Source organism: Dendrobates tinctorius, unplaced genomic scaffold (assembly GCF_039654945.1).
Source record: "Dendrobates tinctorius isolate UK_male_01 unplaced genomic scaffold, ASM3965494v1 ptg000296l, whole genome shotgun sequence".
NCBI lineage: Eukaryota > Metazoa > Chordata > Amphibia > Anura > Dendrobatidae > Dendrobates > Dendrobates tinctorius.
Genome location: NW_027361963.1, coordinates 2,567,062 through 2,711,240, shown reverse-complemented (window position 1 = coordinate 2,711,240; position 144,179 = coordinate 2,567,062). Strand labels below are relative to the sequence as shown.

Genomic DNA, 144,179 nt, shown 5'->3' with positions numbered 1-144,179 from the left:
TATGTCTCAACTTTGTGACAATCTTTTTATCTCTGTAACACTGCCCATCTTTTGGGAATAAATTATAACTTTATTAGTCTGTCTTCATGCTCTAGAAACAAATTTACATGCCTTTAAGATAATTACACTACTGATTTGAGTTGGCTCCGAACCCCTCTATCAAGTTTAAATATTAACAAGAGAAAATCTGGAGCTGGTGGCGGCGAAGTGTGGTCTGGGTCCCACTTACTGCTGACTGTGGCGGAAGGGGATTTTATAAGCTAATTGGGTGGCTGCGGCCAGAGCATTTTATAATTTCCTCACTGCAGCATGCCAGGTGGCCAGTCCTCATTGAAGCAGCCGGCCGGCGACCAATTATCCCAGGTGTAGTTCCCTGACTGACCTGCGGGTAAATGGGGGCGCTGGACAGCTGCGAGTTCCAAAGTTGAACTGAAAGGTGGGATATACTTAAATCCCTGCAGTTCGTGAAGGATTGTTAGCAGTGGTGGGACACCCAAAATAACCCCCTGCGATAAATTGTTAGGGCAAGACTAGCTTGCCGTGTTTTTTATCACATTGCGGCAGCGGTGGGATAGCTAAGATAAGCCCCCCTGTTCATGTGATAGCTGTGTGTCGGCAGTGCCAGGGCTGTGGAGTCAGAGCTCATTTTGGTGGAGTCGGAGTCGTTATAAAATGGACCGACTCCGACTCCTAAAATATATAGTAAATTGGGTACAGTAGTTAAATGCAGAATGTGCTGAATATTTTTTTTATAGGAATTTGGAAAAGTTATGAAAAGTCCTATAAATGGCTGTTCTATTCCTGATCTAAGGCTACATTCACACACAGCGTTTTTGCTGCTTTATTGAGGATACATTTTTCAGCTGCAAAAGCAGATCAGCTTTTCAAAAAGCGCATCACCTGAAAGGTTTTTGAGCTCTTAGATAATGTTTTCAATAGCAAAAGCAGATTAGAAATCTGCTCTATATATCTCTCTATCCATCCATTTATCCATATCTGTCTATCCATATCTTATCTGTAGCAAAAAGAATGAAAGCCGGGTAGCACACAGACTAACACTCCTTTTTTTTTTAGCACCAGTCAGGTACACCTCATAGCTGCCCAAAAGGACGCCCAGGACAGGCATTGCTCGTCTTCAGTAACATCAACATCAATTGATAGTTGGAATAAATAGACTGCATTCACCACATCTTCTTAAGGTGCAGGCTTTATTTTCAAGTGTAGGGGTGTGCAGTATGAGGTTCTGCAGCAGCTGAGGTGTGCAGTATGAGGTTCTGCAGAACAGTATGAGGTTCTGCCCCCCCTAGTTTTGATTCTGGCTACGCCCATGGTGTGAATGTAGCCTGAGGATCTAGCTTTGTTTTAGCTGAGATAAGTCAGTGCTGCACTCCAGCACCAGTGAAGCTCCTCTACAGACATGGGTACAAAGTAAACACTCAGAAAGAAGGAAGGCCTGCACTCATCTCAGAAGAATTGCTAGAGTGAACAGGATAACAAGGTTAAGGTAATTACATCTTAGAGCATATTTAAACTTTCAATAAACTGTGCATAAATCAATAGTCCAGTATACTGTATGTTCTCTCTGTATGCTTTATGCTTGTTTGTTTTTTCTTTGAGCTCATATACTTTTGGGAAGCTAGCTTTTATACAATATACTTACAATATACAGGGAAAATAGAGCAACAGGATTGATGAGGACTTATATGAGGACTTGTATAGGTAATCAGTTTCTTTGTTCCTGGAGTATGATACACAACAAACTTGCTCCCTCCCTCCTCCCCTCTTCATAGTCTTCATAGACTGTGAAGCATTTAGTGAGCTGTACCCTAAGAAAAGCCTTGGAAATTCAAAGTAAAGCTATCTAATAACATATTTTACAAACTTTATATTTGTCATCTGTACTATTGATTTATGCAAAGCTTGTTTTATTTCTATCTAAAATTATACAGTGGGGAAAGTATGTATTTGATACAGTGTCGATTCTCACCTACAAAGAATGGAGAGGTCTGAAATTTTTAATCATAGGTACACTTCAACTGAGAGAAACAGATTCTACAGGAAATGTCTGACCTCTGTAATTGCAAACAAAGGTTTCTGTACCAAATATTAGGTTCTGTTCTTCTATTGTATCAAATACATATTTCATGCAATAAAATGCATATTATTTAAATCATACAATGTGAATTTCTGTTGTTTTTTTTAGTCTGTCTCACAGGCGAAGTGTACAATTGCAGTCCTCTCCACTCTTTGTAGGAGGGAAAACTTGCAAAATTGTCAGTGTAGCCAATTCTTATTTTCCCCACTGTACATGGTTCCCTGTTCTTGCTGGAATTATAATATACATTATTTTATTTTATAGGACAAAATTATTTTGAGTGAATTTATATGATTACAAAATGTCTAAGAAGCTCCCCATGAAGTCAGCTGTATTTGAGCATTTCACAGTGACTCAAGATGAAAAATATTTTGTGTGTCAATATATGACAAGTGACCCAGAGGAAAACAAATGCTGTGATACCAAAATCAGTGCATACTCAGGCTGTGATAAAAATGCTCATATAAGAGCTTCCAATCTAAAAAGACATTTACAATGCTTCCACCCAGAAGTTTTGAAAGCTGTGACTGAGAAAGATAAAAGCAGCACCAAGAAACCCACGCCCAGCACTTCCTGCCAGGCAAAGGAGGAGGAAAGAGCATCTCAAACATCATTAACAAGATATTTCATAAGTGACAAAGTTACTGTAACAATGACAGCAGATATGTTTAAAAGACAACTCATACAGCTGAGGAAGGGAAGCGGTGTTGCTTCCGAAACATACGTTGGGCTGTTTTCCTTGCGCCAGTGGTCCAGTGCCCCCTTAGGTATGAGTATTATGCCTGTACTTTGATTTCCCATACCCCCTTTTCTTTGGGTTGCCTGCCGGTCCTGGGACTTTACCCTTTACTTTACTATGACTAGTCGGCCTGTGTATACTAGGTATGGAGATATATTTTACCATATTGATATACCTTAGGGATGCTTTGTACCTCTGTGCGCTTTTCTTGTGTCACTCCTGTCATGCCAATTTTTATCTGTGTCTTTAATAAAGATTTATGTGATTTCTATTTATCTTGGATGTTTATGCACTGTTTTTTTCGGTTGTTTCTCTATATATTATAGTCAGTGTATCCCATTTTTGAATTGTGTTGGGCTTTTAAAAAACATGTTTAAAAAACATGATTATTTGGATTTTCATTAAATTGAATCTAAATTATATATACCTACTTTTTAGCCCTATGCACTGTCAATTTTGTTGCTTACAGCTTGTTGTGAAGAACGGTGTACCATTATCATTATTTGCATGACCAGCTTTTACAGCTCTTAATGGAAAAATGGCACGCAAACTTGGTGTTTCTCTGGAAAGAGAAAGTATTAGGAAATTAGTGATTGAAGAAGCCCTTAAACAAAAGGAAGATCTTACAAAGACTCTCAAAAGACGCTTCATGTTTCTTAAAATGGATGCCTGCACACGTCACAGAGTGAACTATTTTGCATCAATGTTCGATGTGCTTGTGGCAACAACAAAGAAATTGTTACCAAGACACTGGCAGTAAAAGATACTAAAGCTCATCACAGCAGCCAGTTTCTCCAGGCCTTAGTGGAAAAAGTTCTGCAAGATTACAAACTCAAAAAAGAACAGGTTCTTGCTATTATAATGGACAATGCTTCAAACATAAGTACAATTAAACTGATGAATGAGAATAATGAACAACAGTTAGCAGAAAATTTAGGATTCAGTATGTTTGAGATGGAAGGCCACAGTGCTGTTCATGTAACTGAGGAACAAACATATTACAACAGAAGAACAGCAAAATTATACTTTAGAAATAGATGATCTTGTTGAAGCTGCTTCAAAACACTTTCATATTCATCACATGCGCTGTGTTGTGCACACGCTGCAGCTGGCAATAAGAGACAGTCTGCAAGAGAGACATGCTGGAAATCTGATTGGAAAAGTGAGGAAATTGGCTATTGCCATCAGAACCCCAAAAATTGATTCCATCTTGAAGAGACGTGCAGGGAAAGAGGCAATTGTCGATCAAGCCACTCGGTGGGGCAGCACTTATTTAATTATAGAGCGATTGCTTGAACTAAAAACCATTTCTTATAGATATGGGGAACCTTCAGGTAACCCTAAATGAAGGTCAATGGACACAGGTGGCTGAATTGAAGGAATTGCTTAACCACCCATTTACCGTGACTAAAAAATTACAAGCTGATTTAACTCCTGGCATTTTCATAAGGGAGTGGAAGAACTTGCTATTTTGCCTGTCCCAAAGAGGAGGTTTAGCCACAGATGGCATTTATGCTTCAATGAAACGGAGAGAGACACAGCTATTGGAAAATAAACTTTTTCTGGCAGCTGTTTATGTGGACCCAAGTCATCATATACTGCTTGATGATCAACAGCTTACTAAAGGAAAAGAAGCTGTGACTGAGGTAGCAGTTAGGATGAGTGGCCTTGCCAGGCGCAAAAGGACTTGGGTCCTGACAGTGCTACTGCTGCCATATCTTCATCCTCATCAGATGAGGAGTTTGACTTTGACAAGTATTTGGATGACATGGAGCAGGCAAAGCGTTGCTGCAAGGAAAAACATTTCACTCCGTCTCCTATAGCAAGCAGATTAACCATATTTCAGAAAAATGTTTCACTTGCTCTCAAAGAAATAGAAAAATTCAACCGTTCATCAAAACTGACTGTGCATGAGGCAATTTCTTTATACCTGGAAATTGTTAGAGATATTGCCCATGTGGTTAAAGCTTTGTCTCCAACCCAAGTTAGCGTAGAGAGGTTGTTCTCTGGCCTTAAAATTATTAGGTCAGATTTGAGGTCATCTATGAAGGAGGATCTGATGGAGGCAATTCTATTTCTTAGAACAAATTCATAGAGTGCACAAATGTTATTTAGTATGTTTTTGATGAAAACTGTTTTTTGCCACTTACATAGTTTATTACATAGTGATATATATATATATATACTGTATATATATATATATATGTAATCGATATTACACAGTGCATTACATATTTACAATTTATTACAGTTTTTTGTGTTAAGTTGTATTCCAAAAAATATATATTATGTTCTATCTAAATATCTTGATTATTGTATCATAACAATGATTAAATGTCTGATGTTCACATTGTACTACAGTAAATTTTTCACTTAAATATAAGCAATATATGTGGGAGTCGGAGTTGTGGAGTCGGAGTCTGTGTAAGGGAAATTGAGGAGTCGGAGTCGCAGATTTAGCTTACCGACTCCACAGCCCAGGGTAGTGCGTCGCGTCCCTCCGTCCGTGACATACCTGTGTCAGTGGCGGGATCGTGACATATTGGCAGCACAGAGGGAGGATCCTAGAGCATTAGTGATCTGGTTCGAGCAATCATTCCTATCACTAAAAACCTGCACGGTTCCTGCTGGAATCCTGCGTCATAGGTTTTGGAGAACAGACCCAGTGTCCTGAGACATTTTTGTGTACTTGCGAGTATCCCCTTCCCCCTCTTCGTTTTTCTTTTCTATCTTTTATTTGGCAACCATGGTGGCAAAAGGAGAACGCTGGTACGCACAGCAGAAAAAGGAAATCCATGCTGGAGTATGCACGTACTAAGGCATTAACGCCACAAACAAAACCAGAGACCAACTGATCGGGGCTCTGGTGCAGCTGGACAGTGCCCAGAGCCCAGCAGGCGCAGAACCCGGCCCAAGCGACAATGATGCTGCAGCAGAGGCTCCACTCTTGAATGCTTGCCCCTCATGCAAATCAGACAGATTGGACCCCTACCTGCAAGCGGCTTTGGATGAACTCCCCGCCGATGACTGTGATTCACGGGTGAGGCTGACCCAGCAATACTGGCAGGAGGCCTGAGCTGAGCGCCAAGCAGAGGCTAAAAGAGCTGAGCGCCAAGCAGAGGCCCAGAAAACCCATGAACTGGAGCTGCTCCGACAAGGGGTGATTCCCTCCGCAGCCCAGAGCCGTGAGCCCAACAGCGCTCAGAGTGTAAAGCCCCGGCCAGAGCATTTTACCGTGATGGAGAAGGACGGGGACCTGGACATTTTTCTGCGGGCTTTTGAGAAACCCTGCAGACAGTACCAGCTGCCTAGAGGACAATGGGCAAGGCACTTGACCCCAGGGCTAAAAGGCAAAGCTCTGGAGGCGTTTGTTTCTCTCCTGCTAGAAGAAAATGACAACTAATACCGGCTGACACCTGAGGTATACCGAAAGAAGTTCTGGAACCTCCAATGTGGCCCACATGATAGTTATAGCGATGTGGTGCAAGGACTGAGGACCCACTTTGACCAGTGGATCCAGGGACTGTCAGTTGATACCTTAGACCTGTTGAAGGTCCTGATGATCAAAGACCAGTTCCTGCATCTTTGCCCAGCTGTGGTCCGACAGTTCATCCTGGACCGAGAACCAATGAATGCGGACAAAGCTCCGCAGATCGCCGACAACTATGAGGCCAACCGGAAGCCAGGGACACAGGCCAGTTACCGCCAGCTGGAGAGGGGGTAAGCCTGCAACCAACCCCAGTGCCCCTACCAGCCGTCCCTCTGGAGGCCCTGTCGCTGTTGCCAACACCAGGCCTACTACTGACAGTTGCAAGTGTTTCATCTGCAATCGGACTGGTCATATCAGTGCCACCTGTCCGGAAAAGCAGAAGAACCCCCCAGCCAAGGCCTCTGGGCCCAACACCTCAGTTCTTTTGGTGGGTGGTGTGGTTGAGAGGATTGATGACAATGTACAGCCCGTCTGGGTGGGGGCCTGCCTTGCTACAGGCCTAAAAGACATCGGGGCTGAACGAACCCTCATCTGACCTGAACTGGCGACCCATGAAGAGATGACTTTGGGGAAACCCTGTCACCGGGATTGGGAGCGTCCGCTGTCCCTTGCCAGTGGCTCGGGTTTTTCTTGATTGGGGTGCGGGGTGAGGGAAGTGGGGGTGTCCGAAAACCTGCCCACTGATGTTTTGTTGGGGACTGATTTGGGGAAGCTGGTTGCATACTACATCCCTGACACCCCTCCCCAATCTGATCATAAGGGTAATGCTGAAAATGATGATGATGATAGGAAACTGAATGTGTTACCTGTCAATGCCTTATCGAGTAATGATGCCTCTGATAACCATTCTTTTCCTAGGAACGATGCTGATGGTGATGCAAATGTACCAACAAAATCTGCTAACCATTCTTTTCCTAGGAATGATGATGAGGTATGTGTTAACTGAACCTGATAACCATTTCTCTGAAACGGTAGATGTGTCCACAGGTACCGAAGTGCTCAGCCACGTCGCTCTGCGGAGTGAGACGGCTGAGGAACCCCTAGCAGGAGAAAGTGTCGGTGCTCAAGGAGATGGGGAGGTGCATGGGAACCATGAGGAAGGTGATGCCATGCAACTGACCAGTGCCACCGAGGAAGGTAACTGACCCATAAGCAGCACTGCTCCTGAAGTGTTGGGGGTGGATGGGGAGGTAGAGCCCATAGCAGCGCCGGCTGATGGGTCTGTAGAAATCCCCGGGAAGACAGCATACACAGATGCTGTCACACGCAGTCAGAGTGCCCAGATCGCAGGTAGCGTCCTGCCTTCTGAACCCTCCTCCGCTACAGGAGAGTCTGAACCAGAGGTGAACCTAGAGCAGGTTTCAGAGGGTCCCAGTGAGGAAGGAACCCCAATGTCACTTCTGGCTGCCTCCAGCCAGGAGTTCCAGGCTGCTCTGCACTCAGATGCGAGCCTGGAGAAATTGAGACACCTCGCCGAGACGCCCACCTCCGGGACAGATAAGGAGAGGGTGTTCTGGGAACGAGGAAGGTTGTACCGGGAGACAGTACCCGGAGAATCCCAAAAAGAGTGGTTGAGAGTGGACGACCAGCTGTCTTTCCATCATTTCAGCACTGAGTTGTTGCAGATTGCTCATGAGATTCCACTCGCTGGACACTGGGGGTCAGCAAAACTAAGGCACGGCTGTCTCAACACTTCTATTGGCACAAGATGGGGACAGATGTAACAAACTACTGCCGCTCCTGTACCACCTGTCAAAGAGTGGGTAAGGTGGAGCCTGCTCTTATGGCTCCCCTTGTCCCTTTGCCAGTGATAGAGAAGCCTTTCCAGAGAATCACGGTGGACATTGTGGGCCCGCTGGCCATCCCCAGCAGCTCTGGAAAGCAATACATTCTCACCGTGGTGGACTACGCTACCCGGTACCCAGAGGCAGTAGCTCTGTCTTCAACCAGGGTAGATAAGGTGGCTAATGCACTGGTGACCATCTTTTCAAGGGTAGGAAGGGAGATGCTTACCGACCAAGGGACCCAATTCATGTCTCGCCTAATGGAGGCTCTCTGTAAGAAAATGCAGGTGAAGCAGCTGGTATCAAGTGTGTATCACCCACAGACCAATGGTTTGTGTGAACGCTTCAACGGTACCCTCAAACAGATGCTCCGCATGCTGGTTGAGACCCGAGGGCGCGACTGGGAGCGGTACCTCCCACACCTGCTATTCACTTACAGGGAAGTTCCGCAGGCCTTGTCGGGGTTCTCCGCCTTCAAACTCCTTTATGGCAGGCGAGTTCGGGGACCCCTTGGGTTGATAAGAGAATCCTGGGAAGATGAGCAAACCCCCTCTGAAGTGTCCATCGTGGATTATGTCATGCACTTCCGTGACAAGATGCAGACCTTGTCGCAGTTTGTACATGACAACATGGTGCAGGCTCAGGCTGATCAGAAGCACTCGTATGACCAGAATGCCCGGGAGCGAACCTACCAGGTGGGTCAAAAGGTGTGGGTGCTGGTCCCCGTACCAGAGGATAAGCTTCAGGCAGCCTGGGAAGGCCCATACATCATCCACCAACAGCTCAACCCGGTCACCTACGTGGTCATGCTTGACCACACACGGGGTAGGCGCAAGGCCTTCCACGTCAACGTGATGAAGGCTCACCATGAACGGGAAGGAGGCTGCATCCTACTGGTCTGCAACCTGCCCATGGATGGGGGGAAGATTCCCTCCTTTACAAGCTGGCATAAGCCAAGGCCAGTGGGTCCATCGAGGACATGGAGATAAGTGACTTGTTAACTGTACCACAGCAGTCACCCGTTCCAGGTACAGATCGACACCAGCGAGTTTGGCTTCGGTGCTTTGCTCAGCCAGGTCGACTCGGGGAACCAGGAGCACCCCGTGTTGTACCTGAGCTGGAAACGTTTGCCGAGGGAAGTGGCATACTCCACCATCGAGAAGGAGTGCCTGGCCAAGGTGTGGGCACTGCATCGTTTGCAGCGCTACCTGTACGGGTGCACCTTCATGGTAGTAACCGACCTCAACCCTCTGAGCCGGTTGCATACAGTGTCCGGAGTCTGAGAAAGTGGATGCAATTGTATCCTGGCCCACCCCCCAGGATCAAGAAACAGGTGACATTCTCCGGGGACGAATCCGCGGAGGTGCATCTGGTGGCATACCGACAGGTACTACCTCCCTAAATGCACTCTAAAAGGGGGAGGTGTAATGATGATGTCGTTATGATGTAATGTTCCCTGATTATTACACTACAGATGAGACCTTGCCTGCCAGCAGCTGCGGCCCCTCCTTCCCCCACAGCTCACACAGAAACCAGTCTAACCTGAATTCCCAGTGTGAGTTCCTTCCTGCCTCACAGCAGGGGTTCCCTTTGTTTCTGAAACATGTGTAGCTTCTCATTGACAGTAATAGGGATATAATAATTTGGCCATAAATCGCGGCGCGGTTATGGTAGAACCACGAAAATTACATTTCTGCAATATGTGTCGACCCAGCGTCCTAGCCCATGTTTTTCACGGTATCTCTGTAACACTGCCCGTCTTTTGGGAATAAATTATAACTTTATTAGTCTGTCTTCATGCTCTAGAAATGAATTTATGTGCCTTTAAGATAATTACACTACTGATTTGGGTTGGCTCCGAACCCCTCTATTAAGTTTAAATATTAATAAGAGAAGATCTGGAGCTGGTGGCGGCGTAGTGTGGTCTGGGTCCCAGGTACTGCTGACTGTGATGGAAGGTGATTTTATAAGCTAATTGGGTGGCTGCGGCCAGAGCATTTTAGAATTCCCTCACTGCAGCATGCCGGGTGGCTAGTCCTCATTGAAGCAGCCGGCTGGCGACCAATTATCCCATGTGTAGTTTCCTGACTGACCTGTGGGTAAAGGGGGGTGCTGGAGAGCTGTGAGTTCCAAAGTTGAACTGAAAGGTGGGATATACTTAAATCCCCGCAGTTCATGAAGGATTGTTGGCAGTGGTGGGACACCCAAAATAACCCACTGCGATAAATTGTTAGGGCAAGACTAGCTTGCCGTGTTTTTTATCATATTGCGGCAGTGGTAGGATAATTAAGATAAGCCCCCCTGTGCATGTGATAGCTGTGTCGGCAGTGCGTCGCGTCCCTCCATCCGTGAACTACTGGTGTCAGCGGTGGGATCGTGACACAGTTGACCACTGCCTACTGCTACAGATTCTTTCTTCCCTTGGCATAAAAGACCTCACCCTGTCCTGGATTTCCTCATACCTTTCTGACCGTACATTCAGCGTTTCCCACTCCCACACTATCTCCTCACCCCGCCCCCACTCTGTTGGAGTCCCCCAAGGCTCTGCCCTGGGGTCCCTACTTTTTTCCATCTATACTCTTGGCCTAGGACAACTCTTAAAGTCCCATGGCTTCCAGTACCACCTGTATGCAGACGACACTCAGATCTACCTCTCTGGCCCAGATGTCACCTCTCTGCTGACCAGAATCCCGGAGTTTCTATCAGCCACTCCTTTTTCACCTCTCGCTTCCTAAAACTCAACGTAGACAAAACTGAGCTCATTATCTTTCCTCCATCTCACGTATCTTCCCTACCCGATCTATCTATTTTGGTAAATGGCATCATGCTCTCTCCCGCACCTGAAATCCACTGTAACTCTCGACTCTGCCCTGTCCTTCAAACCGCACGTTCAATCTCTTGCCACCTCCTGTCGCCTCCAACTCAAAAATATTTCCAGAATCCGTCCCTTCCTCAGTCCTCAATCTACTAAAACTCTTGTACATGCCCTCATCATCTCCCTCCTTGACTACTGCAACACCCTCTGTGGCCTCCCTGCTAACTCTCTTGCACCACTCCAGTCTGTCCTAAATTCTGCCACCTGACTAATCCACCTCTCTCCTCGCTACTCCCCTGTCTCTCCCCTCTGCAAATCCCTCCATTGGCTCCCAATTCCCCAATGAATCCAGTTCAAACTACTAACACTGACCTACAAAGCCATCCACAACCTTTCCCCTCCCTATATATCTGAACTAATCTCCCAATATCTTCCCTCACGTACTCTTCGATCCTCCCAAGACCTCCTACTCTTCTCCACGCTTATTCGTTCCTCACACATCCGCCTCCAAGATTTCTCCCGAATATCCCCCATCCTCTGGAATGCCATGCCTCAACACTTCCGGTTATCCACCACCCTCGAATCCTTCAAACGGAACCTGAAAACCCATCTTTTCAGGAAAGCTTACAGACTGCAATAACCATCCTGCCGCCTCATCACCACCCGAGCTGCTGCACCCCTGACTTTCTGTCTTTTCCCCGCTATCCCGTAGAATGTAAGTCGGCAAGGACAGGGTCCTCTCCCCTCTGTACCAGTCTGTCATTGTAAATTTGTTGTGGAAATTTAACGATATCTATAACTTTGTATGTAACCCCCCTTCTCGTGTACAGCACCATGGAATTAATGGCGCTATATAAATAATAATAATAATAATAAATAATAAAAAAAATCAACATGTCAGCTTGGTTTTGCAAAGTTGAGTGATAATTGTTCACTAAAATTGAAAGATGCACCTTTTTTGTTCAAGAAATATCATTTTTGGGTTTCATTGTGTCAGCCTCCGGGTTTAAGATGGATCCTGGGAAAGTTCAGGCTATCAGTGATTGGGTTCAACCCAGCGACTTTTAGGTTCTGCAGCGCTTTTTAGGGTTCACAAATTATTACAGAAAATTTATTAAAGGATTTTCTCAGATCATGAAGCCTCTTATGGACCTCACTCGTAAAGGGGCCGAGCTAAAGGTTTGGTCACCGGAAGCGGTTGGGGCTTTTGAAAATTTTTAAGAAATGTTTTATGTCTGCTCCTGTTCATGTGCAACCTGACCTCCAGAGGCTGTTTATTGTAGAGGTAGATGCTTCTGAGGCCGGGGTGGGAGCTGTATTGTCTCAAGGTCTTGAGACTTTAACTAACCTGCGACCATGTGCCTTCTAAAAAATTTTCTCCTGCTGAAACTATGATGTGGGTTATCGGGAGTTGCTTGTGGTCAAGTTGGCCTTTGAAGAGTGGAGTCATTTTTTGGAGGCAGCTGTTCATCCAGTCACCGTGGTGACGGATCACAAAAATCTTGCTTATATTGAATCTGAAAAAAAAAAAAAACCACTAAGGTGGCAACAAATTAATGAGCTCACCATAAAGAAGCGAACCAAAAAATAGATTAAAAATATTTTTTATTTGCAAGATTATATACAGAAAAAGGGCCACATACTCATAATCACATCAGAAAATACCCCAAAAGGAGACTGCAGCAAAACAGATATTCAAAAATTTCTTAAACAGCATCATCTCTTTTATCCCTGCATTTGTGCTTCATTGAAAGAACATATGACATCAGGCAAAACTGACCATACCATAAACACCATATATCTTGTTTACTAAAACAGCAATGAAAACAGCAATGAAAACCTATTTATACCTTAATGCTTAATACTATAATACAAAATGCAACCAGTGTAGCTAATACGTAATTAACACCCACAGTGGGGATTTCAAAATAGACAAAAAGTATATCGTTGTTACCTAATGGAATGCTGGTAAATCCCTACCAATATCCCCTGCACTCCACTATACAAAGTGCAACCAATGCGGCCAGTACATAATTAACACCCACAAAGGGGAAAGTGCGACTAGTGCAGCCAATACATAATTAACACCTGCAATGGGGAATTCAAATGGATAAAAGATATATTGTTATTACCTAATGGTATGCTGATGAAGTCCTGCTGTTGTCCCCTGCGCCCCGACGCGCGTTTCACCCTACTGCTTCTTCTGGGGCGTGGCTAGATAGCGTCAGTGAGGGGTTTAAATATATACAAGGAACCAATTAAAAGAGCCCCATCCCGATCATGTGACCCGAGGAGGAGTGTCTTACGCTGAACTATAAGGAAGCCGTAGCCATGGTTACCCATGAGAGCTGATTATAACTGGGAATAACGTCTTCATTAAAAACAGGTCAACAGCGGTGCATGCGTCCATCATATGTCTCCTGAATTAAGGAGTACTTCCATCCCTGCGCCCAGTGAGCAGCATCATATACAATGCGCTGTCCACATCTATGGCACGGCAGGAAATACCAGGAGCACTGATGAATCACGCATGCGCACTGCCTGCTATAATGAAAATATATTCAAATAAAACATCCTAATCTTTCCACATACATCATGAGAGAATAGATATATAAACGTGACCTTACAAACTATTATATGTTAATCAAGCTATTCAAAATGGTGACTTTTTTTAAAATGCATATATTATGTAAAGTGACCAGTGCTGACAAAGTGCAAAGTGTTTCTCATAAACCGCGAAGTGCGGTGCAACATACCAACATGTACAATATACATAGATGTGGACAGTGCATTGTATATGACGCTGCTCACTGGGCGCAGGGAAGGAAGTACTCCTTAATTCAGGAGACTTATGATGGACGCATGCGCCGCTATTGACCTGCTTTTAATGAAGACGTTATTCGTAGTTATAATCAGCTCTCACGGGTAACCATGGCGACAGCTTCCTTATAGTTCGACGTAAGACACTCCTCCTCGGGTCACATGGTCAGGATGGGGCTTTTTTAATTGGTTCCTTGTATATATTTAAACCCCTCACTGACGCTGTCTAGCCACGCCCCAGAAGAAGCAGTAGGGCGAAACGCGCGTCGGGGCGCAGGGGACAACAGCAGGACTTCATCAGCATACCATTAGGTAATAACAATATATCTTTTAACCATTTGAATTCCCCATTGTGGGTGTTAATTATGTATTGGCTGCACTAGTCGCACTTTCCCCATTGTGGGTGTTAAATATGTACTGGCCGCATTAGTTGCACTTTGTATAGTGGAGTGCAGGGGATATTGGTAGGGATTTACCAGCATTCCATTAGGTAACAATGATATACTTTTTGTCTATTTTGAAATCCCCACTGTGGGTGTTAATTACGTATTAGCTACACTGGTTGCATTTTGTATAATAGTATTAAGCATTAAGGTATAAATAGGTTTTCATTGCTGTTTTAGTAAACAAGATATATGGTGTTTATGGTATGGTCAGTTTTACCTGATGCCATATGTTCTTTCAATGAAGCACAAATGCAGGGATAAAAGAGATGATGCTGTTAAACAGTCTATACAGATTGTTTGAAGGTTTTTTTGATAAATAAAAAAAAATCACTTTTTTGATAGATGCCTATAAAGGCACTAATTGAATCTGATATTTTTTACATAGATGTGTGATTCTATGGTATATTTGATAAGTATACGACTTCAAAAAATCTGCATTTAAGAAATTTTTGAATATCTGCTTTGCTGCAGTCTCCTTTTGGGGTATTTTCTGATGTGATTATGGGTATGTGGCCCTTTTTATGTATATAATCTTGCAAATAAAAAATATTTTTACTCTATTTTTTGGTTCGCTTCTTTATGGTGAGCTCATTAATTTGTTGCCACCTTAGTGTTTTTGTTTCATACTGAAGTGCCATTTGTGTATTTGGACATATTGTTGAAATATAATATTGAATCTGCCAAGCGGTTGACACCTAGACAGGCTCGATGGTCTTTATTTTTTTACGATTCAATTTTTCTATTATGTTCAGACCAGGGTCTATCTCGTTGTCTTGATTCTGCGTCTCCTCCAGAACCTCCTTCCTCTATTCTTCCTTAGGGTGTTGTTGCCATAGTTTCCTCTGGAGCTGAAATCCTTGGCTCCTTCCAATACTCCTGAATGCAAGCTGTTTGTCCCTGTGTCTCTCAGATTACGCCTCTTGCAGGAATTCCATGATTCTGTGTTGTGGTCATCTTTGGGTCACTGCCACCCAGAAAGCAGTTGCTAGACTCTTTTTGTTGTCTGCTGTGCATAAGGATGTTAGAGATTTTGTGTCTCGCCAAAGTACAGCATTACCGGCCGGCCAGGGAATTGGCTCCCCTGCCAATTCCGGAAAGACCATGATCTCATTTGTCCATGGGTTTTATTTCGGATTTACCACAGTCTGGGGGGATGACTGCTATTTGGGTGGTAGTCGATCGCTTCAGCAAACAAGCTCACTTCGTCCCATTATCTGGGTTACCCAATGCTGAATCTCTCTCCAAACTGTTTATTGTTCATGTGGTACGAGTGCATGGGATTCCTCTGAATATTGTATCTGATAGGGGTGTACAAGTCATCTCTAGATTTTGGAGGGCTTTCTGCAGAAAACTGGGGATTGATCTGTCCTTTTCCTCTGCTTATCACCCTGAGACTAAAGGGGGTTTTACACATAGCAATATCGCTAGCAATATCGCTATAACGTCACCGATTTTGTGACGTTATAGCGATATTGCTAGCGATAGCGCTATGTGTGATACTTACCTCCGACCGGCTCCCCCACTGTCCATCGCTGATCGTGCGAGATCGGCCGGCTCCATTTCTCGTCGGGTGCTTCCTGCTGGGCTTCCTGCTGGTGCTGACGAGCAACATGTGGAGGCGGGCAGGAGGATGTCAGAATCCCTGCGTCTGAAAGGTAAGTATCATCCGCTGTATCGCTGCTGCATCGCTGTGAGATCTGCCTGTTTGGCAGCTCACTAGCGATCATTTAGCAATGCACCAGCGATCCTGACCGGGTCGTATCGTGGTCAGGATCGCTGGTGCACCGCTAAATGTAAAAGGGCCTTAACAGTCAGAGAGTACAAATCAGTCTTTGGAGCAAATTTTAAGATGAGTTGTCACCTATCAGCAGGCGAATTGGTCATTTCTTCCGCTGGCTGAGTTTGCCTTTTAACAGTCAGGTTAATCAGTCCACGGGGATCTCGCCATTTTTCTGTAATTACGGGTTTCATCCTCATTTTACAGTAGTGAGTTTTCCAGGATAAGTTCTGGGTGTCCTGAGGTGGATATCACCATCCAAGAGCTGGGGGATGTTTGGAGGAAGGTTAAAAAGAACATTGGGGTGGCTCAACCTCGGCAGAAGTGGAATGCCGATAGGAGGGGCTCATCAGGGGTCGCCGTCAAAGTGGGAGATAAGATATGGCTTTCCTCTAAGAATATTAAGTTGAAGGTGCCCTTGCTAAAGTTGTGTCCCAGATTCATTGGTCCATATGAAATTCTGGAGGTGGTCAATTCAGTTGGCTTCCCGTTAAAGCTGTCTCGTTCTTTCTGTATTCCTATTGTGTTCCACAAGTCGTTTTTGAAGGAATTTATTCCCCCTGTTCTCACCGCCGCTGCCTCCTCCGGTGTCTTTTGAGGGAGGCTTAGAATATGAGGTACAAAGGGTCATTGATTCCTGAATAGTCCGGAATTCCCTTGGTACATTGGAAGGGGTGTGGACCTGAGGAACGATCCTGGGATCCAGCTCATTCTGTTAGGGTTTATCGGTTTGTCCTGGCCTTTCATCATCTGAGGTTTCCTGGGAAACCTGGGGGTCCGGTGGCCCCCATTAAAGAAGGGGTACTGTCATGATTTCCACTCTGTTTCTGCATATTTGTTACATTGTGTCTGTGCTGCAATCACCTGTGTTCATTTTCCTTAATCAGGCTTCTTCTTAAGCATGCTAGTTCCTCTCCCCAGTGTCAATCGTACACTTGCTGTTGCCTGTGTAACATTGATCCCTCTGTGCCTGACCCAGCTTGACTTGATTCTCTTCCCGGACTCACACCAGTTGCTTGTGACCTGTCTTTGCTTGTGCCTGCTCCCTGTTACCTGCTTTGTCTCTCTGGCTTTCCTGACCTCGGCTCGTGTATTGGACTTCATCTCTGACTTCCCTTTGTCATACTGCGCCATTTCCTGGACCTGACCTCGGATTGTTTGACCTCCCTTTACTTACAGTAAGTAGTTTATATCTTCACTATTGTGACTCGCGTCACAGTACTCATGATCATTCTGTGAGAAATGCCTTACAGATAAATCAACTCTTATCACACAGGAGAGAAGCCGTATTCATGTTAACAGTGTGGGAAATCTTTAGTAAATAAATCAAACCTTGTTAGACAAGACTTAAGGCATGCAGGAAATAAACTGTAATTATGTTCACTGTGTTTTATAAATTTTAATAAACATTGCTCAGAATAAATGAGTACACCCCTTTTGATAAGTAATATCTCACTGAACACAAGAACAAAATTTTGGCAACAAGGACTTTCATAGAACATTTTTTAACCCCTTACCGACAGTCCGTAATAATACGTTCATGCATGTGTGGCGCCCCTGAGGGTTCAGTCGCCACAGAGGTACTGCACCTCCTCCGGAGGTGTGGTGCCCCACCATCCAGGTAAGGTGGGACCTCCTAACCATGCTCCAACCCCTGCACCCCTCACCACAAAGTAGTGTAGCAAAGCCACATTGCGGCTCCCTGCTTGGAGTGTAGCAGAGCACCTTTGGTGGTTCCCTGCTTGGAACACGAAACGTGCTGGGAGGCGGGTGGAGTTTAGAATACATAAAAGAGCGGGAAGGTTTGGAATTTCAGGCAGTTGAGTTTAAGTCAGTCAGTGAGTGAGGAGGAGAAGGAGAAGATCCCGGGGAGAGGGATGGAGGAAGGAGTGCTGCAGCTGCCTCAGTGATCTGAGCCAGCTGGCATAGGAAAGGAAAGGAGAAAGACATTGAACAGAAACCTAATCTTCCATCAGAAGGGAAAGAATAGTATGGAACGTAGGAGTAAAAAGGAACAGAGGACGTGGGTTAGGAGAGAACTCTGCCAAGAAGTTCTAAGCGCAAGGCCAGGGCCCTATCTTGCCTGGAGGTTGACTGAGCCCCGGACCCGGAGGACACGGCACGGAGGCAGGCATCTGTGTGAACTGCAGACTGTGATTAAAGCTTTGGAACTACATGCCCTGGTGTCCTCCACTTATTCCCGCACCAATACACTCCACACCGCTACATCTGGGTACCAGCTTCTACCCTGCCTGCGTCTCCCCTCCATTAGTAGATCCACACTGCCCTGGGACTACAGCTCCACCTGTGGGGAGCTTCACCATCTCGGCTGCAACACACCACCAGTCCCAGAGGATCTGCATGCAGCGTCGGCCTAACATCTCACTTGCCGAACACCACAGGTGGCGTCACGAACTATTCATAAACTCTATTTCAATGTTCATTCATCCCCTTTTGCCATGGAGCCCCAGGGCCACGGGCCGGGTCAGAGCTTCCGTGACAACTCCCATTGAGATCAACGGGCCCGGTACAGAGTACCCCGCTAGCCCTGGCGGGTGCTCCACATGCTGGTACTTATTGTCCAGGCGCTCGTGCGCTGGCTGATTCTGACAGCTGGCACTAAGTGACAGGAGAGGTCCCGCACTGCTCCCAGCACGTTAACCCCCTAAATGCTGCGATCAAACTCGATCACTGCATTTCGGCAGCTAGCAGAGGGACGACGGCCCATCTGCCCTTGGGTCAGAGATCGTGCTGCGCGACGGGTCAACAGAGCAAGGAAAGTTGCTTGATCATGTGCAGTGCATGATCAGCAACTTTCTCTGTCCGTGCAGAGCTGACAGTTTACATAGCATGGGGATGCTGCTGCACAATGGGACAAAGTAAAAAAATATATTTATTTTTACAATTATTTAAAAAAATTTACAAAAAAAATCAAAAGATAATGTATCCATAAATATTTGTATGAAAAAATATATAAACAATAAAAATACACATATTTGGAATCTCTGCATCTGGTACGACCTGACCTATAAAACTGTCCCACTAGTTAACCCCTTTAACACCAAAAAAACAACAATGCTGTATCATCATACCGCCAAACAAAAAATGGAATAAAACGAGATGAAAAAGACATTTTTTTTACAATAAAAAGCATCTTTTAGTATGTGACAGCTGCCAATCATAAATACCTGATACAAATCTGGTATCACTGTAATCGCACCGACCCGTACAATAAAGTCGCCTAATCACTTATACCGCACAAAGAACGACGTAAAAAATCAAACCAATTCTTCACCTGCAATTCTGCACTCTGCGCTTTCACTGGGGTTTCCATGTAAATCTCTGAAATACATGATTCAGACAGAACCCCGGCAGAAGATTCCCTATAATGAGGCAGGTGGAGGCTCTGTGGACGCCCTCTGGCCTGTGATCTGGCGGTGTCCGTCTTTGTAGGATTGTATAAAAGTGCCGTCGGGCACAGTTTTGTGCACTTGTGAAAAGGACACCGGGGAACAGAGGACAGAGTCCAGAGTAACTCTGCTGCATCATTATAGTGAATGGATCCCTCGGGGGTTTCATCTAAATCTTGTCACTCACAGATTTAGGCTGGAGTCACACTAGCGATTTTACAATCGGTCCGACTTTGTTCCTGTAAAGTCGGACGAGTGTAATACAAGTGTCATGCGTTTTTTATGCAAGTACAATCTGATTTTTCACACCTAGCATCTGATTTACATCCGAATGCAGTGCGATTTCTATCCTACTGCAATGTGATTTTAACATGAGCTTTTAGAGAAATCCTCTGTCATTTACACATCATTTTCAAAGGAAATATTCTTCAAAACACACATATATACAGGGTGGGCCATGTATATGGATACACCTAAATAACATGGGAATGGTTGGTGATATCAACATCCTGTTTGTAGCACATTAGTATATGGGAGGGGGAAAACGTTTCAAGATGGGTGGTGACCATGGCGGCCATTTTGAAGTCGGCCATTTTGGATCCAACTTTATTTTTTCCAATGGGAAGAGGGTCATGTGACACATCAAACATTGAGAATTTCACAAGAAAAAGTGTGCTTGGTTTTAACGTAACTTTATTCTTTCATGAGTTATTTACAAGTTTCTCTTTGTTTACAGCCATTGACATGTCGCAGAGGTTAACACGTGAGGAGCAGACAGAAATTGTGCTGATGTCTGGTGACCGCAGTACCCGGCTCATTGCAGCAGATTTCAATGCAAGACACCCTGCACAAGAAAACTGTCACCATTCCCATTTTATTTTGGTGTATCCATATCAATGGCCCACCCAAAAAAGTTTTCCTCATCACTGAACATAATGTTCTGTGTAAACTGAGGGTCCTGTTCCAATTTCCGGTTCCCCCATTCTACAAATTCAGCGCGCCGATCTGGCATCAATCGAACATCCATTTGGTGTATATTAGCTACTCACAAATGGCACCTTTACAAAATCCAGCTGCTGCAGCATCTCAGCGAGGACGACCTAGATCGGAAAAAATAAAGTTGGATCCAAACTGGCTGACTTCAAAATGGCCGCCCTTCATGGAAGAATTAACAGCCGCGATTATTTAGGCATTTTGGGTGAGAAAGTGCATCCTATGGTTCAAGCACTGTTCCTGGAGGGGAACGCCATCTTTCAGGATGATAATGCACCAATTCATACAGCTAGAATCGTTAAAACATGGCACGAGGACCATTGCAATGAAGCTGAGCATCTCATCTGGCCCCCACAATCCCCAAACCTCAACATTATTGAGCATTTATGGTCGATTTTAGAGATTCAAGTTAGATGTCGATTTCCGCCGCCATCGTCGCTCAAAGAACTGGAGGGTGTTTTACCTGAAGAATGGGCTACAATTCCTTTGGAAACAATTCACACCTTGTATGAATCCATACCTCAGAGAATTGAGGCTATAATCGCCGCAAAAGGCGGACCTACACCATATTAAACTAACTTTTGTTAGTTTAACTTTTGTTTTTGCTCAAAACGCATTTGTTCAGAGCGGCCTATCACATTCAGTAATCAAAGTCATGTTATGTTTGTGTGTGTGTAGCCCATTCACTATCTCCATCTAACCCCCACCGACTGAAGATGGCTGGACCGTCATTGTAAATACATCATTGTAAATACAAACCTGTGCTTTGTATCTCCCCCACCTCATTGTAGATTGTAAGCTCCACGAGCAGGGTCGTCTTATTTCGCTTTAATTATTGTATTGTTAACGTTGTTACTTATGACTGTTGTGTTTGAAACTGTTCAACTGTAAAGCGCTGCGGAATATGTTGGCGCTATATAAATAAAGATTATTATTATTATTATTATGTTTCCAAGTGGTTCCATTATTTTGTCCAACCCCTGTATATAGATGAAAAGCCGGCAAATCATTTGCCACGTACAGTAAAATCACAGCATGACAGGTTTGAATAAAATAGATATATACACATAGAATAGATAGATGTCACTGATATATAAGCTGAAGAGCCCGGCGCTGCCCCGGCATAGTAACTAACTGTGGTAAATTATAATGATTATATATATCGTGTAGTGCAGAGGCAGCACCGTGCACAGTGAGGAGGCAGTGACCCACAAAGTTCAAACACAAAAGTCTCTTTAATGTGTTATCTTCACAGAAAGGTTCCAATCCACACAATTGCATATGACTTCAGTGCATATTATCAGTGTTCAATTCACACTCATTCATAGCACTACATAGTGCACGGCTTTGTATCACAGTCCTTAAACATGCCGAACTTCACCATGTCCAGTTTCCATGGGCAGTCAACTGTGCACCATGCCAATGTCTCTCCATCTGTTTGCAGCTGTTACGCCAGTCTCTTCGGGCACAGGACTGTCTCCCTCCGGTTCACCTCCCTGCTTAAGACATCCACATCCGATACCAGTCACCGTGGACGGCAGCATCACTGTACGCTGTGAGTTGCCAGGCCCAGATTGTTAACCTGCCCAGCCGTGCAGATGCCCAGTGGGCTGGTGGCTCTGTAATACAAAATGGGCCACCGGCCCTTTAAAACAGGGGTGGGGAACCTGCAGCCCGCAGGCCACATGCAGCCCGTGGACAGGTCCCTGGAGTCTGCAATGCTCCGGTGGTAGCCCTGCCAGCTGCCAGTTATTTAACCTTCAAGTGCACGCAGCGTTCATTACAGAACGCTGCCTGCACATGAATGATGATGTTGTCAGGGTGGGCGGGGTTAGCACCGAGGTGGGCTGGGTTAGCGCCCAATGCTCCCCCGTCCTACTGTCCTGGAAGAGGAGCTGCTGCAGTGCCAGAGAATCCAGAGCGAGCTCTGTGCCAGCAGCTCAGTGCCTGACTGCTGGTAATTTCTGTGACTTTCCGCTGGAGATCTATGCCCCTCAGCTACGTGCCCAAATATCTCTGTGCCCTCCAACTATGTGCCCCCCTGTGATCTGTGCCCCCCAGCTATATGCACCCCTTTGATCGGTGGCTCCCAGCTTTCTGCCCCTTTGATCCCTGTGCCCACCTGCTATGTACCCCTCTGTGATATTTGAGCTCCCCTGTGACCTCTGTGCCCCCCAGTTATGTGTCCCTCCATGATCTCTGTGCCCTCCAGCTATGTGCCCTCCTGTGATTTTCGTGCCACCCCCCTCCGGTGATCTCTTTGCCCCCCCATCTATGTGCCAACCTGTGATCTTTGTGCTCCCACTGTGATCTTCGTGTCACCACCAGTGATCTCTGTGCCCCCTGTGATCTTTGTGCCGAGAGAGTAAACAGACCGAGTCAAGCACGGAGAGCATAACAAACAGACGTAAACAGAGCACAAACACCAGGGGGTCAGGCACACAGACTAAACGAAAGTATAGCTGACAGGGAATCCTAGTCCAGAGTTTGTATAAATACCTCTCCCAGATCCAAAGGGATGCCACCACAATTAACCCTGAGAGGGCAGGATATGGACCCTTTCTGAAAACCTGACTGTACCCCCCTCTCAACGGGGGGACACTGGACCCCCAGACTTCTCAGGGTATCTGGCATGAAAAGCCCGCACCAGTCGATCAACGTGCACAGAACTGGCCGGAACCCATGACCGATCCTCAAGGGAATATCCCTTCCAATGTATTGTGTACTGAAGCCTCCGGCGCATCCCCCGTGAGACAATGATGCACCCTACCTCATACTCCAGCTGACCCTCTACCAACACTGGCAGAACTTCGGATGAGGAATCTTCCCTAACCGTCCCCACAGGCTGTGGAAGACATTAGATATTTTGAAGGCAGTGGGCAACTGTAATCTTGTCATGATCCAAGGTGGATCTGACAAGTAAATGGACAAAATGAACTTTTTTTCCTTTGGCTTGGTGCCAAAGTGGGTTGATTGCCCTGGTGGCCATTAGAATTATTACACGTGGTGTCGTTTGTTCTAAGTTGCCCCGGTGGTGGTGAGTGGTAGTGCACTTTAGTTTCTTTGGTTTAATGTGCACGTAATTATAAAACAGGTGTGATGCTCTATAAAAGAGTGTCAGGTGTGTTTGATAACTGTTGGTGATAGTAAGTCATTCACAAGGAAGCCTGGGTGAAAGATGTAGCTGAACAAGAGTCCTGGGCAGCCCAGCCAGAGGGGACGAGTGCCAACTATAGAGTCTGCAGGGAGTGCTGGCATGGATTGGTGGAGTCCAACGATGGGGTCTGCAGTAAGGGCTGGCATGGCGTGGTGGAGTCGCAGTTTATGGTGTCAGCAGGAAGTGCTTGCTTGGCTTGGTGGAGTGGCGACTATGATGAGAGTTGCACTCAGCATGCTGGACTTGGTTGCTGAAAACTGGACTCAAGCATGCTGGACTTATTGGCAGAAAAGTTGAACTCAAGCATGCTGGACTTTTTGGCAGAAGCTGGACTCATCTTTGGGACTCTGTTTACTGGGCAGCTGCAACTGGTGGTGGACTCTGCTCCAAGGCTGCATTATGTTGATGGATATGGTTATGGCGATGGATCCGGTTGGAGAAGATGCACGCAGGTGGTGGGCTCTTGGGCTCTGTTGCTGGGAGCGTAAGCAACAGAGCAAAGCTAAGTGGTGTCCCCTGTTTTGTCATTTTCCCTTATGTGTGTTTAGTGCAGTGGTGGGATTAGTTTCCGCACCGACCAATTCCCTAGTGAGGGTTTGGGTGCAGGGCGAGTCAGGGTTTTAAGGTACGCGTGCGTCGCCCGGTGCGGAACCGGCATAGGGAACGTTAGGAGTGCAGGGACACTGGCTCAGGGGTGTACAGGAGGTTTCCACGTCCCTATTCCCTATCGCAGGGCCCACCATTGTTATTGTTACCCAGGTTTCCCCTTTATTATTTAAATTCGCCTCACTGGAGGCGGGGTTTCCAGACTACTGTATATATAACGTGTATTACCTAAATTCGCCAGTTGGAGGCGGTGTATCCAGCTGCACGTTTTATTATTTAAATTCGCCCTACTGGAGGCAGTGTATCCAGGGTCACGCGTGTCATGGGTTCGCCTTGCGGTACTTGCTGCGTCCAGACACACGTGACCGTGACATTATCACCAACCCTACATTTTTTTTTCTGGTTTGCCTTGGCCATGTGGAGACCGCTGAGTAATTGCTGCCGGGCCTCACTGAGGTGAGTGAGGAGGGGCATGGTGTGTTAGAGCCACTGCAGCAGTAGTTATCAGGGTCTGGGGTCTTCCCTTTGGCTTCACCAGAAAATCAAATGGTGGCTGTGGTCTGGCAAAAAGCCCCTAGAGTCACTGCTGGGGAGCGGGATTGTTCATACAGGCGGACGCACCCAGACAGGTGGGTGGAGGTGGTGATCCCCATGGTGCTGTCTGGGGTTCCCCGAGGTGAAGGGGTATGTCCCTGTAGTGAGCAGACTGGTGTATAGTCCGCAGGGCTCATGCCAAATCTTCAATACCACCGAAGAAGCCGCCCCTCCTGGTCGTGTGGAGGCGACCAGCCAGTGTATTTCTCCTCCATATCCCTGCGGCGCTGGCAAAAAGCCCCCTAGAGTCGGTGCTGGGGAGCGGGACTTGTTCATACAGGCGGATGTACCCAGACAGGTGAGTGGAGTTGGCGATCCCCATGGTGCTGTCTGGGGTTCCCCGAGGTGAAGGGGTATGTCCCTGTAGTGAGCAGACTGGTGTTATAGTCCGCGGGGCTGACGCCAAATCTTCTATACCACCAAAGAGGCCGCCCCCTCATGGTCGTTTGGAGGAAGGTGACCAGCGAGTGTATATTTCCTCCATATTCCTGTCCCCTTCTCCAGGTGTGAGCGGCAGGTGTGCTGCGGGGGAGTAGGGACAAATCTCACCCCTCGCCATTAACCAACCCTGGGAGGCGCAGACCTCATGGTGAAAGGGTTGGAGGGTGGTGTCCCTTGGTGAATAGCGGGGGTGTGAGTGTGGTGACACAGGGGGACGCCTCTGTTGTCGATCCAAGAGTGAGTTCATCGAATAATGACAAACGAATGCATGGCAATAAACGTTCAGGTCCGGACCTGTGTGTGAACGAGCATGTATGTGTGGCCACTAAAAAACATCTTGTGGAAGTGTGTTGTGGAGTCTGATCAGCTCATAGCAAGCATACACATACATAAACTCCTTCCCCAGGTCGGCGATGTGGAGATGAGTGGTGCCTCCAGAACATGTATTGCCAATACCAGCGATGCGTTTGTCGTAAACCTGAAGTTTCAGGTGGTGGTGGGGTGAACCCAGGATCTGGGCGTCCCCGCTGTAGGTGTTTCCCTTATGAGGAGTGGTCTTGAGGGTCCAGAGGCCCCTCATTAAGGAGTGGGTACTGTCATGATCCAAGGTGGATTTGGCAAGTAAATGGACAAAGTGAACTTTTTTTCCTTTGGCTTGGTGCCAAAGTGGGCTGATTGTCCCCGCTGGCCATTAGAATTATTACACGTGGTGTTGTTTGTTCTAAGTTGCCCTGGTGGTGGTGAGTGGTAGTGCACTTTAATTTCTTTGGTTTAATGTGCACGTAATTATAAAACAGGTGTGATGCTCTATAAAAGAGTGTCAGGTGTGTTTGATCACTGTTGGTGATAGTAAGTCATTCACAAGGAAGCCTGGGTGAAAGATGGAGCTGAACAAGAGTCCTGGGCAGCCCAGCCAGAGGGGACGAGTGCCAGCTATGGAGTCTGCAGGGAGTGCTGGCATGGATTGGTGGAGTCCAACGATGGGGTCTGCAGTAAGGGCTGGCATGGCGTGATGGAGTCGCAGTTTATGGTGTCAGCAGGAAGTGCTTGCATGGCTTGTGGAGTGGCGACTATGGTGAGAGTTGCACTCAGCATGCTGGACTTGGTTGCTGAAAACTGGACTCAAGCATGCTGGACTTATTGGCAGAAGCTGGACTCATCTTTTGGACCCTGTTTACTGGGCAGCTGCAACTGGTGGTGGACTCTGCTCCAAGGCTGCACTATGGTGATGGATCCGTGTTGTGAGTTCATTCTCTGGCTCAACAGTTGTGAGTTCCCCTTCTGGACTCCTTCTGGTGGTGACCGGAGGTGGTGTGGCTGGTTTGATCGGTGGAGATCTGCCACCTGAGAATGAGGATGACGATTGGATCTCAGGATTCTCAGATTGGATTTAAGACAGCCGACGTCCTATTCAGTTGCTGGTGATTCCTTCTGGCTTGTCAGCTCTTGGTTTTCAGCTCTCTTCCAGTCATCTAAAGCTAAGTTTTTCTGCTAATGTTCACACTTGATTTTGTTGGTCTATTCAGATTTTTGTGTGGTCTGCCAGCCCCGGCTGGGGGCTGAGCTGAATTTCCACTCTTATTTATCAGTATTTTGCCAATTGGCTTTTTGTCCCTTACTAGTTCGGTCTCTTTTTGCTCTGTCTCAGAATATTTCAGAGTGCTGAGATATAGTGGGAGAAGTTTAGTGACTTCAGGGTTAATTTTGCTATCAGAAGTGTTGGACATTATTTTTGTAGGGTTTTTTGCAGGTTGCAGACAGTGTCTTCCCTTTCCTTTCCTGTCTAGTTAGTTTGAGCCCCATCATTTGCTCAGCCTATTTTCCTGCCTGTGTTTGTGCCTTCATCTTGTTTCACCGTCAGTACATGTGTGGGGGCTATTCCTTTGGGGTCTGCTCTGGACAGTTAGTTTTCCCTTTTCTTGCTTTAGGCTTATGTAGTCCTCCGGCCGTGACGAGGCGTCTAGGTTCATCGTAGGCACGCTCCACGGCTACTGCTAGTTGTGTGGTAATATCAGGGATCTGCAATCTGCATAGTTACCAACCACTCTGGTTTTCTGTGGCTTAGCTTGTTTTGCTTTTTTCTCCTTGGTGACCCATTCATAATATCTATGCAGGTGGACTGACTTAAGATAGATGAACAGCGTTGTGAGAAGTTTGCACAAGGACTCTGTTTCTACTGTGGGAGTGCTTTCCATCTCTTTTGTTCCTGTCCCGAGAGGGCAGGAAACTTCTCAGCTTAGAACTGTTAGGAGAGGCCTCCCTAGATGTTTGTGATTCCTCTCCTCCCCTGACCGTGTCTGTTTTGCTGAATCTTGGTTCCAAACATTATTCTGAGGAGGCTTATGTCGATTCAGGTGCAGCAGGGAACTTTATCAGGCTTGAGGCAGTTAAAAAATATCAGATTACTGTCAGGTCTCTAGAGACTCCTAGGCAGATAGCTTTGGTCGACAGTATTATTATTATTATTATTATTATTATTTATTTATATAGCACCATTGATTCCATGGTGCTGTACATAAGAAGGGGTTACATACAAATTACAGATATCACTTACGGTAAACAAACTTACAATGACAGACTGATACAGAGGGACGAGGACCCTGCCCTTTCGGGCTTACATGCTACAGGATGGTGGCGAAGGAGACAATAGGTTGATGGGTTGCAGCAGTTCCGGTGTTGGTTGAGGTGATATCTTCGGTAGTGGTGAGGAGGCAGCGGGGTCATTGCAGGCTGTAGGCTTTCTTGAAGAGGTGGGTTTTCAGGTTCCGTCTGAAGGATCCGAATGTGGTTGATAGTCGGACATGTTGGGGCAAAGAATTCCAGAGGATGGGGGCTATTCTGGAGAAGTCTTGGAGGCGGTTGGGTGAGGAACGAATAAGTGTGGAGAGAAGGAGGTCTTGGGATGACCGGAGATTACGTGAGGGAAGGTATAGGGAGATTAGTTCAGAGACATATGTAGGAGACAGGTTATAGATGGCCTTGTAGGTCAGTATTAGTAATTTGAACTGGATACGCTGAGGGAATAGAAGCCAGTGAAGAGATTTGCAGAGGGGAGAGAGATGAATTAGTCGGGCAGCAGAGTTAAGGATGGACTGTAGAGGTGCGAGGGTGTTAGCAGGGAGACCACAGAAAAGGATGTTGCAGTAGTCGAGGCGGGAGATGATGAGGGCGTGCACAATCATTTTAGTAGATTGAGGGTTGAGGAAAGTACGGATTCTGAAAATATTTTTGAGCTGGAGTTGACAGAAGGTAGAAAGAGCTTGGATGTGCGGTTTTAAGGACAGGGCAGAGTCAAGGGTTACTCCGAGGCAGCGGACTTCCGGTACTGGGGAAAGCGTGATGTCATTAATTGTGATAGGTCAGGTAAGGAAGATCTGTGAGATGGGGGAAATATGATCAGTTCAGATTTGAGTGTCGTCCGCATAAAGGTGGTACTGGAATCCATGGGACTTTGAGTTGTCCCAGGCCAAGGGCATAAATTAAGAGTAGGGGTCCTAGAACAGAGCATTGGGGGACTCCAACAGAGAGAGGGTGGGATGAGGAGGTAGTGTGGGAGTGGGAGACGCTGAATGTGCGGTTTGAAAGGTATGAGGAGATCCAGGATAGGGCGAGGTCTTTGATGCCAAAGGAGGAGAGGATCTATAGTAGGAGGCAGTGGTCAACTGTGTCAAATGCAAAGGACAGGTCTAGAAGCAGGAGTATAGAGTATTGTCCGTTTGCTTTGGCTGTAAGTAGGTCATTAGTCATTTTGGTTAGGGCTGTCTCAGTGGAGTGATGGGGGCAGAAACCAGATTGTAGATTGTCAAAGTTAGATGAGAGGTGGGAGGAAAGTTCACCGTGGATGTGCAGCTCCAGGAGTTTGGATGCGAATGGGAGCAGTGATATTGGGCGATAGCTGGACATAGCGGTTGGGTCAAGAGTTGGCATTTTAAGGATAGGCGTGATTGTGGCATGTTTAAAAGCAGAAGGGAAGGTACCGGATGTTAGCAATAGGTTGAATAGGTGGGTTAGGGATGGGATAAGTGTGGTGAGGTTGGGGAGGAGGTGGGATGGGATGTGGTCAAATGCACAGGTTGCGAGGTGTGATTTGGAGAAGAGGCGATTAAGCTCCCCTTCAGTGATGTTAGAGAGGGAGTTTATGGGGTTTGGGCATTGGTCTGGTATACAAAGGGGTTGTGGTAGTTGAACAATGAAGACTTGCCTTGTTTGGTCGATCTTATTTTTGAAGTGTGTGGCAAAGTCCTAAGCAGAGATGAGGAAGGTTGGAGGGGGCAGTGATGGGCGGAGGAGGGGGTTGAAAGTTATGAATAACTGTTTGGGATTGTGGAATAGGGAAGATACGAGGGTTGTGAAGTAGCCCTGTTTAGCAGAGGTGAGGGCAGATTTGAAAGTCAGTGTTGCCTGTTTGAATGCAGTGAAGTCATCTTGCGACTTTATTTTCTTCCAACGCCGCTCTGCAGCCCTGGACAATTGCCGGAGCTTTTTAGTGGTGTTATTGTGCCAAGGTTGTCTGTTGGTACGTCACATTCAGCCATGAACGAGAGGGGTGACCGTGTCAATAGCTGATCCGAGAGTGGCATTGTAGAAAGCAGTGGCACTGTCTGTGTCTTGGAGTGAGGATATGGATGCCAGTGGTAGAATAGAGTCAGAGAGCGCGTGGGTGTCTAGGTGTGCAAGGTTTCTGCGGGGGTGCGCTTGTTGCTGGACGTGGGTGCCAGTAGAGGAGAACAGGGATGAGAAAGTGAGTAAATGGTGGTCAGATAGAGGGAGAGGGGAGGTTGTGAAGTTATATAGGGAGCAGAGACGGGTGAAGACCAGGTCTAGTGTGTTCGTCTGTGTGGGTGGTTGAGGAGGACCACTGAGTAAGTCCAAAGGATGAAGTAAGGGACAGGAGTTTGGAGGCTGCTGACTGAAGGGTATCAGTGGGGATATTGAAGTCACCCATGATGATAGTGGGGATGTCAGTTGAAAGAAAGTGAAGAAGCCAGGTAGAGAATTGGTCAATGAAGGCAGTGGTTGGGCCTGGAGGTCGGTATATGACGGCCACTTGGAGGTTGGAGGGAGACTAGATGCGGACAGAGTGGACTTCAAAAGAAGGGAGGATTAGGGAGGGAAGAGGTGGGATTGGGTTAAAGGTGCAGTTGGAAGAAAGGAGAAGACCCACTCCTCCACCATGTCTGTTGCCAGGGCGAGGAGTGTGGGTGAAGTGGAGGCTGCCGTAACACAGCGCTGCAGGGGAGACGGTGTCAGAGGGTGTCAGTCAGGTTTCTGTGAGGCCGAGAAAGGCAAGATTACGAGAAAGAAAGAGGTCATGAATCACATAGAGCTTATTGCAGATGGAGCTGGCATTCCAAAGTGCTCCAGAGAGAGGGAGCAGGGGGTTGGGTGTCAATGGCACGGGTTTTAAGTAGGAAAGATTGCGGTAGTTTTTAATAGATAGGGAGCAGTAGGAAGGGGTAGTAATGGGGGTTATGTCATGCTCACCTCCTCCCCGGCGCCTGGCATGCTCACCTTCCCGGCTCTGGCCCGCTCTGCAGCGTCTACGGCCGCTGTCCCGACAGCCGCTGTCCCTGCTACCTCTGCCCGGGCTCCTGTCACTGCCGCGGCTCCACCGCTTGCGGCGCCTTCGGTCCCCGCTGCCTCTTGGGCCTCCACTTCGCCTGGGGCTCGCCAGCGCGTCCGGTCCTCTCGCTCCGCCCTCTCAGCTGGCACCTGTCAATCATCCTTCCGGCGGCCGGCCCCTGCTCCTTCACACAGGCGTACAGCTAGATACGCCCCCTAGACCTGGCGTCCTATCTCCTGGCCCCATGGTACAGCTGCACTCTGACCCGGAAGTTCACCAGCATTCCCTATATCAGGCAGCCTCACCCTATGCTTGCTGCCTATCATTTGTGGTATCGGGTCCACGTGCTCCTGTGTTCCTCTTTGTCTCTGTGTTGTGTCCCACTCCGTGGCCTCCGCTGACTTCCCTGTTTGTGACTTTCCTGTGTTCCCTCCTAGATCCAGTCCGTGCCTGCCTCTGTCTTCCTGCTCCTGTGTCTCGTCCTGTACCTGTTCCTGCTGCCCGCCATTGCCATTCACGTCTGCGATCCACCGCAGTTCCCGCTGTCTCTGCAGTCATCCCTGTGGCTGTCGCCACCTCCATCTGGTCGCCTGCACTTTCCTGCCTGCATACCTACCCGGCTCTTCCCAGGTATCTGCTTCTGAGGCGATAGTCTCCCGTGGGTCTGTCCCTAATGCTCCCTGTATAGGGGGTGGTCCACCTGGTCAGCTCGCCTGAGGGAAGTTTGTCGTCGCGGTCCTGAGGGTTCACTTCCGGAGATCCCCAGTCTCACAGGTTATAAGCTGTGGGGGTCCAGGATTGGGAGATATGTCACCAGCAGTGAGGAGAAGCAGAGAAAGGGAGAGCAGAAGGGAGAAGGAGAGTGGGCAGTAAGCCCTTGCAGGAAACCGTCACCCTGGTCACTGAAGAAGTGGGACTACAGATCGGAGCCTTGCATCAAGAGAAGATATCCCTCTATATCTTTTCTACTTTGTCTCATACACTTCTTCTTGGGCTTCCTTGGCTTAGGGCACATGAGCCAACTCTCGACTGGCAATCAGGTGTACGCCGTTGGGCCTCATCTTGTCAGAAGAGGTGCCTGCTTCCCGTCCATGGGTTCGGCTCGTCTGTCCTCGGCGCCTGCAGGTCTACCGTCAGCTTACTCGTCCTTTGCTGATGTCTTCGACAAGAAGGAGGCTGACACTCTGCCCCCACATCGACCATATGACTGTCCGATTGACCTCGTTCCCGACTCTATCCCACCTAGGGGTAGAATATATCCGCCATCCACTGCCGAGACCCAAGCCATGTCGCAGTATAATGTATTCAGAAGAATCTAGCCAATGGCTTCATTCAAAAGTCTTCCTCGCCTGCAGGAGCGGGTTTATTCTTTGTCAAAAAGGACAGCTCTCTCCATCCCTGCATTATCTATAGAAGGTTGAACGACATCACAATCAAAAACAAGTACCCGCTGCCACTGATCCCGGGGCTCTTTGACCAGCTAAGAGGAGCACGAATTTTCACCAAATTGGATCTTCGTGAGGCCTACAACTTGATCCGTATTTGTTCCGGAGACGTTTGGAAGACCACCTTTAACACCTGGGACGGTCACTATGAATACTTGGTCATGCCATTCGGACGCAGCAACGCTCCAGCGGTATTCCAGGATTTTGTGAAAGACATTTTCGGGGATATGCTGTACACCTGCATGGTGGTGTACCTGGATGATATCCTCGCATTTTCTCCAGATCTGTCTTCCCATAGGAGGAATGTGTGCCAAGTACTCCTACGTTTGAGGGAGAATTGCCTCTACGCCAAGTTCGAGAAATGTGTATTTGAACAAATATCCTTATTGCACTTGGGGTACATTATCTCCGACTCTGGTCTTCGCATGGATCTGGGGAAAGTCTCCGCCATCCTTAACTGGCCACAGCCCTATGGGGTGAAGGCAATCCAATGATTCCTTGGCTTTGCGAATTACTATAGGCAGTTTATCCCTCATTTCTCCTCATTGGCCCGGCCTATCTCTTCTCTTATCCGCAAAGGAGCCAACCCTAACATCTGGTCTCCTGAAGCTGAGAACGCCTTTTTGTCCTTAAAGCAAGCTTTTGCTACGGCTCCGTGCTCCATCGTTCCAAGGCAAACAAACCCTTCATCCTGGAGGTGGATGCTTCTTCCACAGGAGCCGGTGCAGTACTCTCCCAGAGGGCCTCCTCCGGATGTCTGGGCGGTTTCTTTTCCAAGACGTTCTCCACAGCAGAATGAAACTATTCCATTGGCGACAGGGAGCTGTTGGCCATCAAGTTGGCACTGGAGGAGTGGCGATACTTGCCAGAGGGTGCCATTCATCCTTTCAAAATCTATACTGACCATAAGAATCTGGCATTCATCTAGTCGGCACAAAGAGTTAATCACCGGCAGGCCAGGTGGTCTCTATTCTTTGCTCGGTTCGACTTTGAACTCCATTTCCGCCCAGGCAATAAGAACTTCAAGGCTGACGCCTTGTCCAGATCCTTTCTGTCGGTCGATGCAGAGGAGGAACCCTCACATATCATTGACCCTTTTAGGGTCATCACAGTAGCCCCTGTGACCCTGACCTCTTTATCACCAGGTAAAACGTTCCTTCAAGAGAACAATAGAAAGCGAGTCTTACTCTGGGGACAATCGTCCAAACTTCCAGACCACGTTGGAGTAAAAAAGACCCTCATTCTCATAGCTCACTACTACTGGTGGCCATCTCTTCTCCAAGATGTCCAAAGCTTTGTGTGATGTGAGACTTTGGTAGATCTCCTGGAGTGGACCTGCTGGACCGTGGCAACGAACCTCCCACGGGCGAGCTGGCCAGGGAGTGTTTGGGGCAGGCCCGCGGGTAACTATCACCACGGCTGCTGGTACCCAGAGAGAATACAGGAGAGCCGGCAAGAGACCGGAGATGCTGGAGGAGGATCTCCCCAGGAACAGGAACACGGATGACGGACAGGTCAGGAACACAGGCGAGACGGAGGGAAGCAGGCACGAACGGGAGAACTCAGTCAGGGGACCAGGACAGACAGGAGCACGACCTCAGACCTCCAGATCCTAGGAAAGAGCACAGTGGGGAAGATGGTAAGCTAAAGGCAGAGAGGAAACGGGGGTGCACACAGAGACAAGGGCCAGAATCACTTAGCAGGGCACAAGTGATAATCAGCCACCGCCAGCAGGAAGAGGCGGCCTGATATGGGGAGTCGAGGCAGGGACTTCCGGGTCATGACCCCTCCCAGGGCAAGGTGAGGAGAGCACGTGACCTCAGGAGGGGTCGAGAGCACACGTGCTCCCGACCACAGTGCGCGCGCGCGCCCGCTGAGAAGCAGGAAGCTGGGCTGGGGCATGCGCCGAACGGGACACAGGAGACCAGGCAGGAGCAGGCGCCGGGTAAGCGGGACGGGGAAAGAAGGACCGTGGGGAAGGCCGAGGCAGCCGGGACCGCGGCGTGGAGGCTGCCAGAGAGTGGGCAGGCGTGACACTTTGTAGCCTCCTGTCCATCTTGTGCCAAGAACAAGGTTCCTAGGAAGCTACCCTCTGGGCTCCTGCATCCCCTTTCAGCCCCTTCCATGGCTGCATACACTCCCTGAAAAAGTTATGTCGCTTATCCATGTTATGTAAATAAAAGCTTATAACCTGATGTTAAATTCATCCATTGGTTGTATAAATTATTCTTTTGAAAGCTGAAACCCTCCGAAATGTGGTTTCGGTTAAGAAAATAAATTGTCATCAATGCAGAAATATTGATCATTTAATGGACACAGAACGGTCAGATTTTGGCAAGACAAAAGTTTTCTCGGCCACAGAAAGTAATGTGATATTCAAACAAATAATTAACTTAAAATACAAATTTATGTTGCATAACATTGGTGAATGAAGTTGTGGTGCTATTAGAGTCATATATATAATATTTTGTGTGACTTCCATGAGCTTGAAGGACGGCATCCATGCAGTTCAACAATGATTCATACAATTTATTAATTAAGTCATCAGGAATAGCAAAGAATGCAGTCTTACATGCCTCCCAGAGTTCATATAGATTGTTTGATTGAATTTTTACAACAAATGGATGAATTTAACGTCAGGTTATAAGATTTTATTTACATAACATGGATAAGCGACATAAGTTTCTGTCAGGGAGTGTATAGCAATGGATTTTATCACCGATCTTCCTCAATCTTCTGTCTGCACTGTTATCCTGCACTGTTATCCTCGTGGTTGTGGACCAATTCTCCAAGATGGCACATTTCATACCACTGCCAGGCTTGCTCTCTGCACCCGAATTGGCTAAAGTTTTCATCAGTCATATTTTTTTGCATTCATGGCTTTCCACTACACATTGTGTCTGACAGAGGAGTTTAGTTCACCTCTCGATTCTGGAAGGCCCTATGTAAGCTTATGAATGTGACCCTGGACTTCTCCTCTGCCTACATCCTCAGACCAACGGTCAAGTGGAATGAACGAATCAGATCCTAGTGACTTACCTCCGTCACTTCTCTAACGCCCACCAGAATGATTGGTCCAGCTTGCTTCCTTGAGTGGAATTTGCGCACAACAACCACACCGGCGAATCTTCCTCCAAGTCTCCCTTTTATATTGTCTATGGACACCATCCTGGTGTGTCTCTGCCGGTACCTTCTGTCTTGGGTGTGCCGGCGGCTGACTTTCTTTCTGAGGAGTTCTCCAGAGTTATGAATGAGTCACCGTAGGAGACAAAAACAGAAATACTAGCTAAGTCCAGAAAACCAGAGAAGTTGGCAGCTATCGGATTGCAGACCCCTGAACCTATCAACAACAACTAGCAGTAGCCGTGGGGGGTTCCTACGGTGCCCTAGACCCCTCGATCACAGCCGGAGAACTACATAGCCTAAAGACAGAAAGGGAAATCTAAACTGCCCCAGAGCAGACCCCAAAGCAATAGGCAGCCCCCAACATATAATGACGGTGAAGCAAGGGGTCACCGAACCCTCATCCACGCCACCAGGGCGATCAGGGTGAGCCTGATGAAAGGCACGCACCAATCTTTTGGCATGAATATCAGAGGCAGAGACCCAGGAATTATCCTCCTGACCATAACCCTTCCACTTAACCAAATACTGGAGTCTCCGTCTAGCCAGACGGGAATCCACATATCTTCTCTACCTCATATTCCATGTTACCTTCAACCAATACAGGGTCCGGAGGTGCCACCCCAGGAACTACTGGTTCAACAAACCTCTTCAACAAGGACTTATGAAACACATTATGGATTTTAAATGTGACAGGAAGAGCCAAATGAAAAGAGACCGGATTAATAATCTCCAAAATCTTGTAAGGTCCAATAAATCTAGGCTTAAACTTAGGAGAAGCCACCTTCATAGCGATATTTTTTTATGATAACCAAACCATATCACCAACCTTAAACTGGGGACCAATGGTCCTATGTCGGTTGGAAAACCGCTGGGCCTTTTCCTGGGAGAGAGAGAACTTATCCATCACTTGGTCCCAGATCTGGTGCATTCTCTCCACCACAGTGTCAACACCTGGGCAGGCAGAAGGCTCCACCTGCCCTGAAGAAAATTGAGGATGAAACCCAAAGTTACAAAAAAAAGGTGACATCAAAGTGGCAGAACTAGCTCTATTATTTAAAGCAAATTCGGCCAAGGGCAAAAATGAAACCCAATCATCCTGATCAGCGGAAATGAAAAATCTCAAATACGACCCCAAGGTCTTGTTGGTTCTCTCCGTCTGCCCATTGGTCTGAGGGTGAAAAGCAGAGGAGAAGGACAACTGAATTCCCAGCTTGGAACAGAAAGTCCTCCAAAATCTAGACACAAACTGAACTCCTCTGTCAGATACAATGTTCTCAGGAATCCCGTGCAAGCGAACCACCTGTTGCAAAAACAGGGGCACCAACTCAGAGGAAGATAGCAACTTAAGGAGAGGCACAAGATGAACCATCTTAGAGAACCTATTACAAATCACCCAAATAACAGTCATTCTCCGAGAGACAGGCATATCAGAGATAAAATCCTTTGAAATATGGGTCCATGGCCTCCTGGGGACTGGCAAAGGCATCAACAACCCACTAGAGTGAGAACAAGGTTTAGACCGGGAGCAAGTCCCACAGGACTGCACAAAATTCCTGACATCACGAGACAAGGAGGGCCACCAAAAAGACCGACTCACCAAATCTCTAGTACCAAAAATACCTGGATGACCAGCTAATGCGGAGCAATGAACCTCAGACATTACTCTCTTCCTCCACTGGTCAGGAACATACAATTTTCCAATGGGACAACGCTCAGGTTTGTCCTCCTGAAACTCTTCCAGAGCACATCTCAAATCGGGCGAGATGGCAGAAAGAACCAACCCCTCACCTAAGATGGTAGCAGGCTTGGTCACAATAGGAGAATCAGCAAAGAAACTCCTAGAGATGGCGTCTGCCTTGACATTCTTAGTGCCCGGAAGAAAAGAGACCACAAAATCAAAATGTGTGAAAAACAAGGCCCACCTAGCCTGTCTAGGAGTCAAGCGTTTGGCCGACTCAAGGTAAATCAAATTCTTGTGGTCAGTAAGGACCACGACTTGATGTTTAGCTCCTTCCAACCAATGTCTCCACTCCTCAAATTCCCATTTCATGGCTAACAGTTCCCGATTCCCCACATCATAGTTTCGTTCAGATGGGGAGAACTTTTGGGAAAAGAAAGCACAGGGATTCATTTTAGATGTTACAGGATCTTTTTGGGACAAAACAGCTCCTGCACCAATTTCAGAAGCGTCCACCTCTACCTAAAACGGGAGTGAGACATCAGGTTTCCGCAAAACCGGAGCAGAAGTGAACCTCCGCTTCAGCTCCTGAAAGGAAGAAACAGCCTCCGGAGACCAATTCAGCACATCAGCACCCTTCTTAGTCAAATCAGTCAATGGTTTGGCAATACCAGAAAAATTAGCTATAAATTTACGATAAAAATTAGCAAAACCCAAAAACTTCTGGAGGGCCTTCAAAGAAGTGGGCTGAACCCAATCATAAATGGCCTGTACCTTGGCCGGGTCCATTTCAATAGTTGACGGAGACAAAATAAATCCCAAAAATGAAATCCTCTGTACACCAAAAAGGCATTTCGATCCCTTAACATACAGGGAATTCTCCCTCAAAATCCGGAACATAGTCCGGACATGTTCCACATGAGAGTCCCAATCCTTGGAAAAGATCAAAATATCATCCAGATAGATGATCAAAAATGTATCCACAAAGTCCCAGAAAATATCATTCATGAAGCACTGGAAGACAGAAGGGGCATTAGTGAGCCCAAAAGGCATCACCAGGTACTCAAAATGTCCCTCCGGAGTATTAAACGCCGTCTTCCATTCATCCCCATGCTTAATGCGAATAAGATTATACGCCCCCCTGAGGTCAAGCTTGGTAAACCAGCAAGCACCTTTAACTCTGGAGAATAGATCAGAAATCAGGGGTAACGGATACTGATATTTAACAGTAATTTTGTTGAGGGCACGATAGTCAATACAAGGCCTTAATGAACCATCCTTTTTAGCCACGAAAAAAAACCCAGCACCTAAGGGTGAAGAGGATGGTCTAATATGACCCTTCTCCAACGACTCCTTAATATAGGATCGCATAGCCTCGTACAGATAAATTGAAAAGACGACCCTTGGGAAATTTACACCCAGGGCTCAGCTCAATTGCACAGTCATAACTCCTATGAGGAGGCAAAGACGCAGACTCATTCTCACTAAATACATCATAAAAATCAGTCAAATAGTCAGGAACATCATGCGACTGGGGAGAGGTGGAGAAAACAGGAGCATCACTAAGGGCACACCGACAACCCCAACTCACCACAGACAGAGATTTCCAATCCAAAACTGGATTATGGATTTGCAACCAGGGAAACCCCAGAACAATGGTATCATGCAAATTATGCAACACCAAAAATCTGCAATTTTCTTGATGGTCTGGGGCGACCCGCATTACCACCTGGGTCCAAAACTGAGGTTTATTCTTCGCCAAAGGAGTAGCATCAATACCCCTCAAAGGGATAGGCGTCCGCAGAGGTGTCATAGGAAACCCACAACGTTTAGCAAAATCCAAGTCCATCAGGTTCAGAGCCGCTCCCGAATCCACAAAAGCGTTAGTGGAAAATGTGGACAGGGAGCAGATCAGAGTAATTGCCAGAAGAAACTTAGGTTGAACACCACCCACAGCAAATGTGTGTGCAAAACGTTTCTCTCGTTTAGGGCAGACAGAAATAATACGAGAGGCATCTTCACAGAAAAAACACAGCTTATTACGCCTTCTGAACTCCTGACGTTGCACCCTAGACAAAACCCTATCACACTGCATAGGTTCAGACATTTGTTCAACAGGTGGCAACACCTCTCGTGTAGTTTTGCGTTCACGTAAACGCCGATCAACCTGAATGGCTGACATAGAATCGTCAAGACCAGAGGGAACAGGAAATCCCACCATAGTATCTTTTACGATTTCTGACAAACCCTTCCGAAAGAGAGCTGCCAAGGCACCATCATTCCAGGTAGTAAGGACCGCCCACGTTTGGAATTTTTCACAGTACAACTCTGCAGAATCCTGACCCTGGCTCAATGCCAACAGGGCTTTCTCAGCCTGATCAATAGCATTAGGTTCAACATACAACAACCCCAAGGCTTGAAAAAATGCGTCCACATTAGTTAGAATAGGATCATCAGGTGTCAAAGAAAACGCCCAATCCTGGGGATCGCCGCACAGCAAAGAGATGACAATTTTAACCTGCTGCGCGGAGCTCCCCGATGAGTTAGGCTTCAAGGCAAGAAATAATTTACAATTATTCTTAAAATTCAAAAATTTAGACCGATCCCCAAAAAACACATCAGGAGTAGGGATCTTTAGCTCAGCAGCATGTGAATGAGCAAGATAAGCGGAAATTCCCCGCACTTCAGCAGTGAGCTGCTCCACACGATCAGACAATTGCTTAATCTCCATTAAGAAAAAATTCCCCCTACGGCCTCAGAGAAATAGAGGAAAAAATATACACAAAAAAAAAATTTCTGACACCGTTTTTTTTACAATTCTTTCCTGCTATTGAGTACCCTAGAATCTTCGGTATGGCTGGTGATTCTGTTATGAATGAGTCACCGGAGGAAAAAACAAAAATACAAGCTAAGTCCAGAAAACCGGAGAGGTTGGTAGCTAGCGGATTGCAGACCCCTGATCCTATTCACCACAACTAACAGTAGCCGTGGGGGGTTCCTACGGTGGTCCTAGACCCCTCGTCACAGCCGGAGAACTAAATAAGCCTAAAGAAAGAAAGGGGAAATCTAAACTGCCCCAGAGCAGACCCCAATGCAATAGACAGCCCCCAACATGTATTGTCGGTGAAAACAGATGAAAACACAAACAGACAGAAAGACAGGCTGAGCAAACGATGGGGCCCTACTAACTAGATAGGACAGGACAGAAAAGATGCTGGCTGCAATCCGCAAAAACCCTACCAAAAATGTCCCGTCTGATAGGAAAAAAGGCCCTGAAGTCGCTAGACTTCAAAATCACTATGTTGTGAGTTCATTTTTCCCTTCACCATTGAGGTCTGATGAACTCCCTCTTCTGGTGAAGGAAGGTAGTGAGCCTGATTAGAAAAAACCTGAGCAGGTAGATGATGACTAGGTGACAGGTACTACGGACTGGATATAAGGCAGCCGACGCCCTTCTGCCTTGCTGGTGATTGTTTTCCCTGCTGGAGTCTTGGAGACCAGTCTGATTCCTGCTTCTCAAAGCTAACATTTTTTTGCTCTGCTTTTGCACACTTTAGTTTGGTTTTTGTTTTGCCTGTTTTTTTGGAGATCAGCCATCCCTGGCCGGGGGTGAGCTGAATTCCATTTTTGTCTCTGATCTTTTGATCTCTTGCTCTGTCTTCAGAATTTACCTGAGTGCTGATATAGTCTTTTGAAGCCTAGCGACTTCAGGGCCTGTTTTTCCTATCAGTCGGTTGGGTCATTTTGGATGGGGTTTTTTGCGGATTGCAGACAGCAGCTTTCCTATCCTGTCCTATTCAGTTAGCATGGGCCCCATCTTTTGCTCAACCTATCTTTCTATCTGTGTTAGTATTTTCATCTTGCTTCACCGTCATTATATGTTGGGGGCTGCCTTTTGCTTTGGGGTCTGCTCTGGGGCAGTTTAGTTTTCCCTTTCTGTCTTTAGGCTTATGTAGTTCTCCGTCTGTGATCGAGGGGTCTAGGGCACCGTAGGAACCCCCCACGGCTACTGCTAGTTGTTGTGGATAGGTTCTGGGGTCTGAAATCCGATAGCTGCCAACCTCTCTGGTTTTTCTGACTTAGCTAGTTGTTATGATTGGGTCACCGTAGGAGGCAAAAACAGAAATGCTAGCTAAGTCCAGAAAACCAGAGAGGTTGGCAGCTATCGGATTGCAGACCCCTGATCCTATCCACAACAACTAACAGTAGCCGTGGGGGGTTCCTACGATGCCCTAGACCCCTCGATCACAGCCGGAGAATTAAATAGGCCTAAAGAAAGAAAGGGGAAATCTAAACTGCCCCAGAGCAGACCCCAAAGCAATAGGCAGCCCCCAACATATAATGACGGTGAAGCAAGATGAAAACACTAACACAGACAGAAAGATAGAGTGAGCAAAGACGGGGCCCAAGCTAACTAGATAGGAAAGGACAGGAAGGCTGCTGTCTGCAATCCGTGAAAAACCCTATGAAAATAAGAGCCAACAGACTGACAGTGAAAAAGGCCCTGAAGACGCTAGGCTTCAAAAAAGCTTGTCAGTACTCAGGAATATTCTGAAGACAGAGCAACAGGCAAAAGGAGATTCAGCTCACCCCAACAGGGAATGGCAGAATCCAGAAAAGCAAGGAAAACAAAAATAAAACACAAATGCTAACAGGCAAAGCAGAAAACTTAGCTTTAGAGGAGCAGGAATCAGACTGGTGTCCTAGAAGTCCACAGAGAAATCACCCGCAGGGCAGAAGGGCGTCGGCAGCCTTATATCCAGTCCGTGACTCCACTCAGCCAGTCATCCTCATTAGGCTCAGGTGCCTGATAATCAGGCTCATTACCTTCCTTTACCAGAATAGGGAGTTCACCAGACCTCAGTGACGAAGGGGAAAATGAACTCACAACAGCTAGTATTTTGTTTTTTCCTCCTTTGGTGACTCATCATAACACACTATATCAGCACTCAGGTATATTCTGAAAACAGAGCAAAGAGATCAACTGATCAGAGACAAAAATGGAATTCAGCCTGTTCTAGCAAGGGCTGGCTGAACACAAACACTAAGTAAACCAGAAAAAATCTCATGGAATAATAGCAGGGCAAAAACTTAGCTTTTAGTAGACAGGAACAAAACTGGATGCAAGAGCTCAGAGCAGAAAGGATCACCAGCAACCCTGCAGGACGTTGGTTGCCTTATATCCACTCAGAGATTCCGGATGTCCAATCACACTCCACCTGTTCAGATGACAGGTTCTTCCCATCCAAATCAATTTCACTACCTCCTTTCACCAGCAGAGGGAGTTCATCAGACATCAAAGGTGAAGGAGAAAATGAACTCATAACAGCTGACATTGAGTCGCTGTATACTAGTGTAAGGCATTGTGACGGATTGCGTGCTGTTGAATTCTTTTTGAACATTTCCAGCATGTCCACTGGTATGAAACGGTTCATACTAGAGCTACTAGAATTCACATTAACGCACAACTTCTTTGTGTTTAAGGGGTCCTTCTTCCTACAGACCCAGGGAACAGCCATGGGAGCGGCCTATGCGCCTTCCTATGCTATCTGTTCCTGGGTCTGTGGGAGAGAGACCTCTTCCTGTCAGATCCACACGAATCTATGGACCGCGTCCTTCTCTGGACGCAGTACATAGATGATGTGTTTTTGATCTGGCAGGGTAACAGTGATTTGCTGGGCAACTTCCAACAGTTAAACAACAATGATCGCAATATAAAGTTGACTTTTGTATACAATGAGCATAAAATTGAATTCCTGGACGTGACGTTGAAAAGAGATGTCATATGATCCAAACTAATATCTTTAGGAAACCAACCTCAAAGAACATGCTGTTGCACACCACCTCCTCTCACCCTAATCATATGATTAAATCGGTACCGACGGGCCAATTTTTACGCCTACGCCAAATCTGCTCGACGGATATAGATTATTAACAACAGGCTGAGGATCTTAAGCGACGGTTCCGTGAGAGGGGTTACAGTCATAGTGCGATCAAAAAAGCCTATAATCGGGCAAAATATAGCACGCGAAATTCCATGTTGTAGAAAACAGAGGGGCCCACACATAAATCAGAACAGCTTAGATTTGTTACGACCTTTCACTCTCAATCTGAAAGGGTCAGGAAGGGATTGGAGAAGTCATGATCCGATAATGGCAAAATTGCTACCGGATAGACCAATGATAACATACCGGAGGGCCAAAAATTTGCGTGGGCATGTAATTAGGAGCCACTATGAAGTTAATCCACCAACCACTTTTTTGACCAGTGGGACTCCTAGACGGGGTTGTTTCACTTGTGGACGCTGCGTTGCATGTATTAACGTTGATTGCTGTGATACATTTACGGACTCGTCGGGTACTAAAACATATAAGATAAAGAAAAACATCACATGCCTATCTAAATGTGTGATTTATTATGCCACGTGCCCGTGCTCCCTGATCTATATTGGACTAACTACGCGCCAATTGAATGTCCGGATCAGGGAGCATGGTCATACAAGCCGCGGAAAATGAAGATGATCTCTCGGTTCTCAAAACTATACCCAAGCACTTTTAAGTTATATCACCAATGTGATAGCAAAGTGTTTAGGGTTAAAGGAATAGACAGCTTGGAGCTGGGTATGCGTGGGGGCAAAGTGTCACAACGTCTGGTTCAACTAGAGGTGAGATGGATCTGGACCTTAAATACGGTCTATCCACATGGGCACATGGGTTAAATGAATGTCTAAACTTTGCATCGTTTCTATGATCTCTGTCTGGCTGTACCATGTGGTGCATTCGGTCACTCATGCCAATTTTGGTAGTTTTAACCGGTTTTAACATGTTTTCTGTCTTTTTTACATTTTAGGTCATTTATTATTATTTTGTGTTTAATTATGCACTACTTGTGACGTCGGACCCGGAGAGTATCTTCATCTGGAAGAAGGATCGCCACGGCTATTTATATATATATTTATGTTGTGATACAATATATGTTTTGTGTATCCATCGGTAGGCGGTATCTGTATTTATGGATAAATGATACGGTACTAGGAATGTCTTTAGTGTAACCCTCGCTTGAGGTTTGTTGTAAATATACACATATGACGCGATTTGCATATTTGCTGTTGTATTTTTGTATAATACCTTGGGTATATGGCCTGTATCATTAAGCAATGTTTCACATTTATTTGCTATTAGGGATCTTGATGGAGTTCAATATGTCTCTGCTTAATGTGACATTTGCCTTGACACTATCTGTATATAGGTACCTTAATGTTGAATCTATCTATGGATCAGTTTTGATATTTGTTACACAATGGTGTTCTACATCTGTACTGGTGATTATTATTTCCAGGTGCCTATGCCAAATTTTAAGATTCACAACATTATTGTTCCATAGCATTATGGTTTGGCCTCTAATTGCCCCATTGTTGTGAGTTCATTTTCCCCTTCACCATTGAGGTCTGATGAACTCCCTCTTCTGGTGAAGGAAGGTAGTGAGACTGATTACCAAACACCTGAGCAGGTAGATGATGACTGGGTTACAGGAATTGCTGACTGGATATAAGGCAGCCGACGCCCTTCTGCCTTGCTGGTGATTTCCCTGCTGGATTCTTGGAGACCAGTCTGATTCCTGCTTCTCAAAGCTAAGTTTTCTGCTCTGCTTTTTTGCACTTGAGTTTTGGTTTTGTTTGCCTTGTTTTGTTGGATTTCAGCCATCCCCGGCCTGGGGTGAGCTGAATTCCATTTTGTCTTTTCTGTTATGAATGAGTCACCGAAGGAGAAAAAAACCAAAATACTAGCTAAGTCCAGAAAACCAGAGAAGTTGGCAGCTATCGGATTGCAGACCCCTGAACCTATCAACAACAACTAGCAGTAGCCGTGGGGGGTTCCTACGGTGCCCTAGACCCCTCGATCACAGCCAGAGAACTAAATCAGCCTAAAGACAGAAAGGGGAAATCTAAACGGCCCCAGAGCATACCCCAAAGCAATAAGCAGCCCCCAACATATAATGATGGTGAAGCAAAATGAAAAACACTAACACAGATAGAAAGATAGGCTGAGCAAAAGATGGGGCCCAAGCTAACTAAATAGGACAGGATAGAAAAGCTGCTGTCTGCAATCCGCAAAAACCCTATCAAAAATGAACCAACAGCCCTGAAGATGCTAGGCTTCAAAAAGACTATATCAGTACTCAGGTATTTTCTGAAGACAGAGCAAAAGACAAAATGGAATTCAGCTCACCCCAGGCCGGGGATGGCTGAAATCCAACAAAACAAGGCAAACAAAACCAAAACTCAAGTGCAAAAAAGCAGTGCAGAAAACTTAGCTTTGAGAAGCAGGAATCAGACTGGTCTCCAAGAATCCAGCAGGGAAATCACCAGCAAGGCAGAAGGGCGTCGGCTGCCTTATATCCAGTCAGCAATTCCTGTAACCCAGTCATCATCTACCTGCTCAGGTGTTTGGTAATCAGTCTCACTACCTTCCTTCACCAGAAGATGGAGTTCATCAGACCTCAATGGTGAAGGGGAAAATGAACTCACAACACCCCATGTTATATTAGATGGCATTGGCGATGTTGTTTTGACCAGTACGCATGCGCGTCATGGTCCAGGCTGCAGCGCGGCTTCTGGTGTCTGCCCTCGGCGAGTTGCTATGGCATCAGCGACGCCCTGGCTCCCGCTTTTTAGACGCTGGCGCCGCTCTGCATCCCCAGTCGTCACGACTGCGGATGCATTATTTCCGGTCCACGCCTCCCATCTTCTGGGCCTACTGCCTTTTTAAAGCTCCCGGTTTTTATTGTATACATATTTCCCTGACGAAGGACGAGCATCTGAAACGCGCGTCGGGGCAGACGCGCAGACCCCCGGGACCCCCTACCATGCCGTCTATTATAGGTAATGTACAGATAATTACTGGACAATTTGTCGCCATGCATTGTATATGACTGGTATCTGGTCATTGACATAGTGTCAGCATGTTTAGATAGGGCAGGTAGTTTTATGGTTTAACGTGATGAGTATAAGGCAGCAACTGTTTTAACCCATTGTGGTGATATGTTGGATAAGATTTTGCTGTATTGGGACCTAATCATTGTTATGAGTCTACCTTGATATTATACCTCAATACATACCTGGGTTTTGGGGATCGCAGCGATTTTCCCATCGCAGGTTTGTCCATTTCATGCACTTTTCGGCACTGTTATTGTCTGTTCCTGCATAATTGTCTAATAAAGATGTGCTATTGTAATATTGGATCTGTAGTCATTCATTAGTGGATTTTCCACCACCCTTTGATTAGAAACAGGCAGTATAGGCTCACCCTGATTTATCAACAGGAAGTACATATACTGTGCCCTATACATTACATACATCATACACTACAGATACACTAATACATATACAAGGGTCATCTGCAGTATACCCATAAACACTCATTTACAAACAAGAAAACACATATACTGCACACTATATATTACATACACTATATACACATACTACCATACTCACACTATTATGTCTATGCAACAGCAAGGTCTTCACCACCTGCCGCATCATCCCAGGACAGCAGACAGCCAGGGTAGACATCAGTAGGAAGAGTCCACAGCACAGCAGAAGACTTAGAGGGGCTGCTTCCTCTTCCAGTGGACACTTGTGATCCACCTCCCCCTCCCCTGGTCCCAACTGCAGCTGGTGATGTGAGTACAGGGAGACTTGTACACTGCAGTTTCCTCACCAGTATTTTTGTTAATGAGGAGAAAGTGTAGTGTAATGTAGTGTAAGTGCAGTGCTGGCAGCTTGATCCCACAGGAATAGTGGGGCCCAGGCGTCCCTCCTGCAGCCCAGTGAGAAGCCCTAGTTCTGGAACCACTAGTAGGCAGTATCACAGAAATGCTTACCTTTTCTGGCTCCAGTCTCTTCCTGCTGATCTCCTGTCACTGCTGCTGTCATGTTTGGGAGTAGGAGGATGAGAGAAGATGGAGGCGGAGCCAGTGCTGGAGGCAGTCTAGGGAAGGTGACCTGACGGACGGACTTGTCAGCAAGTAGAAAAGAGGGTTTGCACATTTTAGGCAGACAGCAGTTATAACAGTGGGGAAACAGCTAGGAAAGTGTAGTTGACGTGCAGTACCAGGGGTTGACCACAAGATGGCAGGGAGGAGTGTGAGTTCAGGATTTAACAGCAGCTTAGGGCTTTAGAAACCGTTGGTCATGGGGGGCGGAGTTACAGGGAACCGGGAAAGTTATAAATTTGTTCCAGAAAGTTCCAGTCTCCGAGAGGTGCTCAAGAGACAAGAAGTCTGTGACAGTTTGTGCATACCTCCCAACTTTTGAGGAAGGGAAAGAGGGACAAAGGCTGCATCGCAAGCCGCGGCAAGTTTTAGGCCACGCCCCAACCACACCCATTTCACAATTAGCCACACCCATTTCCATGCCCAAAACACACCCATTTAGCACTGCTGATCACACTGACTGGTACTGAGGGCGCACTGACTGGTACTGAGGAAAAGAAAGAACAGAGAGAGAAAAAAGAAAACGGAGAGAGAGAGGAAAGAAATAAAGAACAGAGAGAAAGAGAGAGGGGAAAGAAAGAACAGAGAGAGAGATGGGAAAGAAAGAAAGATGGTACAGAAAGAACAGAGAGAGAGAAAGAAAAAGAGAACAGAGAGAAAGAACAGAGAGAAAGAACAGAGAGAGAGAACAGAAAGATAAAGATAGGAAAGAACAGAGAGAGAGAAAGGAAGAACAGAGAGTGAAAGAAAGAAGGGAATGAAAGAACAGAGAAAGAAAGAACATAGCAAAAGAAAGAACAGAGAGAAAGAGAGAGAAAGGAAGAGGGGAAAGAAAGAACAGAGAGAAAGAAAGAAAGAAAGAAGAAAGAGAGGAAAGAAAGAAAAGAGAGATTAGAGAGAAAAAGAAAGAGGGGAAAGAAAGAACAGAGAGAGAAAGGAAGAGAGAAAGAAAGATAGAGAGGAGAGAAAGACAGAAACAGAGAGAGAAAGAAAGATTCTATAAAGATACTATAGCAGCCCGGCTCCCATTGTAATGCCCACCTGAGCCTCCCGTGCAGGACATATCTTGATCCACTCACATGGCCGGCATCCCCGAGTCCAAGGTGATCCCGCTGTCCACGCTATCGGAGGAGGACATGGTGATGGATCTGAAGCATTCCCTGAAGTGCCTCCATGGTTCCGTTACAATCTCTTCCCGAAATTACCTCATTTCTGGTCATTTTCTAGCATGTCACTTCTGGTGGAACGTCATGTGCAAATTTTAAAGTGCTCCTTGGGGCTCCGCCGTGTACTCCTGTATCCGCAGGAAAAGTAAGCTCCCGGCCGGGACAGACTCCCTCAAAATCGCGACTGTCCCACTGGATCCGGGACGGTTGGGAGGTATGAATGCTCCCCACCATACACCTTGTACACGCATGGCTCCGCACACCTCACACACACGGTTTTGCTTTGTATGCCTCGTACACACACAGCTCCGCTCCGTACATCTCGCTCACACACGGCTCCACTCAGTACACCTCGTACACACGCGGCCACGCTCTGTACACCTTGTACACACATGGCTCCACTCCGTAAATCTTGTAGACTTGTGGCTTTGCTCCATACACCCCGTACACATGTGGCTCTGCTCCGCTCCGTAAACACACGGCTCAGCTCCATACACCTTGTACACATCTCCACTCTGTACACCTCGTACACACACATCTCCATTCTGTACACCTCGTACACACACGGCTCCGCTCTATACACCTCGTACGCGCACGGCTCAGCTGCATAAACCTCGTACACACACGGCTCAGCTGCATAAACCTCATACACACACGGCTCAGCTGCATAAAACTCGTACACACACACACGGCTCAGCTCCGTACACCTCGTACACACACGGCTCAGCTCCGTACACCTCGTACACACACACGCGGCTCAGCTCCGTACACCTCGTACACACACACACGGCTCAGCTCCGTACACCTCATACACACACGCGGCTCAGCTCCGTACACCTCGTACACACACGCGGCTCAGCTCCGTACACCTCGTACACACACGCGGCTCAGCTCCGTACACCTCTTACACACACGCGGCTCAGCTCCGTACACCTCTTACACACACACGCGGCTCAGCTCCGTACACCTCGTACACACACACACGGCTTAGCTCCGTACACCTCGTACACACACACGGCTCAGCTCCGTACACCTCGTACACACACACGGCTCAGTTCCGTACACCTCGTACACACACACGGCTCAGCTCCGTACACCTCATACACACACACACGGCTCAGCTCCGTACACCTCGTACACGCACATACACACGGCTCAGCTCCGTACACCTCGTACACACACACACATGGCTCAGCTCCGTACAGCACGTACACACACACATACGGCTCAGCTCCGTACAGCACGTACACACACGGCTCAGCTCCGTACAGCACGTACACACACACACGGCTCAGCTCCGTACAGCACGTACACACACGGCTCAGCTCTGTACAGCACGTACACACACACGCGGTTCAGCTCCATACACCTCGTACACACACACGCGGCTCAGCTCCGTACACCTCGTACACACACACGCGGCTCAGCTCCGTACACCTCGTACACACACACGCGGCTCAGCTCCGTACACCTCGTACACACACACGCGGCTCAGCTCCGTACACCTCGTACACACACACGCGGCTCAGCTCCGTACACCTCGTACACACACACGCGGCTCAGCTCCGTACACCTCGTACACACACACGGCTCAGCTCCGTACACCTTGTACACATACGGCTCTGCTCTGTACACATCTCCGCTCTGTACACCTCGTACACACACGGCTCCGCTCTATACACCTCGTACGCGCCGCTCTATACACCTCGTACGCGCACGGCTCAGCTGCATAAACCTCGTACACACACGGCTCAGCTCCGTACACCTCGTACACACACACACGGCTCAGCTCCGTACACCTCGTACACACACACACGGCTCAGCTCCGTACACCTCGGACACACACACACACGGCTCAGCTCCGTACACCTTGTACACACACACACGGCTCAGCTCCGTACACCTCGTACACACACACGGCTCAGCTCCGTACACCTCGTACACACACACACGGCTCAGCTCCGTACACCTCGTACACACACACACGGCTCAGCTCCGTACACCTCGTACAAACACACACACACACACGGCTCAGCTCCGTACCCCTCATACACACACACACACACGGCTCAGCTTCGTACACACACACACACGGCTCAGCTCCGTACACCTCGCACACACACGGCTCAGCTCCGTACACCTCGCACACACGGCTCAGCTCCGTACACACACACACACGGCTCAGCTCCGTACACCTCGTACACACACATGGCTCCGCTCCGTACACCTCATACACACGTGGCTCCACTCCGTATACCTCGTACACACAAGGCTCCGCTCCGTATACCTCTTACACACACATGCCTCCACTCCGTATACCTCGTACACATGCATGGCTCCGCTCTATATACACGTGGCTCCGCTCTGTACACCTCATACACACAAGGCTCTGCTCCGTATACCTCTTACACACATACATGCCTCCACTCCGTACACCTCATACACACACGGCTCCACTCTGCATACCACATACACACACAGCTCTGCTACGTCCACCCTGTAAACCCCTCCTGACCTCACACATAAACTTCCCCTCACCAGCATCATGACAACCAGCACAGCAGAGTCCTGAACACCACTGAGCCCCTGATCATGTGACTCTGATGCCTCCCCTCCTGTGACTTCATCACAGGTCCTGTGCGCACAGTAGCAAGAGTCTAGCCAGTCATCGCAGTCTGTGGGGGGCGACGGTCTCTGGCAGGGTGAGGATGGGTCGGTGCATGGGGGGCGTGCGGTTATCTCCCTGCAGTGCGGGACAAATAGAGTCCCGCTCGGGACAGCGGGAAAGGCAGTCAAAAACGGGACTGTCCCGCCATATCCGGGATACTTGGGAGCTATGGTTTGTGTGCTGTGAGGAGAGCCAAACTAGGGGACTGAGGAGAGAGGAAGTCAGGGGGGTGGTCCTGACATGAAGTACCGCAGTACAGACGAGGCCCCGGGGAAAAGCATACCGTATGGAAGACGATACCTGACCAGTAAAAGTGCTGATGGTGTACGGGCCTAAGGCGGCCACAGTGACTGCGCTGACAGGATCGTCACTAAGTGAAAAAGGGATGGTACGTGTAATTACGTACCTGGTGCAAAAGTACGGTGTGTGTAGCGAGGCCTGGGAACGGAGGGCAGTGAAGGTATTACGGTGTACTGCTGAGGCCGTCAGTCGGACGGTGAGGAATAAACTTTGACCTGTTGTACCCGAAACATGCCTCCATCTTTTGTCTGTGACGTCTCTGCACGGTATACAGAGGAACCACCCCCCAGCCCGGCCCACCACCTCTACACTTGGCGTAGTCAGCAGGATCGCCGCCGCTGATACAATATCTTCTGCGGCAGGCCTGCCTCTGAGGAATGGAAAAGGATTTGGACTTTTCTGTTTGGATTATAAACACCTGTGGATTACAAATTGCTAACCTGTGGATTACAAATTGGGAATGCTGTGGCAGATCTGCGTGCTGTCAGAGAATCCAGGGCGGTACCAGGTTCTGGGCAAGATGGTGGTGTTGCTCCAATGCAGGAGAGAGGTTCAGGTGTTTGCTGTCATTCCGGATGGACTGGGACCCCCTCCAATGTACCCCTGGGGGAAGTGATATGTACCAGGAGGCCGACGCTCCCACATACTGGACCCAGGCCGCTGGGTGGAAAAGCCTGCCATCGCCCCACCCAGCAGAGGGAGTGGCACAGAGGAAAAGATTGGCTGCGGCTGCTTGGCGCTATTCGATTGCTGCCCACTGGACGGGATGCGACGCTGTGGTTGTCGAGGCATCAGGCGCCTGGAGTGGCGATGGCGTCAGGAGGTCGATCTTCGCCAGAAGACTTATTCTTCAGATTCACGAGCAAGCAGTCGGATCTCGGGTGGAGGAGCGGAGCCCTTGTGGACCCCGCGGGAGCAGCCACCAAAGATACCATCAGAGAGTCTCCCCGCGGAGCCCCTGAGCCTGGAAGCAAACCCCGCCGGATGGTGGGGTGAAGAACGGAGGCTGTGGGAGGAGCCGTGGGAAGATATGATGGAGGACGTGGCGCCGGGGAAGGTGAGAGTTCCCCCGGCCCCGCCAGCGGCTCCGCAAGTAGCCCCCACCACTCAACCGCAGCACGCGGCCCCGTGTCCCCGAAAGCCTGGGCAAGGAGGCCCTTACTGTCTACGCTGAGCTGAGCAGGGACTCCACTCCCGGCCCTGAGCCACCCCACCCAGTGGCGCCACTCCCGGTGTCGCCGGTGCGGAGCCTGCCTCTGAAAGACGCTGCTGCGTTTCCCCTTCCAGAAGCAACCTCATCCCAGAAACCGGCAGCTACTCCGGCTCCGTCTAGAACTCCAGGTGCGGCCTACCCCGCAGCCGCAGTTATGCCGGCACTGGATCCGGCTGCGGCCTACTTGTCAGGTCCTGTGGCCCAATCTTCAGTAAATACGGCTGTCCCTGCCCGCCACCCGGCCTTAGCGGCTGCTGGGCCGCTAACATCATCGGCTGCCTCTGCGCCACTATCACCCTTGGCGGAGTCCCGCCCACCAGACTCCGGGGCCTATGCCGGACCCTCTGTTTGGGTCGCGGAGGTTATAAAAAAGAAAAAGGCCAGGGAGCAGGAAGTGTGGAACCAGCTGCATGCAAAGGGAGAGGCTGGCATGGGGGCTACACGATCTCTGGGACGGCTCGTATACACGAATATATCAAAGGGATACGGGTTTATTCGAGATCTTGCTACCGGCCAGAAAGTTTATATAAATGTGACCTCTATTCGCCACGGCCGAGCCTTGCAAGAGGGGGGACTTGGTGTCCTATTATAAGGAATACTGCCCCCGCGGCTACTGTGCGGTAGCCATGCTTGCTGAACCTGAAGATCACGAGCCCCCGTAAGGACTCTAAGGACACTCCCTGCATCCCGGGAGCTCCACGGCTGTGGGGTCCCTTGCTACCGGCCACCAGGAGATGGCATGGACTGTCGGGAATTCGTTGCAACGTTATGCAGAACATGGGGACAGTTTGCGCCCTGAGTAACGGAGAATGTTGTTTTTTTTTGTTTTGCCTGCATCACGGGAATGCTATAAAGAAAAAAGGGAGTGTCAATGTCTAAGGAAGGGGGGAGGAAACTTGGTATGTTTTTGTGGTTTTTGTTGCATGTTGGTTAAAAAAAAACAAAAAACAGTAAATGAAAAAAAAAATAGAAAAAAACGGTACTTGTGCTATTATAGAGTTGTTTTGTTGTATAATATGCAAAAGTAAAATGTAACAGGTCCGGGTACGAGAAGGTCTGTGTGACCGAAGGAAGTGTGAGACCAAAGGGGTCTACGAGATGAGAGGGTCTGTGTGACCGAGATGCCGACCATGACTTGTTACCAAGAGGAAGGTAAAGAGATGGAAGATGTGAGACGGACAGAAGTCCCAAGTCAGGTCCCTAACACCACGGACATTCCCAAAGTAGAAAGCGGACGCTGATAATGATCTGGTAGGTGTAAGGCCTCGATCATGGCGTACCGGATAGTGAAAGGTGACAGAAGGGGAGAGTAGGGGAAGGTACACGCCGTAGAGAGAATCCGGGTGTACCTAGCCCAATTTGAAAGACGTCATGTGGCGTGCGCACTGGCGAGTGGCAGTAGGCTGCTCGGAGCATGGTGCTCCCGGTTTGATTTGGCCCCCGCAGATAGCGGGTTTGGCCCAACAACTGGTCCGACAACAGATGGTAGGAGAAGTTTCAGAATGACGAAGGTAGGGGTTGTGATTGTCGGGGATGACAATAGACAAAGGAAGGGGGAGTGTAGGGAAGGTGACCTGACGGACGGACTTGTCAGCAAGTAGAAAAGAGGGTTTGCACATTTTAGGCAGATAGCAGTTATAACAGTGGGGAAACAGCTAGGAAAGTGTAGTTGACGTGCAGTACCGGGGGTTGACCACAAGATGGCAGGGAGGAGTCTGAGTTCAGGATTTAACAGCAGCTTAGGGCTTTAGAAACCGTTAGTCATGGGGGCGGAGTTACAGGGAACCGGGAAAGTTATAAATTTGACAGGAGGGTTCCAGAAAGTTTCAGTCCCCGGGAGGTGCTCAAGAGACAAGAAGTCTGTGACAGTTTGTGTGCTGTGAGGAGAGCCAAACTAGGGGACTGAGGAGAGAGGAAGTCGGGGGGTGGTCCTGACATGAAGTACCGCAGTACAGACGAGGCCCCGGGGAAAAGCATACCGTATGGAAGACGATACCTGACCAGTAAAAGTGCTGATGGTGTACGGGCCTAAGGCGGCCACAGTGACTGCGCTGACAGGATCGTCACTAAGTGAAAAAGGGACGGTACGTGTATTTACGTCCCTGGTGAAAAAGTACGGTGTGTGTAGCGAGGCCTGGAAACGGAGGGCCGTGAAGGTTTTACGGTGTACTGCTGAGGCCGTCAGTCGGGCGGTGAGGAATAAACTTGGACCTGTTGTACCTGAAACCTGCCTCCATCTTTTGTCTGTGACGTCTCTGCGCGGTATACAGAGGGACCACCCCCCGCCCGGCCCACCACCTCTACAGGGGCACCAAGCTCTGCACAGAACTAGTGCAGTGAGGACCTTGTGCATCGCGTCTGCTGCACTGAGTGCAGCGACATCAGAGAGGAGCCATGCAGGTAGCCCATAATGCCACTGGCCCAGCAGGAAAGTGCCACCCTTGTACCTGGAGCCTGATGAGCAGGAAGAAAAGAGGTGGGGTCCGAAGTGTGTGAGACATGCTGCCAGCCTGTCTCAGTCAGTCCGGGCCCCTCCTCCTTGCCTCTGCTGATCGGGCCCCATACACAAGTATAGGTAGTAGTGCCCTGATGGCAGCCCTGGCCACGACAGCACCACGAGAGAATTACAGAGATGTAAAGAACCTAGGGAGGGACAGCTGCCTCAAGCATCTTTCTCCCAAACGTGAGATCGGAGGAGTCACCCAAATTCAATCTATGGTGTTTAAAGAATGTAGATGGAGAGGACCACGCAGCTGCCTTACAAATGTCCTCAATGGATACTTCCGACCTTTCTGCCCATGATGTCGCCACGGCTCGAGTGGAGTGTGCTCTTATGCCTGCCGGGATTTCCGCGCCACCTGCTGTATAAGCCAAAGAAATTGCCTCCCTAATCCACCTGACTAGAGTGTTCTTGGACACCCTAAACCCTTTCCTAACTCCCTGGAATGATACAAATAAGGAACTTTCCCTTTTCAAAGAGTCTGTGGCCGAGATATAAGCAAGGAGACATTTCTTATGTCTAGGGAATGAAGTTTTTCCTCTGAATGGCTAGCAGGGTTTGGGCAGGAGGAGGGAAGGACTATCTCTTGTAATCTGTGAAACTTTGAAGCAACCTTGGGCAGATACAAGGGGTCTGGTTTTAGTACGACTCTGTCTTCCCTAAACTGAGTATACGGGGGAAGTCTAGAGAGAGCCTGCAGATCACTAACCCTCCTAACAGATGTTAGCGCAACCAGCAGGGCAGTTTTAAAGAATAGGATTCTAATGGGGGCAGAATCAGTAGGCTCAAACGGGGCTTCTGTTAAAGCTGATAGCACCAAGTTCAGATCCCATGGAACTAGCTTCTTTTTAATGATGGGCCTGGACCTAGCCACTGCTTTTATGAATCTGGATACCCAGTAATTGCCCACTAGGTTATAGTTGTATAGTGCCCCTAGGGCCGAAACCTGGACTCTAAGCGTGTTTGTGGCTAGACCCATCTCTAACCCCTTCTGCAGGAATTCCAATATCTGGTTAATGCGAATTTTCTGACCAACCTCCGCCCCCCGAGGCTGACAAGAATTTTTAACAAATTCTGACATAGATATTTGTTGTGGAAGGTTTTCTGCTTTTCAATAGGGTGTTGATTAGCCCCAGAGGGAAGCCCTTAACTCAGTAGTGCCCCTTCAAATTCCAAGCCACTAGATGTAGGTTGGACACTCGCAGATGGAATACTGGACCTTGGGAGAGATCTGGGAGCTCCGGCAGAATCCATGGCAGAGTCACAGACACCTTCCTCAGCCAAGGAAACCACGGTCTCTTGAGCCAGAATTGTTATGATGAGTCACCGAAGGAGGAAAAAACAAAATACCAGCTAAGTCCAGAAAAACCAGAGAGGTTGGCAGCTATCGGACTGCAGACCCCTGAACCTATCCACAACAAGTAGCAGTAGCCGTGGGGGGTTTCTACGGTGCCCTAGACCCCTCGATCACAGTCGGAGAACTATATAGCCTAAAGACAGAAAGGGGAAAAACTAAACTGCCCCAGAGCAGACACCAAAGCAATAGGCAGCCCCCAACATATAATGACGGTGAAGCAAGATGAAAACACTAACACAGATAGAAAGATAGGTTTAGCAAATGATGGGGCCCAAGCTAACTACATAGGACAGGATAGGAAAGCTGCTGTCTGCCATCTGCAAAAACCCTATCAAAATGAGCCAACCGACTGATAGGAAAAACAGGCCCTGAAGTCGCTAGGCTTCAAAAGACTATATCAGCACTCAGGTATATTCTGAAGACAGAGCAAAATATCAACAGATCAAAGACAAAAATGGAGTTCAGCTCACCCCCGCCGGTGGATGGCAGAACTCCCAAAAAACAAGGCAAAACAAAACTGAAGAGTACAAAGAAGAGCAGAAAACTTAGCTTTGAGATGCAGGAATCAGACTGGTCTCCAAGAATCCAGCAGGAAAATCACCAGCCAGGAAGAAGGGCGTCGGCAGCCTTATATCCAGTCCTCAATTCCAGCCACCCAGTCATCATCTAGCTGCCCATGTGTTTGGTAATCAGCCTCACTACCTTCCTTCACCAGAGGAGGGAGTTCATCAGACCTCAATGATAAAGGGAAAAATGAACTCACAACAGTACCTCCCCCTTGAGGAGGGGTCACCGAACCCTCATCCATGCCACCAGGGTGATCCGGGTGAGCCCGATGAAAGGCACGCACCAATCTTTCGGCATGAATATCAGAGGCAGAGACCCAGGAATTATCCTCCTGACCATAACCCTTCCACTTAACCAAATACTGGAGTCTCCATCTAGCCAGACGGGAATCCAGTATCTTCTCTACCTCATATTCCATGTTACCTTCAACTAATATAGGGTCAGGAGGTGCCACCACAGGAACTACTGGTTCAACAAACCTCTTCAACAAGGACTTATGAAACACATTATGAATTTTAAATGTGACAGGAAGAGCCAACCGAAAAGAGACCGGATTAATAATCTCCAAAATCTTGTAAGGTCCAATAAATCTAGGCTTAAACTTCGGAGAAGCCACCTTCATAGCGATATTTTTTGATGACAACCAAACCATATCACCCACCTTAAACTGGGGTCCAACGGTCCTACGCCGGTTGGAAAACCGCTGGGCCTTTTCCTGGGAGAGAGACAACTTATCCACTACTTGGTCCCAGATCTGGTGCATTCTCTCCACCACAGTGTCAACACCTGGGCAGGCAGAAGGCTCCACCTGCCCTGAAGAAAATTGAGGATGAAACCCAAAGTTACAAAAAAAGGTGACATCAAAGTGGCAGAACTAGCTCTATTATTTAAAGGAAATTCGGCCAAGGGCAAAAATGAAACCCAATCATCCTGATCGGCAGAAATAAAACATCTCAAATACAACTCCAAAGTCTGGTTTGTTCTCTCCGTCTGCCCATTGGTCTGAGGGTGAAACGCAGAGGAGAAGGACAACTGAATTCCCAGCTTGGAACAGAAAGACCTCCAAAATCTAGACACAAACTGAACTCCTCTGTCAGATACAATGTTCTCAGGAATCCCGTGCAAGCGAACCACCTGTTGCAAAAACAAGGGCACCAACTCAGAGGAAGATGGCAACTTAGGGAGTGGTACAAGATGGACCATCTTAGAGAATCTATCACAAATCACCCAAATAACAGTCATTCTCTGAGAGACAGGCATATCAGAGATAAAATCCATTGACATATGGGTCCATGGCCTCCTGGGCACCGGCAAAGGCATCAACAAGCCACTAGAGCGAGAACAAGGTTTAGACCAGGAGCAAGTCCCACAGGACTGCACAAAATTCCTGACATCATGAGACAAGGCGGGCCACCAAAAAGACCGACTCACCAGATCTCTAGTACCAAAAATACCTGGATGACCAGACAATGCAGAGCAATGAACTTCAGACATCACTCTCTTCCTCCACTGGTCAGGAACATACAACTTTCCACTGGGACAACGCTCAGGTTTGTCCTCCTGAAACTCTTCCAGAGCACGTCTCAAATCGGGTGAGATGGCAGAAAGAACTACCCCCTCGCCTAAGATGGTAGCAGGCTTAGTCACAACAGGAGAATCAGCAAGGAAACTCCTAGAGAGGGCGTCTGCCTTGACATTCTTAGTGCCCGGAAGAAAAGAGACCACAAAATCAAAACGTGTGAAAAACAAGGCCCACCTAGCCTGTCTACGATTCAAGCGCTTGGCCGACTCCAGGTAAATCAAATTCTTGTGGTCAGTAAGGACCACGACTTGGTGTTTGGCTCCCTCCAACCAATGTCTCCACTCCTCAAATGCCCATTTCATGGCCAACAGTTCCCGATTCCCCACATCATAGTTACGTTCGGATGGGGAGAACTTTCGGGAAAAGAAAGCACAAGGATTCATTTTAGATGTCACAGGATCTTTTTGGGACCTCACCGCTCCTGCACCAATCTCAGAAGCGTCCACCTCCACCTGAAACGGGAGTGAGACATCAGGTTGCCGCAAAACCGGAGCAGAAGTGAATCTTCGCTTCAGCTCCTGAAAGGAAGAAACAGCCTACGGAGACCAATTCAGCACATCAGCACCCTTCCTAGTCAAATCCGTCAATGGCTTGGCAATACCAGAAAAATTAGCTATAAATTTCCGATAAAAATTAGCAAAACCCAAAAACTTCTGGAGGGCCTTCAAAGAAGTGGGCTGAACCCAATCATAAATGGCCTGTACCTTGGCCGGGTCCATTTCAATAGTTGACGGAGACAAAATAAATCCCAAAAATGAAATCCTCTGTACCCCAAAAAGGCATTTCGATCCCTTGACATACAGGGAATTCTCCCTCAAAATCTGGAACACAGTCTGAACATGTTCCACATGAGAGTCCCAATTCTTGGAGAAGATCAAAATATCATCCAGATAGATAATCAAAAATGTATCCACAAAGTCTCGGAATATATCGTTCATGAAGCACTGGAAGACAGAAGGTGCATTAGTGAGCCCAAAAGGCATCACCAGGTACTCAAAATGTCCCTCCGGAGTATTAAACGCCGTCTTCCATTCATCCCCATGCTTAATGCGAATAAGATTATACGCCCCCCTGAGGTCAAGCTTGGTAAACCAGCAAGCACCTTTAACTCTGGAGAATAGATCAGAAATCAGGGGTAACGGATACTGATATTTAACAGTAATTTTGTTGAGGGCACGATAGTCAATACAAGGCCTTAATGAACCATCCTTTTTAGCCACGAAAAAAAACCCAGCACCTAAGGGTGAAGAGGATGGTCTAATATGACCCTTCTCCAATGCCTCCTTAATATAGGATCGCATAGCCTCGTGCTCGGGTACAGATAAATTGAAAAGCCGACCCTTGGGGAATTTACACCCCGGGTTCAGCTCAATTGCACAGTCATAACTCCTATGAGGAGGCAAAGACGCAGACTCATTCTCACTAAATACATCATAAAAGTCAGCCAAATAGTCAGGAACATCATGCGACTGGGGAGAGGTGGAGAAAACAGGAGCATCACTAAGGGCACACCGACAACCCCAACTCACCACAGACAAAGATTTCCAATCCAGAACTGGATTATGGATTTGCAACCAGGGAAACCCCAGAACAATGGTATCATGCAAATTATGCAACACCAAAAATCTGCAATTTTCTTGATGGTCTGGGGCGACCCGCATTACCACCTGTGTCCAAAACTGAGGTTTATTCTTTGCCAAAGGAGTAGCATCAATACCCCTCAAAGGGATAGGCATCTGCAGAGGTGTCATAGGAAATCCACAACGTTTAGCAAAATCCAAGTCCATCAGGTTCAGAGCTGCTCCTGAATCCACAAAAGCCTTTTCGGAAAATGTGGACAGGGAGCAGATCAGAGTAATTGCCAGAAGAAACTTAGGTTGAACACCACCCACAGAAAACGTGTGTGCACAACGTTTCTCTCGTTTAGGGCAGACAGAAATAATATGCGAGGCATCTCCACAAAAAAAAACACAGCTTATTACGCCTTCTGAACTCCTGACGTTGCGCCCTAGACAAAACTCTATCACATTGCATAGGTTCAGACATTTGTTCAACAGGTGGTAACATCTCTCGTGTAGTTTTGCGTTCACGTAAACGCCGATCCACCTGAATGGCTAATGACATAGAATCGTCAAGACCAGAGGGAACAGGAAATCCCACCATAGTATCTTTTACAGTTTCTGACAAACCCTTCCGAAAGAGGGCTGCCAAGGCACCATCATTCCAGGTAGTAAGGACCGACCACTTTCGGAATTTATGACAGTCCAACTCTGCCGAATCCCGACCCTGGCTTAATGCCAACAGGGTCTTTTCAGCCTGATCAATAGCATAAGGTTCATCATACAACAACCCCAAGGCTTGAAAAAATGCGTTCACATTATTCAGAATAGGATGATCAGGTTTCAAAGAAAACGCCCAATCCTGGGGATCGCCGCGCAGCAAAGAGATGACAATTTTAACCTGCTGCGCAGAGTTCCCCGACGAGTTAGGCTTCAAGGCAAAAAATAATTTACAATTATTCTTGAAATTCAAGAATTTAGACCGATCCCCCAAAAATACATCAGGAGTAGGAATCTTTGGTTCAGCAGCATGTGAATGAGCAAGATAGGCGGAAATTCCCCGCACTTCAGCAGCGAGCTGCTCCACATGATCAGACAATTGCTTCATCTCCATTGAGAGAAAAATTCCCCCTACGGCCTCAGAGATATAGAGGAAAAAATATGCACACAAAAAAAAAAATTCTGACACTTTTTTTTCTCTTTTTTTTTTTACAATTCTCTCCTGCTATTGAGTACCCTAGGATCTGCGGTATGGCTGGTTATTCTGTCATGATGAGTCACCGAAGGAGGAAAAAACAAAATACCAGCTAAGTCCAGAAACACCAGAGAGGTTGGCAGCTATCGGATTGCAGACCCCTGAACCTATCCACAACAACTAGCAGTAGCCGTGGGGGGTTCCTACGGTGCCCTAGACCCCTCGATCACAGCCGGAGAACTATATAGCCTAAAGACAGAAAGGGGAAAAACTAAACTGCCCCAGAGCAGATTCCAAAGCAATAGGCAGCCCCCAACATATAATGACGGTGAAGCAAGATGAAAACACTAACACAGATAGAAAGATAGGTTGAGCAAATGATGGGGCCCAAGCTAACTACATAGGACAGGATAGGAAAGCTGCTGTCTGCCATCCGCAAAAACCCTATCAAAATGAGCCAACCGACTGATAGGAAAAACAGGCCCTGAAGTCGCTAGGCTTCAAAAGACTATATCAGCACTCAGGTATATTCTGAAGACAGAGCAAAATATCAACAGATCAGAGACAAAAATGGAGTTCAGCTCACCCCCGGCCGGGGATGGCAGAACTCCCAAAAAACAAGGCAAAACAAAAACTGAAGAGTACAAGGAAGAGCAGAAAACTTAGCTTTGAGATGCAGGAATCAGACTGGTCTCCAAGAATCCAGCAGGAAAATCACCAGCCCAGAAGAAGGGCGTCGGCAGCCTTATATCCAGTCCTCAATTCCAGCCACCCAGTCATCATCTAGCTGCCCATGTGTTTGGTAATCAGCCTCACTACCTTCCTTCACCAGAGGAGGGAGTTCATCAGACCTCAATGATGAAGGGAAAAATGAACTCACAACACAGAATGGAGCTATCAGGATTATGCGAGCCCTGTCTTCTTGAATCTTCCTCAGCACTATCGGTATTAGATTCAGTGGGGGGGAAGGCGTAAGCCAGGCCGAAGGTCCACGAGATCAGGAGAGCGTCCACTGCGTACGGGTTTTCTCTGGGATCCAAAGAACAAAACTGATGTAGTTGTCTGTTCTTTCTGTTGGCAAACAAGTCTATTTCTGGGGACTCCCACATGTGCACGATCTGTTCGAAGATGGCCCTGTTCAGTACCCACTCTCGTTTCAGCTTGTTGCGGCTTCGGAAATCGGCTGTGATAGTGTTTCTCTTATATATGGAGGGATGTAAGGGATAGTAGATGAACCTCGGCTATCTGATTGTCTGAGAGAAGCCTGACGTGTTGGCCCTGTAGGGACATAAGGAAACCACTTAGGGCCCGCTCCACAGCTAGTAGCTCTTTTAGATCAGACAAATAATCTTGCTCAGATGGTGTCCATACTTCCTGGACCCACATATCCCCCATATGCGCCCTCCAGCCCCTGGGACTAGCATCCGTGGTTATGACTCGGGAGATATGATTTACCCATTGAACTCCTCTACACAGGTTTGGTATGTGTGTCCACCATCGTAGTGATTGTACTGACTCATAGGATAATGTAAATTTTCTCTCTATGTGACCTTCTAGCCGACAAGTGTTGTGCAACACGTCCCACTGGAGGGTTCTGGTGTGGTATTGGGCCCAGAGAACCGCGGGTATACATGAAGTGAGTGAGCCCAGAAGCGACATTGCCCCCCTTAGAGTGACTGAAGGGTTATGCATTGCCCTGAGTGCACAGACCCGAGGAAGAAAAGGCCCCCGCCCTCCACATTTTTTAATGTGTTTTTTTTTTTTTGCACTTTTTATTCATGGTGCAGTTGGGCCCATTTGGTCTTGTAAACTGCGGTGTCTGTTCACATGGCATGCATTTTGATAGCGCTGGGCCAGCCCGCCTGAGCTAATAGAAGGGTGTCACTACTAGGCTGGCCTGGATGCTGTGCATGGCCATAGTGTGAACAGCGCCGCATGCAAGTTTTTTGTTGTGCACTAACATACCAGGCAACCGCCCCCTCCATGTATTGGTAGGCTGCGAGCGGTTGTTTCATCGGTATTCTTGCACCTGTGTTGCCATCTTAATTATATGGGTCCACTGCATCCTGATAGTCCATTTGTCTGGAGGCCTGTACAGGTAAACCTTTATGCTCTTTTGATGTTTTCTAGCCGACAAGTGTTGAGCAACACCTCCCACTGGAGGGTTCTGGTGTAGTATTGGGCCCAGAGAACCGTGGGTATACATGAAGTGAGTGAGCCCAGAAGCGATATTGCCCCCCTTAGAGTGACCGAAGGATTATGCATTGCCCTGAGTGCACAGACCCGAGGAAGAAAAGGCCCCCGTGCGTATACTCACCGGTACGCAGGACGACGGGCTCCTTAAAGTCATCTCCCCTGGAGGGTGCTTTATCCTGCTGCCTCACCAGCAGTCCCCCTGCCGTGGGTGCCTCCAGGACACCGGACAGGCCGAGGCAGGGGCCCTCCCGCTGCCTGAGTCGACCAGCCAGGTCTGGGAACATCTTCGATCTCCTGCAGGTATGTCTAAAGAGGCTTCCCTGTCAGGGACAGGGCCGCCCTTTTTGAGTCTGTAGGTTTCCTGTCCCTGAAGGGCGGATCCCCTCTATCGTGGTGCTGTTGTGGCGACTGAATAAAAATAAGCATGGGTGCTTCCGACCTTGCGTGTCCTTCTGGAACAGGACCGCTCCAGCACCGATGGAAGAGGCATCCACCTCCAGAATGAAGGGTTTATCTACATTGGGGGCGATATAGAATGGGAGCACTAGCGAAATGGGACTTAATGGAGAAGGCCTTAAAAACAGGTTCTGACCATAACTTGGGATTCGCTCCCTTCATGGTGAGGGCCACCAAGGGAGCTACCAAAGTCGAGAAGTGGGGGATAAATTGTCGATAGTAATTTATGAACCCCATAAAGCGCTACACCGCTTTAAGAGAATGGGGCTCCTGCCAATCCATCACCGCCTGTTGTTTGGCAGGATCCAAGGCCAATCCCTGGGCGGAGAGGATATAGCCCAGGAAAGGCAAGGACTCCTGCTCAAACACACACTTCTCTAACTTTGCATAGAGGGAGTTTGCCTGCAGGAGATCAAAAACTTTGCAAACATCTCTCCGGTGGGAGTCAATATCTGAAGAATAGATGAGTATATCATCCAGATAGACTACTACCATAGTGGTAAGCATATCCCGGAAGATATCGTTCACAAAGTCTTGGAAGATGGCCGGGGCATTACAGTGTTAAATGCAGTCTTCCATTCGTCCCTCTCACGGATGCGAATCAGTTTGTAAGCCCCCCCGCAGATCGAGTTTGGTAAACACTCTCGCTCCCCGTAGCCTATCAATCAGCTACAATATCGGGGCAGAGGGTTCTTATTCTTAACAGTGATAGCGTTAAGACCGTGTAATCGATGCAGGGATGTAGTTCTCCGTTCTTCTTCTGGACGAAAAAGAATCCTGCCCCTGCTGCTGACACTGACTTCCTAATGAATCTCCTTCCCAGATTCTCCCTGCTCTACTGAGACATGGCCTCTGTCTCCGGGAGAGATAGGGGATAGACTCGACCCCGAGGAGGCTCAGCACCAGGCAAGAGGTCACTAGGACAGTCGTAGGGGCGATGGAGCGGAAGAGTCTCCGCCGCCCTCTTGAAGAACACATCTGCATACTGTTGATAGTGTGTGGGGAGAGATGAAAGATCTGCGGGGTCTTCGGTGGAATCAACCTGAACGCACTCCGTCAGACATCTACCCTCATAGGCTTTAGCCCAACCGAGAATCCTCCCCGAGGCCCACTCTATATGGGGAGAGTGGAACCATAACCAAGAAACCCCTAAAAGGACCTGATCGATACCCTCGGGCATGATGAGGAGGGATATTGTCTCCTGATGAGACGGGGACACAGAGTATCAACGGGACAGTCTGGTGGGTAATTTGTGAGGCTAGAGTTGCACCGTTCACCACCCTGACGGTGACTGGCCTGGCCATCATAACCAGAGGTATTGCGTGCCATTGAGCGAAGGCAGAAGACATGAAATTGCCCTCCGTTCCGGAGTCCACGCAAACTTCCACCGCCAGAGTGGATGAACCAACCTCAAGCGTTCCCTTAAAGGTCAGCTTGGAAGAAAATGCCGCTGATTCTAGTGAGTCTCCTCCTATGACCACTAGAGGCGAGCATTTTCCCAACCATTGTGGGCACCGGTTGGCAAGGTGACCAGACTGCCGGCAAACATGACATACCACAGGTGCTCGAGCGGATCGGGGCCTGGATCCCACACGAAGAGCCCCTCGCAGCTCGGACGCCTGATCGGCAGATTCCAGAGATTTAGCGAAACCGGGTGCTAACTTACACCTCTGCCTACACTGGGACCACTCCAACCTTCGCTCGGAGAAGCGAAGGTCTATACGGGTGGAGATGGTGATAAGCTCCTCCAGTGTGGCAGGAACCTCCCTGGTGGCCAGGGCGTCCTTCATATGGTCAGCCAAGACTCTCCAGGAACCCGGAATGAGGACCTTATCTGGCCACTCCAACTCAGGCCAGCTTCCGGAACTGGATAGCGAAGTGGATGACCATGGATAAACCCTGTGACATAGCCAGCAGCCGGAGCGCGGTGTCATGGGTAATTCGCGGTCCCAAGAAGACCTGCTTCAGAGTGGCCAAGTGCGAGGCACTCTGCACCACATGATCACCATGCTCCCAAGGCAGTGTGGTCTACTCCAAAGCCCTGCCTGACAAGAGGGAGATGACAAATCCCACTTTAGCCCGCTTGGAGGGGAATCATGCAGCCAGCAGCTCTAGCTGTACAGTGCACTGACTCACAAAACCCCTACATGAGGCACTATCGCCCGAGAACTTCTAGGGCAGCGGGAGGTGGGACAAAGTCGGAGCAGGAATGGCAGTGGTTACATGGGAGACAGCCTCTGTGGCTGCATGGAGTGCGACTGCGGTAACATCAACAGCTGAGGCTGAACACTCAAGAGCCGCCAACCTGCCCTCCAGCTGCTGGGTGTACTCATGGAGTCGCTGTTCATCCACCATTAGAGCCAGACTCTGGTGCTAATATACTGTTAGGGTTGGCAGAACGCACCAAATAAAATATAATAATAAGGTGCGTTCACAACACGGAGCCCACCGTGCAGAGATGGTAACTGTTGCTCGGTAATGGCGGACACTGAACACCGGTGGGGTAACCGCTGACCCGGTGTGTACAGGAGCAAACTCGTGTTCTGCGTCTCTGTGCAGTAACAAAGTGCCAGAACCTGGTAACCTCACAGGACTCGGCAAGGTGAACACTAGTTAAGAGACACAGGACTCTGCCCCAAGGACGCAGGGTTAGAGCCCCTCTGGTCCCACTAGCGTTCGACACCGCCACTGTGATACCTGAACGAAATAATATAGTCGCACCACGTGCGCACTGCACCGGTTCAGCGGATGCCACTAACCACCCAGAACAGGGAGTGAAGCGCTTGACCTGCGCACGGCGCCGCTGCGAGGAACCCCGCTGCACGTGCGGTCCAGAGGTGCCTTGTGCTGACCGGCGCTAACGCTCGTGTGGAGAGCGGGATGCTCTGTGGCACATAGTGTTAGGGATGGCGGAACGCACTAAATATAAATAATAGGAATTGCGTTCGCTGCCCGGGGACCACCGTGCAGGTGTAACAACCGCTGCTGAGTAATGGCAGACTCGCTATATGGTGGTATACTGTGCTCGGGATAAACGTCACCCGAGGTGCGCAGAGCGGACTCTGTTAAACTCAAAGAGGCGCTTTAGTACAAATAAAGCATAAACGCTGAGCCTGTTAGCTTCACAGGTCTCAGGTGGCGTGCACACACAGTATATGGTCACAGGACACGGCCCAAGGCAGAGGTCGGTGTCCGTCTTGACCTACCGTGCGTGCGGCGTCGCTGCCGCGGACGCAGTGAATGCTGCTAACTGCAGCATGGCAGTAACTACTGCCGCTGTACGACAGTGCCGTGAGGCATCACACTATCGGACGCTAGTGTAGCGGTGCGGTATGCACTGTGGCGTATAGCTTGCCACTGACTGGCGCTGACTATATCTCTAATTCCCTATCCACATGCGTAATATCAGAGGGAAGGGGTTTTATAATGAGTCAGTCACCAGAATCATACATCCGTCACCATTCACACATAGCAAGTATAGTCTATACTAGTGCATGGCCGAGCGGCCATGCAGACCTTTTATAGCCATGCCCTCCAGGTCCTTCCAGACCTCTGAGATGGGCCAATCAGATCAGGACAAGAACCTGAGCATGTGACCCCCGATCTCCACTGGGAGATTGTCTCGTGGGCATGCCCAGTAGCACGGCGAGAGGACTTAGCCTCTGGAGTGGCTTCCTGCAAAGCAGGTTGCGCTACGATTGCTGGTCCAGAGGTGGCAGCAATATCCAGACCCAGAGAGCTGGTCTGAGCAGGGCGCCTGGATCGCCGAGATTGCTGTGCAGGTCACTGAGCAGTCGGAAAGGAAGACCGCTGGATGTATGGCTCTGGATTCCTGCTGTGCAGCTGCAGGAATCCGACGCCTAACATTACCACCCCCCCTCTGAGCCTCGCTACGCTCAAAGGCCGCGATCAGGAGTGGAAAAGGTTGGAGCGGGTCGCTGATGTGTGTCGGTGGATGCCCTCATTCCTTCTTTAGAGGCACGAATCGCATCCTGAGTGCGATCCCAAATGTAGCGAACCTCCACTGCCCAGTCTGCCACCCTTGAGTCAGAGGACACTGGCATCGGGACAGGGACGTGCGGATGTTGGCCGTAGTTTAGAAGGAACGGCGTCTGACCAGTGGAATCAGCCACTGCATTATTCAGGGCAAATTTAGCCCATGGTAGCAAGGATGCCCAGTCATCCTGCCTGGCAGAGACGAAATGCCGCAGGTACGTGACCAAGGTTTGGTTGGCTCTCTCAACCAAGCCATTCGTCTCGGGATGGTAAGCGGAGGACAGGTTTTAGCTCAATGCTCAGTAGGGTGCAGAGCTCCCTCCAAAACCGGGACGCTAGCTGGGGACCTCGATCACTAACAATTTTGTCCGGCATGCCATGCAGATGGAATACGTTTTATGAACAATGTGGCAAGACCACGAGCGGAAAGGCAACCGTGCGAGTGGCACAAGATGCACCATTTTAGAAAAATGGTCGGTGACCACCTAGATTGCCGTACCGCCACCAGACTTGGGAAGGCCAACCACAAAATCCATGCCAACCATCTCCCACGGTCTATCCGCCACCGGCAGATACAATAACCCAGCCGGCCTCTGTCTAGAGGACCTGCTCCGTGCACATGAGACGCATGCTTGCATGTATTCCTTAGTGTCTCGAGCCATGTGCGGCCACCAATATGACCTTGCCAGGAGTTCTGTGGTCCGCTTATTGCCAAAGTGACCACCCACCCTGGATGCGTGTGCCCAGTCGAGAACCTCCGGCCGTAGCTGAGGAGGCACAAAGGTCTTGCCCGGTGGCACTGACTCGAGAGCAACTGGAGCCACGGTCGTAAAGCTCTCCAAAGGGAGAATTAGCTGTGGCTGTCTCCCCTTCCTCCGCTGAGACCACTGAGCACGAGAGAGCATCCGCACGGACGTTTTTTTCTCCAGAGAGATAGTGCAAGGTAAAGCGGAAGCGGGAGAAGAGCGACCACCTAGCTTGACGAGACTTCAAGCGCTGGGCTGTTTGAAAATAGACCAGATTTTTATGGTCCGTATACACCTGGAAGGGAAACCGAGCTCCCTCCAGGAGATGTCTCCACTCAGAAAAGGCCAACTTCATTGCTAGCAGCTCCCAGTCCCCGATGGAGATATTCTCCGCCGGTGAGGTCTTAGAGAAGAAGCAGGGATGCTTCTGACCTTGAGCATCCTTCTGGAAAAGGACTGCTCCTGCACCGACGGGAGAGGTATCTACCTCCAGGATAAACGGTTTATCCACATCGGGACGGTGTAAGATGGGAGCGCCAGCAAAATGGGATTTTAGAGACGGGAAGGCCTTGGAGACCTGTTCAGACGAAGCGTTAGGATTAGCTCCTTTCTTTGTGAGAGCAACCAAAGGAGCTACCAGTGTGGAGAAGTGAGGTATGAACTGGCGGTAATAGTTGATGAACCCTAGGAAGCGCTGCACCGCTTTGAGTGAGTGTGTTTCCTGCCAGTCCATTACCGCTTGCAGTTTGGCCAGATCCATAGCCAACCCCTGGGCCGAGATGATGTAGCCCAGGAACGGCAAGGACTCCTGCTCAAACTGGCACTTCTCCAGCTTGGCGAAAAGAGAGTTCGCCTGCAGACGGTCGAAGACCCTGCAGACGTCTCTCCGGTGGGAGGTAAAATCTGGCGAGATGAGGATGTCATCCAGATAGACCACGACCGAGGTGGAGAACATATCATGGAAGACGTCGTTGACGAAATCCTGGAAGACAGCAGGCGCATTACAAAGGCCGAAGGGCATAACCAGATATTCGTAGTGGCCATCCCTGGTATTAAAGGCTGTCTTCCACTCGTCTCCTTCGCGAATGCGGATCAGGTTGCACGCCCCCGTAGATCTAATTTCGTAAAGATCCGGGCCCCTAGCAACCTGTCGAATAGCTCAGAGATCAACGGGAGAGGATATTTGTTTTTAACTGTTATGGCATTGAGACCTCTGTAGTCAATGCAGGGACGTAACTCTCCGCTCTTCTTCTGCACGAAGAACCCTGCACCAGCCAGTGACACCGACTTTCTGATAAAACCTCTAGCCAGGTTCTCCCGGATATATTGAGACATAGCCTCTGTCTCAGGGAGTGATAGCGGATACACACAGCCTCTAGGAGGTTCCGTGCCTGGCAGATCTATCGGGCAATCGTAAGGACGGTGCGGCGGGACCGTCTCCACTGATTTTTTAAAGACGTCCGCGTACTGGTGGTAAGATTTAGGAAGCGCGGAGAGATCCGCAGGCACTTCAGTGGAAGCTACCTGAACACTGCCCCTCAGGCACCTTCCCTGACAGTCCTTGCTCCAATCCAGTATATTCCCCAAAGCCCAATCAATATGAGGGGAGTGACAATGGAGCCAGGGAACTCCGAGAAGCACCTGGTCGATGCCATCTGGCAAAATGAACAGGGACAGAATCTCATGATGCGAGGGTGAGATTGAGAACCCGAGTGGGACTGTCTGGTGGGTCACCTGAGATGGTAAAGGTGCACCATTAACCACCCTGATGGTCAGAGGTTGGGGCAGTAACACCAGTGGAATAGCATGTTTCTGGGCGAAGGTCGAGGACATAAAGTTCCCCTCAGCCCCAGAATCCAAGGTAACCTCTACCTCCCAGGTGGAGGCCCCGCTATCTAAGGTCCCTCGGAATTCCGGCTTTGGAGAAAAGGGTTTCATATTTATCTGACCACTACCTACGGCCACTGGACGTGATCGTTTTTCCGACCGCAGAGGACATGTGCTAGCCGAGTGACCAAACCGCCGGCACTGGTAACAACATGCGGAGCTTCGCACCGGACGTTGCTTGGGGCCGGCGCGAGATACCTTCATAGGTTCAGAGGATGTAAGCTCCTGAGCGGGAGATGTCAACGGCTCGGTGAAGGTGAGAGCCAAGTTAACCCTTCGTCTGGATTGTGCACGTTCCAGCCCACGCTCCGTAAACCGGAGTTCAATGCGGGTGGAGATGGCAATCACTTCCTCCAGACTTGTGGGGACATCTCTTGTTGCTAGAGCATCTTTGACATGCTCTGCTAACCCTCTCCAAAACACAGGGATGAGTGCTTTATCAGGCCACTCTAGTTCGGAAGCCAATGTCCAGAATCGGACGTCAGAATGGCTGACCAAGAGAGACCCCTGTGTTAGAGCTAATAATTGGAGAGAGGTGTCGTGCATGATCTGTGGTCCCAAAAATACCTGCTTCAGAGCCGCGAGGAACTGAGCAGCGCCCCGAACCACGGGATCATCACGCTCCCACAATGGCGTAGCCCACTCTAATGCCCTGCCAGATAAAAGAGAAACAATAAATACCACCTTAGCCCGCTCTGTAGGGAACCGTGCAGCCAGTAACTCAAGCTGGATAGAGCACTGACTCACGAATCCCCTACAGGTGGCGCTGTCACCCGAAAACTTGTCGGGGAGCGGGAGGTGAGATATTGTTGGCATAGGCGTGGGTGTGGACACGCGTGAGACAGCCTCTGCGACTGCCTGAGCAGCGGCTACCGTAGTATTCGCAGCTGAGGTGGAGCTCTTGATAGCCAACTTGCTCTCCAGCTGCCGAATGTACCGCTGCAGCTGCTGCAGGTCCGCCATTACTAGCCAGACCCTGGCACTAGTATAATGTTAGGGACGGCGGAATGCACTAAATATAAATAATAGGAAGTGCGTTCACCGCCCGGGGTCCACTGTGCAGGTGTAACAACCACTGCTAAATAATGGCAGACTCGCTATATGGCGGTATACTGCGCTCGGGTTAAACGTCACCCGAGGTGCACAGAGCAGACTCTGTTAAACTCACAGGCGCTTTAGTATAAGTAAAGCATAAACACCGAGCCTGTTAGCTTCACAGGTCTCAGCTGGCGTGAACACACGTTATATGGTCACAGGACACGGCCCAAGGCAGAGGTCGGTGTCCGTCTTGACCTACCGTGCGTGCGGCGTCTACTGTGGACACCAGTAAGTGCTGCTAACTGCAGCACGGCGGTAACTACTGCCGCTGTACGACAGTGCCGTGAGGCAGCACACTATCGGACGCTAGTGTAGCGGTGCGGTATGCAATCATACATCCGTCACCATTCACACATAGCAAGTATAGTCTATACTAGCGCATGACCGAGCGGCCATGCAGGCCTGTTATAGCCATGCCCTCCGGGACCTTCCAGACCTCTGAGATGGGCCAATCAGATCAGGACAAGGACCTGAGCACGTGACCCCCGATCTCCACTGGGAAATCATCTCGTGGGCATGCCCAGTAGCGCGGCGAGAGGACTTAGCCTCTGGAGTGGTTTCCTGCAAAGCAAGTTGCAATACCATTGCTGGTCCAGAGGTGGCAGCAACATCCAGACCCAGAGAGCTGGTCAGGGCAGGGCGCCTGGATCACCGAGATTGCTGTGCAGCTCCCTGAGCGGTCGGAAAGGAATGAGAGACCGCTGGATGTATGGCTCTGGATTCCTGCTGTGCAGCTGCAGGAATCCGACACCTAACACATAGATTATACCACTACTGGCGCTGACTCTCTCCCTCACACACAACAGAGGCTAGGGGAGTCAGTCTCATACATCCGTCATCACGCACACAACTAGCCATCAGCGTCTATATTAGCGCAGGGCCGAGCCGCCATGTGAACCTTTTATAGCAGCGTCCTTCCGGGACCTTCCTGATGGTCCAATCCGAGCTGCTTGAGGACCTGAGCATGTGACCTCCGACCTCCAATGAGAGATCGTCCCTCGGGCATGCTCAGTAGGCTGCAAAACGGACTTATCCTCTGGAGCTGCTGCTAGTGCGGATTGCTAAAGCTGGAGCAGAGGTGGCAGCAGCAGCCAACCTGCCCGCACTCGCCTGAGCAAGACGCCGGGAGCGAGGCCTCTGCTGAGCAGCCTCCTCTGCGGCCGGCACTGAAGGGGAGAGCACAGAAGGCGAGGCCGGGGATTCCTCCTGTGCCGGAGCCCGACCCCTCACACGCCTTCCTCCATGACAGGCGGTCTGCCGCGTCTGAGGGGGCGCCGGGTCTAGTGAGCGGAGGAGCTCGCTGTGCACAGACCTGTATGGGGGACGCAATGTGACCCCGGCCTTATGGAGACAAGGAGGAGCCGCGCAGTGTGAGGAGAGAGCCGGGAATGTGGCGCCTCCTGGTGGCCGGGGGGATCCTGCAGCCCTCTCTACACACAGCAGTCAGCGCTGAGGAGGGACAGAGCGGAAGCCCTCACTATACAGCGCCCACAGGGAGCCCCGCACACTCCCGGGGCAGCGCCATGTAACAGCAGCCCCACGCAAAACACAGCGCCCCCACATAGACCCACAAGCAGCGCCCCCTGCAGCGTCTATGTGCAGCTACAGGAGGAACTGCGGAGCGGCCGCCACTGAGGGAGAAGCGGAGCCCAGCGCGGACTGCAGCAGAGGAGACACAGGCCCCGCCCCCTCACCGCACGTGATCGGGTCACATGGGCATAACGTCACCACAGGCCTTTCCCCTCTTCTCTCCTGAGCCCCGCCCCCTGATCACATGACGGTGACGTCACCACAGGTCCTTCACCACCTCTCTCCTGAGCCCCGCCCCCTGGTCGCATGACGGTGACGTCACCACAGGTCCTCCCGCGCTCAGTGCAGCCGCTCCGTCCCGGGTGTGCGCAGCTCGTGTTCTCTGGGGTCAGCCAGCAGCAGATTTCCGGTTCCCGCCATTCCGGTGAGATGACAGGAGGGTTTGTGGTGAATCTGTGAGAGGAGAGTGTGGGGGGAGATCAGAGCTGTTCCTGTGGAGGCTCCTGCTCCATGTGACTGCGGCTCCTCAGTGTTGGGGACGGGCAGCATTGTATGGGGGATGTGCAGCGTCTCCTCCTCACCTCACGGCCCCCGCTGGAGGTGGAGTTACCACGGTGACCGTCCCCCGCTGGAGGTATAGTTACCACGGTGACCGTCCCCCACTGGCGGTGTAGTTACCACGGTGACCGTCCCCCGCTGGAGGTGTAGTTACCACGGTGACCGTCCTCCGCTGGCGGTGTAGTTACCACGGTGACCGTCCTCCGCTGGCGGTGTAGTTACCACGGTGACCGTCCTCCGCTGGCGGTGTAGTTACCACGGTGACCGTCCCCCGCTGGAGGTGTAGTTACCATGGTGACCGTCCTCCGCTGGCGGTGTAGTTACCACGGTGACCGTCCTCCGCTGGCAGTGTAGTTACCACGGTTACCGTCCTCCGCTGGCGGTGTAGTTACCACGGTGACCGTCCCCCGCTGGCTGTGTAGTTACCACGGTGACCGTCCCCCCGCTGGCTGTGTAGTTACCACGGTGACCGTCCTCCGCTGGCTGTGTAGTTACCACGGTGACCGTCCTCCGCTGGCTGTGTAGTTACCACGGTGACCGTCCTCCGCTGGCTGCGTAGTTACCACGGTGACCGTCCCCCCGCTGGAGGTGTAGTTACCACGGTGACCGTCCCCCCGCTGGAGGTGTAGTTACCACGGTGACCGTCCCCCCGCTGGAGGTGTAGTTACCACGGTGACCGACCCCCCGCTGGAGGTGTAGTTACCACGGTGACCGACCCCCCGCTGGCTGTGTAGTTACCACGGTGACCGTCCTCTGCTGGAGGTGTAGTTACCATGGTGACCGTCTTCCGCTGGCGGTGTTGTTACCACGGTGACCGTCTTCTGCTGGAGGTGTAGGATTTTGCATACCTCCCAACGTTTCAAGTAGGGAAAGAAGGGCAGGGGTTGTGCCGTGCGCAGCGGCAGACTTTAGGCCACGCTCCTGACCAGTGTCGCAGTTCGGTGCCATGGGCCCACCAGTAGCGATGACTTTGGGGGCTTTCACTTTTCACCTGCATACAGATGTTACACTCCCCTCGTTCACAAATTTCCCTCTGTCTCCATTTAATAATAAGCTGTAGAGTTTGGTGAATGATGAGGAGATGCGGCGTTCTGCCAAGTCCTGTCCATAGAGTGGGGATGGGACACCAGATCTGCAGCGGAGCCCACCGGGGGATTCCCCTGTTACCCTACGGGCCGGTCCGAGCCTGACCCTGACCACACCCATTTAGCGCTGCTGATCACTGTTCATAAACAATAATTATAAAGATAAAAAAATAAACTTATTTACAAGTAATGAATTAAAGTATTAATGCAAACATGGTAATAAGCCGCACAATCCATCACAGCTCCGCTCTATGAGGCCGGGGTCACACAGGGGAGAAACTCGGACGAGTCTCACATCTTAACACCCGGCACTGCCGCCAGCACGCAGGAGCGGAGCGCGCGGCCCCGTGTCTGTGGGCGGCCTCCGTGTCTTTCTGCGCAGCCGCACGCTCCGCTCCTGAGTGCCGGGTATTAGGATGTGAGACTCGTCCGAGTTTCTCTCATGTGTGACCCCCGGCCTCAGATAAAAGATCTGTAACAATATTGAGCTTTTGGTTACTGGGAGGAATTAGAGAGTCGCTGACTTCTTGTCCTGCATATCTGCAGAGATCATGAGAAGCATTACCCTCCCCTCTCTCAGCAGTGAGGTCAGGTGAAGCAGAATGACCGGCAGGAGCGTCTGTGACCACAAATCGGCACCGGGCAGAACAGGCAGGTAGTTCACTACTTCTCTGTGAATTCTTAGCCCCTTAAGAAAAAAATACAAAGGTCCTGGATGGATAACCCCAATTACCCAAGATCACATGATTATTTGTGCTGTTTTTGTCCTTAGAGGAGATAATACCTGTCACTTTAAAGGGAACCTGTCAGCAGTTTGGCCGCTATAAGATGCAGCCGCCACCTTTCAGGGCTTATCTTACATTCTAGAATGCTGTAGATAATATTATACTATTATACTCACACGGGAGAGGGACGGTCCTGTGCGGTGTCGCAGGTTCGGGTCCGGTGCCTCCCATCGTTTTGTGATGCCGCCCTCCTGTTGCTTCGTTGCTCCCCGGCATCGTGCTCCTGCGCAGGCGTACTGATCTGTCCTGTTGAGGGCAGATGAAAGTACTGCAGTGCGCAGGCGTTGGGCCTCTGACCTTTCCCGGCGCCTGCGCACTGCAGTACTTTGCTCTGCCCTCAACAAGACAGATCAGTACGCCTGCGCAGGAGCACGATGCCGGGGAGCAATGAAGCAACAGGAGGGCGGCATCGCAAGAAGATTGGAGGCACCGGACCTGCAACATCCATTGGACCAGACCGTCCCCCCGGTTGAGCATAATAAACCTTATTTTTCTTGTCTTTCAGGTCACACCGGGGGCAGATATACAGCATTATAGAATGTATAACAGCCCTGAAAGGCAGCGGCCGCATATTACAGGGCCAAAACTGCTGACAGGTTCCCTTTAAGGGCAGGTTCACATTGCGTTTCTGCTGTCTGTTTAACGCATCCGACTGACAGCAGCAAAAACGCAATGTACCGGAGACGTTAACGCCTCCATAGACTTGTATTCAACAAACGCATCCAAACGCATGCCAAAATAGGCCTGAAATGCACAGGCCATCGCTGACTGCAGGGTTTATATATATATAGAAAGATAGAAGATAGGACAGAAAGATAGAAGCGAGAATGGCGTTACCAGTGTCCCCGCTCTCTCCTGCTTCCGCTGCCGCTCATTAAGCTCATGAATATTCACCTAACAACCAGGAGCAGCAGAGTGAGAGCTGGGACACTGGGAAGATCGAGGAAGCTTTTCTATCTATCTATCATCTATCTATTATCCCACCCTGTGAAGGTTATTAAGGCAGACGGAGCCACTTTGTGCTCTGACCTCATTGTTGCCGGTGTCCGCCTTTCTGGGGCATGCACAGAAGCATGGCTGACTGTACGTTGTCGCCCACCTCAGAAATGTCAGTACCGCCAAATGGGAGGTCAGACGGAGCACAAAGTGACTGTCCGCCTCATTACAGGCAACGGCCTGAAAACCATTTTTCAGGACTTGATACAGAAGCTCCAACAGAGCCACTGACATGTGGCACCAATGAGAAGATCAGAGCATCAGACAGAGTTTATTACATGACAAAGGCTTAAATACAAGAACTGAAATAAATGACGGCACATTGTAATCAGGCACATGACGGTTTTTTTTTAATTCGTTTATTAAACAACAAACAGCTGTAGAGATTTTGTGAATGACCAATGCAATGTATACACGACCATCATAGTATCTGTAAAGGGGGAAACCTACAAGGTTCCATATTGAGTTATTGGTGCAGATCTCAGGGTCACCGGTCCTCACTCTCCTGCGAGGCCTATGGATAATCTAGGAGCAGGTACAGGAACCCGTTATCCGTCTATACAAATGTTTGGCTGTGTATAACCCAGAATGACACATCACAACCAACATATCTAACATCATACAAAACTACTACTCCTACCCTGCTGCCAACCCTCCATAGCACTGATGACATTATAAGTAGAGTTGAGCGAAACGGGTCGAACAATTTCAAAAGTCGCCGACTTTTGGCAAAGTCGGGTTTCATGAAACGAAACCCGACCCTAGGATGAGGTCGGCCACAAGGTCGGCGACTTACGCGCCAAAGTCGCGTTTCAAAAGTTTGTTTAGCGCTCTTTTTCAGCCAATCAGGATCCACGGACACTGTGGGCAACATGATGACATAGGCAGGGGTCGCCACCATCTTTCAGAAGGGCATGCAAGTGATTGGCTTGCTTTGGTGGGCGTCACAGGGGTTATAAAAGGGCGTGCACGCCGACCGCCATCTTACTTCTGCCGATCTTAGCATAGGGAGAGGTTGCTGATTCTGTAGGGAGAGCGTTAGGCAGGGAAGAAGACAAAAAAACTGCTGCTGCTAGCGATTTTGCCTGTGCAACACACCAGTCACTGTGTGTGCAGTGCAAGGGGAGGCTATATTGTGGTGTATCAGTGGTGTTGGTTGTTAGGCTGCCTTCTAAGGCTTCCTGACAGCTGCATTGCTGTTTCCCCACTGCTCTGCAAACTGCTTTTTTAAAAGCAATCCCAATTTTTTTTTTTGTCCTGCTAAGGTACTGAGCGTGCATTTATTCACACCATACAGCGGTGTACGCTCCTCACACAGTACCGTGTAACGGCTGTTATCACAGCCACAGTGAAGCTATCTGTGTGTCACTGTGGAAGGATAAGTGGAGGTCTTGTTCCATTCTTACAGACCTACACTCTAGGGAGATTCCTATTCTGCCCAATTCTACAATTCACTTTTTTCACACCTGTGCCATCGAGCCTGTGACATAGCGCTCTGATATTCAGTGGGCCTCACACAATCCAAAAGTGTCCAGTGTCCACAAGTGTCTGCAGAAATTCAAAATCTCCCTTATCCTGTAGTCACTTTTTTCACACCTGCTGCATCGAGCCTGTGACATAGCGCTCTGATATTCATTGGGCCTCACACAATCCAAAAGTGTCCAGTGTCCACAAGTGTCTGCAGAAATTCAAAATCTCCCTTATCCTGTAGTCACTTTTTTCACACCTGCTGCATCGAGCCTGTGACATAGCGCTCTGATATTCATTGGGCCTCACACAATCCAAAAGTGTCCAGTGTCCACAAGTGTCTGCAGAAATTCAAAATCTCCCTTATCCTGTAGTCACTTTTTTCACACCTGTGCCATCGAGCCTGTGACATAGCGCTCTGATATTCATTGGGCCTCACACAATCCAAAAGTGTCCAGTGCCCACAAGTGTCTGCAGAAATTCAAAATCTCCCTTATCCTGTAGTCACTTTTTTCACACCTGTGCCATCGAGCCTGTGACATAGCACTGTGATATTCAGTGGGCCTCACACAATCCAAGTGTCCAGTGTCCACAAGTGTCTGCAGAAATTCAAAATCTCCCAGAAATTCAAAATCTCCCTTATCCTGTAGTCACTTTTTTCACACCTGTGCCATCGAGCCTGTGACATAGCACTGTGATATTCAGTGGGCCTCACACAATCCAAATGTCCAGTGTCCACACGTGTCTGCAGAAAATCTAAATCTCCCCTGTCCTATAGACACCTTGTACCTTGTTTTACATTACTATATAGTTTGTAGGATTTTGTCTACATTTCTACCAAAAATGAGGAAGGCTGGTGGAACAGGCCGTGGAATTGGGCGGGGGTTGGCAGCTGGTAATGATGGTGTTGGTGGTGGATCTGATGGTAGTGGCAAAAGCAAAATAGGACCGAATGCAGGAGGTGTTGAGCCTGCGTCATCGTCTGGCTCCATAAGGCTTCGAAGGCTTAGTTTTCTAGGAGTTGGCAAACCGCTTTTAATGCCAGAGCATCAGGAAAAAGTTTGGTCTTACATTGCTGACTCAGCCTCCAGCTCTATCGCCTCCTCTTCTGAAGTTGTAAAAAGTAAAAGCACTGAGTCGTCATTGGAGGCTCATGTTCATGAACCACACCTTTCCTTGTGTCCTTCACCACAACCAAGATTGAAGGATGACGCAGGCCATACTACTGATTACTCCATGGAGCTGTTTTCACATACCATGCCTGGATTATCAAGTGAAATGGTGAATTACCCAGGCCAAGATGAATCTGACATGGAGTGCACTGATGCACAGCCGCTGATAGATGATTCTGCTGGTACATTCACTCAGAGCACTACATTGTCCTCGCAGTGTACAGAGACAGATTCTGACCCTGATGAGACTCAGGTGCCCCTTCCCGCACACTATTCCACCATACATGGTGACACAGAGGAAGGTGCACATGACATTGAAGAGGAGGTGATAGATGACCCAGTTGTTGACCCAGATTGGCATCCATTGGGGGAAGAGGGTGCTGCTTCCAATAGCTCAGATGAGGAGAATCAACAGCAGACATCGACATCGCAACAGCTGTTATCTGGCAGGCCCGGAGCACTCCAAAGACAGGTTCCAAAAATCAAAAGAGTTGCTGGACAGCTTGTCCAGAGGGTCAAAACATCACAGCGTGCTAGGCCGCAAAATGTCTGCCAAAGTAGGAAGAGTGCAGTGTGGCACTTTTTTGAACAAAATCCTCATGATCAGGCCAAGGTTATCTGTAAGAAGTGCGCAAAGACCTTTAGCCGAGGGAAAAATCTGAAAAATTTGAATACCAGTTCCATGCTTAGACATTTAACCAGCATGCACTTGCAAGCGTGGACACAACACCAAACCTCAAGTGCCACATGTGCAACTGATCACAAAGAAGGTAGTCAGCAACGCTACATTGTTTCCCCCACTGTAAGCCCACCGGTTAGCACAGCAGCAAATGTTGAGGTGTCGTTGCAAGGCCACAGCAGTCAGGGAATCCCACTGTTATATCAACGAAATACTGAATCTAGGCCATCAGAAAGAACACCAACTCCATCACCATCATCAACCCTTTCTCAGTCCGCCCTGTCCACCGCTACTTCTACCATATGCAGCTCTCAAGTCCAGCTCACCCTCCCAGACACTATGAGTAGGTCAAGAAAGTACTCAGTCTCTCATCCGCGTACACTGGGTTTGAACGCCCACATTGCCAAACTAATCTCGTTTGAGATGATGCCCTATCGGTTGGTGGAAAGCTCAGCTTTCCGCGATCTCATGGCCTATGCAGTACCACGCTATGACCTACCCAGTCGCCACTTCTTCTCTCGCAAAGCCATCCCAGCCCTCCACCATCATGTGAAAGACCGCATTGTCCATGCACTCAAGCAGTCAGTGAGTGGAAAGGTGCACCTCACAACTGATGCATGGTCCAGTCGGCATGGCCAGGGCCGTTACGTGTCCATCACTGCGCACTGGGTTAATGTGGTGGATGCAGGGTCCCCAGGGGCTAGCGGTGGTGGGACAGTGCTGCCCTCTGCCACGGTATAGGAAACAGTTGGCTGTAGGCGTTCCACCCTCCTCCTCCTCCTCCAGAAGCGAAAGCTCGTCCACAGAGCGCAGTCGTACGAGCACTCCATCTGCAGCTGCCACTATTGCACACGAGGTGTCCCCCTATCGAGCAGCTAGTGGAAAGCGTCAGCAGGCTGTGTTGCAGATGATGTGTTTGGGCGACAGACACACCACCGAGGTGCTGGCCGAGTACTTGAAGCGACAAACTGAGTCATGGCTGGGCAGTGTACATCTTGAGGCAGGCAAGGTAGTTAGTGATAACGGACGTAATTTTGTGGCAGCCATAGCCCTTTCAAAACTCAGCCACATACCTTGCTTGGCTCACACCTTGAACCTGGTGGTGCAGTGCTTCCTCAAAAATTATCCGGAGTTAACAGCCCTGCTCCATAAGGCGCGAAGACTGTGCGCGCACATCCGCCGGTCGCCTGTACACTCCGTTCGTATGCAGAAGCTGCAGCGATTGCTCCACCTTCCCAACCACCGCCTCATTATCGACATTGCAACAAGGTGGAACTCCACCCTGCACATGGTGGAGCGGCTGTGCGAGCAGAGGCAGGCCATAATGCATTTGTGGGAGGATACACGGCCAGGCACTTTGAGAGCAGACATGGAGTTGACAGGTGTGCAGTGGTCGAAGCTGAAAGACCTCTGTAAAGTCCTTCAGTGTTTTGAGGAATGCACACGGCTGGTAAGCGCAGACGACGCCATCCTAAGCATGAGCATCCCACTTATGCGTCTGCTCATGCAAACTTTGACGCACCTTAAGGAGCAGGCGTCTGCAGCCAATGTTGACGAGGAGGAAGAGGTGGAGGGAATCCTTGATGACATTCAGCCATTGTCTGCTCAGGGACCTCTCCTGGACGAGTTGGAGGAAGAAGAGGAGGATGCTGATGGGGATGATTACTTAGGGGAGGAGGATGCATCTCGTGGGGCAAGTGAAAATGTTGTCGTGGCAAGGTCTGGTACAGGGTTTGTGCGTGACTGGAGGGATGTGGATTTGCCAGAAAGTGCTCCTCCAACCAGCACTCACAGTGCATCATTGACATCGGGAACATTGGCCCACATGTCAGATTATGCCTTGCAGATCCTAAAAAGGGACCCCCACATTGCCAAAATGATGAACGATGACGACTACTGGTTGGCCAGCATCCTGGATCCACGCTATAAAGGCAAATTACAAAACATCATGCCACAGGACAACCTTGACCTAATATTGGCTAATAAACAAGCAACTCTGGTAAATCGGTTGCTTGAGGCATTCCCAGCACACAGCAGCGGTGATGGTTCTCACACGAGCCGTACGGGCCGGGGGCAGCTTGGCAGAGGTGTTCATGGTGCACACAGCAGAAGTGGCGTTGGAGACAGGGGTTTCATGACAATGTTGTGGACTGATTTTTCAAGTACCGCTCACACAACTGGTAATACAGCATCGATGGAAAGTGACAGGAGACAGCAGTTGTCAACTATGGTTACAAACTACTTTTCCTCCCATATCGATGTTCTCCCACACAGGTCATTCCCCTTTGACTATTGGGCTGCTAAACTGGACACCTGGCCTGAATTGGCACAATATGCCTTTTTATCATAGAATCGTAGAGTTGGAAGGGACCTCCTGGGCCATCTGGTCCAACCCCCTGCTCAAAGCAGGATTTGCTAAATCATCCCAGTCAGATGTCTGTCCAGCCTCTGTTTGAAGACTTCCATTGAAGGAGAACTCACCACTTCTCGTGGCAGCCTGTTCCACTCATTGATCACTCTAACTGTCAAAAAGTTTTTTCTAATATCTAATCTGTGTCTCTTCCCATTCAGTTTCATCCCATTGCTTCTAGTCTTTCCTTGTGCAAATGAGAATAAAGTTGATCCTTCTACAATGTGACAGCCCTTTAGATATTTGTAGACAGCTATTAAGTCTCCTCTCAGTCTTCTCTTTTGCAAACTAAACATTCCCAAATCCTGCAACCTTTCCTCATAAGACAGGGTTTGCAGACCGGTCACCATTCTGGTCGCTCTTTTCTGAACTTGCTCCAGTTTGTTGATGTCTTTTTTAAAATGTGGTGCCCAAAACTGGACACAATATTCCAGATGAGGTCTGACCAAAGAGGAGTAGAGGGAAATAATGACTTCACGTGATCTAGACTGTATGCTTCTGTTAATACATCCTAGAATTGCATTTGCCTTTTTTGCTGCTGCATCACACTGTTGACTCATATTCAGTCTGTGATCTATTAGTATACCCAAGTCTTTTTCACATGTGCTGTCACTTAGCCCTATTCCTCCCATTGTATATATGCTTTTTTCATTTTTATTGCCCAGATGTAGTACTTTGCATTTCTCCCTGTTAAAAACCATTCTGTTAGTTGCTGCCCACTTCTCCAGTTTATTTAAATCTTTTTGAATCCTCTCTCTCTCTTCTCTAGTATTAGCTATCCCTCCTAGCTTTGTGTCATCAGCAAATTTAATCAGTTTACCCTCAATTCCTTCATCTAAATCGTTGATAAAGATGTTGAACAATACAGGGCCCAGGACAGAGCCCTGTGGTACCCCACTTGAGACATTCTTCCAACTGGATGTGCAGCCATTTACGACCACTCTTTGGGTCCGATCACTAAGCCAGTTATGAATCCACCTAACAGTTGCCTTGTCCATTCCATACTTAGTCATTTTTTCAATAAGGATTGTATGAGAGACTTTGTCAAATGCTTTGCTGAAGTCAAGATATACTATATCTACAGCATTTCCTTGATCCACCCAATCAGTGATACCGTCATAGAAGGAAATTAAGTTAGTCTGACATGACTTATTAGTTAAAAACCCATGCTGACTCTGTTTAATCACTTCATTCTTATCCAGGTATTGACATACATGTTGTTTAATAATTTGTTCAAAGATCTTTCCTGGTATAGAAGTCAGACTCACCGGCCTATAGTTGCCTGGGTCCACCTTCTTCCCCTTTTTAAAGATAGGAACAACATTTGCTCTTCTCCAGTCTTCTGGCACTTCTCCTGTTCTCCAAGAATTTTCAAAGATTATGGAGAGGGGTTCAAAAATTTCTTCTGCTATCTCCTTCAGTACTCTGGGGTGTAATTTATCTGGACCTGGAGACTTGAATTCATTTAGGTTAGCTAAGTGTTTCCTCACTATCTTTCTGTTTATAGATATCCTGGATTCTTCTATTCCCTTAATAGGACAGTGAATAACAGTTGATGTTGCATTTCCTTTCTGAGAGAAAACAGATGCAAAATAGGAATTTAAAAGTTCAGCCTTCTCAACATCCTGTCTTACCATTTCATCATTTTCATCCTGTAAAAATCCTATAGCATCTTTGACTTTGCTTTTACTTTTGACATATCCCCAAAATCCTTTATTATTGCTTTTGACATCTCTTGCAAGCCTCAGTTCATTTTCAGCTTTAGATAATCTGATTTGTGCCCTGCAGGTTCTGCAGACAGCATTATATTCTTCTTTAGATATGCCTCCCTCTTTCCATTTTATAAACATTTTTTTCTTCCTTTTTAGCATGTGCTTAAGTTCTGTGTTCATCCATCCTGGTTTCCTTAAATGCTTTCTATTCTTCCCTCTTTTCGGAATTGTTAACAACTGTGCTTTGAGAATTTCATTTTTCAAGATTTCCCATCCTTCCTGGACATTTTTGTCTTTAAGGATATCCAGCCATTGGATCCCTCCAATTCTCTTTCTGAATCCCTTAAAATCTGCCTTTCTGAAATCTAACCTTGATGTCTGAGTCTTCACAGGTCTTCCACCTCTAGTAATCCAAAATTCTAAAATAGCATGGTCGCTACCTCCTAGGGTCCCAGCCACTTTTACCTCCTCAACCATTTCCTCCCTGTTTATAAGGATTAGATCCAAGGTAGCAGTTCCCCTTGTTTTCTCCCTTACCTTTTGGAAGATAAAGTTGTCAGCAAGAGAGGATAAGAATTTCCTTGACCTGTTAGTTTTGCCTGAGAGAGATTCCCAACAAATGTCTGGATAGTTGAAATCTCCCATGACAACTATGTCATATTTTTTGGAGAACTTGGCCATCTGATGCATAAAGAGTTCATCTATATCTTCGGCTTGCACAGGCGGCCTGTAGTAAATGCCTACAATGGTGTCCTTTCCATTGTTCTGTCCTTGTATTCTTACCCAAACAGTTTCCACAGAACTCCCAGTCTCTGAAGCTTCAATCTCTGTGCAGATATACGCGTTTCGAACATACAATGCGACACCCCCTCCTCGTTTATCAAGTCTGTTTCTTGCAAATAAGTTGTATCCTTCTAGTCTTGTATTCCAATCATGTGTATTGTCCCACCAAGTTTCAGTGATTCCAATTACATCATATTTCTGTTCCTGTGTTAGTAGTTCCAATTCTCCTTGTTTGTTGCCCATGCTTTGTGCATTAGTATAGAAACATTTTAGTTTGTGATTGGTTTCTCTTTCTCCAATATTTTTATTAATTAGATTCTTTCGTCTTTGTTCTTCCTTTCCACTTCTAATAGCAGAGTTCTCAATAGCATTTGTCAGGTGTATGGCTTTTTCTGGTCTTTTGCTTCCCTTCCCATGTTGTTCTAGTTTAAAGCTCTCCTTACAAGTGTAGCAAGGCGACTTCCAAATACATGCTTTCCAGTCTTCGTAAGGTGCACCCCATCTCTAGCAAGTAGTCCATCGTATAAGTAGTTCACTCCGTGATCCAGAAATCCAAATCGTTGCTGACGGCACCATCGACGTAGCCAGTTGTTCACCTGCAGAATCTTATTCCACCTCCTTGTTCCATGGCCATCCACTGGGAGGATGGAAGAGAAGACCACCTGCGCTCCCAGTTCTTTCACTTTCTTGCCTAAGTCTTCAAAGTCTCTGCAGATGATTTCCAGGTCGTTTCTTGCGGTGTCATTTGTCCCCACATGTAGTAGCAGGAATGGGTAGTCATCTGTAGGTCTGAAGAGTCCTGATATCCTGTCAGACACATCTTTAATTTTTGCACCTGGAAGACAGCACATTTCTCTTGTAGTTATATCCGGTCTGCAGATAGCGGCCTCTGTTCCTCTCAGCAGGGAATCCCCCATGACCACCACTCTCCGTTTCTTCTTCACAACATTTTTCTTTCTCCATCCAGGAGGACTCTGAGGGCGTACAAGGTTGCTGTTTGTTGGCAAAGTCTTATCCTGATGTATTTCTTCATCGTTTTCCTGCGTGAGAGCCTGGTACTGGTTCCTGAGCAGTATGGGTGCTGACTGCCTCCTGATCCTCCTGCTTCTCCGGGTCACATGTCTCCATTCCTCTGTTTCTTCAGGTGCACTTCGAATTTCTTCTCTTTCTGTAACATGAAGAGATAATTCTGCTCTGTCCAAGAACTCTTCACCTTCCTTAATGATCTTCAACGTAGCTAACCTCTCTTCGAGATTTTGCAACTTTTCCTCCAACAGGGACACAAGCTTGCATTTGTGGCATGTGAAGTTTGGCTTTTCCACTGGTAAATCTGTGAACATGTAGCACGAAATGCAGCTCACCAAATGGCTCCTGGCCTCTTCCATCTTGAGATTTCTTAAAAACGATGAAAGATGAGCCAAATTTCGCGCGCCTATCGGCGCGCGGTTTTTCCAATTTCCTCTTTTCAGCTGCAACTGCCAAAACCCAGTGATCGTTGAGCTCGCGGAGACTCTTCACTTATCCCAGAAGGCACTGGGAATATGCAAATGATCTCCTCAAGACTCTTCCCCTGGTTTTCCGATTTCCTCTTTTCAGCTGCAACGGCCAAAACCCAGTGATCGTTGAGCTCGCGGAGACTCTTCACTTATCCCAGAAGGCACTGGGAATATGCAAATGATCTCCTCAAGACTCTTCCCCTGGTTTAGACTCTTCCCCTGGTTTACAGGAGCTCGTTTGCCCAGCTGCAAGTGTGCTATCGGAAAGAGTCTTCAGTGCAGCTGGATCAATCCTGACAGAAAAAAGGACCCGTCTGTCAACCCAAAATGTGGATGATCTAACCTTCATTAAAATGAACCATGCATGGGTTTCCAAGGATTTTGTCCCACCTTCCCCTGATGACACATAGGGTGACAGAAAAATGGCTTGCTTTGGTTCACCTCTTCCTGGGACTTGACCTATTTTGCCTTTTGCATCAGCTGAATTTACAACATCAACATATGCCACTTTCTAAAACTCCCTAACTGTGCTGCCTCCCCCCCCATGGCCGGGGTCACTACCTAGTGCACGACACCGTGCGAGTGCCGTTGCCCTGGACAGGTGGGTAGGCCGACTCTTGGGCGCGGGCACTGGCACAGGGTCCCTCATAGTGCAATGAAGTGTCTCTGACGGTGGTGGTGCACACCCGCCGTCAGACACACCGCCGTACTATGAGGGGCCCAGTGCCAGTACCGACGCCCACGAGTGGGCCCCCCTTGCTTGGGCAGGGCCCCAGCATTTGCAATCTTTACCTCTCCCTGCTCCTCCGCTGTGTAGTCTGGGCCGTCAAATCTATACTGTGCCTGACACCGTCTGAGCCTGCCTCCTGATGTATAGACATATATTTTGAATGTGTACGCTATCCATACATGTTATCCGGCGATAAGGTACCCTTTCTCACCTTTGTGCAATCACTTGCAAGCCATACTGTGCCTGACACCGTCTGAGCCTGCCTCCTGATGTATAGACATATCTTTTGAATGTGTACGCTATCCATACATGTTATCCGGGGATACGGTACCCTTTCTCACCTTTGTGCAATCACTTGCAAGCCATACTGGGCCTTACACCGTCTGAGCCTGCCTCCTGATGTATAGACATATCTTTTGAATGTGTACGCTATCCATACATGTTATCCGGGGATACGGTACCCTTTCTCACCTTTGTGCAATCACTTGCAAGCCATACTGGGCCTGACACCGTCTGAGCCTGCCTCCTGATGTATAGACATATCTTTTGAATGTGTACGCTATCCATACATGTTATCCGGTGATACGGTACCCTTTCTCACCTTTGTGCAATCACTTGCAAGCCATACTGGGCCTTACACCGTCTGAGCCTTCCTCCTGATGTATAGACATATCTTTTGAATGTGTACGCTATCCATACATGTTATCCGGGGATACGGTACCCTTTCTCACCTTTGTGCAATCACGTGTAACCCATACTGGGCGTGAGAACGGCTGGCGAGCTGTTAAGCAAGCTACAGCACCTGTGGTTTGCACACGTAAGTTTTTCATTTTTTTCAGGATTGACGGTTAGGCCTAATTCCGGAACTGCGGTTGACCTGCACTTACTGGGAAATCATCGTTCGCGAGTAATAATTGTAATCAGTGATCCCCATCACTAACGTTGTTCAGCGGGTTATCTGCACCTGTAAGCGACAAACGCTGGCCTTTTCAGTGTAGCGCACATGCAGCCACGGACATGTAAGGGCATGACACACCAGTTATTGGCCAATCTCATGTGCCAGAGCCTCACGTGTCCCTCTAGTAAGCCGGACTCGGACCGCGGGGCATGACGGAGTCTCGTTCGTTAACGGAATTAAGCTTGCAATGTGTGCATCTGTTCTGTAGCTGGCATGGTTGAGGTTGCCCGTGTTGAGTCAAATTACGCCGTAGGCTCCACTCCTGGTGGTGCCCTTCTGGACATTCCTTTAAGGTTCAGCTTTGCAACCATACTGCCCACGTAAAACAAACACTTTGCCTTCATGAACGCTGTTTGGAGGGTCATGACTCGTGGGAATAACGCCGCCCAATCAGTTAACCTGCTAGAGAGATCCTTCGTTGCTCCCAAGCATGACAACACACTCCCTAGGAGGAAGGTAATGCCACTGTGGCGACCGTACTCCTGGGGGCGACACAAGTGCACTGATGCCCAGCCACTGCTCGATGAATCTGCTGGTACATTGACCCAGACCACTAAATTCCCCTCGCACGCTACCCGGCCTGAATCTGACCCTGATGAAACTCAGGTTACCCTTCCCATATACAGTTCCATCTTACACGGTGACAAAGAGGAAGCTGCAGATGAAAGTGCAGGTTCGGCCCACCCGCCATCAGACACACCACCGTACTATCAGGGGCCCTGTGCCAGTGCCGTCGCCAACGAGTGGGCCCCCCCTGCTTGCTCAGGATCACAGCACTTGCAAGGTTGAAATACTGTGCAGTGAGATGGAAGCTGGGGACGACGAGGAGTCCAGACTAGTACAGGGATTCCCTAGCGAGGAGACTTATTTGATTGTTTTCAATGTTGGGACAGCAATTTTTGGGGAGCACTATACTCTGGAGAATGATAGATGGGGCCCACCATACACTGGAACATTCCAAAGGTGGACATCAGACACTGGAGCAGCATTTACAGGGCCCATTATACACTAGAGCATTAGAAATGGGGCCCATTATGTTTGGAGCATTATTTGGGCCCATAAGACAGTGGAGCTTCATCCATGGGGACCAACATATACTGTAGCATTATGTGGAGCGCATCATATACTGTTTCAAACATTATATGGGACCAATGATTCTGTATGGAGAAATAGATGGGCCTCGTCATGAGATGTAAAAAGTGAAGTAGTTTTCATTGTACTATACCGCTATTTCTCTGCCGTATCGGAGCATGATGAGTTGTGGTATGTGTTAAAGGGGCGCTCTTTCGCCCAGGGCACATGAAAACCTGGAGCCAGCCCTACCCCCCCACAACTTTAGCCAAATAACCCCCATTTTTCAGTGCGTAACTTATATTATGAAGTTAATTAAGGTTGACAAGCTTAAGTAAGAAGAATTGATGCTTTTGGCATTCAAATGAGCACTGTAGGTGTGTTTCCTGTCCTCCTTTCACTGCCGACTTTTATTCCCCATTGACTTACATTGGGTTTCGTGTTTTGGGACGACCCCGACTTTTCCCTATAATCGGACGATCTTGCTCGACCCGACTTTTGGAAAAGTCGGGTTTCACGAAACGAAACTCGACCATAAAAAAACAAAAGTCGCTCAACTCTAACTATAAGCCTATAAAGTGTAAGTCAGTATATTCTTCACTGCAGCGATTATGCTAATAACAGACCACTATCTATGTGCTGTTATAGGAAGGTGAGATGGATTCCATACAGCCCAAATGTTATTACACTTCCCCAAGCCACCCCTACTCTGGCACAGGGTCCGCTCGTAAGGTATAATTGAATTTACTCGTTCAGTCCAAGCTCTAAGAGAAGGATGTTGATCACCCATCCAGCTTAAGGCCAATATCTTCCTGGCTACAAAAAAAGTGTCTCCTGCAGGAAAATTCTGACGTGGTGTCCCCATATCTCTTCCTCCAGCACCCCAAACAGACACCAATGGGGTGAGAGGAACAGGAGTACCTATGAGGGAGGATAACAACGAGGTCACGTCACCGCAAAAAGATAGAATAGTTGGGCATCACCACTCCATATGTATAAAATCCGCATCCTTTGTATGACATCTTAAACATTCGGAGGATTGGGACCACCCGATCCTAAATAGCCGTAGTGGGGTCAGATATGACTGGTGCACTATATACATTGGAGTCATTTTATTATTGGCTGATGGAGACACCACGGTTGGAGAACCAAGGATCTCCTCCCAATCTTCATTCTGGATATCTGGAGCTAGAGACCTCCACCTCTCCCTTACTGACGATAAAGCAGAGTCAGAGCACTATGTTGGAGGCAGTAACTGAGTTTGGGGAGTAGGATCATATTAATCAGGTTCATACGTCCGGAGACAGATAATGGCAATTTACTCCAGATAGCAAATTTAAGATTAACAAGATCTGACAACGGGAGAATATTCATTTTTAAGTCGAGTCTACTATATTTTGAAATATTTATTCCAAGGTACTTAAAGTTAGTTACGACATGCAATGGGGATAACGCTTCACGGTGATCCATCGGACCAAGGGAGAGCGGCATCAAGGCGGATTTATCCCAATTTATGTATAATCCTGAATAATTACTAAATGTGTCTATAGTAGCGGTCACATGGGGTAGTGATTCTTCTGCTTTATCCATAGATATCACCATATCATCAGCACATAGGCCGATGGTATCTAAACGGCCCGCTATTTCTATACCTCTAATGACTGGAGTGGATCTTATACGGATCGCCAACGCTTCAATTGCGTGAAAACGGCCGGGGAAAGGGGGCGCCCCTGGCGTGTTCCTCTTGTCAAAGAGAACGGTTCGGATACAGAGTTATTTATTATTCGGGCTTTTGGTTTCATGTACATCGCGCTGATCCAATTCCTAAATTTGGAACCGAATTCATATTTTTGTAAAGACGCAGATAACAATGACCACTCAGGAGAATCGAAGGCCTTAGCCGCATCCAGCGAGGCCAAGACCCATTCATTATCTGGCACCAGGGAACTGCACTGGACACTGACTGGACTCTCCTAATGTTAATAGATGTATTTTTCCCGGGCATGAAACCGGTCTGGTCTGGATGTATTATTTCTGGTATCACCGAATTTAATCTAGAGGCCAGGATTGTAGTGAAGATCTTATAGTCCACATTTACCAACGATATGGGGAGGCACCTCACATTTATCAATAGGAACTTACAAGTCTGATATTTGGCAACAGAAACTAATTTATTGTCATTGATCTTTACAGGGGTTCTCTGGGCATGTGATATTGACGTCCTATCCAAATCTGTGAGGGACTGAAACCTGGCACCCCCAACAATCAGCTGTTAGCTCCGGCATCCTGGGTGCTTCAGAACAGCCACCGTTCAGTGTCTGATATTGAGGAGGATAGGTTATCAATATCATAACCCTATAAGGTGCACCTGTCCTCGACCACCGCTGATGCACAGCAGAGGTGGACGGTGACCTTGACAACCAGCAGCAAATTATAGAATTAAAAAATCCTTCCGTTACTGAGAACCAAGCAGATTTTTAATAAGAGGTAAATGACAAATGTTGTGACATGATCAATATTCCCCCCAAATATAGACATTACCCATATGCAATCAAGTATAGGCAACTTCCATCCTCCTGGATGCCCCCACTTTCCCCTTTCCGATTCTCACTCTTCACTTACTCCCGCAGAGCCTTGTACAACATGTCCCCGGGTCACCATGACTGTAGCAGACACAAAATCCACCAATACCTACAGCGTGGAACTCACACAAGTCTACTTCCGCCCGTACTCTTTCCTGATAGGACAATCAGTATCACGTGATAAATCCTTTTCCTGTTCGACGTCTCCTGGGAGTTGTAGATTGTTTGACATCGCGCTATTATAAGGGGAACTGGAATAAAAACTACAATTCCCATAATGCACCACACAGCGCACAGGCAAAATTGGATTTTCTGTATATAGCATGTAATTTTATATCACCAGTGCAGTGCGGGAAAAGTAAGATCCTGACCTGGATAGCGGGACAGAGTTTCAAAATCGTGACTGTCCCGCTGGATCGGGGACGGTTGGGAGGTATGATTTTGGGTGGTGAGCGGAGAGGTGACTGCTGGGACAATTTACAGGACAGCACTGGAAGATTCTGGGTGATGATCAGAGAGGTGACTGCTGGGACATTATACAGGACAACACTGGAGGATTCTGGGTGATGAACGGAGAGGTGACTGCTGGGACATTATAAAGGACCGCACTGGAGGATTCTGGGTGATGATCGGAGAGATGAATGCTGGGATATTGTAAAGGAGAGCACTGGAGGATTCTGGGTGATGAGCGGAGAGGTGACTGCTGTGACATTTTACAGGACGGCACTGTAGAATTCTGGGTGATAACTGTATCATTGTTGTCAGGTTCCTATAAGGTGTCAGGACGTCGCTGTCTATCTCTCCATGGAGGAGTGGGAGTATCTAGAAGGACACCAGGATCGGTACCACGACGTGATGATGGAGGAGCACCGGTCTCTTACACCACGAGGTGAGCAGCGAGGCTCCTTGTTGGCTCCGGTGGATGTGATGACATCTCTCCGGCGTCGTCCTATAATAGATGAGTTTTCTCCAGACTTGCTCTGGTTTCTCTACATTTTTTCCGTCTGACAACAGCTTTCATTTCCCTGATTATTTCCTTCTGATGTGTGGGTCGCGGTTTCTCCGCTGTCGTCATGTCTTCATTAGAGGTGGACGATCCTGAACACTGACTTCTCCCAGAAGACCGTGTTACTGTTCCGGTTTGGGAGCCTGAACATAGCTTGTTGTAAAGCTGCAACGCAGCCAATCAATAAGCTTTTCCTGTGGGGGCACTTCTGGCCCCATCACAGCCATGTCAGGCATTGGCATGGCTGTGATTGGCCGGTGCACTGTGTAAAATAAAAAAAAGAGACTTGGGGTCTCCCAATTTTGATAACAAGCGCAGGTAAAGCAGACAGCTGGGGGCTGGTATTCTCAGGCTGTTAGGTGGTCATGGATTTTTAGCCCCCGCCCAGAAATGGCACATCCATTAGATGCACCAATAATTCTGGCTGCCGGTAATAGTTTTGGGGTTGGTGTCAGCTGTGTAATGTTCGCTGACATTAAGCCCGGGTGTCAGTAATGGAGAGGTGTCTACCCCCACTAGTAACCCCATAATCAAAAGTAAGAAAGACACACACAGAAACAAATCAAAGACATTGTCAGCTGTCCGCCGAGAATCCATCATGATGATGTCCCACGACGAGCCAGAACTCTGCTACATCTGGTTGCATTGCTGAGCGGTGACACCGGTAATGTCAGCCCTGAGGTCAGTGTGAGAACGAGGCTGCGTGTGATTGGATAGAAACTGTCCTCAGCCTGTGCGGAGCAGAAATGTGTGTCACACTGTATATTGTGTTACTGTATATGTGTATATATAACCACACACACCTTACACAATATACAGCGTAACTCACATTTGTGCTCAGGCTGAGGACAGTGTGTGCAGTTTATTCCAGCAGCTCCGTGGCGTCCTCCGGCCTCCAATACACCTTTCAGTCTGATGAGATAGATGTTGAATCTCCTCCGTCAGCTACAAAGGTCGTCTCCTGCTTTACTCCGCGCTCTGTCTTCCGCGCTCTGTCTTCCGCGCTCTGTCTTCCGCGCTCTGTCTTCCGCGCTCTGTCTTCCGCGCTCTCTTCTCCGCTCGTCCTGTCAGGTTTGGTGGCAGGAAAGCGCATTCACGATACCTGACAGGACTCTGCCCTCACCCGACCTGTCTCGAGGAAAGGTCTTTACGCAGCTCGTCTTACAACCTCACAGCTGGGAAGCTTTTTGCGTTTTCGTTTTTTGTTCCCCTTCTTCTCAGAGCCATACCTTTTTTTAAAAAATTTTTTCAATATGGCCATGTGAGGGCTTGTTTTTTGTGGGACGAGTTGTGTTTTTGAACGACACCATTGGTTTTAACATATTGTTTACTGAAAAAGGGGAAAAAACTTGCAAGTACAGTGAAATTGATAAAAAATGCAATTCTACAGTTGTGTGGGTTTTTTTAACACCATGTGTCAGTGTTGGGATTTTTTTCTCTAGTCACCAACCTCGGGTAAAGGTCAGGTAGAGCTTGTCTGACCTAGGACCCTAGGAGTGGAGAAATAAAAAGAGAGACACAGGTTGCTTGTCTATCAAGTTAATCTCCTTTATTGGGAGGGTCAGGGTAGATCTTTTATAGCAAAGCAAGAGAGGAAACTGAGCAAACATGGACAATTCCGCAACATGGTGTAATGATTGGCAAAATACAGATGAGGTTATAAAACAATTGGCAGGAAGATAAGTTATATAATGATATGTCAACTTTATCATGAATTATTTAATTGGCGGCGACAGGGGGAACGTAGGGGTTTTTGACATTTCCCTTGTATCAATTTAACAATTCGTGGAACCGTATCCTGTTAGCTCATTATGGCCAAGAAGATGTTTGGCCTCTTCATATTTAGACATTATTCAAATATAGTGTGGGGGATCTTGGAACACTGACCACAGGCAGCTTTAGCCAACCACGTAGACAGATGATAACAATTAAAATGGTGTCATGGGTTACCAGTTGTTTTTCTGCTATTTTCTATATTTTAGAGAACTAAGATTAACCATTTCTTTGACAACTCCCCTCTTTATCATTCTGTCTACCTATAAATAGAAGAGGAATCTGTCTGTCTACCTCTATCTTTCCTTGCCTTTATCCGAGGCCTGCAAGATAGCCCTACTTCACAAAATACGCGGCTTATCCTATGTATATCATGGGATACCAGCTTTGCTGTGCATCCATTCAGATTATACCTGTAAATCAGACCTCCTGTCCCTACTTCTCTTCTGCTAATTGCCCTATCTCAGAGGAATACAGATTTTTTTGAGGGGAGTTATGTCTGTTTTGTGTGTAATGTGCTAATAAGATATAGTAAATTCATAATTACTGTAATACATTGTAACATATATTTTGATATATTAGTATATATATATATTTATATCTTTATTCATTAGTAAGTGTTAATCATTTAAAGTGCATAATGTGTGTAAATCTTCATCGTTGTAGTTCTTTGTAAAGTTCTTGTCTTTGGTTTTGTTCAAACCAGTGTATGCATTGTGGAAAACCAATCAGCCAGGTCTACTGAAGTTTGCTTGTTGCAGAATATACATTCACGCTGACCAGTGGTTATGAAGGTCGTCATCACTTGGGTTTGCTTTATATCAGAGTCAGTATTGATTTTAGCTTTATGTTTACCTGGAAAATATTTACAATTATAACCAAGAATTTTCTTTGAGTAAAACAAATATTCTTATCATCACTGCAATAACCAATATCACAAAAACTGCTTGAATTAGAAAATGAATTATTCCTGATATCCATCCGCCTATCCCTTTAAACAGATTCAAAGGATTTAACCATGCGAGCCATTCAGGGAGGGGCATGTGAACAGATCCAACAGTTGGATAGTGTTAAGGCGGCGGAACACGCTTAAAAAAATATAAATAAGCGTGTTCGCCGCCCGGGGTCCACCGTGCGGCAGATGGAAAGACCGCTGCTAACAGCACTATGGCGGTAGTGTGCACTGGGTATAACTGCACCCAATATGCACTGAGGCAAGCCCTGTTCACACACAGAGCTGCACGCACAGAGTATACAGAAACGCTGAGTCTGTTCTATGTCACAGACTGACAGCAACACAGATACGGTATTTAAGGTCACCAGGAGTAGCCTTAAACCGCATGACTACTCCGTCTAGATCTACCGTAACAAAAGATGCGGAACGTCACAACTGCGAACGTCCGACAGACTGCAACCGCAGCGCGGTGTGCACGGAGCCACAGAGGAGACACCGCAAACTCGCTGGCGCGATGCAGGACGCTAGCTGCTGGCAAAGTATAGCTGGAGCGCGCTGACGCAAGCGCTGCTACTGGCGGCTGCCCAATCACTCACACAGTCGTAATATCAGAGGAAAGAGGTTTCATAAGTCAGTCACCAGTCCAAGCATCCATCACCATACATTCAGCAGCAGTATGAAAATACTAGCGCATGGCTTAGCGGCCATGCGCACTTTCTATAGCGTACGGGACCTGCCGGAAATCTCCAGAGCCCTGAGCATAACCAATCAAATCAGGAGCAGGACCTGAGCACCTGACTCCTGAACTCCAATGAGAGCTAGTCCCGTGAGCATGCTCAGAAGCTGGGACTAAGGACTTAGCCTCTGGAGACAAATGTGTGAATCTGGATTCCCGCATAGGCATTATAGAACCCAGATTCCTAACAGATAGATTTCGGACCTGTGCAATATAGCTATGGTACTGGACAAATTTATTAGCCCATTGTTTCGATACGTCATTATCCCATGGTTCAAAGACATCATTATCTTTTTTTACATTGAATAGATACAATCACAGTGAGAAGCAAGAATGGATAGCACTTCCCAAATTCCATCCTTTTTAGTTTCTGTAAAATTTCTTGCAGTGAGATGCGTGAATCCAGGTGGTCTTTCCTTCCAGCTTAACAGATGTAGGTGTGGCCAGCTGGACTTGGTAGGGTCCTTCAAAGCGAGGATCCAGACTTTTCCTCAGGTGCTTTCGCGTTACCACCCAATCTCCAGGCTTAAGGTCATGCGAGCCTGATAAGGAGGACGGATCTGGAAGGGAACTGAAAACACGCGTATGAATTTGCTGCAATACCTGTTGTAGTGTGCCCACATAGGCCGTCATATTTGAATGAGAGGCCTGCATCTACTGGGGAAAGTACAATCCTGTTTTGGGAGGGCTCCCAAACAATACTTCATATGGACTTAAACTTGTCTTTCTGTTGGGAGTTACCCTATCAGTGTACAAAGCAATGGGAAGACACTCAGTCCATGGTTTACCTGTTTCTGCCATTGCTTTTGGAATTTTCAATTTCAGTGTACCATTTAACCTTTCCACCCTGCCACCAGGGCTGTGGAGTCAGAAAGCCACAGTTGCGACTCCGACGCCTGGATTTTATCAGGCTACGACTCCGGCTCCGACTCCTTCATAAATGGCCAATTCATAACAACAAATTTACTGTTGTAAAATATTAAACATCGTGCTTATTCAGTTTCTCACCATCATATAAGTAATCAGACCACTTAGAGCAAAAACTACATTTATTAGACTACAATTAGAATATAGCAAATAACTTTTATAAACTTTTCTAAACTGTAAGTAAATATGCAATAAACACTTTTATGCAGTTAATAAGAAGAAATCTATAAATTTGTCCTCAGAACAAGTATTGCCTCTGTCAGATCCTCCTTCATGGATGCCCTCAAATCTGATCTAATTATTTTGAGAGCAGAGAACAACCTCTCTACACTAACTTGTGTTGGTGGCAAAGCAGTAACCACTCGGGCAACATCTCTGACAATGTCAGGATACAGAGGAATCGCTTGTTGCACTGTTATTTTTGATGAACGGTCAAATTTCTCAATTTCTTTTAGTGCACATGAAAAATTCTGCTGAAATGTACTGGCTGTGTTCCTTGATGGGGATGACTCTTCTTCTATGCGGGAACGCTTTGCACGGTCCTTGTGATCCAAATATTTTTCGAAATTAAATTCTTCATCAGTTGATGATGAGGGTGAAGATGTGGCAGGACGACCAAATTCTTCTTGTTCCTCCTGACTGTTCTGCAACCCTTTCATCCTTACTGCTATTTCAAACAGAGCTTCTTTTCCTTTACTTAGCTGTTGATCATCTAGAAGAATCCGATGCATTGGGTCTACATAAACAGCTGCCAAAAGAATGTTATTTTGTAATAGTAGCTCCTCTCTCCGTTTCATTGATGTCGCAATGCCACTTGCAATTAACCCTCCTCTTTGGGACAGGCGAAACATCAGGTTCTTCCACTCCTTTAAGAAAATACCTGGAGTTAAGTCCTCTGCTTGTAATTTTTTAGTCACTGTAAATGGGTGCTCTAGCAATTTTTCCAGCTCAGTCACCTGATTCCACTGACTTTCATTTAGCGTCAGTTGAGGGTTAGCCATGTCTACAAGAAAGGTTTTCTGTTCAACCAAGCGCTGAATCATTAAGTACTGCCCCATCGTGTGGCTTGATCAATAATTGCCCCTTTTCCAGCACGTCTCTTCAAAATTGAGTCAACTTTAGGGGTTCTGGCAACAGTAGCCAATTTTCTCACCTTGCCAATCAGTGCAGCAGCATGTCCTTCTTGCAGACTGTCTCTTATAGCCAGCTGTAGCGTATGCACAACACAGCGCATGTGATGAATGAAAGAACATATTGACACAGTTTCAACAAGATCATCTAAACTATCATGTTGCTGTTCATCTGAAGCAACTTCAGTTTGCTCCTCAGTTACAATACTGTGTTCCTCTATTTCAAACATTTCTGTGTGTGTGGACCCAGATTGTTCTTCTAGCTGCTGGTCACCATCATTACTCTCATTCATTAGCTTAATAGTACTTATCATATTTGAAGCATTGTCAGTTACGACAGAAAGAACTTGCTCTTTTTTAAGTTCATAGTCTTGCAGAACCTTTTCCACCAAGACCTGGAGAAACTCACTGGTGTGATGAGCTTTGGTGTCTTTTACTGCCAATGTCTTGGTAACTATTCCATTTTTGTCACAAACAAATCGGACATTGATGGCAAAATAGTTTACTCTGTGACGTGTGCAGGCATCCATTTTAAAAAACAGAAAGCGTCCCTTGAGAGTTTTTTTAAGTTCTTCCTTTTGTTTAAAAGCTTCTTCGATTACTAATTTTCTAATACTCTCTCTCTCCAGAGAAACACCAAGCTTGCGGGCCATTTCCCCATTCAGACACATAAAAGCTGGTCGTGAAAATAATGAAATAGGCACACTATCCTTTACAACAAGCTCTATGATCTGTTTTTTAAATGTATCTACTGTCATTGTCACAGTAACTTTGTCGCTGACAAAATATCTTGCAACTGATGGCTGCAAAGTTCTCTGCTCCTTTGTTTGGCTGGAAGAGCTGGGCACTGGTTCATTGGTTTGGATGCAGTCTTTCTCATCCACTGCTTTCAGTACTTCTGGATGAAAGCGCTGTAAATGTCTCTTTAGATTAGAAGCTCTGGTAGGAGCATTTTTATCTTTGCCTGAATATGCACTCATCTTGGCTTCACAGCATTTGTTTTCGTCTGGATCATTTGTCATACACTGACAGACATAATGTTTTCTATCTTGAGTGATGGTGAAATGTTCAAATACAGCTGATTTAATGTGATGCTTCTTTGACATTCTCAGGTTTTTAATTCTGCATTCACAATCCAAATGACAATTGTTTTTCCTAAAAACAATTGTACAAAATTATTGCCAGGTCGTACAACTGATATAGTGGTCAGTAATACTGTTATTATTCCTCATGTACTCACAGTTAACTGATGCAAAGTTTGTTGAAAGGATAATACTTCTTACAGTCTTCCTCTTCTGAGTAGCAGGCAGCTGTGAGATGCTTGGAAGACACACACCTAGTATGATCTAGTCTAGAGGAGGAGCTTTACTACTAAGAATTTGCAACACATTTTCACTTTCAGTTTCATACATTGTAAGTAGGGGGGTTGGGGCAGCATGAGGTTAACTAAGTATAAGATTAGAATCATAGAATCATAGAATCGTAGAGTTGGAAGGGACCTCCTGGGCCATCTGGTCCAACCCCCTGCTCAAAGCAGGATTCGCTAAATCATCCCAGTCAGATGTCTGTCCAGCCTCTGTTTGAAGACTTCCATTGAAGGAGAACTCACCACTTCTCGTGGCAGCCTGTTCCACTCATTGATCACTCTAACTGTCAAAAAGTTTTTTCTAATATCTAATCTGTGTCTCCTCCCATTCAGTTTCATCCCATTGCTTCTAGTCTTTCCTTGTGCAAATGAGAATAAAGTTGATCCTTCTACAATGTGACAGCCCTTTAGATATTTGTAGACAGCTATTAAGTCTCCTCTCAGTCTTCTCTTTTGCAAACTAAACATTCCCAAATCCTGCAACCTTTCCTCATAAGACAGGGTTTGCAGACCGGTCACCATTCTGGTCGCTCTTTTCTGAACTTGCTCCAGTTTGTTGATGTCTTTTTTAAAATGTGGTGCCCAAAACTGGACACAATATTCCAGATGAGGTCTGACCAAAGAGGAGTAGGGGGAAATATTGACTTCACGTGATCTAGACTGTATGCTTCTGTTAATACATCCTAGAATTGCATTTGCCTTTTTTGCTGCTGCATCACACTGTTGACTCATATTCAGTCTGTGATCTATTAGTATACCCAAGTCTTTTTCACATGTGCTGTCACTTAGCCCTATTCCTCCCATTCTATATCTGCTTTTTTCATTTTTATTGCCCAGATGTAGTAGATTAGATAAGGGCAGTGGAGAACAGTGACACACAAGAAGTAAGAAATGTCTCTATCTCCAGCAGAACTGCTTATCACTGTTGTTCATAGTTTGATAGAACATATATATTTGAGTAACATTTATAAAATTCATATGAAAGTTCAATTATGAAATATTATTACATTTTTTTTAAAGCTGGAGTCGGAGTCGGTACATTTCTACCGACTCCGACTCCAACCAAAACTAACTCCGACTCCACGACTCCGACTCCACAGCCCTGCCTGCCACTGCTCTGAGGATGATAGGGAGTGTGAAATGATTGCTCCATCCCTAAGGCTCGGGTGATTCCTTGGCACACCTGTGAAGTGAAATGACTACCTCAGTCACTTTCAATTACTTCTGGCACTCCAAACCTGCAAACAACTTCAGAAAGTAACTTTTTAACCACAGTGCGTGCATGTTCATGAGCACAGGGCCATGCCTCTGGCCAGTTGGAGAAAAGATCCACACATACCAGCACATATTCATAGTTGCCTACTCTTGGAAGCTGAATGAAATTAATCTGCAGTCGCTGAAAAGGGTACAATGGCCTGGGGGTGCACTTTGGTGGCATCTTCACTGTTTTTCCTACATTATGGCATGCGCAGATTACACATCCCTGTACGAATTTTGCAGCAGCATAATGGAACCCTGGTGCGACCCAACTTGCTTTTACCTGGCTTACCATTCCATCCTTGGATTGGTGTGTTAGTCCGTGGGAGAGGGAACACACCATAGGGAACAATGCCCTGGGCAAGCAATACCTACCGACCGCTCTCCACAATCCATCTTCTTCCTTCGCACCTGCGTGCCTTTGCCATTCTTCCTTTTCTGGTGCAGGCTCTGGAGTAATTGAAGATCTACCTCCCCCGACACCTGTGCAGTGTATGTTCCTGCGGGAAGAGGGAACAAAGCAGCAGCCTTGGCTGCAATATCAGCTCGGTTATTACCTTCAGTTTCCTTAGTGCGCTCTTTAGTGTGAGCTTGCACTTTCACTATACAACTTTCTTGGGCAGCTCCAATGCTTTGAGAAGCTGAGCTACCAATTCTGCAATTTTAATGGGCTTACCAGAGGAACCAACAAACTTTCTGCTCTTCCATATGGGACCATAATCATGGCAGATGCCAAATGCATAGCCGCTATCTGTAAAAGTATTTTCTGTCAAAAGTTCAGCGATTACACACGCCTCAGCGAGGGCTTTCAATTCAGCTTCTCGAGTAGACATCCTAGAAGGCAAAGCTTTACTTTGTACCACCTTCTGTTGATCAACTATTGAATAAATAACCTGTATAAGGTACTCCATTTTGATAAACCATGTGACACATCTACATAAAACTCTTGATCTACATTAGGGATTGGTGTCTCTTGCACATTGGCAAGTAGCCATGTCAAAAATACAGTATACCCTTAGCATGTCCCCCATTCATGACAGTGCAAATGGAAGTGGAGGTCATAGTTTGGGATTCCTAGGGCCGAGGCTGAGAGAATGGTTTCCTTCAAGTTCTTTAACCCCTCTTTTGCTTCCAGGGTCAGTTGGCATGACTTCTCTACAGTAGCTGGTCAGCCCCAGGAATATACTCAGTGGCAGATGGAAGTGAGCTCCATTGCTTGGTTTATGGCTTTTTCTTCTGGTGTTATGTGTTTCAGCTGAAGTGAAATGCAATGACCTAAGAAAACAACCTTTTCCTTTGCTATTGGCCGTTACCTCTTGACACCTTACATACTTCATGGTACAAAAATATTAACAAGGAAGCTGTTTCCATTAGACATACCTGTTTTCTCTCTGCTCAGGTGATATCATCTAATACGCACCGGTACAGTTCCTGGCTTCAATCTGATGGATACTGGTGTTATACTAAACCAACATCTGCCTTATCCTTTACCCATACTGCAGCTGGTACTGACTGGTCAGTCGCAGTATTTCTCGTCATCTAGCTAAATTAGCAACATCATGGTGAGAGGGTTGCTTCAGACAACGGGCCTGTAACCGTAATGCCTTTCTTCCAAACTTAATAAAAATACTGCATTGATAGCACTCAGGATATCAGCACCTATCAAGATTATAGGACATTTATCTGAGACTAGCAATTAGGCACACAAGTCTGTGGTACGTGCTATTCACACATTCATGGGTTCCGTTTCATACAAGGGATGAACTATTCCTCCTGCTCCTAATCCCTGTACCATCTTCCCTGTCATGAATTGTTGTGGCATATCCTTTTTCTTATATATTCTAGTACGGCTCACCCCGTATCAATCAGGCATTTTAATTGTTTACCATGAGGAAATTCTAAGTATGTGATCAGTGATTGGACCATCCTGTGGGGGAACCGCTATTCTTGTTTCCACTTCTCTGGGTCTGTTCTCCCATCTTTCCTTTTCTTCTCTCCCCCTGTCCCCCTGTGATGTATACCTGCCGCCTGCAATACAGTCTTCACAGCATTAGTAAATGCCTCTGGAGGTATATTCACCATAACAGGAGTCGCCTTCTGCTGCTTCTTCACTTTCCTATTGTTAATCTGGTCCTCTATCCCCTAAACATGGGAAGGGATTGTATATACATTCTGGCCGTATTCTCATCACTTCTGTTCTCAGATCTTCCTTCAATCCTATCAGTAACATATTTTTACAAATCTAGCTTCTCTGGGGTTTTTCAAATCATAGTTATGAGGTGTAAGGGTTGTCTGCAAGTGTAATGTAAAATGTTTCCTCATTTCTCCCCTCCGTAGGAATTGCTTGGGGCTGTTCCTTACCGGAGTGGAGAGACTGTCTGTGAACCCCTGTGGTAACCCAAGGGTGATAAGTATAGAGGAGAAGCATCATATACAAGTCAGCTAGTTTGCATCTGCGGAGACATGGGGATCAGTCCTCCCCCCGTGTTTGGCACCTATGGGACCCCTGGCTGCTGGTATATCACCAGGGTCTACCAGAGATGGGGGGAGATGAGGCCACACGAGCCAGGCAAGTATAGTATTATACAGATGTTAAGGCTGCAGAAATCTCCTGTCAGCACATAACTTCGCTCTTTGGGCTGCTTAAGGGGGGCCGGTCTCATCCCCTCCGCTACTACAGGGGCGCAGGGAGCTGTGGAAACACAGGACTGACCTTGTGAAGGGGGAGCAGCCTGTGTGTGGAGACGCTGCAGATTGCCTGACATACATTCTCTCATTCTAACTTCATCACACTTAGTATTAACTTCATCATTCATCATAACTTCTTAGTAATAGCTTCATCATTCTTAACATTAAAACAGACCATCTCATTCAGAAGTTCTGATCCACGCTGCAACTTGCACACCAGGCTTGAAATTTGTCAGTAGGTTCATCTGGTTCCTGAAATACTTCAGGTCCCCCTGAAGTCAACTCTTTTGTTAGCTTCTTGGCTACCACGAGTAACCTTGCTATTAACTGTCGCCCTGATTCTCTAGTTTTCTTATCCTCTGGAACTTCATGAATTGTGTTAGTATCTGCAGGGACGGCCTCTATTTTCTCAAGCAAAGGCACTCCAGCAGATATTCGGCATAATGTTTCCAGATCATTCCAAGCTGCGTCATAATTATCAGCGACCCCTTCCACTGCTCTTTAGAATCCTAATGGATTCTTAAAGGGATCAGGGAAGCTGTTTGCCATGGCTAACTGTTCAGATCTGCTCCATGGCTTATACCAAGTAGTAGTATCTACTCTTGCCTCTGCTTCCCCTTCCTCCGCTGGTCTACTTGTAGTTTGAGTCATCACAGGGAAGCTGCTGACTGTAGTATTTCTTCCAGCCCCACTACAAAAATCACATTCTATCTTTCCCTTCTCCTGCGGTTTATTACACCTTTTACAAATCCAAGTAAGGGATCTCATAGCTCTATTTGAATAACCCTGAGTATCCTCACTCTGTTGGTGATTGTCCTCACATCTCCACTCATTATCTTTTCTAATTAGCTTTAACTTCGCTACCTGGGGGCTACTTTGGGAGGGGCTGGGTGATATTTGTAAATTAAAATCATCCCCACTTCCCCCTGCGACCTCCAGTCCCCCCTGTCCAGAACTTTTTATTGGGGTAGAAAAACTATCTGGGGACCCCTTTGGAAGCGCAGGGTATTGACTTGTAGCCGAATATGTAGGAAGAGAAGACTCAAAAGTAAGGGGGCTCAACCGCATCTGCATTGGAGATGCAGGAGGAATCATTCTCTCCCCAACATACTGAATGTATGGGGTTCCTGGTATCTGACCAGAGCGGAGTCCTGACATGGGAAGAAAAATAAGGCACAGTACTAGTCGTTGGAGTGGAAACTGCTGCCTCAGTGGACACGGATTCTATGTCTTTTCCACTAATGATTCTGTTTCTTGTAGGACTGCAACTACTGGTAACATTTGAGTCGCTTAAAGCGATTACCCCACTCTCACTCAAAGGGATGGAGGGAGCTACTAACACAGGCTGTCGCTGTAAAGGAGGGGCTGCTGCTCATCCCTGCACTACTTGAATTCTGCTCCTTCTGCTTTGGGCTAGCTCCCCCTCGTCATCATCATTATCTGTATTAAAATATGGATCATGCTGCTCAGCTGTCCTCATCCATTTTTCTCAATCCATTTCTCATTTTCTCTGCTAAATCACTTCCATCTTTCAACATCCAAACCTTGGCATTCCTGCCTTTTCAAGAATTGTCAGCGGTATTGTTAACTGCTTCATAATCCTGCCCAAGACGCACCAGGTCCTTTATCTTATATCTCGGATCCGTAGTCTGTCCTGACCTGGTGTGCCTGGCACCCATAACAGCTGTCAAGGGTAGCGACCCCTGTCTTCAGCCCTGTTATGTAATAGCGGGATCCCACTGGTCTAACTACAATAGCCAGCAATCCCACTATCAAAGCAATAACCTGAACCACAGCTCTCTGTTCTATCCTAATGATGATACATACTCTCCCAAACAATTAGACAGATTACTGTCAACTACACAGTTCCAAACACAAGCACTATACACTCCTCATACCTCTGGATCTGAGCCCTTACTAGACTCTGAATATGGAAGGTCTATTCCTGAATCCACTCCGGGTTCAACAAGACAATATTCGTGCGTGATATTACCTTGCCACCTTGGCATATACCATCTAGAGTCCAATACATCTACCCAGCTTTTAAACAATGCATATGACAAGAATATACTCTGCGCCTATACTGGTGTACTGAACACAGACGCTTTTCACACAGCATATGGTGCACACATGGTAAGCATCTGTCCCACATTTCAATCACATCCATATCCATAGTACTTCTGTACTCTCTCGCTCCCCGCATCTTATCAAAAATGCTCTAGTGCCAATGGACCAAAACATAAATCACATCTATTTGTAGAAACTCTTGCTTGGTTCACTATATCCTCTAATTAGCGTCCTATCTGAGTACCGGGTTGCATACAAAAACATTTACATTCCCATGGATCGTCTTCACGTGAGTTTCCCTCTTCACTACAAACTCCCACCCGGGACCTTCCTATAAGTTTTTTTTCCAAGTAGCAACTAACCAGAGAGTTTTATCTTAGGGTCCCGTCACACTTAGCGACTTACCTACTTTTAAAGCAACAACAATTAAGCACACAAAATTAGAATGTTAGGATGGTTAGTATTTTTAGTCAGATAGACAAATGCAAATATGCAAAAACAAACAAAAACAAAACAGATTAAAGCAAAGAGATAAAAATATACCTAAATTTTGTTACCAGAGGGGATTCTCATTCAAAGATCCAGACAGACTGACCTACCTACCTTGTCTGAGGGAGACAAGAAAGGATGTGAGCAAAAATGCTCACTTACCCGGGTCCTCTTTCTCCTCTCCCTCCGACAGAAGCAAGGCAATCTTTTTCAGTCCAAATTGATAGTTAAAGGGGAATGCAATCTCGCTGGGGCCTCCAAGTTGTCAGCGTTGGGATTTTTTCTCTAGTCACCAACCTCGGGTAAAGCTCAGGTAGAGCTTGTCTGACCTAGGACCCTAGGAGTGGAGATATAAAAAGAGAGACACAGGTTGCTTGTCTATCAAGTTAATCTCCTTTATTGGGAGGGTCAGGGTAGATCTTTTATAGCAAAGCAAGAGAGGAAACTGAGCAAACATGGACAATTCCGCAACATGGTGTAATGATTGGCAAAATACAGATGAGGTTATAAAACAATTGGCAGGAAGATAAGTTATATAATGATATGTCAACTTTATCATGAATTATTTAATTGGCGGCGACAGGGGAACGTAGGGGTTTTTGACATTTCCCTTGTATCAATTTAACAATTCGTGGAACCGTATCCTGTTAGCTCATTATGGCCAAGAAGATGTTTGGCCTCTTCATATTTAGACATTATTCAAATATAGTGTGGGGAATCTTGGAACACTGACCACAGGCAGCTTTAACAACCACGTAGACAGATGATAACAATTAAAATGGTGTCATGGGTTACCAGTTGTTTTTCTGCTATTTTCTATATTTTAGAGAACTAAGATTAACCATTTCTTTGACACATGTTCACCAAATGCTAAAACTGCCCTGCCATTATGATTCTCCAGGTCATTACGAGTTCATAGACACCAAACATGTCTAGGTTCTTTTTTATTTAAGTGGTGACAAAATAATCCAAACTTTGGTTAAAAACAAAAATGGCGCTATTTTCTGAGACCTGTAGCGTCTCCACTTTTCATGATGTTGGGTTGGGTGATGGTTTATTTTTTGCGTGCCAAGCTGATGTTTCTATTGATATCATTTTGGTGCAGATACGATCTTTTGATCGCCCGTTATTGCATTTTATTGAAATGTAGCGGCGACCAAAAAATTTTTTTTCTTGTTATGAAGTTTACCGATCAGGTTAATTCTTTTTTCATATTGATAGATCGGGCGATTCTGAATGCGCCGATCCCAAATATGTGCATGTTTGATTTATTTTTAATGTTTTATTTTGGGGCGAATGGTGGGTGATTATAGTCTCCATGGGAGACTAGAAGCTGCAGTTGTCCGATCGCCTCTGCTACACACAAGTGATGATCAGATTGCCTGTGTGTGTCAGAAATTCTCACTTGCTATGAGCACCGATCACCGGGCGGTGCTCATAGGAATCCATGTATGACAACCACATTGGTCTGCTGGAGACCTCTGGTTGTCAAGCCAACCCATCGGTGACCCACAATCATGTGACGTGGTTTCCGGCACGCTTCTGGTAAGCGCGAGTTAAATGCCGCTGTCAGAGATTGACAACAGCAGTTAACAGCCTGGGTGGATTGCAATTCCACCCGCGGCTGTTAAAGGCTCATGTCAGCTTTTCAAAACAGCTGACGTGCTGGGAAAGATGTGGGCTCAGCACCGGAGCCCACAGCATGGGGAGGGATTCCGACGTGGGTGTATTACGCCCAACGTCGGAAAGGGGTTAACATCATCATTGCGCACTAAAGATTACCTTTTTGATACCGTTATTTAGCAGAAATATATTTATTTAAATGTGTTTTCATTATTCTTATGCCATTTCTCGGCGTTCTCCTTTAAATTTAGAGCACTTCCCCTGAGACCCATCACTTTATCTTCCATTATCCGTGTTGTGTGACGGCTTCTTGTCCTGAATATATATGTAGCGTACCGTGTGGGATAAACCCTGACGTGGCAATACCAAATGTGTTTTTATTTTTTATTTATAACATTTATTTGTTTTCATTCTTGGAGATAAAGCAGAAATAATGGAGACTTGCACCTTCAGTCCTATAAATACCGGCTCAATAGGAAAGCCTTGGGTCAGAGACAGGGGCCTTCAACACATCCCACTGAGTCTTACATTGGTTTTTCATGACTTGGTGTACTTCATGATAGTGGTAAGTTTTGGGCGATATTTTTTGCATTTATTTATGAAAATATCAAAAATTTTCAATTTTTTTTAACTTTTCAAATTTTTAATTTTTATGCCCTTAACCCCTTTCTGCCATTGGACGGTATAGTACGTCCGATGGCAGCACCCCCTCTTTGATGTGGGCTCCGGCGGTGAGCCCGCATCAAAGCCGGGACATGTCAGATATTTTGAACAGCTGATATGTGCCCGCAATAGCCGCGAGCGGAATCGCAATCCGCCCACGCCTATTAACCAGTTAAATGCCACTGTCAAGCTCTGACAGCGGTATTTAACAAGCGCTCCTGGCCATCCGGATGGAAATGCGCGCTCTGGTGATCCCCGTCATGTGATTGGGGGTCATTGGTTCGTCGGCATGACAACCAGAGGTCTCCTTGCGATCTGAGCATTGCCTCTATGTAGCAGAGCTGATCAAGCTATGGCAGCTTCTAGCCTCCCATGGAGACTATTGAAGCATTCCAAAAGTAAAAAAAATGTTTTTAAAAATATGAAAAAAAATAAAAAAAACAAAAGTTCAAATCACCCCCCTTTCGCCCCATTCAAAATAAAACAAAAAAAAAAAAATCACACATACAGATATTAGGTATCGCCGCATTCAGAATCGCCCGATCTATAAATAAAAACAAAGGATTAACCCGATCGCTAAACGGCAAAGAGAGAAAAAATTTTTGTAATGCCGGCGTATCTGCATGCCTCCGCTACTACCCTCGGACAGGAATACCAACTTGCTCTGCACAGGTTGCCCTGCCGCGTTTTCGGTTCCAGGTCCTGTGTTATAAGCCTTGTGCACATCAGACAGTTTTCCTGGGGGCGTGCTTAGTGCACCTGTGGGAGAGCTCTAGTGCGCACACTCCTATTGTGTTCAGAGCTAAAAGATGGGAAGCACTAGATGGGAGGCACTTAGTACTTAAGGCACCTCCTTCTGTTGGGAGGTGCCTTAGCAACTTAGTTGATCAATGTATTCATGTCTATTTGGTTTATGGTCTTTTTGTACTCCAGCTTCCTGAACTTGTCTGCTCTATCAGTACCTGATCCTATCCGTGTTCCCAATCCTGCCCGTCCTGTTGAACCAGCTCCTGATTCCATCTGGCCTAGTCCTGATTCATCTAGTCCTAACCAATACTCTGACATGTACAGCCTAACTCCATCTTAGTGGCGACCCTGTCTATCCTGAAGCTGCATAGTCTGAAACCATCCCAGTGGCCATCCTGCTCTGTTTGGCACCCTCTCCGAACCAGCATCCCGGACCATGGGTCAGCTGCCATGGTACTGGGATCTGTCTCGTAGTAGCATCTGTGTATTGCCAATATTGTAACACTGAAGTTTGGATATGGCTTTAAGGAAGGCTACTACTTGCGTTATAACACAGTTTTATTTCAAAGTGCAAAATGAAAGGCATAGTATGATTGTGTACACTTTTGTATATTTTAACATGCAAAGATTAAATACATATAAATAAATAGATATAAAGATTAAGTACATAAACTCACATCTTCACCAAGGAGCTTTTTAAACATCATCCGTCTGGAATATCGGAGAAGCAACCACCAAGACCGAGAACTACTAGCAAATTCACAAGACTGCCTGGGCGTCCCTACTTATGCAGGTATCACAACACTGTACATGTATAAGTACAGGTACCCAACTTTCTGCTTCTATCCAAGTCATGTTTCTCTGGCCTTATATAGTGATTTACACTGTGTCCGGGCTGATAGAGACAAAGCTAAGTGTGGTAAGAAGAAGGGTGGTGGGCTGATATTATACATTAATAACAGATGGTGTACCCAGCAGCATATTACTGTTAAGGAAAGTGACTGCAGTCAAAATATTGATCTCTTAGCAGTTGGCCTTAGGCCTCACTATCTACCTAGAGAATTCTCCATTTGCATAGCAGTAGTCATGTATAACCTCCATCCTCCAGGCAAGAGGCAGTGAGGAAGTGTTGTCAGGGGTGTTGGCTCTCCTTCAGACAAAGCACCCAAACTCGTTAATCATAATCTCTGGGGATTTTAACAGAGTCATGATCTCAAAGGTTCTTCTTCTATCAATATGTTAAATGTGCAACTAGGGACAACAGTATATTGGATCTCATCTATGCAAATGTTAAAGACGCCTATTCATCGTCTGCACTACCTTCCCTGGGGAAATCTGACCACAACCTCATACTATTGTCTCCATCTTATCAACCAGGTGTCAGCAAACAACCAGAGACTAAAAAACTAATCAGGAGGTGGTCTCCAGCAGCTGAGGAGGCTCTGCAAGACTGCTTTGACCTCACAGACTGGGAGGTGATATGCAACAGGGGAGAGCATGATGATGTAAATGATATTGTCAGGAGAGTAACTGATTATATAAATTTTGTACTGATACTGTAGTTCCAGTTAAAAAGATTCGATGTTATGCAAATAACAAGCCTTGGATTACAAAAGAATTGAAATGCTTACTAAACAAGAAAAAAATGACATTTAAAATGGTTACAAAGAAACTGAAATTGATACAAAGGGACTTAAAAGGGAAAATTAAGAATGCCCGTGAGGCGTTCCAAATTAAATTAGAAAATACATTGTCACACAACAATTCCATGGAGGTGTGGTCGGGCATGAAGCAGTTAACTGGGTTTAAGGCAAGGCCGGAGCGTGGGAAGTGGATCTGCCCATGGCTAATGAAATGAACGAGTTTTTCAACAGATTCACCGACACATGAGCAGCGTAATCATGAATGATGGATGGAGCAGGGGAAAAATCGGCAGCATTGACATTGGGGGATAAACTGCCCTCCTTCACTGTCTCCCCAAGCGATGTGAGGAAACAGTTTAGTAAACTAGTCATTGGCAAAGCAGCTGGGCCTGATGGCCTCTGTCCACGTGTCCTCAGAGTGTGTGCAAACCAACTGTGTACTGTCTTCCAACTCCTGTTTAACAGGAGCCTACAATTACAAAGAGTGCCAATGCTGTGGAAGACCACCTGCCTGGTGCCGGTCCCCAAGATCACTTTTCCGACTTCACTACGCTACTATCGTCCAGTGGCCTTAACATCGCATGCTATGAAGTCGTTGGAGAGAATAGTACTTGCCTACTTGTGACCAAGCGTGAGGGCCTACACAGACCCCCTACAGTTTATGTACCAGCAGAGATTGGGGGTGGATGATGCGATAGTGTCTCTGCTCCATACAGTACATTCATTCTTGGACAATGATGGAACCGAAGTTCGAGCCATGTTCTTTCACTTCTCAAGTGCTTTCAATACCTTACAGCCGCCCCTACTACAAAGCAAGTTGACTGATATGGCGGTAGATGAGGGGATGTTGAACTGGATAAGCAACTACTTGACGGACAGGCCGCAGTTTGTAAGGATGGGGGAGGTGGTATCTGGCAGTGTACGGAGCAGTGTTGGAGCCCCTCGGTACAGTGCTGTCGCCCTTCCTCTTCACATTATATACAGCTGACTTTCAGTATAAATCAGATCTCTGTCACCTCCAAAAATTCTCAGATGACTCAGTGATTGTAGGGGGGCATTGTGGGGGACCGGGGGGAGGAGGAATATAGAAGGGTGGTTTCTGACTTTGTGGATTGGTGCCAGACTAACTGTCTAGAACTAAATGTGAAGAAAACCAAGGAGATGGTGGTGAGTTATAGAAGGAAAAAGAATGATTACTTATTGATCACTATTGCTGGCTAGGAGGTGGAGATGGTTGAGAGCTACAAATATTTTGGGTCCACCTTGATAGCAAACTCGATTGGAGGTGTCATAAGGAGAAGGTTTACAAGAAGGAAATGAGCAGACTGAATGACCTGAACTTCCGTAGAAAGTACAATGTGTGCAGTAAAATACCACGAGCCTGAGCTAGATGCTGGGACCGACGTCTATGCTGAGTAGCACCCGCAGTGACCAAGCCCGAATGGGAGACCGCAGAGGCAGACAAGGCTTGGGATCTTCCCCGTGCGCAGGAGAATCCCGGCGCCTAACATTACACCCCCGCTAGCATCCCTCCCGGCAACGTTCGCCACATTCTTAAGCCGCAATAAGCTGGTAGGCACGAATGTGCTCGATAGGTTCCCAGGTCCTATCCTCACGTCCATGACCCTTCCAGTCAACCAGAATTTTTTTTTTTTTTTTACCACGTACCACCTTAGACCTGACAATGGCATTGACCTCAAAATCGTCCGAAGACGCATCCGAATCACCAGCAGGACTCCCAGAAAACCGGGCCATGTACTCTGGCTTTAGAAGAGACACTTAAAAAGTGTTGGTGATCCTCCGGTGCGGTGGAGGACTGAGACGGTAAACTACAGGATTTACCTGCTCAAGGACCTTGAATGGGCCTAAATAGCGGGGAGCAAATTTAGTGGACTCCCAGGGCGAAGACTAGAGTGGGACGACGATGTGTGTCAGTGAAGGCCCTCATCCTCTCCTTCGACAGTCTAATTGCATCCTGCATATGCTCCCAGATATCACGAGCCACCACCGCCCAGTCCACCACTCTCAGGTCGGAAGACAAAACGGGCATGGGAACGGGAACTCGCGGATGTTGACCGTAATTTAGGAGGAAAGGAGTCTGTCCCGTGGAATCAGAAACGGCATTGTTTAACGCAACCTCCGCCCATGGCAGCAGAGGCGACCAAATGTCGTGACTGACGTACACAAAATGCCATAGATAATGACCAAAGATTGATTGGTCCTCTCCACCAGCCCATTCGTCTCAGGATGGTTTGCATATGATTCTATGATTCTATGACAAATTAAGCTCTATACTGAGCAGGCTGCAAAGTTCCCTCCAGAATCGAGACGTGAACTTAGGACCCCGGTCACTGCCTATCTTATCAGGCATCCATGAAGGCGAAAATATGCTTGATAAATAACAATGCCAGTGCTCGTGCGGAAGTTTACACGAGGCAGAGGCACTAGATGTACCATTTTAGAGAAATGATCGGTGACCACCCAAATGACTGTTATTATGGGACTTGGGCAAATCTACAATAAAGTCCTTCCCAACCATCTTCCAAGGCCTATCCGCCACAGGCAGAGGATAGAGCAAACCCGCAGGTCTCTGCCTCAAAAGCGGGTTCCTAGCACAGGAAACGAAGGGCTGCACATAGAGCTTGACATCTCGCGCCATCCGAGGCCACCAATAAGATCTCTAAGAGTTCAGTGGTCCTCTTAGTGCCAAAATGACTATCTACTTTGGAGGTATGTGCCCACAAGAGAACCTCAGACTGCAAGTTAGGTGGTACATAAGTTTTGCCCGGAGGAATCTGCTCAAGGGACACCAGTGCAACAGTTCGAAGACTCTTCGAGGGGACAATTAGACGTGGTTCATCCCCATCCTCGGAAGAGACTACTGAACGAGACAAAGCGTCAGCAAGTAAATTCTTCTCCTCGGACAAAAAATGTATGTAAAATTGAACCAGGAGAGGAATAAGGACCACCTGGCCTGGCGCAAATTCAGACGTTGAGCAGTCTGAAGATATGTAAGGTTTTTATGGTACGTAAAAACCTTAAAAGGATACCGAGCTCCACGCAGTAAAGGCCAATTTCATTGCCAACAACTCCCTGACCCCTCTGGCATAATTCCTCTCCGCTGGTGAGGTTTTGGAAAAGAAGCAAGGATGCTTTTGACCTTGAGCATCCTTTTGATATAGGACAGCTTTGGCACCAACGGAAGAGGCATCCACCTTTAGGATCAGGGTCGGATTGGCTCACCTGAGAACCAGAGGACTCTCCGGTGGGCCCAGGCATAGGCAGCTGCTGGCATACTGGCCAGCAGCTGCCTAGGGCCCCCACTGCTCCAGGGGCTCCCAGCCAGTGGACAGCTACTATGGGAACCCCCGATGCCAGCGGAGCAGCATCGGGTGACAGGAAGCAGAAGCTGGCTGCTGTGGCTAAAACCTGTACCCGCTGATATAGAAATGAATATTCATTGCTCCCCAGGCCCCATGGGCGTGGAGAGTGGTGAATATTAATTTCAGTTTAGCAGCGGGCAGTGTTTGACGCAGTCTGCAAGTGAACATAAGTCACGTATGCCAGCACCGCTCTCCCCTAACAGTGACAGAAAAAGTCATGAGAATGCAAGAGCGCTCTGTTAGGCTAGTTTCACACTAGCGTATGGAGGAGCTGCGGAGGGATGCGGACTTCCTCCATGAAGCTCCGCCCCCTGCTGCACCTCCTCCTGTCAGCTCCGCCTCCGTCGGTATGCGGCCTGCGTACCTTATCTTTAGCATTAGGTACGCAGGCCGTGCCGATGTATGTGGATGCCTCAGCATGCGTCATTTTGACGGTGCGGCGACCTGCGCCTAACGCAACGTGTTGCATTTTGGTTCGGTTGCCACACCGTCAAAAATATGGATGCAGAGGCATCCGCATACATCGGCATGGCCTGCATACCTAATGCAAAAGATAGGGTACGCAGGCCGCATGCCGACGCTCCCCTCCCTCACAGTGTAAGCAGCAGCAGAGGGACATAGAGGACTCCCTGCTACAGCTACAAATGTTGAACAAGAGCCCCCCTGCCAGCCTAAAAGTAAGTGTAAATGGGGGGGGTAGAGGGGAGGGGCCAAATTACTTAGGGATAAATGAGGGCCCAATTACTTCATCTCTCCTTTCACTGACTGCACCCCCTCCCCCGTACCACCCCTGAATGACCCCCCTCCCTTGTATCACCCCTAACTGCACCTCCTCCCTTGTATTACCCCTGACTGCACCTTCTCCCGTATCACACCTGCTGAATCCCCTTGCCCCGGAATCACCCTGACTGAGCCCCTCTACCCCTGTATTACTCCTGACTGCGCCAACTCCCCCTGTATCACCCCTGCTGAATCCCCTTGCCCCGGAATCACCCTGACTGAGCCCCTCTACCCCTGTATCACCCATGACTGTGCCACCTCCTCCTGTATCACCCGTGACTGCGCCACTTCCTCCTGTATCACCCGTGACTGCGCCACGTCCCCCTGTATCACCCCTGACTGCCTGTGTTCCCTTCCCCTATATCATTCCCTCTGTATCACCCTGACTGAGGCTCTCTCCCCCTGTATTACCCCTGACTGACTGCACCCCCTCCCCCTGTATCAACCCTACATAACACCGGAAGGTCTTTACCATGATGTTGTCTTGCCCTTTGGACTACATGGAGCACCAGCCACATTCCAGATGCTGTTGAACATAGTGCTAGAACCCCATCGGAAGTATACGCCAGCGTACTTGGATTCCATCATCATCTTTAGTACTGTACTGGCTGGCATACCCACTGTATTGTAAGGGTTCCAATGGATTGTGATGACTAAGAAAATGCTCACACAAGAATTGAATTTACTAAATTGATTTACTTAATAAGTGATAAGATCAAATAATAAACAGTATAAAACTATAAATACATATGCATTAATCAGAAACAGGCATTATTCATACATTACATTATTCAGATAGTCTCATCTCAGTCCTCTCTGGTCTGTCACATCTCTTTCTCTGTGTCTCTCTCTGTGTCTCTCCTTTTATATGTAAAAACTTCTCTAAAGCCTTTGATGCCCCAAAGTAAGTGTGAGACTTAAACAGTATCTATCCTTGGATGCCGGTGAGACGACCCCCTGAGGCCAAATAGATGAGATTTCACCAGTTGACAATCCATGGGGAAAGTTAGCACACCCAATCTAATTATGGCAAGGAAGGTCCTTTGTTGGTAGATAAGTGTAAGCCAGTTATTTGCTCTGCTTGGACAATTTGACCATCTGGTTGAAACAAGTTTTAATGACCTTCTAGGAAGGTTCAAAGAGCTGATTGGAACTATATCAATAGTTGGTATTAATTTTCTCTCAGAAAGGAAATGTAACATCAACTGTTATTCACTGTCCTATTAAGGGAATAGAAGAATCCAGGATAACTATAAACAGAAAGATAGTGAGGAAACACTTAGCTAACCTAAATGAATTCAAGTCTCCAGGTCCAGATAAATTACACCCCAGAGTACTGAAGGAGATAGCAGAAGAAATTTTTGAACCCCTCTCCATAATCTTTGAAAATTCTTGGAGAACAGGAGAAGTGCCAGAAGACTGGAGAAGATCAAATGTTGTTCCTATCTTCAAAAAGGGGAAGAAGGTGGACCCAGGCAACTATAGGCCGGTGAGGCTTACTTCTATACCAGGAAAGATCTTTGAACAAATTATTAAACAACATGTATGTCAATACCTGGATAAGAATGAAGTGATTAAACAGAGTCAGCATGGGTTTGTAACTAATAAGTCATGTCAGACTAACTTAATTTCCTTCTATGACGGTATCACTGATTGGGTGGATCAAGGAAATGCTGTAGATATAGTATATCTTGACTTCAGCAAAGCATTTGACAAAGTCTCTCATACAATCCTTATTGAAAAAATGACTAAGTATGGAATGGACAAGGCAACTGTTAGGTGGATTCATAACTGGCTTAGTGATCGGACCCAAAGAGTGGTCATAAATGGCTGCACATCCAGTTGGAAGAATGTCTCAAGTGGGGTACCACAGGGCTCTGTCCTGGGCCCTGTATTGTTCAACATCTTTATCAACGATTTAGATGAAGGAATTGAGGGTAAACTGATTAAATTTGCTGATGACACAAAGCTAGGAGTGATAGCTAATACTAGAGAAGAGAGAGAGGATTCAAAAAGATTTAAATAAACTGGAGAAGTGGGCAGCAACTAACAATGGTTTTTAACAGGGAGAAATGCAAAGTACTACATCTGGGCAATAAAAATGAAAAAAGCATATATAGAATGGGAGGAATAGGGCTAAGTGACAGCACATGTGAAAAAGACTTGGGTATACTAATAGATCACAGACTGAATATGAGTCTACAGTGTGATGCAGCAGCAAAAAAGGCAAATGCAATTCTAGGATGTATTAACAGAAGCATACAGTCTAGATCACGTGAAGTCATTATTTCCCTCTACTCCTCTTTGGTCAGACCTCATCTGGAATATTGTGTCCAGTTTTGGGCACCACATTTTAAAAAAGACATCAACAAACTGGAGCAAGTTCAGAAAAGAGCGACCAGAATGGTGACCGGTCTGCAAACCCTGTCTTATGAGGAAAGGTTGCAGGATTTGGGAATGTTTAGTTTGCAAAAGAGAAGACTGAGAGGAGACTTAATAGCTGTCTACAAATATCTAAAGGGCTGTCACATTGTAGAAGGATCAACTTTATTCTCATTTGCACAAGGAAAGACTAGAAGCAATGGGATGAAACTGAATGGGAGGAGACACAGATTAGATATTAGAAAAAACTTTTTGACAGTTAGAGTGATCAATGAGTGGAACAGGCTGCCACGAGAAGTGGTGAGTTCTCCTTCAATGGAAGTCTTCAAACAGAGGCTGGACAGACATCTGACTGGGATGATTTAGCGAATCCTGCTTTGAGCAGGGGGTTGGACCAGATGGCCCAGGAGGTCCCTTCCAACTCTACGATTCTATGATTCTATGATTCTAATTGGAGTGTTGAAACCATTAAAAATAACTCATAGTATACATTCCACCCCTTGGTTTCAATCACTTTAATTAATTAACCTGACACTAAACTATACCATTTTTCATTATTTGCATTGCTCATTTATATATATATATTTTATTTATTTGCTACCAATAGAAAACCGCTTTGGTAAAAAATAACATCCTGGGCTTAAAACGGAAAAAATCAAAACAAAAACAACATTGGACTAACAGGTAATGAAATATCAAATGTCTGTAGAAATCTTCTTTCTTCGGATCTTCTTGACCGCAATTTTTAAATTGGTCTCTGTTGCAGGGAAGGGCATGAGGATTATTATGCCCTCATCACTTTGGGGTGACTTCACTACTTTCCCTGGTTAGCAAAAGAACAGACTCTAAAGAGCAATCTGTCCCTGCCCTTCATGACATTAACCCCTCGTTTCTTCAAGGCAATGGGTGAGGGAAGTGCAGGTGTCCATGGCTGAGCATAAGAGTACCTTTCATCTTCTATTGCTGCAGCTGTTCAGGGCCTCACTTTATATGCCATTTGCATCAGCTGGCAGTCATGAGGATTCACCCTGGTGATGGTTCAGCATCATCTGGGCTCAGTCTCAGCGCTCAATTGGACATCTTCAGTCTACACAAGACACAGCCTGCACTGAGGGAAAGTGAAGTTCACAATCATACTTGAAAGTTCCAAAGTCTTGGCAGAGCTAACTCAGTCCAAAGCAACAGTCCAAAATAACTCAGTCCTGGTGGCTTGTTTTCCACCCCTTGATCAAATGAATCAAACAAAATTACCGTAGGTTTGTTGGTCCAAATTAATTGTGCCCAGAATGACCTTTGAAATTTTCTACTGTAGCAAATATTTCTACTCCAAACAATAATACTACATAAAATATATATCATATGTGTATGGACTTATACACCGATCAAACACATCAAATTCATGTCAATCACATTTGCATAAGAACGATGATCATAATTACCAGTACAATCATGTTCATGGAGATCACAAAATAATGTTATTACTAATCAGAACCAGTACAATTACATGTTAAGGAAAACCGAACCCAAACCAATTTACTATTAACCCAATTGTAGCAAATTATTATTTTTACATAATATACACATTACATCAACACACACTCTGACTTCACCTAATGCACTCATTCAGTAAGCAGAAGAGATTCTCATTGATATATAGACACACACACACTTTGGGTGCCCACACATTTGCATTGCATGACTCAGGCGTAGGCGAACAAAGCTATATCAAGACATTAACAAGCTAGCATTCATTGAAATCATTTAACATATATATTCTTCAAACCCAATTTGCACTGGAGCTCCCAAAAAATAAAAAAATGTTAAAACCCCAAAATAAGTCATAAAATATAATCTTATATTAGGTAGATTGACTCCTTTTTTACTACTGCAGGAATGAACTATTTACTGTGCACTGTATTTACATGTTAATTAAATGGCCAAGGTTTCTTCTTTCACTCCTGCAAACAAACAAAAGGTTAATTACACCCCCCACCCCCCAATCCAACATGTATGGACTGAAAAGAGAGAAAAAAAAAACAATTCCTTTAAAAACCAAGAATGCTAAACACAGTACAATTAAAATTCAGAAAAGGAGCTCATAAAAAATAAAAATATACCAAATAAAAATAAAAATACCACGTGGATTTTTCTTTGGCTGTGAACCAATTTTAATCAAGGGATATCCATGACAAATACACAAAGCACATACAGTGACAAAGACAAACACTTAGTACAAATAAGTCATCTATTTATCTTGTCAACCCCCCAGTATATTATCAGTCATCTAACTTTAGGTCAGTCTTACATTCATTGTCTGTACTGTCACTCCCTCTTTTCCTTGTAGGTTCCTCTCTTTGCTCCCACATACAGAATCATCTTATATCTGCTGTGGTCTTTTGCCTTTTAAAACATCAAGGTCTATTACAAACCCTCAGGTGAGGAATGCACATTTATGCATCACCAAGACCAAACCCAATTCATCATACATCAGCCAGCGCATACGTCACAGTATGCTCACAGGAGTATTTATCATCATATATCAGCCAGCGCATACGTCACAGTATGCTCACAGGAGTATTTCTCTTCATAGATCAGCCAGCGCATACGTCACAGTATGCTCACAGGAGTATTTCTCTTCATATATCAGCCAGCGCATACGTCACAGTATGCTCACAGGAGTATTTCTCTTCATAGATCAGCCAGCGCATACGTCACAGTATGCTCACAGGAGTATTTCTCTTCATAGATCAGCCAGCGCATACGTCACAGTATGCTCACAGGAGTATTTCTCTTCATAGATCAGCCAGCGCATACGTCACAGTATGCTCACAGGAGTATTTCTCTTCATAGATCAGCCAGCGCATACGTCACAGTATGCTCACAGGAGTATTTATCATCATAGATCAGCCAGCGCATACGTCACAGTATGCTCACAGGAGTATTTCTCTTCATATATCAGCCAGCGCATACGTCACAGTATGCTCACAGGAGTATTTATCATCATATATCAGCCAGCGCATACGTCACAGTATGCTCACAGGAGTATTTCTCTTCATAGATCAGCCAGCGCATACGTCACAGTATGCTCACAGGAGTATTTCTCTTCATAGATCAGCCAGCGCATACGTCACAGTATGCTCACAGGAGTATTTCTCTTCATAGATCAGCCAGCGCATACGTCACAGTATGCTCACAGGAGTATTTATCATCATATATCAGCCAGCGCATACGTCACAGTATGCTCACAGGAGTATTTCTCTTCATATATCAGCCAGCGCATACGTCACAGTATGCTCACAGGAGTATTTCTCTTCATAGATCAGCCAGCGCATACGTCACAGTATGCTCACAGGAGTATTTCTCTTCATAGATCAGCCAGCGCATACGTCACAGTATGCTCACAGGAGTATTTCTCTTCATAGATCAGCCAGCGCATACGTCACAGTATGCTCACAGGAGTATTTCTCTTCATAGATCAGCCAGCGCATACGTCACAGTATGCTCACAGGAGTATTTCTCTTCATATATCAGCCAGCGCATACGTCACAGTATGCTCACAGGAGTATTTCTCTTCATAGATCAGCCAGCGCATACGTCACAGTATGCTCACAGGAGTATTTCTCTTCATAGATCAGCCAGCGCATACGTCACAGTATGCTCACAGGAGTATTTCTCTTCATATATCAGCCAGCGCATACGTCACAGTATGCTCACAGGAGTATTTCTCTTATTAGATCAGCCAGCGCATACGTCACAGTATGCTCACAGGAGTATTTCTCTTCATAGATCAGCCAGCGCATACGTCACAGTATGCTCACAGGAGTATTTCTCTTCATATATCAGCCAGCGCATACGTCACAGTATGCTCACAGGAGTATTTCTCTTCATATATCAGCCAGCGCATACGTCACAGTATGCTCACAGGAGTATTTCTCTTCATAGATCAGCCAGCGCATACGTCACAGTATGCTCACAGGAGTATTTATCATCATAGATCAGCCAGCGCATACGTCACAGTATGCTCACAGGAGTATTTCTCTAAGAAATTCTAGAATGAAAACAAACATCAGACATCAAAAAATGGCAAAACTGTTCAAACAACAATTTTCAGGGATGTTCGACAACTTTTATAATTAGTCCATAAGGGAATCTTGGCAGGGGGTGTAGTATGCCATGGTATTGGAAGAGTGCAAGGGGCGGTTACAGTGGGGGCTTTGCATGCCTCCATCAGGTGTCCCACCTCTATCTTTCCAACCCCCTATCTCATTTGTCGCCACCCTCTTGGGTCTGGCAAGTTGCAATTTACCTTTTCTCCTCAGATCTTGCCATCTTCTCAACAGGTCACTTGTAGAGATCCCATCTATCTCCTGGAATGGAACCCCACTAGCTATCAGGTCACAAAACAACTCCGTCCTGCTCTTTCTTATTTCGGTATCATCCTCTTTTCTCCTTTCTTGATCTACTCTCTCTACTGTACTATTTTTTGATACTTTTGCTCTCTCTAGAGCAGATAGCTGGGAGGTTAGATTGCATGCTGTGTAGACATTAGTGGAATTTCCCATAAGTGCACTGAACATAGTGAATAATGGGGCTTTGTAAGCAGCTGGGGCACCTTCTATGCACTAATACCGTCAATATTGCAGGATCTGGTCCCTTCCAATCCTCTACAACAGCAAAGTGATCATTCAGATCTGGCACAGGATTGCGAGTTATACCTCCTATACCTGCGATTTCTCTCAATCTCTGAACTCCATCTGCAAAAGTCTTCCATCGTGTCTGTGGTATTAATTCCATGGGAGAGTCATACACTTGTGCCACAGAATCCCTCACCAAATGCAACAAAGAGAAATTCTCTGCAGTGTCCCTTGCACGCCTCATTTTTAGATGCACCATAGGATCAATACAAATACTACAAAGTCCTATTGCCTCAAGACGGTTCAAGATTATAGTATCGGCTCCCTGATCCCATAATCTGAGAATCCATGCTTGCTGCCTGTACCTGGTAGCTAATTCTGTTAATTATCCAGCTGTATAATTCCTAGTTACTTCGGTCATTGAAGCTTCTGCTCCTGTAGCTGCGTTTCCTGCATCCATCCTATCTCCACTACGCTGTGTGACTTCTCTCCTAGTTTTAGTAGTCACAATCGGTCTGGCTTGCTTTTCTTCCCCATTTGTCTCGCTGTCAGAGCCTTCCCATTCTAGCAAATCTGACCATTTCTCACGTGCAATCATGGTTCTAATCTGTGCAGTATGAATATCTGACACTGGCCGCTCTCTCCTCCTGCGCCTATTCTTATTCACATTTTTCATTACATAAGCTTCAAAATTCCTTTGCATATTGTCATGCTGTTTCATTTGGTCTCTCAAGGCTGATTGCAAGCTAATCCTTTGCTCTATAGCTGTATGCAGCTCTAAACGCAAATAATCTATCTCCTCCTGTAATCTTTGGGACACTTGCACAAAAATCCATCCAACGGCTGCTGCAGCTTTCTGCTCTTTTGCATCATACCTTGAGAGATCAAGTTTTGCAGCCACTTCCTGGGGATTTGATAACCGCTGTCCCTCCATATACTTGTTACATTCCTGTGCCATTGGGGTCCACTTTCCTGGTAACACCCATTCTAGCAAAGATCTGACACTACTCTCAACTGCTTTCCTACTCTTAACAAACTTATTCAATTTTGCAAACATTTTTATTCAAAACAATCCCACTTCTGACACCAATTTGTATTGTAAGAGTTCCAATGGATTGTGATGAATAAGAAAATGCTCACACAAGAATTGAATTTACTAAATTGATTTACTTAATAAGTGATAAGATCAAATAATAAACAGTATAAAACTATAAATACATATGCATTAATCAGAAACAGGCATTATTCATACATTACATTATTCAGATAGTCTCATCTCAGTCCTCTCTGGTCTGTCACATCTCTTTCTCTGTGTCTCTCTCTCTCTCTGTGTCTCTCCTTTTATATGTAAAAACTTCTCTAAAGCCTTTGATGCCCCAAAGTAAGTGTGAGACTTAAACAGTATCTATCCTTGGATGCCAGTGAGACGACCCCCTGAGGCCAAATAGATGAGATTTCACCAGTTGACAATCCATGGGGAAAGTTAACACACCCAATCTAATTATGGCAAGGAAGGTCCTTTGTTGGTAGATAAGTGTAAGCCAGTTATTTGCTCTGCTTGGACAATTTGATCATCTGGTTGAAACAAGTTTCAATGACCTTCTAGGAAGGTTCAAAGAGCTGATTGAAACTATATCAATAGTTGGTATTAATTAATTGGAGTGTTGAAACCATTAAAAATAACTCATAGTATACACCCACTCGTCCCAGGTACAAGCTGTAGTGAATTCGCTCAGATTCGCATGCTTGATAGCGAGTCCCAAGAAATGTGCAGTAGGGCTCGAGGAAGTCCAGTACTTAGGATACGTGATCAGCCGTGGGGTTATCAAACTCAAATAAAATCGAGGCCATACAGAACTGGCCCTGACCAGTTACCGCCAAACAGGTGAGAGCGTTTCTCTGCATCGTTGGGTATTACCGGAGGTTTATACCTAATTTCTTTAGGAGAACAACACCCCTAACCAATCTCGTAAAGGGAAAGAAATCGATAATGGTGCGGTGGAATCCTCAAGCAGAGGAAGCCTACCAGTCTACGAAGGTGACGCTGTGCGGATGTGGTAGGGGCCGGGATTAGGGGGTGGTCCTCTGCTTACCACGACCGGACGATGCAAAGACGAGACGGAGGCAGAATTCAGTTGTAACAGATCCGGATTTATTGGCCGTCCTCCTGACGACCTTAGCCATGCACTGCACTTCCTTTACATCTCTCTGTTTCCAGGCCCGGGTACCTTTCATCTTTCCTTTAGTTGTGATGACGTCCCTCGCGGCTCTTTCGCTGGGGCTGTCCTAGACCAATCTACCACCAGCACTTCACCTGCCAGAGGTCGTCGTCCAATCGGTACCCCGGGGCCTCGTCTGTCCTGTCCTGCGGTACGTCGTGTCAGGGCCACCCCCCTGACTATCCTCTCCTGTCAGTCCCCTGGTCGAGCTCTTCAGCATTCTCCGTCTTCTGTAATGAGTCTTCCTCTGCTGAGCTCCTCCCTGGACTAGCCAAGCCTCTGAACCCCAGCCTGTCCTATTTATCCCCTCTCTCACTGGGAATTTCCCTCCTGGGTTCCTATCTCCCCGCCCCCCATGACTAAGCAGTTTCTATAGCGTAAGCTGATGTTTAGTCCTGAACTACACTCCCCCCGCCATCTTGTGGTCAAATTTCGGTACTGCACTCCCTTTTCTGTCTTTCCCTGCTGTTACCTTTCTGTCATTGCCAATCTCCGTTTGTAGTGCACAAATCGTCCCCTCCTACTTCCAGTCGAGTCTGGCCTTCAAGTCACCTTCCCCACACGGACAGCCCGTTTTCATCAGCCGCAGCTTCCAGAGTGACTCAAAGAAATACACACGGGGTCACCACTGACAAATAGGCAGGGATCCACACCTGACCCCTATAACTATAAACCATATAAAAGAGAAGAAAGAAATGGGCCACAAAAAAGGGGATCACCCGAGGTAGGATTTTAGCAAAAATGACATTTACAATCTTAATTAAGACACAGAAGACAAGCACATAAACAATTAAAAACATTAAAATTCGTCACACATACAAACATCTTTAGGCTCATAATAAGGCCAAAATCTCATGACAAAAACACTCCACGAATGATGATAACCTAGAGGAGAAATAACCATATAAATGGCATACCATATTAAGAACACCTTGCAAACACAGTTGTTAATACAAACTGGTATCCACACATTATAAGGGAGACATGCATAACATTTGATACATACATGAAAGATAAGAGAGTATGCAAATTACTCACATAGGGAATGTGCAGTTTCTTTAGAGGTTTTGACCTCCTGAAGGACTGGGTCCACAAAAGAATTACAGAGAACTTAGATTTAACGGTCCCCACATGCCTCACAGTATCAACTCCTACAAAAGTAGATAGTGGCGACTACAAATAGCCATCCATAATAAAATGCAATAAGTCCCTGAACTCTCAATAAAAGAGGCTCAGAAAAAATGGCAAGACTAGGTTATCATTTGTGGAGTGTTTTTGTCATGAGATTTTGGCCCTATTATGAGCCTAAAGATGTTTGTATGTCACGTGTGATGAATTTTAATGTTTTTAATTGTTTATGTGCTTGTCTTCTGTGTCTTAATAAAGATTGAAAATGTCATTTTTGCTAAAATTCTACCTCGGGTGATCCCCTTTTTTGTGGCCCATTTCTTTCTTCTCTTTTATATAACCTCAAGAGTGACTTCGTCGTGTAGACGGACGCCTCTAACGTTGGCCTAGGAGCAGTCCTGTCGCAGGAGATGAACGATGAGGAACATCCGGTCACCTACGTATGTAGGAAATTCACCCCGGCTGAGAAAAATTATAGCGTAGTGGTGAAGGAGTGCCTGGCTATTAAGTGGGCCTTGGAGTCCCTACGCTATTATTTGCTCGGTCGACCACTTCACTTGCTGACAGATCATTCACCCTTGGTCTGGATGAGAAATGACAAGGAGAGGAATGTTCGGTTCACCAAATGGTTCCTGTCTCTGCAAAATTTCAATTTCTCCGTGGAACATCGTGCAGGGAAGGCTCAAGGGAATGCGGATGCCCTGTCCCAGGCGCCCTGTATGGTGACAAGGGTTCAACCCCACAAGTTTGAACAGAGGGGATTATGTGAGGCAATGAGGGGGATCATATTCGAGGATCAATAGGTGTCCCCTAGGATGCGGCGGAGTCTTATTAAACACACTGGAGTGCCTTGTGTTCACAGCAGGACGCCTGTGAGTCACAAGGCAAAGTAAAAGAGTGTATTGGGTCCAAGTAGTGACTCAGTCAGGTTTTTAGGAAAACCTGTTAAGGGCTTTTATTTTTAGTGGGATTTGCAGGTTTGGTAGTGGGGCGAATCCCTCTCTCCAGCCCGGCTTTTGGAAGTGTCTCTGTTGTTACGACTCCATTTAACTCTGTCAGTTTTTGCCTTAGGTGTGTCAGTTTGGCGTTTGCAGGCTGCAGGGAAGGTACGGTATTAGCGATTAGACGACTTTATTCTTTGGGTCGGTGCAATGACAGCAATACCAGATTTATATCGAGTTTTTATGTCTGGCTTCTGTCGAAATCTAAAATACACTTTTTATTTGCTAAATTAAGTTTTTGTATCACCATATTTGGAGCGCTGTAATTTTCCTGATTTTTTTGGGAGTTAGAATGAACAAAAAAACAGCAATTTAGGAACTGTTTTTTAAGTTTATTTTTTTTTCTCTTTTTTATGCTTTTCACCATGTGGTAAAACAACTTTGGGTCAGTACCATTACAGCGATACGACATTTATAACATTTTTTTTTTTACACAATGAAACTATTTTATAGTAAACATAATAGTTTTTGCATCGCTTTATTCTGAGAGCTATGCGTATGTTATTTCTCCACTGATGGAGCTGTATGGCAGCCTGTTTTTTTGCGGGACAAGATGACTTTTTAGCGATAACATTCTTATATACATTTGTCTTTTTGATCTTGTTTTATTCCACTTTCCGTTCGGTGATATGATGATAAAGCATAAAGGGGTTAATTAGTGTGACATTTTTATAGGTTGGGTCGTTCTGGACACTGCAATGCCAAATATGTGTACTTTATTTGTTTTTATATAAATATTGTCATGTTTTTTTCATTTATTTTGTGATTTATTTTACTTTTTTTACTTAGTCCTTCTATGGGACCTTAACTTATTAATCTGATTGCAGATTTCATGCATTACACTGCACATGTACTGCATTGACAGAAGCCTCTTAGACTGTGCTCCTGGCATGGTCTAAACAGCCTGTCACTGGCAGATCCCGAGGTTGTCATGATGATCTCGGGTTGCCATGACAACCATTCGGCCCTCTCCCGGGCTTCTAAATGTTGCGATCGATATTAATTTATCGCTGCATTTAGGGTCTTAAAATGTGGATCTTTCTCCAGCTCCTCTGTGGTTCCATTCCTGGTTGAGACGAAACTTGGAGAAGTTGTGTTTCTTAGTGCGGCTCCTCCATCTGACTGAGGAGGGTCTTCTCTGTCCCTCTCCTCAGGGTCCTCATCCTCCGAGTGCAGAGCAGAGAGTATTAGGCTTTGGCCTCACTGATTGTCTCTTCATACTTGGGGCTCACAATGTGCTGGGACCTCGGTACCGGTGGTGAGGACCACAACAATGTAATTTAGTCCTTGATACATAAACCTAGAATTACCACTTCTGTGAGACGTGTCTCAGACAGTGGGTACGGAAAGTATTCAGACCCCTTTTAGATTTTCCCCTCTGTTTCTTTGCAGCCATTTGGTAAATTCAAAAAGATCATTTTTTTCCTCATTAATGTACACTCTGCACCCCATCTTGACTGAAAAACAAACCCAGAAATGTAGGAATATTTGCAAATTTATTAAAAAAGAAAAACTGAAATATCACATGATCATAAGTATTCAGACCCTTTGCTCAGACACTCATATTTAAGTCACATGCTGTCCATTTCCTCGTGATCCTCCTTGAGATGGTTCTACTCCTTCATTGGACTCCAGCTGTGTTTAAACTGATATTACTAGGACTTAATTTGTAAAGGCGCACACCTGTCTATATAAGACCACACAGCTCACAGTGCATGTCACACCAAATGAGAATCATGAGGTCAAAGGAACTGGCCAAGGAGCTCAGAGACAGAATTGTGGCAAGGCACAGATCTGGCCAAGGTTACAAAGGAATTTCTGCAGTACTCAAGGGTCCTAAGAGCACAGTGGCCTCCATAATCCTTACATGGAAGAAGTTTGGGACCACCAGAAGTCTTCCTAGACCTGGCCATTCAGCCAAACTGAGCAATCGTTGGAGAAGAACCTAGGTGAGAAAGGTAAAGAAGAACCCTAAGAACACTGTGGCTGAGCTCCACAGATGCCGTAGGGAGATGGGAGAAAGTTCCACAAAGTCAACTATCGCTGCAGCCCTCCACCAGTCGGGCCTTTATGGCAGAGTGGCCCGACGAAAGCCTTTCCTCAGTGCAAGACACATGAAAGCCTGCATAGAGTTTGCTAAAAAACACATGAAGGACTCCCATGAGAAATAAGATTCTCTGGTCTGATGAGACGAAGCTAGACCTTTTTGGTGATAATTCTAAGGGTTATGTGTAGAGAAAACCAGGCACTGCTCATCACCTGCCCAATACAATGCCAACAGTGAAACGTGGTGGCAGCATCATCAGCTGCAGAGACTGGACGACTGGTTGCAATTGAAGGGAACATGAATGCGGCCAAGTATAGGGATATCCTGGATGAAAACCTCTTCCAGAGTGCTCTGGACCTCAGACTTGGCCGAAGGTTCACCTTCCAACAAGACAATGACTCCAAGCACACAGCTAAAATAACTCAGGCGTGGCTTCAGGACAACTCTGTGATCATTCTTGACTGGCCCAGCCAGAGCCCAGACCTAAACCCAATTGATCATCTCTGGAGAGACCTGAAAATGGCTGTCCACCAACGTTCACTATCCAATAAGACGGAACTGGAGAGGATCTGCAAGGAAAAATGGCAGAGGATCCCCAAATCCAGGTGTGAAAATCTTGTTGCATCATTCCCAAGAAGACTCGTGGATGTACTAGCTCAAAAGCTGCGTCTACTCAATACAGAGCAAAGGGTCTGAATACTCATAACCATGGGATATTTCAGGGTTTTTTTAACAAATGTGCAAAAATTTCTACATTTCTGTTGTTTTAGTCAAGATGGGGTGCAGAGTGTACACTAATGAGAAAAAAATGAACTTTTTTGAATTTACCAAATGGCTGCAATGAAACAGAGAAAAATTTAATGGGGTCTGAACACTTTCCATACCCACTGTATATAGACAGATACACGGCAGGTCATGTATTCAGTCTGTGTGTCTCCACAGATGGATCCAGGAGGAGAAATCCACCAGAGAGATGTCCCCGTCCTCTGTATCCCCAGGACTGTCCAGAGGAGAATCACAACATCCTGGAGGACCATCAGGTAGATGACACTGAAGCCCCCACAACATCTGACCATGAAGTGATGGGACCTGAGCTCATCTTACATTTTACTTTTTAGGGTGAAGATCTGATTAATATTAAGATTGAGGTTATACATGGAGCACAAGAGGCGATCGCAATATGGGCCAATCAGCAGAGTGAGCAGGGGAGACTCATGTCTGTTCTGTGGTCACCTACTACTCTATCTTCTCATGACACAATTTATTTCATCACTGTGTGTCTCCACAGATGAATCCAGGAGGAGAAATCCACCAGAGAGATGTCCCTGTCCTCTGTATCCCCAGGACTGTCCAGAGGAGAATCACAATGTCCTTGAGGAACATCAGGTAGATGATGCTGGGCCCTTATCTGGATCTGTATATGGGGGGACATTTCTGATCAGTGTCTTAGATGTAATAGATTTTGGTGGTTTCTTGTATTGTGCTGATTGTTACATCTGATATATCAGGGGGAACATCTGATTAATATGAAGGATGAGACAGAAGAAGAAGCTATAACGAGGGGGCATCAGCCGTGTGTGAGTGACGGGAAGGAGGAGATTCCCGTAGATGTTTCCACAGGTGTGTAATAAAGTCCAGCGTGTGATGATGACTGGCGTGTGATTATAATGATGCCTCCCACTGTCTCCTACACTGAGGTCAGCATGTTGGTCTCTCTGCATCCAGGCCGGCCGCCCGGTGGCATGAAGAGCCCTGTGGTAAGTCAGTAAGTGCCATACTATGGAGGTGTGGGTCAGACATACGTCTGTCGTTCCTCTGCCACTATGGAGGCCATCTTGGATGTAGAAGGACCAGAACATCCGGACCCGTCACCGCACCCTGGTGTAAAGCAACCAGACCCATCACACCCCCCTGTTACACACACCTCCTTGGTGTATAGCATCCAGCTCCGTTGCCCTTCCCTCGGTGCATAACAGCCAGCCCTGTTGTGCCCCTAGTATATAACATCCAACCCCATTGCCCCTTAGTGTATAATAGCATTATGACTCCTGAAATGTGAGGATGTAAAATAATGAATAAAAAAAATGGATCTGTGAGGCATATAATGTGGGAAATGTTTGTCACAAGCATCAATTATAGTTGTACGTGAAAGAAGCCACACCAGAGAGAAGCCGTACTCATGTTCACTATGTGGGAAATGTCTTATAAACACAATACTTCATATTAATCTCTTAAAAGGGGTTTTCTGATTGTGAAAAACCACTGTCTCTCAGTAACAGACACCAATCCTGTGCTGTATTCACTCTCCCCTGGTTCAGTGCTGAGTCTCCGCTGCTGCTATCAGTGTCTGCTATTGGCTGCAGTGCTGATATCACATTGACAGCGCTGCCACCTGTAAGGCAGCTCAGTGGTTTTGAGCGGCTGATGCCATTTATTCTGGCAGAGCCGCTGATCTCCGTTATTGGCTATAGTGCTCTCAATGAGACGTCATCACTGCACACAACAAGACAATGATAATGTTATTTCTATAGCGCCAACATATTCCGCAGCACTTGACATTTTAGAGGGGACTTGTACAGACAATAAAAGACATTACAGCATAACAATAATCTCATAAATCAACAGATACCAAGAGGAGTGAGGGCCCTGCTCACAAGCTTACATTATGGATGGTAATCTGGTCATTACCAGAATGGAGGGCACGGGTAGGGTGGTAGATGAGACGAGGGAGGAGATGTAGGTTGGTGCTGAAGCATGGAACGCTTTGTGGATGACAGTAATAAGTTTATATTGAACTCTGTAGCAGATGGGTAACCAGTGCAATGCGTGGCACAGAGTAGAGGCATCGGTGTAACGGTTAGTGAGGAATATGATCCTGACTACTGCATTCAGGACGGATAGTCCTGAGGGGAGAGTTTGGTAAGAGGGAGACCGATTAGTAGAGAGTTACAATAGTCCAGACGAGAATGAATAAGAGAAACAGTAAGAGTTTTTGCAGAGTGAAAAGTAAGAAAAGGTCAAATTCTAGAAACGTTTTTGAGGTGCAGATAACAAGAGTGAGCCAGTGATCGGATGTGGGGGGCGAATGAAAGCTCGGAATCAAGTATGACCCCAAGACAGCGGGCATGTTGCTGGGGAGTAATGGTGGAACCACACACGGAGATGGCAATATCATGCATGGGTAGGTTAGTGGAGGGAGGAAACACATGGAGTTTTTGACAGTTTCAGATATAGGGAGGACATGATGTTAGAGACAGTGGACAGACAATCACTGGTGTTTTGTAATAATCACCGAGGCAGGACCCAGTCTCCCTGAGCATCGCAATGGTGTGATGTGCGGTGAAACTCCGTCCACAGCACAGTCACTCAGGAGACTGGGTCCTGCCTCGGTGATGCCGCTTCAGCTTCCAATTCCGGAAGTTGTCGTGACATCACCGGACATCAGAGTCAGCGGCAGCCAGGGGTCACGTAATAGAGATGAGCGTACAGTGATAGCGCCGCTCACAGGCACATTTGGAAATGCAAGGTATTTGAAGAAAGCCTTATTTCCAATGTTTAAATTGATTTGCCCAGTACACATTGTAGTGGACAACCTCTAAGGTTGTGATGTCATTATGGATTGTATAAATGACGGCCTGTATTACTCAGCTTGTATTAGTCCGATGAAGGAGCTGGACCGGCTCCATAACACGTAGCTTAATAGAATAATTTTAATAAGATAAGAAAACTCTCCCTACATCCTTGGCAGCACTTTCGGAAGCCCATTTTTTACTTATACTTTTATCCTGGTTCTTTCCATCTGGACCTCTTGGTGGAGGATCAGGCGGCACCGCTGCAGCCATGGAGGATCAATTATGTTAACACCAGGGTTGTGCCTGGAGCTGCACAGCTAATCCAGGGGAGTAGTAGCCACTCACCTTAACCCAATATTATCTGCTGATTCACACAAGGAGCGCTTTTTATTTGTTTTATAAAGTAAATTTAGAAATCCCTTCTGTATTGTAGAATAATTCACATCTAATCTATCCTTCATCCTTATAGGAAATCCTTGTGAGAATAACGGTTTTTCACTAAATTGTAAAAAAGAAGATACCAGGAAGCAGTCTAATGGAGAAAACCTCATTACCCTTCATGGAGCTCCTGGACTTCACAGCACTTCACTTTCTTATAATTCTCCTAATCATGAGGAACCCTCTCCTGAGCAATCTCACATTGTTACCTCAATTCCAGGTGACAAAGTGGATACAAGATTTCAGTGCGACAAGAAACTTACTACAAGCTCAGATTTTGTAACACAAAGAAAGCACAAAGGAGAAAAGACATACTGCTGTTCAGAATGTGGGAAATGGTTTACACATAAATCACAATTTCTAATACATGAGAGAATTCACACAGGAGAAAAGCCATTTTCATGTTCGGACTGTGGAAAGGCCTTCTCAGTAAAAGGGAGTCTTATTATACATCAGAGAATTCACACAGGAGAGAAGCCGTATTCATGTTCGGAATGTGTGAAGGCCTTCACAAGTAAAGGCGCTCTTATTAGACATCAGAGAATTCACACAGGAGAGAAGCCATTTTCATGTTCGGAATGTAGGAAGGCCTTCACAAATAAAAGCGATCTTATTACACATCGGAGAATTCATATACGTGAGACTCCATATTCATGTTCAGAATGTGGGAAATGCTTTACAGTTAAATCTAAATATGTTAGACATCAGAGAATTCACACAGGAGAGAAGCCATACTCCTGTTCAGAATGTGGGAAATCCTACATAGAGAAAACGAGTCTAATTGCACATCAGAGAATTCATACAGGAGAGACTCCATATTCATGTTTGGAATGTGTAAAGGCCTTCATAAATAAAAGTGTTCTTATTCAACATCAGAAAATTCATACAGGAGAGAAGCCATATTCATGTTTGGAATGTGTAAAGGCCTTCACAAATAAAAGCGATCTTAATAAACATCAGAGAATTCATACGGGAGAAAAGCCGTATTCATGTTTGGAATGTGTGAAGGCCTTCACAAATAAAAGAGGTCTTATTCAACATCAGAGAATTCATACAGGAGAAAAGCCGTATTCATGTTTGGAATGTGTAAAGGCCTTCATAAATAAAAGAAGTCTTATTGAACATCAGAGAATTCATACAGGAGAGAAGCCATATTCATGTTTGGAATGTGTAAAGGCCTTCACAAATAAAAGCGATCTTAATAAACATCAGAGAATTCATACAGGAGAAAAGCCGTATTCATGTTTGGAATGTGTGAAGGCCTTCACAAATAAAAGCAATCTTATTAAACATCAGAGAATTCATACAGGAGAGAAACCGTATTGATGTTCACAATGTGGGAAATTTTTAGCGCTAATTCAAGTCTTGTTAAACATCAAAGAACTCACAAAGGGGAGAAACCATTTTCGTGTTTGTGAGGAAAATGCTTTACAGGTAAATCACCACTTAATAAACATCAGAGAATTCACACAGGAGAAAACCTGTATTTGTCACGATTTCCACTGTTTCTGTCTTTTTGTTACTTTGTGTCGGGGCTGTCAGTCTGTGCTGGGTCTGTGCTGCAATCACCTGTGTTCATTTTCATTTATCAGGATTCTACGTAAGCATGCTAGTTCCTCCCCCCAGTGTCAATCGTACACTTGCTGTTGCCTTTGTAACATTGATCCCTCTGTGCCTGACCCAGCTTGACTTGATTCTCTTCCCGGACTCAGACCATTTGCTTGTGACCTGTCTTTGCTTGTGCCTGTTACCTGTTTTGTCTTTCTGTCTTTCCTGACCTTGGCTCGTGTATTGAACTTTGTCTCTGACTTCCCTTTGTCATACTGCGCCATTTCCTGGACCTGACCTCGGATTGTTTGACCTCCCTTTACTTACAGTAAGTAGTTTACATATTTACTATTGTGACTCGCATCACATTACGAATGACCGCTAAAACATTTTCAGTTTCCCACCTATAAATCCGTTACATACTTTGTGTGATTATGTGGCGAATCTGACTCAGTCTAAGATTTAGCCTTGGAACAACACAAACTGGCTTCCTTTCATGCTCAGTTACAGGGCCAGATTTCTGGTACTCTAAGGCTGAGTTCACACGTGGCGGTTTTTTCGCGTTTCCGCGTCGGTTTTAACCGCGAAAAATAAGCATCCAATGCATTCCTGTGGGATTCTGCAATGCTGTTCTAATGCTGTGGTTTTTTACCATGGCGCAATCGCTTCGCGATAAAAAACGCAGCATGCTCATTAATTTCGTGGAATCGCGGCGATCCCGCACCCACAGGAATGCATTGTTCTACTTACTTTCCGCATGTGGCTGTGCACACCATGCGAAAAGTAAGCAGAACATTTGCGGATGGTACCCACGGCCCGGAGGAGAGGAGACTGTCCTCCGGGCTTTGGGTACCATATCCCTGTAAAAAATAGAATTAAAATAAAAAATATTGTTATTCTCACCTTCCGACGTCCCGCGCAGCCTTCCCGCCTCTCTCCACGCTCCCGGTCCCAGTAATCCTTTGTGAGCGATGAGGTCCGTTTTCGCGGGATCGCGAAGTCTCGCGGTCATTCGCGCGACGTCGCGATCCCGCGAGAACGGACGTCATTGCGGTAATTCGCGCAAAGGACTACTGGGACCGGGAGCGTCGAGAGAGGCGGGAAGGCAGCGCGGGACGCCGGAAGGTGAGAATAACAATATATTCTTTATTTTTTTATATCCTATCTTTTACTATTGAGGCCACATAGGCGGCCTCAATAGTAAAAAGTTGGTCACACTCGTCAAACACTATGTTTGACGAGTGTGACCAACTTGTCAATCAGTTCTCCAAGCGATGCTACAGTTTGCTTGGAAAACGCTAGCAATTCTGCAAGCTAATAACGCTTGCAAAATGCTAGTTTTTCCACGGGAAAATCGCGGGAATTTAAAATGTGATTTTCCCGCGGAATGGAATTCGGAATTCTCGCGGTAATTTCCGCGAGAGTTCCGCTACGTGTGAACCCAGCCTTACTGCCCCTCAGAATCCCTTTCCTCAGACCGCTGTTATGACTCCTGTACCATCTGACGTATCGTTAAATTCCCCTGAACCTGTTATAGCACTCACTGACAAATTTCCTGGAAAAGGACCAGTTCAGAATTTTTAAAGAGAGTTGCAAATTATTGTTTACCTTGCGCTCCCGGTCATCAGGGAATGAGTCACAGAGGGTGGGAATTATGCCACTTTTGTTGGGGGGGTCCTCAGACCTGGGTATTTTTCATAGCCTCTCTTAATCCTAAACGTCTTTCAGTGGACGCCTTTTTTGAAGCTTTAGGACAGATCTATGACGAACCTGACAGGGTCAATGTGGCAGACAAGGATCATAAACCTGACAGGGGAACCACACAGCAGAAAACTTGTAATGAGCTTCGTCAGGGGTCTTCTGAGGTCCTGTGGAATGACGCAACTCTCAGATGTCAATTCCTCAGAGGTCTTTCGGAGTCTCTTAAGGACATTCTGGCTCTACATGCTCCGCCTGGTTGGTGGAGGCCATGACTCAGGCTATCCACATGGATCGGAGGATGCGGGAGAGACGCAAGGTGCAAGAATAGGCTCCATTTTGTCCAACTGGCCCGGTTTGTGCACCTGAGGTGGAACCTATAGAGGTTGGTGCTAGCTCAAGGATTAAAGAGAGGAGACGCCGTCTGGAACTTGGACTTTGTCTCTATTGTGGCCAAGCTGGACATTTTTTTTAAAGGATTGCTTGGCACTACCTGCAGCAAACAAGCCTTTGGGAAACGAATAAGTCTTGGTGATTATTGACGAGGTCACTCAGACTTACAGGTACCCTTTTACTCCTCTGATAAAGTGTTGAATGCTGAACTTCTTTTTCAATATGAATGTTCACAATTGCCTTTATTGACTGCGGATCTGCTCCTAATTTCATAGATGCGGGACTTGTTCTGAAGTTAGCATTAGGGACAGTTAAGCTAGAAAGCCCCATTCAAATCATGGCCATTGACAGAACAACGTTGCTTCAAAATGTGGTTCGGTTAGTTACGGTGTAGTTCACACTCAAGGTGGGGTCTCTTCATACAGAATTAATCTCCTGTTATGTTTTGGACAATTTACCTGCTGGAATTGTGTTGGGTATTCCTTGGTTGCGTATGCATAATCCGATTATTGACTGGAGTCTGAGAGATATTGTCAAATTAGGTTCTTATTATATTGAAAAATGTCTTAAACCTGTGCATGTTTGTTCCTTTAGTCTGGAGGGTCTTCTAGAATACCTGAAAGACTTTGGAGATGTTTTTTCAGAAAAAGAGTCTGAGATATTCCCTCCTCACCGCCCCTATGACTGTGCTATTAATCTTCCAAATGCCAAATTACCCAAGGCTTACTTGTCTGGCCCTAAGCGGACAGCCATGAAAGTGTATTTTAGCGAGAATTTACAAAAAGGTTATATTCGCCCTTCCTCATCACCGGTACCTGCCCGATTATTTTTTGTTAAAAATAAAAATGGATGTCTTCGTCTCTGCCTCGATTTCTAATAATTAAACAAAATAACGGTTAAAAATGCTTATCCACTTATCCCCAATCTATATAATCGATTTTCCGGGGCCAAATAGTTTTCCAAAATAGATCTTAGAGGGGCATATAATCTTATACGGATTTGTGAGGGTGATGAGTGGAAGACAGCATTTTTAACGTCTGAAGGTCTCTTTGAAAATCTCGTTTTACCTTTTGATCTAACAAATGCACCTGCAATTTTTCAAAATTTTATGAATGGTATTTTTTTTTGTTATATTGGGAGTTTTATTGTGGTTTATTTGGATGACATCCTAGTTTTCTCACCTGACCTGGATTCACATCTGTAATGATGTCGATATAACGTACGGTTCCCTGATTATTACATTACGGATGAGACCTTGCCTGCCAGCAGCTGCGGCCCCTCCTCCTTCCCCCACAGCTCACACACAAAACCAGTCTAACCTGAATTCCCAGTGTGAGTTCCTTCCTGCCTCACGGCAGGGGGTTCCTTTGTCTCTGAAACATGTGCAGCTTCTCATTGACAGTAATGGGGATATAATCATTTGGTCATAAATCATGGTGCGGTTATGGTAGAACCACAAAAATTACATTTCTGCATTATGTGTCAACCCAGCGTCCTAGCCCATGTTTTTCTTGGTTCCAGCGCCGACAGAATCCGAGAAATGGATTTCTCCTAAACGGTGTGACATAATTACTGCATGTTTGGTCTCGAGTTATTGCCTTTGACAGGCCGGAAAAGATGAGAATATGTGCGTGTTTATACAAGGTACCCTCTGCGAGATACAGTTATTATAAGTTTGGTAGTCAGATTCTAACTCCAAGAGTAAGGGGAGGACCCTCAGCAGACAACCCCTTTTATGATGTCATGACCCAGAACTATAGAGCACACTCAGTTGGGAGGCCTATTCGAGCAGAGATTCCATGCCAGAAGGAACTCGGATGAATGGAGACGTGTGGCTCCGCCTTCTTCCCACATGGTTAGCCTAAGACCATCTAAGCACATGTGAGTGTTAATTTCTGTTTTTTTTAAACCCACTTATTTTATATTTGCATTGTACATATCTGTTATGACTGGGTCACCGAGGAGGAAAACAAGACCAAGCCAAGTCACAGAAAAACCAGAGAGGTTGGTAACTACGTGGATTGCAGACCCCTGATCCTAACCACACAACTAACAGTAGCTGTGGAGCGTACCTACGATGATTCTAGATGCCTCGTCACAGCCGGAGGACTAAATAAGCCTAAAGCAAGAAAAGGGTAAATCTAAACTACCCCAGAACAGACCCCAAAGGAATAGACAGCCCCCACACATGTATTGATGGTGAGACAAGATGAAAGCACAAACACAGAAAAATAGGCTGAGCAATCGATGGGGCCCACACTAGCTAGAAAGGACAGGAAAGGAAAGATACTGAGAGGAAATTCAGCACAGCCCCAGCTGGGGCTGGCTGACGACACAAAAAACTGAATAGACCAAACCAAATCAAAAGTGAACATTAGCAAAGACAACTAAGGCTGGTTTCACATTAGCGCTTTTTAAGCGCACGCACAATCAAACTTTTCGGATTTCGGCGCGCACGGCGCACCGTCAAAAGTGCGCAGCGCAGGTCAAAGCGCAACTAGCACACGGCCTGCGCACGATCTGCGCACCCTATGCTAAAGATAGGGTGCGCCGATCGCAGGCGCTGCTGTGCGCTAGGAGGCGGCGCTACAAGCAAGGGGCGGGCACGCCGGGCAGAGAGCCGGCTCGGGGGCGGAGCTACCCCCGGCCGTGCGTGCGCTTAAAAAGCGCTAATGTGAAACCAGCCTTAGCTTGAGAAAGCAGGAACTGAGCTGGAAACTAAGACCTCAGGAGGCAGGAAAAAATCACCAGCATGGGAATAGGGAGTCGGCTGTCTTAAATCCAGTCTAAGACTCCAGATGTCCAAACCTCTTCCTCATTATCAGGTGGCAGGTCTCTGTTAATTAGATCAGCTTCACTGCCTCCTGCCACCACCAGAGGGAGTTCGAAAAAAGAACTCAACTCTGTCAGCACAACCAGCTCCCTCACCAGAAACCAACCAGAAAATGAGTTCACAACACATATCTATGTCTCAACTTTGTAGCAATCTTTTTATCTCTAACACTGCCCGTATTTTGGGAATAAATTATAACTTTATTAGTTTATCTTCATGCTCTAGAAACAAATTTACGTGCCTTTAAGATAATTACGCTACTGATTTGGGTTGGCTCCGAACCCCTCTATTAAGTTTAAATATTAATAAGAGAAAATCTGGAGCTGGTGGAGGCGACGTGTGGTCTGGGTCCCAGGTACTGCTGAAGGGGATTTTATAAGCTAATTGGGTGGCTGCGGCCAGAGCATTTTATAATTCCCTCACTGCAGCGTGCCGGGTGATCAGTCCTCATTGAAGTAGCCGGCCGGTGACCAATTATCCTAGGTGTAGTTCCCTGACTGATCTGCGAGTAAAGGGGGGCGCCGGAGAGCTGTGAGTTCCAAAGTGGAACCAAAAGGTGGGATATACTTAAATCCCCGCAGTTCGCGAAGGATTGTTGGCACTGGTGGGACACCCAAAATAACCCCCTGTGATAAATTGTTAGGGCAAGACTAGCTTGCCGTATTATTTATCACATTGCGGCAACGGTGGTATAACTAAGATAAGCCCCCTGTGCATGTGATTGCCGTGTGTTGGCAGTGCGTCGCGTCCCTCTGTCTGTGACATACTGGTGTCAGCGGCGGGATCGTGACATATTGGCAGCACGGTGGGATGATCACAGAGCATTAGTGATCTGGTTTGAGCAATCATTCCTCTCACTAAAAACCTGCACGGTTCCTGCGGGAATCCTGCGTCATAGGTTTTGGAGAACAGACCCAGTGTTTACTAGTCCTGAGACATTTTGTGTGTACTTGCGAGTATCCCTTTCCCCGTCTTCGTTTTTCATTTCTATCTTTTGGCAACCATGGCGGCAAAAGGAGAACGCTGGTACGCACAGCAGAAAAAGGAAATCCTTTCTGGAGTATGCACGTACCAAGGCATTGACGCCACAAACAAAACCAGAGACCAACTGATCGTGGCTCTGGTGCAGCTGGACAGTGCCGAGAGCCCAGCGGGTGCAGAACCCGGCCCAAGCGACAATGGTGCTGCAGCAGTGGCTCCACTCTTGAATGCTGGCCCCTCATGCAATTCGGACAGATTGGACCCCTACCTGCAAGCATCCTTGGATGAACTCCCTGCCGACGACCGTGATGCATGAGTCAGGCCGATCCAGGAATACCGGCAAGAGGCCCGAGCTGAGCGCCAAACAGAGGCCCAGAGAGTCCATGAACTGGAACTGCTCCAACAAGGGGTGATTCCCTCCGCAGCCGTGAGCCCAATAGCGCTCAGAGTCCGAAGCCCCGGCCAGAGCATTTTTCAGGGATGGAGAAGGATGGGGACCTGGACATTTTTCTCAAAAGCCTGTAGACAGTACCAGCTGCCTAGAGGACAATGGGCAAGGTACTTGACCCCAGGGCTAAAAGGCAAAGCTCTGTAGGCATTTGTTTCTCTCCTGCCAGAAGATGATGACTAATACCGGCTGACACATGAGCTATACCGAAAGAAGTTACGGAACCTCCAATGTGGCCCACACAATCGTTAAAGCGATGTGGTGCAAGGACTCGTGACCCACTTTGACCAGTGGATCCAGGGACTGTCAGTTGATACCTTTGACCTGATGATCAAAGACCATTTCCTGCATCTTTGCATAGCTGAGGTCCGACAGTTCATCCTGGACCGAGAACCAATGAATGTGGACAAAGCTGCGCAGATCGCTAACAACTACGAGGCCAACCGGAGGCCAGTCACCGCCAGCTGGAGAGGAGGTAAGCCTGCAACCAACCCCAGTGTCCCTGCCAGCCATCCCTCCGGAGGCCCTGTCCCTGTTGTCAACACCAGACCTACTACTGACAGTCGCAAGTGTTTCATCTGCAATCGGACTGGTCATATCAGTGCCACCTGTCCGGAAGAGCAGAAGAACCCCCCAGCCAAGGCCTCTAGGCCCAACGCCTCTGTTCTTTTGGTGGGTGGTGTGGTTGTCATCAATCCTCCCAATGTACAGCCTGTCCGGGTGGGGGCCCGTCTTGCTACAGGCCTCAAAAACACTGGGGCTGAACAAACCCTCATCCAACCCGAACTGGTGACCCGTGAAGAGATGATTGAGGGGAAAACCCTAACTGTCACTGGGATTGGGGGCGTCCGCTGTCCCTTGCCAGTGGCCCGGGTTTTTCTTGATTGGGGTGCTGGGAGCGGGGTGAGGGAAGTGGGGGTGTCCAAAAACCAGCCCACTTTTGTTTTTTTGGGGACCGATTTGGGGAAGATGGTTGCATACTATGTCAATGACACCCCTCCCCAATCTGATCATAATGCTGAAAATGATGATGATGATGGGAAATTGAATGTGTTACCTGACAATGCCTTATCGAGTAATGATGCCTCTGACAATCATTCTTTTCCTAGGAACGATGCTGATGGTGATGCAAAAGTACCAACAAAATCTGCTAACCATTCTTTTCCTAGGAGTGAAGATGATGAGGTATCTGTGTTAACTGAACCTGATAACCATTTCTCTGAAACGGTAGATGTGTCCACAGGTACTGAAGTGCTCAGCCACGTCACTCTGCGGAGTGAGACAGCTGAGGAACCCATAGCAGGAGCAAGTGTCAGTGCTCAAGGAGATGGGGAGGTGCATGGGAACCATGAGGAAGGTGATGCCATGCAACTGACCAGTGCCACTGAGGAAGGTAACTGGCCCATAAGTAGCACTGCTCCTGAAGTCTTGGGGGTGGATGGGGAGGTAGAGCCCATAGCAGCGCCGGCTGATGGGTCTGTAGAAATCCCCGGGGAGACAGCATATATAGATGCTAAATAAATATAGAAAGGATGGAGGGCACTACTAATAAATTTTCAAAACAAGAGGGCTCACTAAGGGCCTGCGAAAAACATGACATGAGAAGACAAGAAAAAAAATCATGCCCATAATCAAGGAGCACCTCAATTGTATAAAAGGATAATGACACTTTATTGAACTATATTTATTGCTCTATATGTCTTTTCAACTCTGCAAGCTTATATCTGGTAACCACCTCTTTCAATCTCTGCTCTGAATCAACTCCTCCATTCAATGTCAGCAAGCAGTTAATCCTGAATGCTCTATATGTCTTTTCAACTCTGCAAGCTTATATCTGGTAACCACCTCTTTCAGTCTCTGCTCTGAATCAACTCCTGTGTTTCTCCATTCAATGTCAGCAAGCAGTTAATCCTGAATTCTATCTATGTGGTTTCAACTATGCAAGCTTATATCTGGTATATAGTTATTTCAACTTACTCTGCTTGTCCCCTTATGTTGTGAGGTCAAGAAACTTTTCAAAGTGCTTTATGATCCATGTAGTGCTGGACATCTGTTTATCTGACCACAACATTTTATTGAGTCCTGCTGTCTCAATTTAGTTTGGTCGATTAACGAGAAGAGAGAAAAAAAAAATCGTAGCCTTAACCTCCTATATATTCAGACATAGCTAGGGGGAGCATTTATGCACACTTTATTGAAGTACAGTTTATCAAAGTACTGGCAGTTATAACATGGCAGTTATAACATGGCAGGAGACAGGTAAGACATTCATATACATCTACTTCCTGTACATTTGGAGTACAACAAATATATGCATTTGTGTAATTTATATCCTGGCCGCTGCATTCACACACATCCACCGCCCTGGCATTAACTCTCTACACTCCATCCATATTGGCCCCTCACTCTTTTCCTCCCCTATGTATAGCACTCACGCTCTTTTCACATTGTTAAATTGCACAGATCCAGTCAGTCCTACCGTTCAACATAAGAGACGCTCTCACAAATCACTTAACCATCTGCTCACTCTTTCTATCCTTCTCCTAGTCGCAGGAGACATCGCTCCCAACCCAGGTCCCCCATGTTATAGAAAGTCAAACACCCCAACTGCTACACTCAGAAACCCCTCTAATCTTATTAATATTCCCTGCATGCCATCTGTCTCTCTTAATTGTGCACTTTGGAATTCTCGCTCAGTGTGTAACAAACTCTCCTTCATTCATGACTTTTTCCTTTCTAATGCTCTTAACCTCCTGGCTCTTACTGAAACCTGGATCCAGCAGGAAGACACTACCGCTGCTGCTGCTCTTTCATACGGGGGACTACACTTCTCTCATACCCCAAGATCAGACAATAGAGCAGGTGGAGGCGTTGGTCTGTTCCTATCACCAAAATGTACCTTTCAGGTTATCCCTCAACAACCCTCACTAGTCTTCCCTTCTTTTGAGGTCCATGCCGTCAGCCTCCACCCCCGTCTCCATGCGAGTGGCGGTGGTGTATCATACTCCCAGCCCCTCCCATCAGTTCCTGGATCATTTTGTCACTTGGCTTCCACATTTTCTCTCCTGTGACATCCCTACCCTCATCATGGGAGATTTCAACATCCCCATTGCTCTTCCCCTCTCAGCATCTGCTACTCACCTTTTATCTCTAACCTCCTCATTTGGCCTTTCGCAGCTTACTAATTCTCCAACGCATGAAGACGGAAACTCCCTCGACTTGGTTTTCTCTCGGCTTTGTGCAGTGGATGATTTTGCAAACTCCCCTCTCCCGCTCTCTGACCACAATCTTCTTTCATTCTCTATCAAGAACTGCCAGGCTGCTCAGGTCACCCCCACTGTCCATACTTATAGAAACATACAGGCCATTAACACCCAGAAACTTAGGGGCCAATGAAGACTACAAGTTCTTCATTGGCCCCTATCTCCTCCCTCACATGTCCTGATTCTGCATTGAAGCATTACAATGAAACACTTCAGAGTGCCCTGGATGAATTTACACCCCCTATAAATAGAACACCACAACGCAGACGGCGACAACCCTGGCACACGGTACAAACACGTTTCCTGCAGCGGTGCTCCAGGTGCGCCAAACGTCTGTGGAGAAAATCCAACCTACCCGAAGATTTCATCCATTTTAAGTTTATGCTTAGAACATACAACACTGCCCTTCACCTCTCCAAACAAGCCTATTTCAACACACTCATCACCTCACTGTCCAATAACCCGAAACGTCTCTTTGACACTTCATTCTCTACTCAACCCAAGAGTACAGGCCCCAATCATGGAGCTCTGAGCTGACAATCTGGCCAATTACTTCAAAGAAAAAATTGAACAGATTCGACAGGAAATTATCTCCCAATCACCTCGTACCATGCACTGTCCTCCCTCCCCCACTGCATCTAGCTCACTCTCTGATTTTGAACCAGTCACAGAAGAAGTAAGCAGGCTCCTTGCATTTTCTCGCCCAACCACTTGCACCAGTGACCCATTTCCGTCACATCTCCTCCAGTCCCTTTCCCCTGTCACCCCTCACCTAACTAAAATATTTAACCTCTCTCTCTCTTCTGGTATCTTTCCCTCCTCATTTAAGCATGCCATCATACATCCACTACTTAAAAAACCATCCCTCGACCAAAACTGTGCCGCTAAC

General features: G+C 46.9%; 1 protein-coding gene across 1 annotated transcript; it reads left to right on the top strand.

Annotated features, from left to right (window-relative positions):
* The first annotated feature begins 73,262 nt into the window (after window positions 1-73,262).
* LOC141073089 (uncharacterized) lies at window positions 73,263-133,622 on the top strand. Its single transcript, XM_073560423.1, has 7 exons — window positions 73,263-73,412; window positions 92,238-92,361; window positions 129,059-129,156; window positions 129,235-129,313; window positions 129,405-129,502; window positions 129,625-129,736; window positions 132,158-133,622. Exons 2-7 carry the CDS (start codon window positions 92,277-92,279, stop codon window positions 133,450-133,452), a joined length of 1,767 nt encoding a protein of 588 aa, XP_073416524.1. The 5' UTR covers window positions 73,263-73,412; window positions 92,238-92,276; the 3' UTR covers window positions 133,453-133,622.
* The last annotated feature ends 10,557 nt before the right edge of the window (window positions 133,623-144,179 follow it).

Excerpts from the sequence above, each read along its gene's own strand:
- LOC141073089 (XM_073560423.1), top strand. The coding sequence starts at position 92,277 with ATGGAGGAGTGGGAGTATCTAGAAGGACACCAGGATCGGTACCACGAC. Across the intron at positions 129,157-129,234 it reads ACATCCTGGAGGACCATCAG|GGTGAAGATCTGATTAATAT; the intron begins GTAGATGACACT and ends TTTACTTTTTAG. Across the intron at positions 129,737-132,157 it reads TCCCGTAGATGTTTCCACAG|GAAATCCTTGTGAGAATAAC; the intron begins GTGTGTAATAAA and ends TCATCCTTATAG.